The sequence below is a fragment of the Sorex fumeus genome, unplaced genomic scaffold, assembly GCF_029834395.1.
Source record: "Sorex fumeus unplaced genomic scaffold, SorFum_2.1 ptg000008l, whole genome shotgun sequence".
In the NCBI taxonomy this organism is placed as follows: domain Eukaryota; kingdom Metazoa; phylum Chordata; class Mammalia; order Eulipotyphla; family Soricidae; genus Sorex; species Sorex fumeus.
Window position 1 is genome coordinate 46463024 of NW_026606065.1, and position 144179 is coordinate 46607202.

Sequence of the window (144179 nt, forward strand, 5' to 3'; positions counted from 1 at the left end):
ATCGATAAACAACGTGAGGACAGTGACACTGACTGGGCTCGCTTAAGCAAATGGATGAACAACAGGAGGAGAGCACTACAGTGTTATTTAAAAAAAAAACTAAAAATTTTACTATGGTTAAAGGAGAAAAAAAGGAACATTTTCAAGAAAATAAAATGAATGCTTAGTTTTGTACAAATATATTTTAACAAAATACTTCTAGTACAATCCCATTTAAATTTGAATTTAATTAAATGTGATCCTATTATATGAAAAAATACAATTTACTCAAATTACATATGTCACTTATTCATCAGTTTGATCATTTCATTTTGTTTTAGCTTGGATTTATTTTTTACTCTAATATTAATGTGTTTACTTTGAAAAAGGCATAAGTACATCAGAGTCTTGTTGTGATGACGATTGAAAGTTACCATCAGGCCAAAGCTATAATACAGGGGACAGGGTCCTTGCCTTGCACGTGGCCAACCCAAGTTCAATCCCCGGCACCATATATGTTTCGCTGAACCTGTGAGGAGTGATCACGCATGATAAAGTGAAATGTGGCCCAAAAAGACAAAAAATAAAAATAGATTATCTTAAGGTTGGGCCAGATTTATAGTATGGCAAGTCAGGTGCTTGCTCTAGAAGCAACCAACTCAGGTTCAAACTTTGGCTTTCCATATGGTCCCCGTAGCCCTACCTGGAGTAAGCCCTGAGCACTGCTCGTGGTGGCTGTAAAACCTGCCCCCAACCCCAACCCACTTCCCCTCAAATTTTTTTTCTCTAAGGCCAAGTTGAACACCACTTGCATTTTAGAATTCTAGAGGACTATTTATAATGATTCTTCAATAGAGGCATACACAGTAGCTATGGGAATGACTGAAGATAAGGAAACACCTAAGACTGTTTTCAGTAATATTCCTGGCATGCAGAAAAAATCTTGCAGTGTGAGGAACCAGTTAATGAAGAGTTACAAAACACTTTTTCCTAGATCATTCTATTTACTACTTTAGCATTAAAACTACTTTATGTATCTTTATTTTATCTAAGTCCATATTCTTTTTCAGAAACAAGCTTCCTGTAATAACTTTTTTGTCAAAAGTTCAATGTCTAGATTTGGAAAGAATTAGGGCTGCAGCCAACTTACCTTGATATGAAGTGTTTGTGTTCTCTCTATTGAACTACACATACACACAATAGAAGACTCATGGCATAATAGCTTTATATCAAAAATTTCTTAGAAATCATTGCATTAAAAATGTTTTAGCAAGTCCCCGTATGCAATAGATACTGTCCAATATCTCAAGGTTAGTGAGAGCAGCATCGCTTCCAAAATGCATGTAGATTATTATTTTAAACGCTTAAAAATGTATTCAAATATTCATCTCTATTTTGTATAAAACGTTAACTATAGAATTCATGTCTATAATTGTTGAGTGGACTTATAAAGATTAAATATTTATAACTGTATATATTTATGTTATACCTTGTTTAAAATACCTTTTGTATGTCGAAGTATATTGACAGAAAAAGTGAAAATGAGGCTAAATTAAACGTTTTTCTGTGTGGTTGGAGTGATAGCACTGAAGATAGGGTGTTTGCCCTGCACGCAGTCAACCTAGGTTCAATTCCCAGCATCCCACATGGTCTCCTTAGCACTGCCAGGAATAATTTCTGAGCGCAGAGCTAGGAGTAACCCCTGTTAATCACCAGGTGTGATGAAAATATAAATAAATACATAAATAAATAACGTTTTTCTGCATCTTTTTAAATCTATATTATCTCCATTTTTGTTTTATTTGACTAAGATGTTGCAAGAGTGCCCAATTTAAATGGATTTATGTTGAGAATAATGTCACTGTCACTGTCACTATCCTCCCATTGTTCATTGATTTGCTTGAGCAGGCCCAGTAATATCCCCATTGTGACCATTGTTATTGTGTTTGACATATTGAATATGTCTCTGGCAGCTTGCCAGGCTTTGCCGTGCAGGCAAGATACTCTCGGTAGGTTGCCGGGCTCTCCGAGAGGGATGAAGGAATCGAACTCGGGTTGGCCACTCACAGGGCAAAAGCCCTACCCGCTGTGCTATCACTCCAGCCCATTGAGAATAATGACACAAATTAATTCTTTTCTTGATAAATTCACATATAATACTTTTCAGTTCTTTAGCAAAGAAATGAAGTAAGGTAAATTAATAAACTAGCTTACGTGCCCATCACCTTTTTATTTTAAAAAAGTAGTAACTTTAGGTGTTAGAGATACCGTATAGATACCATGGCACTTTGTTACATGAAACTCACCCTTCTTTAATTCCAGGTGCCACATATGATCCATTGAGTACAGTCAGTAGTCATTCCTGAGCATACAGCTAGGAGTAAGCCCTTTGTACTGCCAATGTGGCACAATCACCCCTAAAAGAATTGAGTGGTAAAATATCCCCAAACTTTCAAACAAAAATTTGAATTAAGGTAGGTTCTACAATGAACCAATGCCTTATATTAATCAAACTGAAGATAGAAATATTATAAAACAATAAGACTGAGTTACCTCTTAGCTCCATTTTAATCCATTAAAAACTTTATTATTAGCAGTTATAGAAGAAAATAGTTGTCTCTACTGAGCATATATAGTAACAGTAAGCATATAGGAATAATAGAAATCTCTTCTGTTCACTCAAAATTTAACAAAGACAAATGAGCACAGAATTTTAAGGTTATTAATAACTGATATTCAAATATATTTATTCATATTAAAATGAATTGAAATTATTTTGTGCTCATGAAATCTAAGAAAATGAAGGAAATTTATATTAAGAATTTTTTTCATTTCCACGGAAGAAATGTTAAATGCTTGTATGATGGGTAAATTAAATATCCAAGGGATAATGAGGTAAAGGGAAAAATTATTTATTATAAATATGTGGATGCATCTGATGCCAGCATACGTGCATTGAGAGCACAGACAATCATTTTAGTCTTTGTTTTGGCAGCCTAGTTCGGCCCTGAGATTTTATCAACCTCTCCTCCCTTATCCTTTTCAATGCTGCCATACTGTGACACCTTCAGGATCAGGGGGATGAGACCCATTGTAATTAATGGTTTTGGCATATTGAATAAACTACAGATAGCTTGCCAGGCTCTGCCTTTTGGGCGGAATACTCTCGGTAGCTTGCCAGGCTCTTCAAGAGGGATAGAGGCTTTTGGGGCGGCCTCTAATCGCCCTTGTAGGTGTTCCCATGGTTCAACTCATATTTGAACCCTATCAAATATGGTGCAGCAATTCTGGAAGATGGGTATTAAGTGTCTTATAATGTGTCGGTCCAGAAAGCGTCTTGGAGCGTGGCAGTGGCTGGGTAGTGGAGGTAGTAGACATTGATCATCAATGTCAAGAGAGGAGTTCGGCAGGGTGATACCATTTCATCGAAACTCTTCAGTGCCACCCTCGAGAACGTCATGTGATGACTGGAATTGGAAGGAATTTGCTGACGACATTGTTCTAATTAAACCAAACATTAGCCAAGCAGCACAAATGCTGGCCGACTTCGACTGTGTGTGTGGAAAAGTCGGACTACAGCTGAATCTCATGAAGACAATATTTATGAGAAACAGCGCCATTCCTGATGCTCCATTCGCTCTCAATGGAATGACCATCTCAAAATGCAACAGTTATGTATACCTAGGTTGAGAAGTCAACATGACAAATGAGTTGGCACCTGAGTTGTTGCGCAGGAGGAAGAGAGCAGCTTGGAACGCCTTCAATAGCGTCGAAGAAATAGGTAAGAGGATGAAGAATCTCCAGCTCCAGGCACATCTCTTTGATTCCACTTTTCTTCCTACATTAACATACGCCTCAGAGACCTTGCCCCTATGAAAACAGGATGAGAACACTGTTCGGGTCTCCCAAAGAGGAATCAAAAGAGCTATGCTTGGAGTATCGCATTTCATTCAAATGAGAGAAAGAATCCAGAGTTCTGACCTTGTCGACGATCAAGAATCAGGACGCTGTTTCATTTGCCAAGGCATCAAAAATCAAATGGGCTTGACACGTAATGAGATTTGGAGATGACCACTGAACTAGAGCCATTACTGACTGGATTCCACGGGATGTCAAAAGACCGCATGGCCGCCCACCTACCAGATGGTCAGACTTCTTCATCAAGACCCTGAATGATTGGTTTGAGGCTCTTCGTGTTCCTAGAACGAACAGATGCCATTGGGCTACACTAGCACACGAAAGGGTCAAATGGAGACGTTGTTGCGCCTGCTCGAGCAGATCAATGATTAACAGAAAGTCAAGTGATCAAGTGATCAAGTGTCTTTAGAAAGTCTATATTCAGGAATTAAAGCTTTAAAAAAGTGTTTTTTGACTAGTTCCTTCCAAGCTTTTCTATATTCCTACTTTATGCATTATACTGAAACTGATATCATGTTATATTTGGGGGAAAAAACCTTTTTATCATCTAGGAATAGCAATGTTTTTAAGTACTCTGTAATTCTGTTTATCATTTAGAGTCATTTTAAAGGCATGTAATTTTCATTAGTAACAACAACAGTACATTTTACTGCTTTGGTATTCTAGTGCTTTAAAACAAAAAATAATAATTCCCTTCATAGATAAAAAGATTTTTGTATGTATATTTTACTGAAAATAGCTATAAATGTAGAGATAATAAAGTATTATGCATATCTTAAGGATAAATGCTTTAAAGCACCAGAAAGGCAATTTTAGCCAATAAACACAAGTTATTTTCTACAACATAGAAAACAAACATAAAGCGTGAAAATATTTCAATATAATATAGTGAGATAAAATGTTACACCTATCAATTAACTCTGTGGCTGATAGAAATCAAAATTTTACTTTTTAATGTTTAACCAAGTTATTTATGCTTTACTCCTAGCATTTTTGAACCTATGTAAGCTCACTGCAACAAAAATATAACACATTCATGCATCTTTTCATTAATTGACATTTGAACCAGTAGAATATAGCCAATATTATGAATGACATTCAGAAATAGTTATTTAGAAAGATTTATTTTCTACATAATGATTTAAGATGAAATTCATTGCAAGAAAACCAAAAAGTAGATTATTGACACAATCAGGCATAAAAGAAGGAAATAAATGAAGGTTATAGGAATAGTAAAATAGAATAACGACATGATTTGGGTGATAAAATTTAATATGGAGGTCATAGGAAAATCAGTAGAACATTTTGTTAATTTTCAATATATACATATATAAAAGTCAAACGATTGTTTATCAAAATCATCCTCTCTCTACTCTATACTTGTTTCATTTGGGGACTTTTACCCTGCTTTTCATCTCATTTTTCACCAATGTATAATGAGATAAGTTCTTTAAGAAATAAAAATCTCTAAGTGCTGGAGTGATTATATAGCAGGTAGGACATTTTATTGCATGTGACCAACACAGTTTGTTCCCCAGCACCCCACACCCCAAACCTACCAGGAGTGACTCCTGAGAACAGAGCCAGAAGTAAGCTCTGAGAACTGTCAGTTGCGGCCCATAAGAAAAGAAAAGAAAAGAAAAGAAAAGGAAAGAAAAGAAAAAGAAAGAAAAAGAAAATCTACTAAAAATTAAGGAAGAAACAGAATTATTAAAAAGAAAGTCAGATAGACAGTACAGTAAAAAGTCATGAAAAAATCTGAATGTACAATTAAAAAGTAATGCTGAATATGGTCCTGAAAGTCCCTGTAAGTGACCAATAACCTCAAGAACTGGACAAAGATTCTATATTGAGATTACCAAACTGCCTCCTCTAACACTCATCAAAACAAAATACTCTGATACAAGAAAGTTTCCATGCCCTCCTGTTTGATGACTCAAGCTGGTAATGGACATCATTATCTGGAACAATGAGTTCCTGATTTCTATTCTGAGAGTCTCCACTGGTCCATGGCAATTATCTCTCTTTAAAATAGGTATTTGCTCAAATTCTAAAAACAAACAGAATATATGTAAATAACTTACTTCAAAACAACTATGTTCACCCTTAATAAATTTTTGATTTAAAAAAAGTAAAGGTAAAGGCCCTCCCATTGATCATCGATTTGCTCGAGCGGGCCCAGTAACATCTCCATTGGAGACTTTGTTGTTACTGTGTTTGGCATATCGAGTACTCTCGGTAGCTTGCTGGGCTCTCCGAGAGGGGCGGAGGAATCGAACTCGGGTCGGCCATGTTGGCCGCTTGTAAGGCAAACGCCCTACCGCTGTGCTATCGCTCCAGCCCGGCATATAAATATTTACTTTAAATCTTGAAACACTGATATTGATAGTCTATTTAAAAACATTCACCTGAAATTATAATATATTGAAGCATAGGTATTTAATCTAACTTATGCCATATTTCCATGTTACATGCTAAGTTGAACATGTATGAAAAAAGGTAATTTTTAAAAAATTAGTCTGTACATAGTAAATGTGAATAATATGCATTAAATTCCAACTTTTGAGATGTGTGTGAGTCTCTTTGCTATGTGTGTTTGTCCTTGAGTTTGGGAAGAAGAGACTACCTTCTTCTGTTAAGTAAATAAAAACAGATACTGAGGCATGGAATTTCATTCCTAGTTGTTTTACAACTTCTATACTATGCATATGACAATGCTAGAGTTTCCATAATACATGAACACAAACTGAACCTAAAAATCATCAAAATTTCACTCAACCAGAGATTCAGAAGCCAAAATTGTAATAGTGAAGCATTCTCTTTGGAGACTTCTATGTACAAGCTTTTAATCTTCCAGATTCAGATGGATATGAACATTCCTTCCTTTCCTTGGCTCACCACTATTATTATAATTTTCTGCTTCCTCTTTAGAACACTTTTTTTCCCTACTTTCTGTTATTTATTAGGAAATCCATTATTGAATTTAAGCCTACTGGTTGTCCAGTACAATCACATCTAAAGATTATTTGCTTTTTGTTTTGTGTCTCTTTTTTGTATTTTTTTAGCTATATCCAGTATTGCTCAGGGCTTATTGATGATTCTATACTCAGGAATCACTTCTCCTGGTGCTTTGGGGACCATTCTAGTGACGGGGATTAAAACAGGGCCATGCACATGCAATACAAGTACATTAACTCCTGTATTATCTCCTTGCTTCCCATCTTAACATTTTTAATTAAGTTTACAAACGCCTCTTTCCAAATAACCTTTTCAGGTTTATATATACAGCGATTAGGACACAGATATGCCCCATTGAAAGCTTTTTATAAACCACTAGATTATTACTGGAACAATTTTAAATATAACTCATGATAAAATTTATCTTTATTCATCTATTATTGACCCATCTACTTTTGAACACAACTCTCTCTATTATGTATTTTCTAAGTATCAAACATAAGTACAGTGAAACATAAAAGCAAGTGAAATTTCAAAGAACTTATTTTCTGATTATCTAAAATATGTTAACTAAATCAAAGTATTTACCTAGTATAATGAAAATGCATCAATACATACAATAAATAAAGTCAATTATTCTTCATAAAAATTGATTGAATGTTTTAGGAAAGGAAGTGTATTTTAAGTGTTACCAGAAAACCAAAATAAGTATAACTAAAGTTCATACTAAATGTTTATAAATATTTCATCACATTTAAATAATGTAAATCTTAGTAGATAGCAAGATTATGTTAAATGCAATAAATGACATGAAAACTATTGTTGGCTATAAATAAATATATACATACTTTATTTTCATCAATTAAAAGATAACATATTAGTGATTACAAAAAGGCTCCAAACCATTTATATTGTGAAAGCTGACATAATTTAGTAGCTTTATTGCAATACATTATATTATAATCAAGATATTAATCACAGTAGTGGTAATTAAAAAGAGATAGACAAACTTTTCAGTCAATAGTTTGTACAGTATCAATTATATATAGCTTTATTTTTCTTCAAAGCATTTGTAGATTTTAAAAATATTAATGCAGTCAATTAGCATATTATTAATATAGTAACTTTGGTTTAATTTATACTAGAGTCTCCCAAAGATTCACAGTAAAAATGCAAGTGAAGAAATGACTCTATGCAATAGCGTTGTGGAAAGTCATTCTTTATACTAATGTGTACATATAGTCCAAAATATATCAGAGTAATGTAATTACTAGAAGAGACTAGAAACCAAGACACCCTTTGAACTTTAAACTCTAGGGAAAACAGGAAGTGGATACTCCTCTACAACTGAAAGAGCATATTAGGAGTTCATCTCTGCATGAAATTGGGTACTAACTTTGTAAAAGCAAATCAAAATAAATAGCAACTGCTGGAAAAGAGGTGGAGAAAAAGAAACCTCCATTCACCATTAGTGGGAAGTAAGTTAATTCAACCTTATTGGAGAGCAGTATGAAGATGCCTCAAATAGTGAAAAGTAGAAGTAACAGCAATCTCCCATATTTTGTTCTATTATATCTATTTTAAGAACACAAAAACACTAGGACTAACTAAAGGACTGTGTTGAACATTATTGACATTTTGGGTTGAGCATGATGTGAGAATATTGTATACTCACAAAATAAGCATTTTCACTGTGTAAAGTTAGTTTACCTCAATGAGTTAACAATTTAAGAGAAGAAACTCTTCTTCAGACTTCTGACTTCCAAAACTATGTAATAATAATTTTCTTGGTTTTAAATAAGTAAATCTGTGGTATTAGCACAGCAGTAGGGCGTTTGCCTTGTACGCAGCCAACATGGCCGACCCGAGTTCGATTCCTCCGCCCCTCTCGGAGAGCCCGGCAAGCTACCGAGAGTATCTCACCCGCACGGCAGAGCCTGGCAAGCTCCCCGTGGCGTATTCGATATGCCAGACACAGTAACAACAAAGTCTCCAATGGAGACGTTACTGGGCCCGCTTGAGCAACAATAACAAACTAGTATAAAGCTTGAGGGGCCAGAAAGATAGTACAATGGATCTTAAATGTGGCTCACTGGGCTTCAACACCAGTTAAGGTCCTCAAAGCCCCACCAGAGATAATCACTAAGTGCAAAGCCAGAAATAAGTCCTTAACACCACTTCATGTGTCTCCAAAATTAAAAAAGAAACAAAAAAAAAACACTTTTGATAACTATTTAATACATACTATTGACACAGATTCCAAACCCCCCTCCTTTTTTCCATTATTTTTTTTTCACTTTGGGGCCACACTTGTTTTCTGAGGAATTACTCCTAGCTCTGTGCTAAGGAATCTCCTGGTGGTGCTCAGGGGTCCTATGTAATGCTGAGTGTTGAAGCAGGGTTCAATTTTGAAGTAAAAGATAAGTGATAACACAAATATTCATAATAGAATACTACCAATCTATGAGAAAAGCTTAAACTTATTGTTTGCTACATTATAAATTGAAGTACAGAGTGTCATTACAAACTATCCCTGTATTTTCTCTTTTTCCTATAGAAGTATATCAGACTGGAAATAGACATCAATGGTAGAATGCATGCCTTGCATGTGATTGCATAGGTTTAATTCATGTACAATTCACACAAAAAATAGACTATCTACTTAGTTATTAGCATCTAATTGTTACCTGTTACTTAATATATATCCATTGTTAAGGTCACTGCAGACACCTCCTACATTATAAACTTAAAAATACTGGGGAAGTCACCATCCATAGTTTAGTGATTATCTATGTAAATATTCGTGGTCAGATGTTTCTGTTTATAGCTCTTTTTCATATAAACAAATGCACATTTGAGCAGAACCCAGCTCTGTATTGTTTTTTCTTATTCTAGTTCCCAACATAAATTTAAAACTTTTCATGTTTTATTATTTTGCATATTATTATGTCATGATAATATGAGAAAAATCAGATAAGATATTTTCAAAATAAGAATGATGAAAACTGAAGATTATATTACACTGTTGAGAGTAATATTCCTATTTGTGAATTGCAGTTCTTCCTCTTGTCAGAGAAAGCATCACAATATCTATTTCGAGAAAATGGCCTGTTTGATTTGCACATTATGGATTTTCTCACAGCATTTAGTTGCCTGTACTAAGTGGTCACGATGTCATAATAATTAAAAGTTAATTTAATAGCAGCATTTTGAATTAGAATAAATAGAATATGGAAAGCCATGAAAAGCACTTGGACTATAGCATCAGTGATGTTTTAAAATGTTCTTTCTTAGCCCCATTGAAGTAATAATTTAGTTTTACACTCTGGTGGTTTGGGGCTTGATGCTACAAGAGCTCTGCCTAATATAAATTGCATAAATCACACAAAATGTCCCACAACATCATGCTCTGTCGCTGATGAGAACCATATTGTTCTGCATTTTTCAAAAAGAAATTGAGCCCTCTCTGTTTAATCAAAGAACATAGCCAACAGTCCCTTATTATTAAATCTTAACAATGTGTTATAGCCAATGCTGTCATTGGTAAATTATCACTGGTTATAATATATTTTAACATTTATTTAATGTGACCTTGAGAAGACAGATATGCTTTTTTTTATTCTGATTAAGATTAACATGCTGCTCACAGCCACACGTTTTATCTTGCTCTAAAGCATACTTGGCAATCCAGGATTGTGCTTTAAACAAACCTCTGTTTTTAAATAGCCTGTGTCTTATATGTTGATCGTAGGCAATGATAAAGTGGAGACTGAATGCCCATTTGTTAAGACAATTTTCTATTCAAGAGTTTCTTGTAAAAAATAATTTGTTCTTTATGTGTTCTCTCCTTCTCTCTCTAAATTTTTAATACCAGGGTTCCATTTTTCACCCTAATCTACTCAATTCTCCCTCCTCTTTAGAAGGAAGTGGGCCGGCTGCTATTGCCACATAAATTTCCTTTGCTGGCCGAGCATCTAATTAATTCCAGAAAGAACCCTCTTTCCATTAAGTAATGGCCTAGATGTGGCGGGCATAATTCTAGGCCTCTCAGCAGGGAAAAGGGAAAGGTAAGAACACACTCCAAAGAATGACACTGTCGGTGCTGGTTTACTGGGAAGAGGCTGGGAGGGAAAGTTGTGTCCTGCTGTATTGTCCGTGAGATAGTCGATGTTTGTTCTGTGGCTCTGCTTCAGTAAATATTCAGAGCACAGCCTCCACCACCAGAGCAATAATAAATTTCCCTGTAATTTATTAAAATATAAAATCAAGGTATTATTACACTAGTTGCACAATACTTTTTTCCTAACATTAATGCCATGAAGTCCCTGAAGACCCAGATTATTCTTGTGTTTAACAGGCCTTCTTAGAGTGAGAAAAAATAAATAAATGAAATGAGAAAAGAAGAACCCATTAAAAAAAAAAAAAGAAGAACCCTTACAAATAGGCACTAAGTATACAATTGGTGCGCAATTCTCTGCTATGCTATCTTCGACTCTAATCATGAACAACTTTGGTACATGTAACTTGAGATTATTTTCCACATACTGGTGCAGGCTCAAGAAAAATCAATGAACAATGGGAGGACAGTGCTACAGTGCTACCCAATTTCAACCACGGCCATGCTCAGGGGTTCCTCCTAGCTCTAAAGTCAGGGTTCTCTCCTGGTGGGCTTGGAGATCATATGGGATGCCAGTGATCAAACCACAGTTGATTGTATATAAGGCAAGTGCCGATCTGCTGTTATCTCTTCTTGAGAAGTGAGAAGGGAGCCAGAGTGTACAGCAGTAATAGTGCTTACTTTCGACATGGCATAACTGAGTTCAATTCTTAGAACCCCACATTGACTCCCCAGTCTGCCAAAAGTCACCTATGAGTACAGACCCAGGAGTTAGCCCTGTCAACCCCTGGGTAGCACTCTAACCCTGTTCTCCCATTGTTCATCAATTTGTGCAAGTGGGCACCAGTAAGTCTCCATTGTGAGACTTGTTGTTACTGTTTTTGGCATATCAAATATGGTATGGGAGCTTGCGAGGCTCTGCTGTGTGGGCAGGATACTCTCAGTAGCTTGCTGGGCTCTCTGAGAGAAACAAGAAATAGAGCCCTGGTTGGTCGTAGTGCTAACGCCCTATCCGCTGTGCTATCGCTCCAGCCTGCACCCCTGGGTATGACTCCAAAACCAAATAATACTAACAAAAAAGGTATGGAATACTGTAGGACTGAAGTCCAATCATGGACAACAGTTTTTCAATAAAAAAAAATAATGTGTTCACCAAGATTTTATATTTAGTTATAAGTACAGTGATATTTAAAGGTCACTGAAAAATCAAGAAGAAAAATAAAGATGTCTATGGTCTCTCCTGACCTTATGATCTATAGCCTCTCCACTGTCATTGTCCCTTTACCACAGTGGGACATGTGCTAAGTCTTAGTTAATTACTGTCACCTTAAAATAAAAAATGTTAGAATCTACTCTTTTTTTTTTTCAATTAGAGAACAGTGATTAACAGAATTGTTGATACTTGAGTTTTAGGCATATAGTGTTATAGCACCAATCTCACCACCAGTGATAACTTCCTTCCACCACAGCTCCCAAATTCCGTCGCCCAGCCTATTGGATAACATTGGTTTGTCCTTGCTCTTCCCTCAGGGAGCTTCAGTTTGTTGAGTTACTCCCACAACAGTGCCCATTAGGCACACCCAAAATTCCATCAGGCACTGATAATCCTCTATTGCTTTTCTCTTTCCTTTGTCACTTATATGCTGTAAGGGGAAAGAGGGACTAGAAAGACAAGGACTAGTAGAGGACTTTGAGGTCTACAAGACTAGTATGATAGAACTATGATCACTGGGACTATGACCAAAACTACAACTATGACTATGCTGTAAGGAGGAGATAGGACAATGCTGGGCAGGAGAGAGAAATAAACTGACTACTAACAACCTGGGTCCCTGTTTCTCTCATTTGACCAGTTCTTCATCTGTCCGTTGCTGTGGGTTGGCCAGGGGAATGGTTCTCGCCACCAAACACTCTGGTCCCCAGAGTGCACATTGCTTCCTTTGAAACTCACACAAGATAAAGGACCAAACATGATAACCTCTCAGGGTCTGTATTGAAAACCATAATGCCCAAAAGTAGAGAGAGATTATGAAGAATCATGTTGCCATGGAGGCAGAGGGAGGGGGAAAAGAAGGGGCACACTGGGGATATTGGTGGTGGTGAATATGCACTGGTGGATGGATGGGTGTTTGATCATTGTGTGATTGTAGCCCAAACATGAAAGCTTATAACTATCTCACGGTGATTCAATAAAATTTAAAAAAAGATACCCACGCAAGCCCGTCACATTGACAGGTGTATTGTAAAGTTTAATTGTTGTAGGATCTCATGTTTACAGTTTTGTTGAATCTGTGGTTTGTATATACTACTCCCCAAATTATTGATGCACCTAGGCCCAACAGATAAAGAACAAAAACACGGCCATTTAGAATCTACTCTTGGTGGCATACATCTCTGATCTAGGCCTATGCATATTGATTCCATTTATTCGCAGTTTCACTGCCCTAAACATCAACTGCGTTCCACCTATTTATCTCCCATCCCCCTCACCCCCACCACATTCCCGCCCTTAAAACTTATAGGGAACGCAGATAGCATACAGTGAATACTGATACACACTGTCCAGAGTTTTGCTTTTTCAAAATATCATTTGATGCATATAGACACAGCATTTCACTTCTTTCAATGTAATATGCATTTACTGATTTTTCACGTCTTTTCATATCTTAAAAGTATTATTCTGCTGAGTTATTATTATTTGAAGGAACCCAGAGTTTATGGCAGTTTAGGTGATTCCAAGTTTTGGTAATTTCAAATAAAACTGATAAACAAACTCACATGTTTTTGTGTGGACAAATGTTTTCAATGCCTTTGTATGAATACCTAGTATTGCAATTGAGGGATATTATGATAAGACCATTTAGACTTGCAAGAAAATGGCAAACTTAATTTCAAAGAAGTTGACCATTTTGCTTTCTACCCAGCTCTAAGAATGCATTCTTGTTACTCTAAATATTTGCCAGTATTTGCTGTTGTCAGTATTTTAAAGTTTGACCATTCTAAGAGGTGGGTAACGGTATCTTAGGTTTTAATTTCTATTTTCCTAATGACATGTATTAAACTTTTTACTGTTGTGATTTTATTTTTTCTATTGCATTATTAATTGAAAAATTATGAGGGAATGGTCAGAGGATAGTAAAGCCAACTAGGTACTTACCTTGAACATGGTTGAACTCGACTTGGTCCCTGGTATCCTTTGTAGTCTCCTTTCAATTGTACAATCTCTTTTATATTCTTCCCACTAATCAACTTTACTTTTTTAAGGTAATAATGACATCTTTAATTTGTTTTCTTTAAAAGAAGAAAAAATAGTTAAAGTTAATTAAATAATTTAATAATCTTAGAGACCAAATTAAAGCTAAGATATTCTTTAAAAACTACTTAGCAGAAAACCTTGGAATATATTCGATATCCAATGAACCACAACACCTTAAGACTCACCTATTCAGCCACATCAATATTTTAATCAATTGTAAAATAAAATGGGCATCACATTTTTTTCTTTCATGATACTTCTAAAACCTTAAAAATGCATAGAAGTCTCAAAGACTAAAGACTGCTATGAAAATTATTGGTATGAAAACAATCTATAATATAGTATCTGCACAGGCCATGAAATAGCTTCAAACTTCAAATTTCTTGAGAATTTTGAGCAAGCTATTTAATACATTAGGCTTCAATGAAACCTTAATAGAGAATTAATGGTGATTTTGATTTTGAAATTTATAAGACTATTTAGGAAGTTAGATGACCAAAATATATTTTCATATACATGTACTCTTCATCCACTCTTCTCTGGGGTCCCCAAGAGAGTGCTGGGATCAAACTCCATCTCAGGGTATAGATTCTGTAGGGCAAGTAATTTTGACTGGATACCATCACATCAGTAAACCCATCTACTTTTTTCCTTCGACTCACAACTTTTCAAAGCCTTTCATTTCAATAAGTGAGAAAGTGACTAATAAATCTCTTGCTATGTTAATGAAGAAAAGCTTTGACAAACGCTTGAGGATCACATTTTGTTTCTAAGGGAAATGATAGGAAGAGAATGTAGGATGCTTAGTATCTTGATTTCCTGGGAACAGTGAAGGGTAGAGGTTGAGATTAGTGGTTAATAACCAATGAATCAATTATTCATATTCATGCAATAAAACGTACACAAAAGAAGTGGCTGTATAGGGCCTCCATGTTGGTGGTAGACATTTGGAGCTTTCAGAGCATGATGTGTCTGGAATAAAATGAAAGTCTCCTGCCTTATCTTTACTTCTCTTCCACCTTGATGTTCATTAATGATACGCTTTGTAATAAATAAGGGATCTAGGAAGTACAGGTGTTTTCTGAATTCTGTGATGTCACTGTCACTGTCCTCCCATTGTTAATCGATTTGCTCGAGTGGGCCCAGTAACATCACCATTGTGAGACTTATTGTTACTGTGTTTTTGTCATATTGAATGCATCACGGGTAGCTTCTAGGCTTTGCCGTGCTGTGATGCATTCCAGAAAATTAATCCAACCTGAAAACAGTATTTTAGGAACCTCTGAGATTTAGCCAGTTAGTCAGAAGAACAAGTAACAATCTAGATTTGCAGTAGACAACTGGAATTTAGGGAGAGTATCATGGAAAGCTTCAAATTCATAAACAGTTGGTCAGACATTTGCATAATAGTCTAGACTTGTGACTGGTTTCTGAACAAGAAGGTGGTCTTCTTAGACTGAGCCCTTAAACTATAAAGCTAATGCTATCTTAGAATCAGGATTCAGCTAAAATTTCTCAGAACCCTGTCAGTGATCATACTTGGAAGTCTCCATATACACATCCACATTGCAACTGAGTTTTAGGCTACCAATATCATTATTTAAAATAACTGTTTCAGTATATACTTATATACTCTAGAAGCTGTGAAAGGATTCTTGTAGTTTAAAATTAGCAACATTATATGAACCCCATAGCTCTGCAGATTTTATGATAAAGTGTAAGTAAATTCCATGTGTACTGTCTGGAAATAAGAAACTATACAAAAATATTTCCAAATATATTATGGACATGTGTGTTTAGATGGAAATTATTCATCAAATTATGGGCAAAATAAGTTACAATATCTGTAAATTAATCAAGACCTGGTGTCTTGGAGGCATACACTAGGCATTCTCTTTAACCTGTTGATTTAATAAAAAGTGGTATTTACACTTACATTTTCATTTCAAAGTTTCAGCCAAAGGTAAATTTCATTCTAAAACGAACAACCATTTTAGTTTGTGTAAATATCAACTCACCTCAGATTTTTATTTTTTAACGACAGAGGAACAGTGGAAACGTTCTAAAATTTGCTAAAAAAATCATCAGTGGCACACACCACACAGTTCTTTACTGATCATTTCACAGGCAGTTCAGGGAAGTTGAATATGAGAAAATAATTCACATAAGTGAACATGTGTTTCAAAGCAAGGCCCCTAAAGATAGCTCTCCTGGCTTGAAGTCCCAGTTCCATCATATCTCAGTTCATTAACTCTGTCAGCTCAAGAAAATCAGTTATCCTTTCTTGACCCTCATTGCCAAAGCACCTTTTTTCTTTTTTAAGACATAAACTCAAATTATCAATGATACTCTTTTTTTTTCGTATTCTCTCCTGACTAATAATTTCCTCCTTGAAATGTAGGAAATCCACAGACACATGGTCTTAGGTCTTTGTCATTTTGAAACAAATTTCTCTTTTTGAAATCATGTTCATCGACATATATTCTGATATCATACACAGGTTCAGAAGTTTCTGATGTATATTTTCTGGCAGACCTTACTTTTGAAGTTCACAGAATACTTTAAGGGTCTCCAAAAAATATACACTTGTTGAACAGTAAATTAAATCAGCATTTTCAAAACTTTCTAATATATATTATCAAATAGAGAATTTTTTCTAACTGTATAATCATTTTATACATTTTAATAATGATTTTTCTTAAATTAAATTACACTTTATAATCATGTAAAATGTAATCAATATCTTCCATCATTTATCCACTTCACCACATATAACTGAAATGTAATCTAGTATGATATACAAGAGAAAAGAAGGCGAATACATAATTAGAGTCAGCTACATAACTAATAGCATATATAAGTAGACATTGGCATAGCTCTTTCCGAATGACTGCAAAATACTAAACTTTCTGCTATGGCCTATGCATATTCAGCAATATTACACCTCTATTTTTATAGGTGAGTCATCAAATAGACACATTGGTGGTTTCAGATAGTCCAGTATCCTCAGATGCCTGAGAATAGTGTTGTTGAACATTATGCAAACAGTAATCTTATTTATCCAGTTATGTGAAAATAATTTGTGCTGTAATGATTTAAAAGATAGTTTTTAACATTTTAGATTTAAAGGTCCTGGGAAACAAGTGAGCCTGAGTACATGAAGAAAAAAAGAGTTATTAACTCATTAATTAACAGTTATTAGACAAATTACACTAGTTGAGTTCATAGGTCACTAAAATTTCCATAAGTATGAGGAAATTTTATATTAGAAGAAACCACCATTTTTTAATATTAATTCTTACTTTGTAGTTTTTTCACAGGGAAATGAGTGTAACAAAATGTTATAAATCTGTGATAAGGCCAGGGAATTATCACTATTTTTGGTAATTACCTGGCATGCTCCCTGTGGCATATTATTTATGCCAAAAACAGTAACAACAAATCTCACAATGAAGATGATACTGGTGCCCACTCGAGCAAATCAATGAACAGTGGGAGGACAGTGCTATAGTGCCTCTAAATCTAGGTAATTATTATATTGTTGAAGATGATAATGATGATGATGTAACCAATAACATATTTTTTGAAATAATTCACTTTTTTATTCTCCTTTAAACTTTAACACAGTTATGAAGATATTGCTCAGTGGTCTAAGAACACACAATGCATGAAGGAGGCCCATGTCCAATCCCTGGCACCACATGATCCCCAGAACACCACCAGGATTGAACCCTGACCAAGGAACCAGCAAGAGGCCTCAGGCTTGACAAGGTATGACTCAAAGAAAAAAAAATAAAATTTAGCCCAGGAATCACTTACTCATTTTTTCTCAAGGTTCTTCTTGTTATTTGTCTTTTTATTTTGTTTGAAGGACTGAAGATTAAACTCAGGGGCTCATTCATGCAAGATCAATGCTCTGTCACTGCACTACATCTCAAGCATCACTCATTTCTTCACAACCTATTGCAATCAGACTTTCATCTACCATTATTACCTTCAGATCAGCAAAACAGATGTCCTGAAGAGAGGCAGAATTCCTCACCTCTGTCCCTCCTCTATCTTGAGGAAGCTCTTTTCTACTATCCTGTACCTTGTTTATTTTGCTATTGTGAGTATGTGTGTGTGTGTCTATGTGTGTGTGTGTTGTCCTTTTCAGATTCCTCTTCAGAATTTTGTACTCATGTCTTTAGCGTTAATATATTAAAATATATTTTAATATATTGAAAATATATTAGGGGCTGGAGCAATAGCACAGTGGGTAGGGTGTTTGTTTTGAGCCGGCCGACCTGGGATCGATTTCCAGCATCCCGTTTGATCCCCTGAGCACCCCCAGGGGTAATTCATTGAGTGCATGAGCCAGGAGTAAACCCGGGGCAACACTGGGTGTGACATGAAAAGCAAGATATATATATATATATATATATATATATATATATGTCTATATATACACATATATATACACATATATATATACATATATATTATAAATATATGTATTAAAGAGGAAGTGGCTCTTCCTCTTTGGTCTTCTCCCACTTAATTGTGAAATTTGTTGTTCTCATCGTAACTTGTCTTGCTCATCTAAAAGGTGGAAAAGAGCATATTGGAACCGTGTAGAATTGTTACAAAATGAATCAGTTAATGCTGCTAAAGTATTTAAGGGTTTCTGGACAAGAGTAAACAATCACAAAATGTTTGCTTCCTCTTTCCTTTCTTCCTTTTAATCTTTTTCTCTCTCTCTCTTTGTCTCTGTCTCTCTTTCTCTCTCTCTGCCTGTGTCTCTGTCTCTCTCTTTTCTTTCTTTTCTTTTTTTCTTTTTTTTTTTAGGTTTTGGCTTTGGAGACCATACTTGGCAATACTCTGGACTTCTCTGCCAGGGATCATCACTATTGTCAAAGGTTCAGGGGACACTTTTTGTTCGCGGGTATCAAGCCCAGATTGGGCACGTACAAGGCAAAAGTTTTACCAACTGCTACTATCTATCCCACCCCTGCCTCTTCTTTTAAGAAGCCAACATACTCTCCAGGATCACTGGATGAGCTCCAACTGCCCACTGTTACATCAGCCACAACAACATAACAAGAACAATAACAAGAAATCAATAGTATTTTCTGTTTTTCTATTAACGTACAAGAAATTGTAACTGGCTATTCAAAATACAGTTGAAGCAAATTATTTTGTAACTGCTTAGGTGAAAATATTAACATACTTATACAAGGGCTTAAATCATGTGTTAGCATTCACAATAATTTTACATTTTGTAAAATTTGTAAAATAATTCACAAAACTTTACATTTTGACATCAGGGAAAATTGAATTATATCAATTCCTGAATCTGTTTCTACATTGTAGGAACTGTTTTCTACCAGAGAGGATATAGGATTTGTCTGAATTTATTAGGCTTTGTAACTCTTAAAGTTAGCTGAGCAACAAAATATTCTGGATTCATTATATTCTGTTTAGGATTATTTATAAACTTGTTTAGAGCTTTGAACATTCATTTTATAAGTTATTTGATATATTTCCCTGTTAACATATATTTATGATTAGCACTTTTAAAATATTTTAAATTTTCTATCATTTCATTCTACATAAATTGTGATTCTTTAATAACACTATAGCTAACATTTAAATAACCTCTTTCAATCACTCTGATTCTTTGTGTCATCCAAAGGGGTGAGTATCATAATTCATTGAAAATCAGATTCACTTCTTTCAGTAACTTTGAAATATGGGCTTTTTGAATTTATATGTGTGTTAGATTATTATCTGTCCACTGAATATTTTCTCAATGAGATAAGTGGATTTAATAAATATGAAATACTTCACCAACATATTTGGTGTTAAAATTAGAATTACTATAGTTAATAGGACAATAACTACACATAGAGATGATAAAACTATTTTAAAAGACATAAATATTGACTCTAGCAGCATTTCTTTCCTAGGGGATAATGAATTAGGTTGTAAAGAACTGACAGGTTGAACACCTAGCATGGGTTTATATACAAAAGTGAGACAAAAATTAAACAAAAGTACTGATCTTAAATATTTATCATTAGCTTTGATGGCAAAATGATATTATCCATGACATGTACACATATGCATATCACACATATACTTAGCTTATAAGCAGCTGACTATGACTCAGTTCAAATAGCCAAACATGAAGGACGTACCCTGGGGTACTTAGTGGTTGCCTGCTGTGCTTAATTGTGCATAAGATTAAGTGCAGTTCTTTCATGACCATCAGTTTCCTTCCTAAAGCAGTTCTCCTGCAGTGTTCATTATGCTTTCTAATCTGGTTCAGTGACCAGTCATTCCATGCCTCAGACTAGGAAATAAGTAGCAATGGAAAAAAGAACTGGGCAGGGTAATCTTACTATGTCAATGAGTCAGTCAAATAATTCTTAGCATGATTCAGCTCATTTCCATCATATTTCACCCTTTAAAAACTAAGGAAATTATATTGCTAAAATCACAGAATCCATAAACTGGTACGAAATGCCCAAATAAACTATTCTTTCTTACACACCACTATTTCCCCCCTAACAGTCAATATTTTATGAGTATTAGAGCAACATATGATTATTAAGAATTTACTAAGTACAACTGAGTAAACACTAAGTACAGCCAGGTGTGGCACACAAATGAATAGAAAATTCATGAATGCATGTATTATGTGTACAAAAAGTTTTGTTGGAAGTATATAAATATTTAACTATTAGGTACTGAAATCCCATGCAATTTATGCAGAGTATCATTTCCAAATTGGAAAATAAAAGCTTGTAAAAAATATTAATTGAATTCCCATTTAAGACAATATTTTTTAATGTAAAAATAAACCAAAAACTATATGGTGCATATTTTTATGATTAACAATCATATATATTCTCAGGAAGAAGAGGAAATATTACAGTCTCTGTGAATTCTTTTCAGGTTGATTGAAAAATAAAATTATTAGTAAAAGAAAAGAAATTATATACGTAGGAGGATCTTCATAAAATTGAGGATTCTAAGGTCAGTGAAGAGAAATAAGAGAAATTAAAGTGTATTCCCTGAAGCAAAACATTTTATTAGGGGTAGAGACCTCAAGAAAGTAGAGAGGGAATGACATCAATGTGGAGGAGGATTATATGATGAAGATTAGATCTCTGTATTAAGATGTTTGCCTTGTCATATTTGGAGTTTTATCCAATAATAAAACAAGAAAAAAAATCTAATTCTATGGGTCAGAGAGAAAGTGTCATGGGTAGAGCATATGTCTTGCTTGCAACCAAACCAAGTTTAACTCTTCAGCCCACTTTGTGGTCCCCTGAGCCCAACGAGGAGTGATCTCTGGCTGCAGAGTCAGAGGTAAGCCCTGAGTACCACTTGGTATGATACAAAAAGTATAATTCTGGGTAATAGGATCAATTTTCATTTTTCTGGATAATAATGACCATCTTAAAGTTAATTCAAAATCTGTAGCCTCAGTGTATCTCAGGTAGATATAATCCAATGCTTCAGTGGTATATTTTTAAGAGTCTATTCTGAACATCTTGACAAGGCCTACTCTCCAATACACAATAGGTATAAACGATACAGTCATTTTGAGTCTTATAATAATTAAATAGCCCAATTTTCTATATCATTTGAAGTGAAGTGAGAGTATTACCTGAAATTATGAGCCCATTTCAAAGTAATCTAAGTCCAAAAGCAGAAAATGCCATTACATAAATGTCGTAGGTATCATTTTCTCCTAAGTAATGACTAAATTTCAAATTATTGTAATACAGTGAGGTAGATTTTTATATATTAGATCAGTTATTCTGAGACTCTATGAAAAAGAAAAAATACAACTTTGCTAGTAAATTCCCTCAGACTTATACACTCCCATTTTTCTTTTTCCTATGAAATCATTTAAGCATTGATTTGTTTACTATCTTGTCCTTAATTACACAACATATATGCATTTAATAATTGTATTTGTTTGTTTGGGCCCCACATTAAGTTATGCTCAAGGATTATCCCCTTGCTCTGCGTTCACGGATAGCTCCTAATGGTTTTTTGGATATGTAGGACTGGGATCAAACTGGGGTCTGGTGCATGCAAGGTAATTGCTTTACCTACTATACTATCACTCCAGCATTATATAATAATTTTCACGTGTAAAATTAAATCTCCTTTTATTAGTTGCAATTTGAATTTAAATTTCAGTTTATTTTTAATAGATTTTAATATCAGAAGTTCTTTCTACTCTTTTTTTTTTTTTTTTTTTTTTTTTTTTTTTTATTTATTTATTGAATCACTGTGGGAAAGGTTACAAAGCTTTCAGGTTTATGTCTCAGTCATGCAAATATCAAACACATTTCCCTTTACCAATACTTATTTTTTCCCATGAAGAACCCCAATAAAACCCCACCCCCCACCCCTCCCCGTCCCTGTGAGGCAGATGAATTCTAGTTAACACTCTATCCGCTTTGATTAGATTGTTTCAATAAAAGATTCACCACTATTATTTAGAGTTTACCCCCCCCCCCCCCAAATCAGACATGCTGAAAAAGCATTGTGAAGTGATTTGCTTTCTCCAGCTGGGTTCAAGAATTAAATGTTGGCTTTGGATTTCTGCTATTTTACTTATTGACCCTGGAAGTATTTCTACTGAAAGTCAGATAGTTAAGAAATTGGTTTCTGTGTTCTGGAGTCGTGGCCGTGCTGGAGAGCCGCTCGTGGGGGGCAACTGGTGGCCTCGGTAGGGCGTGAAGGGCGGAGCGAAACGCCCCCCTTCCCATGAGGTTTTAGTCGCCCCCACACTCCCGGCTCATACCTGCTGTCCACAAGGCTCCCATGTGGCCGCCATCTTTCTTTCCAGAGAGGAGAGGGCGAATGGGGCAACACCCTTTCCCCTCCGGCAGACTTGATGGGCTGGGTCAATGCATAGTCCGTTCACTTTTCTGCTCCAAGCTGCTGGGTTCTGCATTAAGTCCTTGTGCTTCTGGGGCCATGGCCGTGCTGGAGAGCCGCTCGTGGGGGGCAACTGGTGACCTCGGTAGGGCGTGAAGGACGGACCGGAACGCCCCCCTTCCCATGAGGTTTTAGTCGCCCCCACTCCCCCGGCTCATACCTGCTGTCCACAAGGCTCCCATGTGGCCGCCATCTTTCTTTCCAGAGAGGAGAGGGCGAATGGGGCAACACCCTTTCCCCTCCGGCAGACTTGATGGCCTGGATCAATGCATAGTCCGTTCACTTTTCTGCTCCAAGCTGCTGGGTTCTGCATTAAGTCCTTGTGCTTCTGGGGCCGTGGCTGTGCTGGAGAGCCGCTCGTGGGGGGTGACTGGTGACCTCGGTAGGGCGTGAAGGACGGACCGGAACGCCCCCCTTCCCATGAGGTTTTTGTCGCCCCCACACCCCCGGCTCATACCTGCTGTCCACAAGGCTCCCATGTGGCCGCCATCTTTCTTTCCAGAGGGAGGAGGGCGGAAGGGAGCAACACCCTTTCCCCTCTGGGCAGAAATGATTGCCTGGATTAACGCATAGTCCTTTCACTTTTCTGCTCCAAGCTGCTGGGTTCTGCATTAAGCCCTTGTGCTTCTGGGGCTGTGGCCGTGCTGGAGAGCCGCTCGTGGGGGGCAACTGGTGACCTCGGTAGGGCGTGAAGGACGGACCGGAACGCCCCCCTTCCCATGAGGTTTTAGTCGCCCCCACACCCCCGGCTCATACCTGCTGTCCACAAGGCTCCCATGTGGCCGCCATCTTTCTTTCCAGAGAGGAGAGGGCGAATGGGGCAACACCCTTTCCCCTCCGGCAGACTTGATGGCCTGGGTCAATGCATAGTCCGTTCACTTTTCTGCTCCAAGCTGCTGGGTTCTGCATTAAGTCCTTGTGCTTCTGGGGCCGTGGCTGTGCTGGAGAGCCGCTCGTGGGGGGTGACTGGTGACCTCGGTAGGGCGTGAAGGACGGACCGGATCGCCCCCCTTCCCATGAGGTTTTTGTCGCCCCCACACCCCCGGCTCATACCTGCTGTCCACAAGGCTCCCATGTGGCCGCCATCTTTCTTTCCAGAGGGAGGAGGGCGGAAGGGAGCAACACCCTTTCCCCTCTGGGCAGAAATGATTGCCTGGATTAACGCATAGTCCTTTCACTTTTCTGCTCCAAGCTGCTGGGTTCTGCATTAAGCCCTTGTGCTTCTGGGGCTGTGGCCGTGCTGGAGAGCCGCTCGTGGGGGGCAACTGGTGACCTCGGTAGGGCGTGAAGGACGGACCGGAACGCCCCCCTTCCCATGAGGTTTTAGTCGCCCCCACACCCCCGGCTCATACCTGCTGTCCACACGGCTCCCATGCGGCCGCCATCCTTCTTTCCAGAGAAGAGAGGGCGAATGGGGCAACACCCTTTCCCCTCCGGCAGACTTGATGGCCTGGATTAACGCATAGTCCTTTCACTTTTCTGCTCTAAGCTGCTGGGTTCTGCATTAAGTCCTTGTGTTTCTGGGCTGTGGCCGTGCTCCAAACTTAACTCTGACTTTCAGGGAGAAAGATTGGGTGGTTTACTTCTCATTGATCACTTTGTATATAGAGAGATGTCGCGCGGCCGCGTAAGCGGCCACGCGGTTTTGAGAAAAAGTCCTCGTTCCCGCATACTCGAGCTGTGTTTGTAGAGGCTTCTGGTCACCGGGGTTCCATCTGGGGAAGGCGAGATGCGGCGCCTACTCCATCTGGAACTTGCGGGTGAACTTGGCTCTTTTTGGAACCTGTTTTTTCTTTTTTTTTTTTCCTCCGGGATCCCGCACGCTCCATGTGTTCTTTCTCTTATGCTTACGGCTTCCAGTTCTTTCTACTCTTAATCAGCATCTTAAATCATATACATATATCTTAAACTATAAAACACATTAATTTGCTATGGTTAATAGAATTTCTTGACTCAACATATTATTTTTATTAACGATTAAGTTTAAATTATAATTATTTTAGCTTAAAATTTGTTTTAGTCAATTTTTATGATGAATACTGAATTAAGTGTGTTTGTTGAAGTTCTTTTATACCAAGCTGTCACCATTTCACCTTGAAATTCATTAAGAGTAGTCAGCTGCCACCAAAGCCTCATATTGGTACTAAATAAAAATTTGCCTAAAATTTAGTTAGATTTTCGGTGATCTATCATGAATGTAGGAACACTTTGGCAACATAGAATTTTTTACGAGAGAGAGAGAGAGAAAACCAACAAAAATATTATTAGAACAAACCTTTTTCAATTATCAAGTCTACTTTAAAGCCCTTAGTATTAAAAAGATTCTTTTTCATAACTTGTGTTTGTAGTGGGCTTAATGTATGAGCCAGAATCTATCTCCAGGAATCCTGAATTGTAGGCAGATCTAAAGCAAAATAAATCCTTGTTTTTCAAAAATATTTTTCTTTTAAAACCTGATAATCAAAAAAGTAAAAGGAGGCTTTTATGAAATATTGTTTAAACCTTTCAATGTCCTTGTGTCACATAAAACTTTGGTAGAAATTTCCATTACAAACAGTTTTTGAAGACTTTGGATCTTTCTAGCTGGAACTTAAAACAGAGTTCTTCAATCAAAAACAATTGTCATTTTTACACAGCAAGAATGAAGAAAACCGGCTAGAGGGCCCCACAGCTCCCAGAGAATGCTCCAGGTCCCAAACAGAGCCGATATCACTGGGAGGTCCCAGATGGGGTAGGTGCTGCATTCTTCCTTCTCCAGATGGAACCCCGGTGACCATGAGCCTAAAAGCGGATATCAGGACATTTTTTCCAAACTGCAATGGGGCCTCCCTGGCTCTCATGCAACCTCTGATTCCGGAAGTCACACCCACAACCCACCCCCAGCGACATCTTACAGCACACAGCAACAAAGAAGAAAACCGGCTAGAGGGCCTCACAGCTCCCTGAGAATGCTCCAGGTCCCAAACAGAGCCGATACCACCGGGAGGTCCCAGATGGGGTAGGTGCTGCATCCCGCCTTCTCCAGATGGAACCCCAGTGACCATGAGCCTGCAAGCGGGTACCAGGACATTTTTTCCAAACCGTGTGGCCACTTACGTGGCCGTGCGACATCTCCCTATATACAAAGTGATCAATGGAAAGTAAATCATCCAACGTTTCTCCCTGAAAATTAGACTTAACTCTTTTGCAAACCACAATGCCCAAAAGAAGAGAGAGAACAGAGGGGAATGCCCTGCCACAGAGGCAGGGTAGGATGGGGGGTATGGGGGGAGGGAGGGATACTGGGATCTGTGATGGTGGGAAATGGGCACTGGTGGAGGGATGGGAATAAGAAAGAAAGAAGAAAGAAAGAAAGAAAGAAAGAAAGAAAGAAAGAAAGAAAGAAAGATTGTCATTTTTTAGACAAGATATTAAGAATCTTCCTGTATAATTTTTTCCAATAGTAACAACAGGAAATATAAAACTGTAAAGAAATTAGATTTTAAATAGAGAATCAGGAAGTCTAAAAAGATTATTTAGTATGAGTTATGAAGAATTCAAAATGACAAGAAATACACAGACTTATGAAATTGAAATATAATACAGAAATTTAACTATCATTCATCTTCTCATTTGTGTTAATGTAGTACTTAATCTTTAGATATTTTCCTATTTATTAAAATCCTAAAAAGCTCAAAAATATCCTAAAAACTCAGCTGTGACCAAATATAACAGATTTCTTTGTAATAATAATTTAACTTAAATTAAAATCAGAGAATATTTTCTGAGACTTGTAGTTTTATTGGGCCTAACTACTATACACACACACACACACACACACACACACACACACACACACACACACACACGTGGGACTGGAGTGATAGCACAGCAGTAGGGCATTTGCCTTGCACACGGCCAGCCCATCCGAGCAGGGTTCGATTCCTCCACCACTCTCGGAGAGCCCAGCAAGCTACCGAGAGTATCTCAATCACATGGCAAAGCCTGGCAAGCTACAAGTAACATATTCAATATGCCAAACACAGTAACAACAAGTCTCATGATGGAGATGTTACTGGACCCGCTCAGGAAAATCGATGAATAACAGGAGGACCGTGCCCGTGACCGTGATATATACACATATGCATATATGTATATATATGTATATGCATATATACATATATATAGGCAGTTTTATGATCTGATGAAAAGTATTGTCTGAGTAGTATTTAATCAAAATCAGATGATCTATAGAATTTTGGAATACAAACAAGTAGAGAAGCAATGTGTTCCTTAGGACCCTATCTACTCTTTGTACACTTGAGAACTTCCAACCTTTCCCAGGAACATCAAATATTGAGAAATCACAGCTTTGATTATGACATTCGGTATTCCAACAGGATTATTCTTTTGCTAATAAAAGATTATTTCTTTTTAAATGATAGACAAAATAAAACCATATTTATGAAAGCTTTATTCAAAAATGGTTAGAGTGCCTCTCATTAGGTAAGTTGTTAAGATCTTTTCACATCAGGATGGTAATTTTTAAGACTATTTCTTTTATTGAATATTATTATTGTATTCTTTCTCAGTAAGTCCTTTGGGCAAAATTGGACTAAGAGGAATCTCCATTATATAGCCATTACCTTTAAATTGTTATTTTACACTATTTTTTAAATAAGTTTATTAACAGAGTTTTATTATTTGTTCAATAGTTTTATTTATTAATTTAAAAATATTTTGACTATCTAATCAATTGTTTAAGATGTTGAACGAAAAAGAAAAGTAAGGCATAATGCTTGTCTTTAAATAACTTATAAAGAAGGAAGCAGATACCAAAGATTGTTTAAATGCTAAATTAATTTAATGATTACTTCATTAATGCAGTTAGCACCTGTGGAACGCTTTATAAGTCAGCTAAACAGGCTTTCTCTCAGATGAACACAAAAATAAAAATCTTGTGTGACTTACATTTTAATAACTGACAATAATATAGCACAAAGTGTTAATGTATGGAGTTCTGTTCAAAGTTGTAGACTCAAGAATTTAAGAAATGTCTCAGATTCTTTGCCTGGCATTTTCAGAAACAATAGACCATTGACAACCATATGATGAGAGAAAAGACATAAATATAGGTGAGAGTTACATTTGAATTATATAACTATTATGACAATTTTAACTAATTGTGTTTTATAGGTCAAACTGATATGAGGTGGGAGATGAAGTTGTGGTTTGTGAATAGATAGATGATAGATAGATAGATAGATAGATAGATAGATAGATAATTAGTACTGGGTTCAAAACCTAGGGCATCATTCATGTAAAGAGTGCTCCACTGCTCATATTCCCTACCCTTCATGGAAAATTATTTTAGCAAGGTCACAATGGGTTTCATGAACACATTTTTGCAGTGAAATTTCTAATGTAATTATAAAATTATCAAGGGCAGAAAAAAAGGAAATAACATCTCATCTCAATATTATTTATGTTACCATACAGAATCCCTATGATTCTCCCTTTTAGTTCATGGTTTGATTTTATTTCTTGTTACTTAGAGATTAATTTTCTTTTCAAATAACCTGCCAATTAGCTGTTAATGAAGGCAATGTGACAACAGCGCTACTACTCTTTCAAGCGTAACACATCTCTTCTTCCCTCTCTCCTGGACTCAGAGTAGGATGGAAAATAGTTACATAGCAGTCTGCACAGATACTGATATATACCACACACAATAAATCCACCTCTGTTGTTTAAAGCCACTATCACACCTATAAGCCAAACTCTGCCATCACCAGATAATCTCCTCATTAGCTGCCCTCCAGAACTCAGGATGCTCCTCCCAGACAGGAGAATAAAATGAAGCTCCTAGAACCATGTCACCAGACTCCATGCCAGGCTATGGGGTGGGTGAGAGCCCTTCCCACCCCAAGGGACCCAGACCCAGCAGCCGACCTCTACTACCCTGTAGGATAACACTCTTTTGTCCTTCCTCAGGTAGCTTAGGTTTGTCAGATCACACCCATCTAAGAACACTGAACTTGTATTGTAAGCAATGTCCTTTCTGTGTGGACACAGGAAGACAGTTAATATTATGCTTTGTAACTTGGGAGTTGATTGACTCCAAATAATATTTACTCCTGGGCATCTGATTTCTTGACTCAGTTGCCCTTAGTTCCTAGCACCCCAAAAGCAGTGTCCCGACGAGGGACTGCATGGACCCAGGGCAAGCAGTGAGCTACCCTGGCATCGAAATGGGCCAGACCAAAGAGCCACGATACTCAACTATAAGTTGAGGGCATGATCATGGACAAATGCTGTCATGATCCAAAAGTAAGTAACAGCGAGACTAGGACCCTGCTGGAGCTGGGAAGATTAACCTGGCCTGAGGACTGCGAAATGTATAGTGAGATGTTCTCAGGAAGAACCAAACTAAATTTATATCTCTTACTGTGCTCATACAGAATGACATTGCTAGAAATATTAGAAGTAGATTTATTACAACTATTTAAGTAGATTACTAACTGAAGGAAGAACACACCCTTGTTGGGATCCCACCCTTGGGTGGATCTCCTAGTAATCTGAAGTAATCTCTGTAGATGAGATTTTATCCTTGAGTTAATCTCCTGAAGGAGTGGTCTTACCTCTCTTTGTTGATTCGTCAGTATTCAACCCACCTTTATGTCACCGCCTTCTGTGACTGCTATATAAATTAAGACGTAAGCTCGGAAAAGGGGTGAGAAGTGAGAGAGCTCGGGCTCCAGAGATCCAGAGTCAGAGCCAGAAGGAGAGAGCTTCCAAGACTGGGTCCCAGGAGAGAAGGAGGCAGAGAAAGACAGGAGTGAAGAGGATTGGAATAAACTACTATTGATATAGACCGGCCTGGCCCCCGTTTTTTCTTCTGTCTGCCCTTGGCCAACAGCCGTTCTGATCCAGACCACACAAAGTGGCTCAAGAGCACTGAACGCAGGCGGTGAAACAGTGCCGTCCAGTGAGCCCGTGAACATACAACCTTCGGCGTGATAAGATTTTACAGCTGGCGTCCCTGGGTGGGCTCCAGGTGCTTTCCGGATTATGCAGCCTCTTTGCCAACATGCGACACATTATAAGAGACTTCCTACCCATTTTCCACAATTACTACACTGTATCTGATGGGGTTCAGACAGTAGGCAACAAATCATAGAGAAAAATATATAATATGTGCTTCTCGGAAATCCCAGCAAGCTGAGAGTATCACACACACAGGCAGAGTCTGGCAAGCTCCCAGTAGCATATTTGATATGCCAAATACAGTAACGACAACAGGTGTTATTCCCTTGACCCTGAAAGAGCATCCAATCATTGGGAAAAGACGAGTAAGAAGAGGCTGCTAAAATCTTAGGGCTGGGGGGAATAGAGATGTTACTGGTGCCCACTTGAGTAATTTGAGGATCAACAGGATGACAGTGATACAGTGATTATTTTTCCTTTGTATTTGTGGTAATTAATATTACTGCTCATTCCTAACATTTGATTGATCCGTAAAAGTACCAACATGAAATCAACCAATGGAAATAAACATGTAGCAGAGCTAAGGTAAAGTGACAACTTGGTATCAATATATTTTTAGGTGGAGGCAGCCCTGGGGAAGCGGGAGTGTCCGCTGTGGACTCGGGACTCCCCTTCCGTTTCTCTCCTAGTCTCCAGGCACCCACGTCAGGCCTCGACCATCACCAATTTTGTTGTTATTTCTTTAAAATCTGTTATTAGGAATTACCATCAGTTTTTTATGAGATGTCACTGCCAACTTGGTATATCTCTTGACAGCACAAGAGTATTTTAGAAGATTAACGTCAAAATGTATTGATGGGTCATTTAGTGAGAATTGAGGTCCATTTTTTCCCTATCTCAACAGGTTTGTTAAAAGAAACTTCGAGAGTTTCCAACTTACCTATTTCAATAGGATGATACATGGACATGAATGGAGGGTCTCAGTCACTCTGGTAGTGGTGATGTGAGGAAACTGTGCACATGAAGACAGAAATGTCAATACTATTGAAATATATTGACAATATTTTTTAAAACATAACTTGTTTACCTCAACCTTGAGACTTCATTACCGCCAATACGAGGTCATGTAACATAAACAGATATTCTAGGATTCCCCTGTCCTCACTTCTAAAAATTAAAATAAAATGGTCAACTATACCTCATGGTGTTTCACTAATTAAAATTTAAAAAATTAAAATAAATTAAAATAAAATGTTCAACACACTCAGTTATTCTCATGGTGAAAACAGATGCAAAAATTTTTAGACCTACCAATCTGTTGTCCTCCAGAACCAGCCACCACCATGCTGAGAACTGGCACCTTGTAATCCCATCAACGGCCAAGACCCAGAGACTATAAAACCCAGCTCCTGGAAGAGAACATCGCAGAGTCTCCTGCTCCCGCGCCTGACTGTCCTCGCTGGGGCCCCTTGGAGGGGAGTGGGTTGAGTTTCCCTCCCCGCCCCGACCAGAGCTCCGGAAGCCGAAGACCTCCAGAACCAGCCACCACCATGCTGAGACCACTCTCCACACGCATAAAGGTACCGGCAGAGGAACACAGGCATGCGGGTCCCGGGGATGAGATCTCTAAGCCTGCTTGAATCAGGGCTGAGCATCTTCCACCCTAATTCTCCATATTCCATTAGGCAGGGGTCACACCCACCAACTGGCCCCCTGGCACCGTGTAATGCCATCAACAGCCAAGACCCAGAGACTATAAAACCCAGCTCCCAGATAATAATAAATGACATTTATTATTTCATTCCTACTTTGGACAAACTGGCAGGCTACCGAATGTGACCTGCCCACACAGCAGAGTCTGGCAAACTCCCCGTGGCGTACCCAATATGCCAAATACCAGTAACAACGATGGGTCTCATTCTCCTAACCCTGAAAGAGCCTTGAATATGGCACTTTTTAAAAAAAATCTCAGGGCTAGGAGGAAGGAGACCCTACTGGGGCCTGCTCAAGGCAATCGATGAATAACAGGATGGTCGTGATCGTGATCGTGATCGTGACCAGTCTGTTGTCACCAAAGTATCACTAAATATAGCATAGTCTAGTTCATAACACACTATTATCCATTTTTGAAATGTGTGTGACATTTTTTAACATCAACATCTAATAACCCCATTCTACATATGCCCATGGAGTTTTCAACAATCAAATTAAATTCTTATACTACCTACCTGGAATTCGCCCACAAGGGCTCAATTCCACAATTCCTCCTGGAAGAGTGGTTTTACCTCTCTTTGTTAATTTATTAATGATCAACCCACCTTTGTGTCACCACCCTATGTCATTGCTATATAAACTAAGACTGTAAACTTGGAAAGAGGAGAGAGTCAGAAGTGAGAGAGCTTGGGCTTCAGAGATCCAGAGCTAGAGCTAGAACCAGGAAAGAGGAGTTCCAGATTGGGGACCTGCAGAGAAAAAGAGAGAGAGAGAGAGAGAGAGAGAGAAAGAGAGAGAGAGTGAGAGAGAGAGAGAGAGAGAGAGGAGTGAACTGGGATGAGAATGGAATAAACAGCATCTGATCAATCAACTGGCTTGGCCCTTGCTTCCTCCACTGTCTGTCCCAGGGTCCGTGCCGCCCTGGCTGGGGGAGCGGCCCGGGCCCACGCCGAATGCGGGCAGCTAGTGGGAGAGTCGTTGGGGACCCTCTAGCTGCCCTTAAAGGTTTTTTAAACTTATTATGGTGTAAAATGATCCAATATTATAAATCTTCTGGTAATGTCTTACAATTATGCTTATGAATTATTTTATATGAAAAACACTCAGCTTTTATTTCATTTTCTCTTCTAATGTTAAGTGTTACAACAGTAGCTTTCTTAATACTGGAGACACTGCAAGTGTCTTCATGATCTTTTCTATGTTACCTCATGCCTGAAGAAAGGTTGAATGTGTACTTAAGGCTTATTTCTGCACTGCTGACATTTCCCAAGTTCAGTAGCAAACATACTCGTTTCACAAATCTAAGAAGCAAACCCAAAATTGAGCATCTGAAATAAACTTCTTATATTTTGCCTAAAACAGGATATATATCTCTTTCCTCAAAGAATTGAAAAAATGTTTCTGTTGGGGTTGGAGCAATAGTAGAGAAGGGGACAGGTAATCCCAGCACCTGGCATCCAAAAACCTCCAGAACCAGATTGCCACCATGCTCATGGGCGATCTCCACAGGCTCCGGACAAGCCCTTCATGAGAATGAATGTGCTGAAAAACTCAGGTATCTGACTTTTCTGACAGAAATCTCCAGGTTCTCGTGGAATTGGGAATGTGTGACTTTCCCCCATTTCCCTGTCTTTCCCAGAGGCTGGAAGCCATGCCCACAAACTATCAATGGCACCATATAAACTCATTAATGGTCATGATCCAGACACTCACAAATAAATCTCATAAGAGAACAACAAGCTGCAGAGATGCTTACAGATCCCAAAGTCATCTCCAGTTGTATCACCCTATTTAAAATTTTAGAATCCCTGGAGCACAACTCATGAATGCACAAGATTTCATACTCTACTCCACTGATGGACCGGAAGTAGCACATTACATTTGATGGGGTTAAGTTAGAAGGCAATCAATCTTGATCCAAGCACAAATAAATAAATTTTAGCACACTAGACTTAACATGTAGCAACATGTTAATTATCTCTTATACAAGGGCTTAATGGCTCTACGGTGAGATACAATAATCTTCACACATTTTCCTCTAAGGAAATTTTTTGAATCATTTTTAAAGCATTATTCATAACATTTTTTTCATCATTTCATTTCATCATCCTGTCATTCGTCGATTGCCTCGAGCAGGCCCCAGTAACGTCTCTTTCATCCTAGCCCTGAGATTATATTCAAGGCTCTTTAGGAGAATGAGACCCAATTCATAACAAACTATATAAATAAATTATTGAGGTCCTTCTTTTGGGGTAGGCATGGGTGGTGGTGGGAAAATTCAAAATTATGGTTGTGGGAGGTTGATAAAGTGGTGGGATTGGTTGGAATATTGAATATAATAAATTACTGTGAACAACTTTGTAAAAAAAACTGTGTCTTCAATGTAGGTAATATAAGTTATATATGACTAATTCATCAAAATATTACGATATGATCATAAAGGTTTCTTTATGATTACTATATGACTTTGACTTTGGGACATATCTACATCTTACTGCTCCAACCATTTTAAGCCTGAGGAAGGATGATTTCTCACAGAAGAACTAAGGGTACTCTGAAACCACCACCTTCACAGTTTCTGTACATAGAACTGTAATGAAGAGGAAGCACAAAGTAATAAAGAGAAAGACAAAGCATTTTACTGCATTACCTACAGATGAGAATATATTCCAGGGGTCTGGAGCAATAGTACAGTGGGTAGGGCATTTGCCTTGCATGCTACCAACCCGTGTTTGATTTCCAGCATTTCATATGGTCCCCCTAGCACCATCAGGAGTGATTCCTGAGTGCAAAGCCAGGAATAACCCCTGAGCATTGCCAGGTGGGACGCCCCCAAAAAAGATATATATATATATATATATGGATCCCTTTAACCAATAAAACAATTTTTCTATACTATTCTTGCTAGAAAGAAAAAGTCAATTCCTTATCTTCTGTTAACCTTTAATATGTTATCACAAAAATGGACATGCAATTATAAATTTAAGATATTATTTTAACGTCCGTTAGAATATGAATGACTGGAGAGTTTTCTCTGCAGTCACCTTTAGCTTCAACACTTGAGTTTATAAAAAGTTAATATTATTTGCTGAAAGAGTTCTCCTTTCCCCTTGACAAAGTATAAAAGAACAGTTTGTGTCTGTAGAGAATAGGACCCTATGGGAAATAAAGAGCTCATTGAACTGCTTCACATAACAGTAATCTGAAGAGAAACACAAGTCAGTATATTTCAAAGCATGATATATGGCCTTGGAATAGCTATTGCTTTTCAGATAAAATAATTTACTGCTACGAAAATTTCTAGAATCAATTTAAACTCAATATTAACAACCAAAACTTTCCTTAAAAAGTATCCTGAGGGATTTATTTTTGAAAACAAGATGGACAGTAGCTTTATGTTTCACTTTTATTGGAGAGAAATTCAGAGATATAGTGTATGGAATTAAGAAATTTGATACTAGTCTTAGAAATATTTTAAGATATCCCCTTTGGCATTTCACTGAAAACTTTATTTTTAGAGAGAAAATAATAAAAACAATTTTTGGCTCCTGTCATTAATGTTGAATAACTTATAAATGGCAAACATTAGGGAGCATTTACTAAACATATTTAGACTTACTGAACATGAGTGTGAGTGAGATAAATAATAAAAAAGGTATATTCAATAATATTTATCTGATAAATGCTTTCATATTGGTGTTATGCCCTAGATATTGATAGATATGCAATATGCATAAAATTAAATGAAAAATCTAAACCTGTAGAGAAAAAATATTTTCTACAAATAACATGTTTACGTGCCATCTCCTTCAAATACTATCATTTTTGTGCAGTGATATTTTTCTAAGCTATTTTAAAATTACACAATCTCTGTTTCCACTGCTTTTCATATTTTTGTTTCAGTGTACATTTTTAATTGACAAAATATCTGATGATTCTGTAAAAATTCGATATTGCTTTAATGCTGAATTTTCTTTTGACATACTTGACATTCATATGGGATAAAGAATTTCAATGTTTTCATTTTTTGTGAAATAATCAAGATCAAAGTTCATCATTCATATTTTTCTTCCTCTTGATTATAATCTTCCTAATAGAAATTAGTTATTATTTAAAATGAAGTTGTTAGTGATAATTTGAATCCAGAATTTTATTATAGATAAATGACAAAATTTAGATTATATTCCACTCCTTTTGGAAAAGCAATCAGTTTTCACTCTTGGCAGTGAAATGTTTAATATTTGTAAGAGTTTGTTTACAGAATCATTTATTTTAAAACCATTTTTGTGCAATATAAATAGGGATTTTGGTTGACGTTTTCTGGATTGGTAACTTTGTATGTTTTATTTTCCACTTGTTCTTTTCAGGCTAATTTACGTCATGATTCTCACCATTCATAATGGAGTTTGACATCCCTAGAGTAGTTTTGTAAACAGAAAGTTAATTTGGAGACAGTTTTACATTTAGAGAACACTTTCTAATTTGCTGAATATAAAATGGAAGCCAACCTTAATACCTTTTTGTTTACAAATTCTTAACAGGGATAGTAATTATCATCATGGACAGTCTGAATAGGTATAAATCTAAGTCCTATTAAGAATTTCTCGGACAAAAAATAACCTGAAGTATAGCTTAATTATTTTGCTGCCTTTATTCGAAATTCCATCTCATGAGTATTTTAATGAGAGAGGCAGCTGTACAAAAATTTATAGATAGAAGCCTTTGTAAAGATACTTTAAAATTAAACGTGATTATAAGGAAGCTTTTTTATTTAGATTAAAATTTCCATTAGTGAATTAAGTATGAGATCGGAGGTAATAGTTAGGCTTTGCTATTTACATTTTGTATATAAGGTCGCTCAATAAAGTAGCCTGAAGTTGCTCAGTTAAAACATTATATGACTCAAGAAAACTTAGACAGCAATTAGAAAATAAATGAAAAAATTTACTAGGATATCTTTAAATAAGATTAAGTAATATACAGCTGAAAAAAATCATAAGATATATACAGAACAAAGTTTTTTGCAGTAACATTTACCAAGAACAGTGCAGTGCTGATTTCCTAGAAAGATGTTGATGATAAACTTATTTTCCTGTTGTTATTTGTATTTAATTATAGACATGAAATAATACTGCATTTTTAATAAGCACAAGTTATGAGGAAGAAAGTGAGATAGGTTTTTTTTTAAATTTTTATTAGTGAAACACCATGAGATACAGTTGTAGACTTACAAACTTTTATGTTTGGGTTTCAATTATACAATGATCGAGCACCCATCATTCCACCAGCGCCCACCCTCCACCACCACTGATCCCAGTAAACCCACACCCCCATCCCCTGAGATAGCTCTTGAATTCACAATATTCAGCTAAGATGGCAGACTAAAAAATGAATATAGCATTCTCATTTTGGAAAATATTCAGAATTACATGATAGTATACGATAAAATTAAAATGTCCTTCAAAAATATGCATATAATTTCAACCATGTTGCAAGCATTGAAAGGAGTGTCTGAGCAAGAAAATTCTTTCCTAGATCAAAGATTTGTTTTGTAGTTTCATTGAAGAATATTGTTCTGGTATTTACATCAAAGACCATAACATTAAACAAAGTATACATTTGCTAATTTTTAAGCATTGGGAAAATTGATGAGATTTGTTAAATATCACTTGCCATTACATTATTTTTAGAGTCTTTTAAAAAATTTTCCTTGAAATAAGCCTTGAAAATTCTACTTTTAAAGTAAATCAATAATGAATAATGGACCATTACACTCCCATAAACTTTCTAATTATAAAAAGAACAGAAAAACATATGTACTGCAAAAATGTTTGCTGTAAATTCTAAGGTTATAGCAAAGTCAACTATCACTTGATCACTTGACATTACTCATCAATTTGCTCGAGCGGGTGCCAGTAATGCCACCATTCCTCCCTGTCGTGTGTTAGTGTAGCCCCATGGTGTCTGTTTGCTCCAGGAAAATGAAGAGGCTCAAAACGTTTATTCAGGGTCTTGATGAAGAACTTAGATCATCTCGTAGGTGGACGGCCACACAATCTTTTGAGGTCCCCTGGAATCCAGTCAGTAATGGCTTTAGATGAGCTGTCACCTCCAAATCGCATTACGTGTCCAGCCCATCTGATTTTCGAAGACTGGCAAATGAGACAGCGTCCCTGATTCTCAATGGTTCACAGAGATAGGAACTCCGGATTCTTTCACTCACTTGAGTAAAGCATGATGCTCCAAGCATTGCTCTTTTTGATTCCTCTTTGGGAGACGTGAATAGCATGCTTATCCTGTTTCCATAGGGCCCAGGTCTCTGAGGACTATGTTAATATAGGAAGAATGGTGTATTTGAAGATATGTGCCCAGAGCCTGAGGTTCTTTGTCCTCTTACCAACTTCTTCTACTCTCTTGAAGGCATTCCATACTCTCTTCCTCCTGCACAGCTGAGGTGCCAGATTGATCGTGATGTAGAGTTCTCCACCTAGATACACATAACTGCCACATTTGGAGATGTTTGTTCCATCGAGAGTGAATGGAACGTCAGGAATAAGTCCACTTCTCATGAACATTGTCTTTGTAAGATTCAGCTGCAGTGTGACCTTTCCAGATTCATGGTCGAAGTCGGCCAGCATTTGTGCTGCTTGGCTGATGTTTAGTGTATTGGAAGCATGTCATCAGCAAAGCAGAGGTGGTATAGTTGCCAACCAACTATCTTTACTCTCATCCCTTCCATTTCAGTAATCGCATGACATTCTCGAGAGTGGCACTGAAGAGTTTTGGTGAAATAATACCACCCTGCCGAACTCCTCTCTTGATGTCGATGATCACGTCCTTGTAGAATGGCGAGATCTTGGTAGTGAATCCATAATACAGCTCACGGAGGATCCTGATGGATTGAATTTGAACGCCCTGTTTGGCTAGGGCTTTGATGACTGCTTCAATCTCAACAGAATTAAAGGCCTCAAATACCTAATCAGATGACCTCCTCTACCTCCTCTACCCAGTTGCTGCCACACTTCAGGCTGCTTTTTGGACACATTATTAGACATTTAACAACAATATTACAAGATTACCACACCATATTTTATGGGGTTGAAATATGTTGTGAGCCATGGGAACACCTATAAGGGCAATTAAAGGTCACCTTAAAAGTTGACAACTCTCTCAGAGACCCTGGCAAGATACCAAGAATATCCTGCCCACAAGGCAGAGCCTGGCAAGCTATCCGTGGTGTATAGATTTGCAAAAAATGTAAAAACAATGGGCTTCATTCCCCTGTCCCTGAATGAACTCCCAGTAAGGCAGCGTTAAGAAGGATGAGCAAGGAGAGTCTGATAAAATCTCAGGGTCAAACTAGGCTGCCAAAACAAAGAAGGACTAAAATGACTGTTTGTACTTTCAACACATATACACTGGCATTGGAAGCATCATCGAGGACCTGATGGTGCAAGCATGAAAGATCAATTATGACATCATTGGTCTGACCAAGACGAGAAGGCGTCAATCACATCATGCCACTTTTGACACGGGAGAAGAACTGTTCCTCAGAACATAAGACAAAAGAGGCATTGGTGGTGTCGGTGTCCCTGTCAACACAAACTTGGCCAAGAGCATTGATTCATTCAAATACCTAACATCCTGAATTGGACACTTAAGCTGGAATAGATGTGGCTCATTGCTGGCAGTTTCTACCTTTGTTGTCTAAGCACCAACATCCAACTACAATGAAGAAGTAATTGAGAAATTCTACATGGAGCTGGAGAAGTTCTATAAAGAAGTCCACACCTTCTACAAAATCAGTGTTGGTGTTTTTAATGCCAAGATAGGACTGAGAAGATTAGCTGAAAAACTCTACATTGAGACCCATGTCTTAGAATGGAACAAATAGGGTGAGAGACTATCTGAGTCCATCATGTCAACCAAGACCATCCATGGTAACTCACAGTTCCAGAAAGCTGAATCTAAACAATGGACATGGGAGTCTCCCGGTGGACAGTTCCACAACAAAATTGACCACATCATATTCAATCGACAGTTTCGCCTGACTGATGTCACTGTTGTCCCAAAATTCCAAATGGGTTCGGACCACCGTCTCTTTCATGAAAAATTCTACCTCACGTAGCAGGGAGAAAGGGCTGCAAAGGTTAGGAAGAGAACTCCTAGAACGACCACCAACTGGGAGCTCTTTGGCACTATTGTGCCAACATGAGAAGATGCCATCGTTGACAACATTGATAAAGAATACGACCGACTGGTTAAGCACCTCCATGATTGTGCAAGGGACGCGCGAGAGAGAAAGCCACAAAAAGACATCTGTCTTCAGAAACTCTTAAGCTCATTCTCCAACGTTGCTGGGTCCAAGCCTCAGGCAACTAAAAGCTAACGTTGAGCTCGCAAAGCAGTGCAGAGAAGCGATAAAGGAAGACCTCAAAGAGAGAAGAGCAGCAGTGCTGACAGATGCAGCAGAAACCAGGAAAAGCATTCACAACCCCCGTCATCCTTCGCCAACTACAAGACCAAAAGGAAGACCTCAAAGAGAGAAGAGCAGCAGTGCTGACAGATGCAGCAAAAACCAGGAAAAGCATTAACAACACCCGCCATCCTTCACCAACTACAAGACCCCAAAATGACTGCCCTTTGACATCCTGATGGATCTATCACATCTTCCAGAGGGGCAACAGAGATGTCAACTATATCATCCAAAAACATAGTTATGATTATTTAACCAATATTAATGTTATGTAAGAAATATATTTAAAATCTATATAAAATATCCTAAATATAATTTAGTACTACTTTAAAAAATATTTACCATAGCCTTATAGAGTCAGAATCTTTAGGAGAATTTTAGCTAAACTGCTCATGTGTGGCAGGTATAATTACATAAAAAGTATAATGGAGCATTATTATATGTTGCAGAAATGTGTGTTATATGACAATCACTGTCACAGTCACTGTCCTCCCATTGTTCATCGATTTGCTCGAGCGGGCCCAATAACATCTCCATCGTGAGACTTGTTGTTACTGTGTTTGGCACATTGAATACGTCACGGGTAGCTTGCCAGGCTTTGCCATGCGGGCAAGATACTCTCAGTAGCTTGCTGGGCTCTCTGAGAGAGGTGGAGGAATTGAACCTGGCTTGGCCGGGCCGACTGCATGCAAGGCATGCCCTGCAGGTGTGCTATTGCTCCAGCCCAATATTAGATAAAAAAAATTCATAACTTTAGAAAACTATGACTGATACTGAAATTTTCTGCATTATTTATATAGATATATTCATAATGAAGACATCATGAGGGATCAGGGAAAGTGCTCTATTTGTTTATTTCAAACAGTCTGTTGTTAACCTATTTAGTGTAAGATAATTTGCTCAGTTGAAAATGAGGTAAACATTAACATTGGTATTATCACCATTATCATCAATAACTTCATTATCATTGTTTTATCATCAATAATTTCACTATAATCACTCTTGTCATTTATCATTATTGTTTGCACCACTATCACCATCATAAATAGAATTTTTACTGTGTTTAATGCACTGTAGCACTGTAGCACTGTCCTCCCATTGTTCATCATTTTGCTCGAGTGAGCACCTGTAACGTCTCCATTGTGAAACTTGTTGTGACAGTTTTTGGCATATCGAATACACCATGGGGGTTTTAATGCTTTATACTAAATTTATGGAGTGCACTTTTTCTCTTAATCTTTATGATAAGGGCTGTAGAAATTCTGCAGTTGGTGAGGTGTTTGTCTTGCAGCGAACCCTCATTTAATCTCTAAAACTAATAAGAAGGATCCTAGAGAACAAAGTCAAGAAACAGCACTGGGCACAGTCTAAAATCCAAAAATAGGGGACTGGTGGTGAGAGAAATGGAAATAAGTGACACCTCTTGAATTGAGGGCTTTAATAGATGAAGTTTATATGGAGTGGAAGATTTGGTAAAGGACGAGGGAAATTGGAGCTTGGGGTAACTTTGAGTGTTAGTTTCTTGATTTATGTTTACTGTATACGTTCATGTGGTACACAAGTAGAGCAGGATAGCATGGACAAAGTCCTCAAAGAGAAGTTCCTGGTAATTTTAAATCTCCTAATAGCACTGTGGTGTTAGCTATGAAATATAGATGTAGAGAATCTATAGTCTTCTAAGAACAAGGGATTTGCAAAATTATCTTGCAAGATTAGAAGAAAAGAGTAGCCATCAGGCAAAAGAAAACATTTCAATTATTAGCAATGCAAAATTTGTAGCTTGTTTAATTTTATTCCCAGTGAATTAAAACATAAATTTTATTTAAAAATAATTACTGGGGCAGGAGGGATAGTACAGCAGATAGGGCATTTGCCTTGCATGTGGCCAATCCAGGTCCAATTCCTTGCAGTCCATATTCCCTCCACCCCCCATCCCAGGCTGCTAGGAGTGATTCCTGAAGTTAGAACCAGGAGTAAGTCCTAAACACCTCTGGGTGTGGTTCCAAAATAACAACAACAACAACAACAACAACAAAGTGAACAAATAAACAAAAAATAATAAAGCTTTTGGAAATATAAAGGGAATATGAAGATTTATATCTATGTATGTATATATAGATATATATCCTCTCTATTACATAAATAGAACATAAATGGAATGGAAAAAAAGAGAGCTAGCAGATAAATACATCCTTTTTTTTCTTGCACCTTAAATTATTCCACTCTGTTCTTTAGAGTCCCAATGTTTAATTTGATTTTCCCTCTTTTACTAACGTAAATAAAAATACTTATATTTTCTTATTTTTTTATGCTGGCAATATAGCATTTCCATTGTTTTTGGTTTTGCCTTGCATGTGGCCAATGGTCATCCATGATTCAGGAAAAAGAAATACATAACCAGAATTTTATTCATTTATTTAACCAAGATTAAGAAATGATCTCAAGGTGAAGTCCTTTTCAATATTAGTTTTTTTTTAATGTGGTCACAAAAAGAAACACAAACCTATTGGACACACTTAAGTCTTTGAGATCTTTGATTATAATATAATGCTGAACAGACATTTCTTCTACAAACAGTATTCTCTTCTCTTGCGGATCTCTGTAAATAAGAACAAATTGCTCAGAGTATGGTGTATCCCCATTTATTTTTTAAATGTATGCATATCAAAAGACTGCAAAGCTTTTAGTTCTAGAATATTTCTTAGAACAGTGTTTGTTAGAGCATTGTCTACAAGATAGATATGGTTGAATATTCTAAAATTTGCATATAAATCCCTATAAGGAAGGCAAGATTAATTTGAGATCCTGTTTTGATGCAGAAAAATAATCTTTGAGATTATTTTTACTATTTTTAGCATGTTATACTATAAACTTATTAATATTTTTAGTACTGTTAGTATTGAGAAAATTCTGAGGATTTGTAACATAGCACAGCGGTAGGGCGTTTGCCTTACAAGCGTCCAACATGGCTGACCCGAGTTCGATTTCTCCGCCTCTCTCGGAGAGCCCGGCAAGCTATCGAGAGTATCTCGCCCAGCCTGGCAAGCTACACGTGACGTATTCGATATGCCAAACACAGTAACAAGTCTCATGATGGACATGTTACTGGGCCCACTGTAGCAAATCAATGAACAACGGGAGGACCGTGTCCATGACCGTGAAATTCATAGTCTAGATTATTTATTTGTGGGACACTAATCATCTGATCAATAGCACTTTCAGAGAGCCAGTGCTCTGTGAGCCTCAGAAAAAAGTAGAAAACTATCAGTGCACTGACAAAGAAATATATTTAGACTTTAGTAGCACTGTACCACTGTCCTCCCATTGTTCATCGATTTGCTCGAGTGGGTACCAGTAACATGTCCATTGTGAGACTTGTTACTGTTTTTTTGGCATATCCAATATGTCACAAGGAGCTTGCCAGGCTCTGCTATGCTGGGCTCTCCGGGAGGGATGGAGGAATTGAACCCGGGTCAACTTCATGCAAGGCAAACGTCCTACTTGCTATGCTATTACTCCGCCTTTGACTTTAGTAGCTCTGTAGTACTGTCCTCCCGTTTTTCATCGATTTGCTTTAGTGGGTACCAGTAATGTCTCCATTGTGAAACTTGTTGTTACTGTGTTTGGCACATAGAATTTGTCACTGGGAGCTTTCCAGGCTTTGCTGTGTGGGAGAGATAATATCGGTAGCTTGCTGGGCTCTCTGAGAGGGGCAGAGGAATCGAACTTGGGTTGGCAATGTGGGCCAAATACAAGGCAAATGCCCTACCCGCTGTGCTTACAAAATTTAATGTATTCCTAACTTGGAACACTGGTTCTTTAGATTCCAGCAATTCATTAAAAATACTACTTAGATGCCCAAATAAGTATTCATAACTGAATAATCTAAGAAAGCTTCCAATAAATCAGAAGATTGCTGATAGATTTGTCTACCTTAAGGGTATATCTTTTATCCAGTCATACACAATCTACTCATCCTATCAAACTCTTGTTTCAGAGTAAATCATGTGTTTTATTCTGCAAGTTTGTGTTGGAAGATATACTGCTTTGTTTCAGATTTCATCTTCAAAATGTAACCTTATACATTTTCCCATTCATTTCCCAAAAAGACATTTTGGTTACCTCCTGGCATTAGCAAATAGCATGGACATATTATACGATAAGCATCCATGAGCAAATTTTCTACACAAATTATGATATGTATATAAATGTCAATTGCTGGCTCTTATTGAAAGAGTGTATTTAACATATTCAGAGATGTCCAAAAAGTTACAAAATGAGTATTCTACATTGCTTTCTCAGAAAGGAAATGTATTACTCTGCATCTTCCCAACATTAGATATTGTCAGGGTTTAAGATTTTAGACATTTAGGAGAATGTTTATGTCTCATTATTTTAATTTGCATTTCTCAATGGCATATGATATTTAACATACCTCTATAAATTTATTTGTAATTTCTTTTCATCTTTCCTTGGGAAGTATTTGTTAATGACTTCTTCCTAGATTTTTGATCAGGCTAGTAATTGTCTTAGTGTTAAAATTTTAGAAGTTCTTTGTTCATTAGATAAGTTCTTTACCATATAATATATAATTTACAAATACATTCTTCATGTGAATAGCTCTTTCTATTCTCTTGATAATGTCTTATGGAATGCAAGTTTCTCATTTTAATGAAATGTGAAATCAATTAACTTATGTATCAGACCCTTCATATTGGAACTAACAAAACTATCACCTTAACAATTTCATACAAATATTATGTTATATTCTAAGAATTTTACACCACGGCAATTCTCATTTATATCTATGGTTTGTTTAGAGTAAATTTTTGTGTAGGTTATGAGATGAAAGTTTTGTATCCTTAATGTAAATCATTATATCAAATCATTATTGATGAGTTGTCTGTATTTTCCTTCTTTCACAAAGCTTTATTTTGTTAAAATTCACACCTACTGTTATGTTTAGCTAGTGTTTGATTATTTGTACTGCTATGCAGTATTTCATTCATAAATCAAACCCAATGTATTTATAGTACTGGATGTTACTTTATTATACAAGCTGTAATTTTTGTTTTGAGACCGCTTTGATGCTGATTTTCTCTTTCTTATCTACATTGTGGAAACATAAACTCATTTCTCTTTGGCAGCACCACTCCCCCTAGACAGAATCATTGCTCCCATCTTTGCCAGTTCAATCAGAGATGTGAAGAGTCTAAATTGACTGTGAATCTCATAGGTTAAACTAATGTACAAGCATTGCTTCTGGCATACTTGTCTGCAATGTATCGATGCTTAAAATATAAGCTTTTATTGACAACATTTTTTGCTTGAATTTGCTGAAGTTTATGAGATTTAGCAGTAAAATTTGTTATAAATGTATGATTTTAGGGATTCACAGTTCAAAATAAAACACCATATATACAAATTTTAAAATGTACCGCTATAAATGATAGCATCATTTTGATAAAATAATAATAAAATTTGTTTTGTCATATTCAGTCCTTAGGATTTGAATTCCCCCAGGAAACTTGACCAAGCATGACTCGTCAGGGTAATATTATAAATGAAGTTCATGCAATTGAGCCTCCATTCTATTTGTTATGTGATCTTTAAAAAGTAATGTGGTAATAATGCTCATTTCAGTGGACATGATGAGCAAACTGAAAATACTAACCTCTGGACCTTTTACTCTCTCCAATCATGCAGAGAGTTTGCAGTTTAACTAAAGAAATCAGCAGTGGAAATAGCACATTTGCACTGTTATATCTTTTCTGGCTTCCACAATCAAATAAGAAGACCTTTTGAAGATGAAAAGAACCCTTTGACTTCTCTAGGATACAAAGTTGCTGACTGCTAACAAATGTTAGGTATATCAAAGTCATAATATGTTCTGGATCATTACCATTATCATAAGATAGAGGTTTCGTAATCACCACATTGAAAGAACAGTACACTTGCTCTGATACATATCCGTATTTGACTGACAAGAAAATCAAATACAGTGCATGCACAACATTTACTACACCTATCAAAGCTAACAATATTTGTAACAAGCAGCTATAGTTTTCATGTACACACAGATACACACTCACACATGCATACAGAAGAGCATACACAGCTCATTAACTAGCTATAAATACTCCACAGAAGTTCTCATTTTATTCATATCAGAAGACATTTTCTAAAATTGTAGCTTCAAATATTTAGGGATTTTTTTCTATATAAGCAAAACATGTTGAAATGGTACCTGTAGTTTTACATTTTTATACTTTTCCACAAATTTTTATAAACAAAATGTGTAAAAGTGGGGCCGTGTGCTGATATAATAGGCAGGAAGCTTGCCTTGCACAAGGCTGACCCAGAAGTCAAAAGTATAGCAAAACACTTGAACCCATTATTTTTTCTACATAGATGCTGGAAAAGCAGGTGTCCAGTGACAAAATGGCAGTCATCTTCCCTCTCAATGCTCAGATCAAAATCTTTATCAACTCAATCTCTTGCTTATAAACATACAATTTCTAACAGACATGATAAAGCTGCAGCGTTAGTGACCTATAGCTGCCTGAGTAGTTTATAAACCACTCTTTAGTAAGAAGCGTGAATATATGGCTATATATTTTCTCAATTTTTAAAAGGATGGAAAGTAGGCAAAAATATAAGCAGATTGTTCTGAAAATCATGTAGAATAGTGCATGCTGTTTTCAACATCAACTTGGATTATATTAAACAACTACAAATGATTTTAACAGTGAAACTTGCTTTTGCAATGTGAGCTTCATCTCTGTGTTCTGAGCACGGAGATATCATTCTCCTGACAGAGGATGGACATACTGTGTCAGCTTTAGACGTTTATGTGAGGGTGCATCTGCTTTAACGAGAAGCCAGAGATCACATCACACATTGAAAATCTTCTTCCAGATAACCACAGTGCTTTCTAGCTTCTCACCAATCAGCAGGAAGGAAAGAAATTTGGAGTCTCCTAGGAGTAAGGATTTCCTATAATGTAATTTAAAAGTTTGTGTTTAGGCCAAAACTAATACATTAGAAATAGTTTCATATACTGACAGTGCCAATTACCACACTTCTTCAAGTGGATTTCTTTAATTTTGGGTTGGAGAGTTCATTACCACCAAGATTCTTAACAATGTGAGGGACATCCTTCGAAATTTCCCTCTTTCACACTCACATACCTCATTTTCTGTTACATAATAAGATGGAAACTATAAAAATGATACTGAATAGGATTAGGTGAAAAACTTATTAAATGCTTATTACTGATGAGACTTGAAAGGAGTTTCCTAATAAAATTAGAAATAAAATGTTCTAAGAGTTGGACATCCTCAATATTTTCTCAGTCTCCATTCTCCCTTCTCACCTTATTTTCTTACCTTCCCTTTTCATTGTCTTCCTAATCTCCCCCCTTGATTTAATTTATTTTTTTCTCCATTAGTTTATATGCATTTACCACATTTCCATTAACAAAGTCATATACAATGCAACCTTCTGCTCTATCACTCTATGAATAATTATGCATCTCTATTACCAAATATGATCTGGTGACCATTTGTATCTTATTTGCTTTATCCCATATTTAGTCAAATTTAGAATTCAGCATTTTCACCTATCACAGAAAAAAAAAACACATCACACCACATACAAGGAATTATTTATGGACAAATGAATTTGACAGAAAAATTCAGTCATATCTTTGGTTTTATACCCAACACTATCTAACAAATTAATGCTAGTGTTGCTCCAACTTCCTATGACATTAGCATTGATGTATCTGTTATTTCCCTTATAAATTATATGCTTTTGGAATATGGCATTACTTAATACATCAGGCTGAAGCAATAGCACAGCGGGTAGACGTTTGCCTTGCATGCAGCTGACACTGCCGACCCGAGTTAGATTCCTCTGCCTCTCTTGGAGAGCCTGGCAAGCTACCAAGAGTATCTTGCACACATGACAAAGCTTGGAAAGCTACCAGTGATGTAATCGATATGCCAAACACAGTAACACGTCTCACCATGTTACTGGGCCCACTCAAGCAAATCGATGAACAATGAGAAGAAAGTGACAGTAAGTGATTAATACATCATTAGAAATCCTCCCCCCTAAAAACTCATCTCCTTGAGAATGTTTATCATATGAATAGAGAATAAAATTTCATGTCATTATAATAATTATATGTATAAAAACATCAGAACTTAAATTTTTCTGTGTATATGCATGTTTTGTTTGTATATATGTAAGTCTGCATAGGTATGGAAGAAAGAGAGGAAAAAGAGAGAGAGCAGTTGGATAAAAACTCGCAGACAGGAATTTAGCTTAAATAAACAGATGATCATTGTCACTGTCACTGTCCTTCTGTTGTTCATCAATTTCCTCGAGCGGGCACCATAACATCTCCATTGTGAGACTTGTTGTCACTGTTTTTGGCATATCAAATACATCACAGGTAGCTTGCCAGGCTTGCTGTGTGGGCAGAATATTCTCAGTAGCTTGCCAGGGTCTCCGAAAGGGGCAGAGGAATAAAACCCAGGTCGGCCGCTTGCAAGGCAAACGCCCTACCCGCTGTACTATAGCTTCAGCCCAAAGAGATGATGGTGACCAGTAATTTTAATCAACATTTCTTAGAAAATATACCTAAGGTGACCATTAAAAGCGCCAATAATTTGTAAGAAAATGAAAAAAAAAGAGGGAAACAAAAAAATAAGGAAGAGTAGCTATTTCATGTAATGAAATAACTGGTAATACACAACTGTTCCGGATACCACATGCAAGTTACAAAAAAGACATCCAGGAAACTTTTCAGCACTAGTTGACACAGAAAATATATCTGGTGAAAAACCTATGGAAAAAGCTACCCCACACACATACACCACCACCACCACAACCACCAACATCACCACCACCACACAAAGAGAAAGAGAGGAGGAGGATAGAGAGAGACAGAATTGCCTTCCAATTAGAATAGCTTCAGATAGTAATCTTTTTAAACATAGAAATGGAATTAAAATTCTGAAGAGTAAATTGCTCGTTGTATGGGACTAACCCCTGCCCCTTATTCTTGGCATCCCTGGGCCTTGCTCATTTATATAAGTTGCACCATATTTTATTTTGACTGCTGAGAATGTCCCCACACATTTCAGAGACTTGGATAAATGTCACTCTTGTTCATAATTCATTGCTAATAATTCAAGCCATACTATGTTTTAATATGTGAAGACTCTGAAGAATTCTAACCTTATAATTTCATTCCTGTTTTTCCTGGATATGTAATTACAAATTTATCATATCAGGTTAATTTAGGAACCAAATGTTCTTTTTCATCCTCTGTCTAGTCTCTAAAATGTTAATTCATTTCAGGATTCTATTTTCAGCATTGATATTATTTTCTCCACAATATTAAGATGATATAATCTGCTCTTCTAGTTTCAGCTTCCATCCATATACTGAAGACACCTAAAAATAAATTTCCTGCTGAGAACTGAGCTTAAAAAATGAATGACTAATGTGCTCTACACACCTGTACTTGGATGTATCAAAGGCACCTGAAACTCATTATCTCTCAAGGTGAATTTATATTCCTTGCTCCCAAACTGACTTATTTCTGTCTTATTTTGTGGAAAATGCATTTACTCTCTTACCCATATTAGCATCTAGAAATTATCTTTGACATTTCTTTCTTCTTTATTTTACCTCCCATAACTAATCCTTCATCAGATATTCTGAGAGTCATGTATGTGTACTTGACATGAACAAAAAAGATAATTTATACCTGTCATTATAGACTATGCGAAAGTGTAAGTTTTGTAAAATTAACAACTTAATTTATAGCTGAATATTCTTTGCATAAGCAGTTTTCTGTTGCTATTATCTGATTTAACTATATATCTCTAGAACCTGTTAGTCAGGTTTGCTTTACTAGATACCAGAAGCATTTTGATAATTGTGTTACAGGTTACATTTATACTTAGCGTAAAAAAAACACACAACATTTCTATGAAAAGCTATGTTATTTCCTTAGTAATTCCAGCTTTTGTATATAGATTTATAAGCAGAGTCTGCAATAATTCAATCTAACATTATGGTTTAGTCTAAAAATTGCTTATTCTGGTTTTAATTATACTTTTTCTAATAAAGATATACTTCAATTTACTAAAATCTTTAAAATTTATTTTTGCAATACTTAAGCCAGGTTTTCAGATTTTACCTCAAAAGCTCTCTTGAAGTTCACAATTAGAAAAACTTCACTGTGAAATAGAGAAGCTGATAGCTGCATATTTCCTTCAGCTTTCTATGTTTTAAATGAGGGATTATTTGTATCTCTGTATACAAGAAACAATGCTATCAGGGGAATGCAAGGGGGATTTTTGGTTTGTTTATTTTTTGTTAATACCATTATCCATTATTATAAGTAAATTAATAGTCATTGAATTATGAAGTATTAAACCAGTCAGCACTTTGGGTATTATCTTCCATAGTAACACTGCCTTTGAAATCTGGAAACAGACATTCCGATCACTTCTAATTCAGTCAACATACTTACAAAGTAAAAATAGGTGAGAGCTTGATAATTTCAAGAATTAAATAGAAGTTTAGATGGAGATTGATGTTTGAGTGCCATTTTGCAGACACTCATTAAGATTAGAGGAACTCGAAAGTAATTAAATTAATAACAGATAAATATAAAGAAATAATAATGCCCAAAAGCCATATGTAAAAAAATCTCTACATTACAAATCCAGCAAAGATATGCAAATCAAAACAATGAGATATCATCTCTCACCAGAGACTGGCACAGATCAAAAAGAATAAGAACAACCAGTGTTGGGTTGAATGTGGGGAGAAAAGGACTCTCATTCATTGTTGGTGGGAATGCGAACTGGTATAGCCTTTTTGGTGAAGAATATGGACATTCCTCTAAAAACTAGACATTGAGCTTCCATATGACGTAGGAATATGGAACTACATTCTGGGACTACATTCAGGGACGGGAAACACATAACAGAAATGTCATCTTCACTTTTATGTTCATTGCAGCACTATTTACAGTAGACAACATCTGGAAACAACTGAAGTGCCAGAGAACAGACAACTGGATAAAGAAAATATGGTACATCTATACAATGGAATACTATGCAGCTTTTAGGAAAAAATGAAATCATAAAATTCACATATAAATAAACAAACATAGAGAGTATCATTCTGAGCAAAATGAGTCAGAAGGAGAAAGACAGACATAAATTATTGCACTCATTTGTGGGACATAAACAAAGCACAATATGAGATGAATACCCAAGGACAGTAGTAACATGGGACTGGAGGATTGGTGCACAGTTGGAAATCTGCCTCAGGTGCTTGGGGAGAAGGCAGTTAGGATAGAGGAGGAACCAACATGGAAATGATAGTAGATAATGATCACTATGGATAAGAACTGTAAGAATTGCATGCTGGAATAAGGTAAAGGAACAAACATGACAACCTCACAGATTCTGTCTTGCCCAGATACGTTACAGAATGTCTCAAAGGAGACAAGGACACAGAGAGAGACAGACAGACAGACAGACAGACAGACAGACAGACAGAGACAAATAGAGACAGAAAGAGGAAGAACAAATATGTCTGCCATAGAGGCATGATTGGGGAGAGGGAACGGGCTGGAGGAAAACTGGGACATAGGTGATAGGAATGTGCACTGATAAAGGAATAGGTGTTGGAATATTGTATGACTGAAAATCAATCATGAACAACTTTATAAATGTATATCTCACAAAGATTCGATAATAAAATTTTAAAAAATTTAAAGTAACTCTACCTGAAGGAGGGGGGTGAAAGGCAGATTAACAGGACCAGAGAGATAGTAGAGAGACTATGGCCTTTGCTTTACACATCAATGACCAAACTTGATCCCTAGAAACCACTACATATTGTTCTTCAGAGCACTGTAGGAAGTAATCCCTGAGCAGAAAGCCAGGAGTAGGACCTGAATATGTCAGGTGTGGCTCCAAAGCAACAACAACGAGTCAGATTAATATTAAAAATTAAGCCAGAAATTCACTAAAATGCCTATATTCGGTTATATATAGCAAAAACAGGAGAAACAGAAATGCCTTAACCATCTTAAACATCAACTTCAGATAAAAATCAAAGCAAAATTCTGGTGTATTTGCTACTGCCTACGTCACAAATTGTTTTCTACTCAGAAGAACTTATAAAAACTTATCTGGAATTAAACTTACATAGGTGATATACCACTAAATATGTATGAATATATAAATAATTTTATTCATAATAAATGTCTTACACTAATATCAATAAATTCCTGTCCACCGACTATCTATAAATTATCTGCTTATCAGTGTATGTAAAAATATTTAGTTTCATTTTAGGAATGACATCAGGCCTCCTGATGTGTAAAAACAGCAATCTATTTTTCAAAGATTTCAGAATAAAAATTTCAGGGAGCCTGAATCACTATTGGCTTGCTCCCATAACATCTTCTGAAAAAAGAAATATTCTCACTACAATCTTCTCTGATCATTTATTCTAAATCCTAACTCTCATTAGTATTCCTTATCCTTACCTTCTTGCTTTACCTTTTCCCTAAACACTCATCACTCCTTTCAAGGCTATATTTTATTTCTGTGTAATATATAATGTCTGTCTAGTCTCCTTATCAGTAGAATGCAAACTTTATTAGGGCCATGATTCTGTCCATTCCATTTACAGCTGAGTCCCCTGATATAAATCAGTTATTTAAAGGAAGGTTATAGAATTGATGAACAAGAGAAAAATAATACAGTACTCAGGGAGAAGCCGTATTGCATTGCTGTCTTAATCCACAGGGTCTTTCCTTGATTTTTTTTGCAAAATTTTTATGAATTTTTGTACATGAGAAGGTTAATGCTCTTTTGGGGAGAAAGGGAGGTTAATTATAATTGAGCTAATTCTAGTTATATAGAATTAGCTATATTTTAGTTATAGTTATTAGCTATATTAGTTATATTTTATCTTAATAATGTAAGTAATTTTACCAGGATTTTTCTGAATAACTAACAAGCACAAGTTATGCGGCATATATATATGTACATACACACATATATATATGCACATACATATATGACATCAAAGAGAGGGCAAATACTCTATTATAGCAGTATATTTTTAAATTCAATATTTCAAACACTTGCGCTGATCTAAAAATTTTTATTTCAACTTTTCAAAATGTCATTGTAAAGGTGACTACTTACTATTGCAAAATTCAGTTTAGCAGCTGATGACTCTCAGACTAATTGAGTCTCAAAGGAACCATGAGCTAGATTGTCCATGGTATGAAAATGAATTTAGGGGGCTGCAATGGTAATACAGCGGATAGGGCATTTGCCTTGCACGTGGCTGACCCGGGTTCAATTCCCAGCATCTCATCACTGTCACTGTCACTGTCCTCCCATTGTTCTTCGATTTTCTCAAGCGATCCCAGTACCATCTTCATTGTGAGACTTTATTGTTACTGTGTTTGGCATGTCGAATATGTCACGGGGAGTTTTCCTGGCTTTGCCATGTGGGCAAGATACTCTCAGTAGCTTGCCGGGCTCTCTGAGAGGGGCGGAGGAATTGAAATCGGGTCTGTCATGTTGGCTGCATGCAAGGCAAACACCCTACCTGCTGTGCTATCGCTCCAGCCCTATATGGTTCCCAAAACACAGCCAGGAGTAATTCCTGAGTGCAGAGCCAGGAGGAACCCCTGTGCATCACCGGGTGTGACCCATAGAAGAAAAAAAAAAGAAAATGAATTTATTTTACAATTTTAGTATTTCTAAAGAGATATTTTTTCTTAATGAATTTACCTAAATGTTGGGATATTTTAAAGTTAAATGTTTCCTTTTTATATTATACATTAATTTTAAATGTCTTTATTCTAATCACATTAACTTAGAAAATTATTTTCTATAAACCTAGGCATTTTCATTTCTAAGTTTTATGAAAATTATTGAATGACCCCAAATTAACTGACAGGATTTTTACCAGAATTTAACCAATATTACTTCCTACATGATGGCACTCTGACCCAGAGAGTCTATCTTATATCTTTCTTGACAACTTTGGCTCATTCTGTGTCACTCCTGGGAGGCCAAATTTTTAGATTGGTGACAGTCTTCCCATGAGTTAATTATTTGACAACTTTCTGATTGATGCATTTGATGTCAGTCCTCAATTCCATCCTGGCTTCTGGTTGGTCGTTATTTTGTACCAATTCCCAGGAGTTTATTGCTTATCACTCAGAATCGACTACTGAAGCCCAAGTCACTGATGATCTTGATGGCCAATTCTAAAGGGAAAAAAAATACAGAACAGCGAATGTGGAAAGCCAGAACTGAAAGTCACTCGATGGTTGACCGCCCAACCAGAGTGTCTATCAAGTGACACTCTGGGAAAAAGCCAGTGATGTATGAATTCCCAAGTGAGGACAATGTGAACTGACCATCCTGTTCATCGCAAAGTGCACAGTTGGATGATTAGAAACCATGTATTCGCCTTATTGCTTTTTGGACATTTTTTCAAGCTTCTTTTATATGAAGTTGACAGTATATTAGTAATGTGATTCTTAAATTTCTATTTAAATTCTTTTGACTTAAAGCTTTAAAGAATGAAGTCTATTCTTTGATCATTATCTGGTGTTCTAGACTCCTGATGAATATTTGCCATCTTAGTCATCTTTGTGATTTATTAACTTGACAAAGACATTTTCACATTACCTGAGATTAGCGCCTTTTGCATATCATATCTGCATAAGTTCACAAATGAATCATCTCCATAAAAATTATAATTTTGTTCAAACAAAGAGGCAAATTTTAAAATTTTGTTTAATACAAATATTATTAACCAAATAACCTATCAATTATTTGATTTAGCCTCCTCACTGGTTAAAAGCATTTATCAGAATTGATTATAAGTATTTCAAGAAAATATAAATCTATCTTTAAAGATTTGCTACTTCTGAGTATTATGTTAGCTGATCTTTTATATGAATATTTGAATATAATTGCAGGAAAATCCATATAAGTACATAAATGAAATTGGATAAATGACTAAGTGAGGTTCATAAGAGAAGAAAAATGTCCCAAACTGAAATATAACATTTATATAGTTGCTTTTCAAGTGTAGTATATGACTCAATTACTTTATTGTATGCTTTATTGTATTACTTTATTTTAAAGAAAATTCTATGGGGGTCTAAATTCTCATGATTAACGAGATTAGGTCAGATCTTAATAGTCTTTTCACATAAAATGCCAAAGTGTGAATTAATGGGTTCAGAAAAATTATCTGAAATATATTTCATTACTTTAAAAATTGCCATAAATTCAGAAAAGATGAGTACATATATTATTTAATTTTATTCAATAATATAGCATACTTTAAACAATAAAGAAAATGATTGACTAAATTTCAGAAATCTGAAGAATTAATTTTATTGTATAGCAATTAAGAAATTATTTGTTATTAGATTTCATGTGTTCATACTAAAGTAATTGAAAGCTTTGTTGAGTGAGTAGCATAGAAAGAACAATACAAGAGAAATTTATATCTAAATAATTATGTTACTTAACTCTATAAGAGCATTAATAGCTTATTGGCAATGGTACAATTATCTATGGGGAAAAAATTATGGTATTCTTAGTAACATCTTGAAAGAATTTGTTGTGAGAAATCATCTCACTCTGGACTGGTCACTTTCTCAAACCCATTATTTTTCACATAGGAAAAATATCCTGGCCCCCAAATCTAGCAGGTACCTAGAAAACTGTATAGAGAGTAAGTTTTGGCCTGTTACTGCACAAAATCAGGTGCACTAAGTATAATAAAAGAATTCCTGGCAAACATATTAATGATAAAAGTACCCAATTTTGTAATTGGATAATTTAGAAAGAACTCAAATTCTTTAAGAAATCTCTTTTAAAAAAACCTCTTTAATTATAAAATTTTATTATAATTAAATATCTACAAGTTCCAACTGCTTTCAAAAAAGACGAGTTTTTTTTAAATGAGTCATAAAGAATTGGGAAATGGGTTGGGTTATGCTCATCTGTATTCAGGGCTTACTAGTAGCTCTGTGCTTCGGAATTGCACCTGACAGTGGTTAAGGGAACTTAAGAAATGCCAGAGATCAAGTCCGGTTCATTTGCTGCCAAGGCTGGTGACTTCAACCTCAGCACTATCTTTCTGACCCATTTATAACGAATTGAGTTGTATTATTTTATTTCTATAAAATAACACACAGAAAAAGAGAACAGTTAATCAGATCACAAAATGATCTGTGCTGCAAAATAGGTAAATTAATCAGGAAACAGTATAGCTTAGATCTACTACAAATTAGGATTCTCATGAAAAGAACTGACAATCTATAATTGCATCTTAGACTTAAAGTTATTAACCTCACTAACCTTGATTGTTCTATGAATATATTATTCTTATAATATCAAAACAGTCCTTTGAAAATATGAAAGGCCTTTTTTATTTTATAGAATTGCTTAAAAATAATTTAATTGTGCACAAAGTAAAGGATTATTAGAAATTTTCTTCAATTTTTATTTAAACAAGAACAATACATGAGAGTGGCTGGTGCTTTATCAAGAAGAGTAGAAAACCTGTAGTTTAAATTAAAAAAATTAGAACATAAAATATTTACCGAACACACTTTCTTTGATCTTCTACCACATAAAAGAAATGTGAGAATTAAGAGGGCAAGATTAAAAGTTTAACTGTGAATTTAGTGACCCCCCAGAGCACAATCAAAGACATACTGGGAATGCATTAGACCATATTTGCTTATTGAGAAAAATAGTGAAATTTTATACTAAACACTAGACTACTAAACTATAATTAACTTAAAAAGAGATAAAGAAACATTGATTAAATTCTTATTACAGTTATAAAGAATAGGGATTTGCTTTTAGAAATATGCATTCTAACATATTTGTTTTTTTAATTTTTAAATTTTTGGTCCATAACCTGCTGTGTTTAGGGCTCACACCTGACCCTGCTATCAGAAATCACTTCTGAAGGGGTTTACAGGACCGTATGGGATGTCAGGGATTCAATCTGTGCTGGTCCAGTGAAATATAAGCATCCCACCCTCTGGACTATCTCTCTGGTCCAATATTTGTATTTGAATAAAATTCCCTTTTAACTTAGATTGAATTTGCCATACTAACCATTTCCCTACTTCTGAACAGAAAAGTTAGTGATGACAAGGAAGAGATAACAATTTCTTCCAGATAGTCACTACCTCAGACTGTTCAGAATTCTCACTTATTACCTGTAAGTTGTTCTAAATAGTAGCTACCCTCCAAGTGATATTTGAAAAATAAAATTTCTAATGAAATAGTTTAAAATCACAGGTGAAAACTTGAAGTGCGTTCTCATTTATTTAAAACTAAGTATTAGTAAATAAAATTTGGCAAAAGCAGGGGACATAAAAGATAGTGCACAAGGACAATGCCAGGTTCTCTCTCAGGACTTCATCTGGTCCCCCAATCCCATATTTTCATATTTTCAAATTTCCAACAACATAAATTAATTTCATCACATTTTGTGCTATACAATATTTTAGAAACTAAATGAGAACACTGAAAAACTTCCTTTTCAATGTATAGGAAGAATTGGGTTTTAAAAGTTATAGCCTGTCTGTCCTCCCGTTGTTCATCGATTTGCTCGAGCGGGCCCAGTAACGTCTCCATTGTGAGACTTCTTGTTACTGTGTTTGGCATATTGAATCCTCTCAGTAGCTTGCCAGGAACTCCGAGAGAGGCAGAGGAATTGAACCCGGCTCGGCCAGGCTGTCTGTGCGCAAGGCAAATGCCCTACTGCTGTGCTATCACTCCAGCCCTTAAAAAGTTATTTTAATATTTTATTTCCATGAAAATACATTCCCATATCAAAATAAAAGGCGGAGGGAAGAAAGCAAGAAAATACTAATGGACCAAAACTTTTATTTTAAGATAAAACTATTTTTATTTAAATGATTAACAGTCCTATGTGTTCCCTAAAAAGCTTATTGTATCAAAAAAGGTGCAAAATAAGAACAGAATAATCACTAGAGAATGAATCACTAGAGACTGTAGTACAGTCTACAGAGAAATATGAGAGTTAAACATTGATGAAAGTGCTATAAAACCAATGCACACAAATGGCATCCAAGCTCAAAACTCAGGAGCAATAACAGAAAATCACTTAAGAAACAAATGATTTTAGTGAAACTTTTATTTTTTACGTAGGAGTACTGCTATTTATTCAGCCACTGATTTTAGCTGATTGAATTAGGCATGAACTTCACCTTACTTTTTTTCATTTTATATAATGTTATTTATTGAATCACCATGAGAGCAGTTTTCGGGTCTAAGTCTCAGTCACACAATGAAACACCTGTATTTTCACCAGTGCCCATTCTCCACCCCCAACAACCCCAGTATACCCCCATCCCACATCCTCCCCCTACCTGTGGGGCAGATGATTTCCACATTACTCTCTACTTTGATCACATTCGATATCTTGACACCAAACCCACCATCATTATTTAGAATTTTACCCCAATACTCAGATCTGCTGAAAAGGCAATGGTATACAATTTGTTTTCTATTGCTGGTTATGAATAACATATGATGTCGTGTGGCTGCAGTCGTGGCCGTGCGATTTTGAAATTCCAAAATGTTAACACTTAAATTTCTGCCAAAACTTGCTGAGTTCAGAGATTTGCTCTTGAGTCTCTGGGATCATGGCTATTAAACAGATTGATCAGGAGCCAGAAAGGCCGTTCATGAGCGGTGACTCGGGGTCTTGTTGGAACGTGGAGGAAGAAGCTGGCTCCACCCCCATCCCATGAGACCCCGCGTGGGACCTGACTGTCTAGGTGGCTCAGTGGCCACCTAGAGGGAGCAGCCAGAGGGACAACACCTTTTCCCCCCTGGGGTGGCCCGGCGACAGTAACTTACTGTGGGATCCAGACGCATTTCTGCCAAAAGCCAATGTGTTTCCAGATTTTTTTTTCTGAATTTCTTGGATCATGGCCATTAAGCAGCTTGATCAGGAGCCAGAGAGGCAGTTTGTAGGCGATGACTTGGAGTCTCTTTGGGGTGGAGAGGAAAGGACTGGCTCCACCCCCATCACTGAGGCCCTGCATTTCTCATCATTGTGGGTCCAAACCTGACTGTCCAGTGGCCTCTGGAGGATGGCTGCCACCGGGCCACCAGGAGGAACAGGCCAAGGCACAACACCTATTCCCACCTGGGTTGGCCCTGCACCGGTAACCTACTGCAGGGACCAGACGCATTTCTGCCAAAAGCCTCTGTGTTTTGAGATTTGTTTCTGAGTCTCTGGCATCATGGCCATTTAGCAGTTCAATCAGGAACCAGAGTGGCCATGCCTCCAAATATATAGCTGAGCTGGAGAAGGTTTGTAGGTGTATTTCCCACATAACTAACTTTTGGCCGTTTACTTTCTTGGTAAACTTTGCCCCAAGTTTTTGGGGTTTGGCCAAAGGCACAGCAGCAATTTTGGGGTATCTGGAAGTCTGAAGGTGCCATAAGGCTACTGATGCACTCACCTCACAGGTACAGATTGACCTGCTGGCGGCACCATACCCCCAGATTTTAGTAAAACTTTTAACAAGTTAGGAGATAACACTATTAACACAAAATACTCACACATACACACAATGAGTTAATACTAACAAAAATACTTTTCAAGGATTCAGATGTGTCATTTCAGGGTGTGATTTTATGACACTATATTTTGTACTATATAGTACTTTCAGATAGGGACAGATTTCTGTATGTCAAAAAAAGTGCTTATTTTGTGCAACATTTGACCAGGCATATATTTTTCATAACCTAAATGTAGCAACTAGCATATTCACAGTGCTAAAGATCATAAAATGCTGTTCAGTTTTATATATGTTATTGCTCTTATTGCTATATCTGACTCAAACACAATGGATGTTTCTCATGAAATTTAATAAAGATATATTCCTTTAGAAACATTTTCCCCCATCTGGTTCATTTCTTAAATTATTGTACACAATATCATCAGAGAACATTTAAATGCATTCCCTCACAGTGACATATTGCATGGTTGTTTTGAATCATGTTATTTCTAATTATTTTTAAATTAGAAATTGGAATTAACACTAATTAGATGCCGTCCTCAGTCTTCCTCCCTCTCCCTGTTGTTCCCCTTCTATTGACCATGGTTATATGTTCTCTGTATTATTTTTGCACAACATCACCTCTTTTTGTTATTGTTGTTTTCTGGGTGGAGACACTCCAATAATTCAAGGATTAATCTTGTCTCTATTCTCAAGGATCACTTCTGCAATGTTAGGAAACCATATTGATTGCCAGGTATTAAATCCAGGTCAGCCACATAGAAGGCAAATACCTTACCCACTGTACTAACTTCCCCTCAGATCCCTATATGTCAATTATTTGCTTTACTTCTTTTCAATATAAAGTAGGTGATATCATCTAACATATGCCTTTCTATATCTGATTTAGTTTTTCATAATGTACTAGAGCTCCTTTTATTTTTTGATAAATGGCCAAATTTAATCTTTTTATAGATAAATAGTATTTCTTTCAATATACACTGAATAAATTTGATCTAATCATCTTTTTCCAGTCATCTATAAATTGGTTCTTCCATTGCTTTTATATGTTAGTTATTATAAATAATAAAGAAATTCATTGGAGTGAATGTAACTTTTCAAAATAATAATTTTATTCTTGAATAGATAAGTAGAATTAAGATACTTGACTCACATGATAGTTTTAGTTTCTTTAGACACTTCTATATACTTGTATGTTTCTTGCCTATTTATAAACTCTTACTATAGTTTCATATCATTATATATACACACAAACAAACACTGTCCTCCCTTGTTCATCAATTTGCTCGAGCGGACCCAGTAACATCTCCATTTTGTATATAATTTTATATAAATTATAATATTTTAAATGTTAAATTTGCTGTAAAAATTATCATAGACACTTGAAAAATTTTGTGCACTAAATTATTATTTTTTTCTTCTTTTTTGTTTATTATTCTTTATTATTGTTGGGGAGATGTTTGGGTCACCCCTAGCAATGCTCAGAGGTCACTCTTGTCTCTGTGCTCAGGGAATATATACAGTGTTAGAAATAGAACCAGAGGCAGCCAGTGTAAGGCAAGAACCTTGAAGTATAACATCTCCAGCCTCTACATTTTTCAAAAGCACCTTTAAAAAATATTTTAATGAATCACCATAAGATACCATTACAGATTTACAAACTTTCATGTTGCATTTCAATTATACAATGTTCAAGTACCCATCCCTCCACCGGTGTCCATTCTTCACCACCAATATTCCCAGTATATCTCCCGCCACCCCCACCCCTTCCCACTTCCTATCTCTATACCAGGCATGTTTCCTCTTACTCTCGCTCTTCTTTTGAGTGTTATAGTTTGCAATACAGTTACTAAGTGGCCATCATGTTTGTTCCATAGTCTACTTTCAGCATGCTTCTACCATCCCAAGTTATCTTTCCAAGCATCATTCACTTAGTGATCTCTTCTCTATTCCAGCTGCCTTTTCCCCAAAAACGTTAGATCAGCTTCCAAGCCATCAAGCGATCCTCTAGACACTTATCTCCATTGTCCTTAGGTGTTAGTCTCTTATTATATTACTCCAAAATTATCTTCTATTCTATATCCTAAACTATATATTTTGCTTTAAATTCCTTGTTCACTTAGCTTTTAATTTGATCACTTTTATATAATTATGCAATAATTTGTTTTAAAAATGAAGACATGTTAGTTCTGGAATTATTATATTGGTCCCGGAGCGATAGCACAATGGTAGGGCGTTTGCCTTGCATGCGGCCAACCGGGTCTCGATTCCTCCACCCCTCTCAGAGAGCCTGGCAAACTACTGAGCCTGTCAAGCTACCTAGAGTATCTAGCCTGCACTGCAAAGCCTGCCAAGGTACCTGTGACATATTCAATATGCCAAACATAGTAACAACAATTCTCACAATGGAGACTTTACTGGACCCGTTAGAGAAAATCAATGAACAACAGGAAAACAGTTCTATAGTGCTACAGTGCAGGTAATTAATCTTTGATCCTCCATTCCCAGAGTGAAATGTTTGATTATTGAAATCCTTACTTGGACATTTTTAAAGGGAGATAATTTAAAAAATGCATCATCACAGAGATTTAATATTTAACTGATAATTATAATGTCTAAGATTTAGGAAATTCCAACAGATAACCACATTCAGCTATTAGTTTATTGTACTTAGCAATTCCTTAGATTATCATTTTTTCTGTTTTGGGCTTTCAGCTTCTTTTGTTATAAAGACATTTATAAGATGTGAGCTTATATTCTTCCAGAATCATCCTATGAACTTAGTGAAATATGTTTATTAAATTTAAAATCAATGCATGTAGTGTCAAAAATGTGCTTGATCTGTTATTTCTGAATCCAGACAAAACAGACTTTTATCAGATAATGTGTCTATTAAATATTAAAGTTATAAAAAACATTTATAACACAGCAAGTTAGTCAACAATTTTGAGTCTAGTGAATACTTGTTTTTCTTGTAATATGTATTCTGCCTTAGAGTTTTTTTAGCAAAACAATAGGCAGTTTTTATAATTTATCTTCTGTTTTACTTTTATCTACTTCCTAAATTTGTTTACTCACAATTGAAAGTCTGTATTCACTTATAACATTCTCACTAGCAATCGGAAAAATCTCATTGTATCATTATTATAAATTATATGCAAATAACATATAATCTGGCATTTATCAAGATAGATGATATTGGGACTGGAGAGATAGCACAGCAGATAGGGCATTTGCCTTGCACGCGACCAACCCAGGTTCGATTCCCAGAATCCCATATGGTCTCCTGAGCACCGCCAGGGGTAATTCCTGAGTGGAGAGCCAGGAGTAACCCCTGTACATCGCCGGGTGTGACCCAAAAAACAAAAAAAATAGATGACATTAATGCTTTAATTTCAAGAGAGAATGAGCAACGTTAAGATATAAGTTTTTACGCAAACAACATATAGTACATTGTGCACATATTTCTGTAGATTGATACATATACTTAAACATTGTATAGACCATGTCATTCCCATACTGTTCAAGAGTACTAGAAGTTTTCAATATTGAGAGTCTCTCTCATGTCATCTCTGTTCATCCCTATCATATTGCATGATTTTTAATTTTTAATTGTTATAATAGGGACCATACTGCACCTTAATCCTGGTAGTCTATGAGACTACAAGACTCACCCTACTAGTGCTTAGCAGGGAATAGGACTATATCCAAAGATGTACTGGTGGTGATGTGCCACCAGGATTGAATGCAGGAATTCACAAATGCTACGCATGTGATCCACTTGAGTTATCTGTCTAGTGTTGCATGAAGATTCTTTCGGTCAGAGGCACGGAGAAAAAACATGCGAGACGAATATAAAGAGAACAGAGGGCCAAAGCCCATTATGCCTTGAAGTGAAGACCAACTTCTAGAGGCCTCATTTTATTGTATTTTTATCAGTTATATCCTAAAGACTTCATGAGCTAATTCGCCAGCGTGGTTTGGCGCATGCCTCAGGCAACCGCAAGCTAACGTCCGAGCTCGCAAAGCAGTGCAGAGATGCGATCAAGGAAGACCTCAAAGAGAGAAGAGCAGAAGTACTGGTAGATGCGACAGAAGCCGGGAAAAGTATTCGTAACGCCCGCCTGTCCTTCGCCAACTATAAGACCAAGATGACTGCCCTCCGACATCCTGATGGATCCATCATATCCTCCAGAATGGCAATGGAGAAGATTATCTATGACTTCTACTCAAATCTCTTCGATAGCCATGTCCACTTGCCGACATACCAAATTCCACAGGATGGATATGTTGTTCCCAACGTTCTCCCTTCCGAAATCCGACACGCCATTTCGTCGGTAAAGAAACAAACAGCACCCGGCCCAGACAAGGTCAGACCTGAACACCTGAAGAACCTGCCGTCAGTACTCATCAATACACTGGCTCGGCTCTTCACTCGCTACCTGTCTGAATGCAAGGTTCCGTCCCAATGGAAAACCAGCAGGACCGTACTACTGTTCAAAAAGGGAGACATCCATGACATTGGCAACTATCGCCCGATCTGCCTATTGTCGGTCATCTACAAGTTGTTCACTCGAGTCATCCTAAATAGGATTGGCAGAACACTAGATGAAGGACAACCATGCGAGCAAGCAGGGTTCCGCAAAGGATTCAGCACCATCGACCATATCCACATGATAACCAAGCTCATTGAGGTTTCTCGGGAGTTCAAGATGCCGCTCTGTTTAACGTTCATTGATTTAAAGAAGGCCTTTGATTCTGTTGAGACGGAAGCGGTCATTGAAGCCCTAGCCAATCAGGGCATTCAAGCCCAATACATCAGGATCCTCCGTGAGCTCTATTGTGGATTGACTACCAGGATCTCACCATTCTACAAAGAAGTGATCGTTGATGTCAAGAGAGGGGTGCGGCAGGGTGATACCATTTCACCGAAACTCTTCAGTGCCACCCTCAAGAACATCATGCGACGACTGGAATGGGAAGGAATGGGAGTGAAGATAGATGGTCGGCAACTACACCACCTCCGCTTGGCTGATGACATTGTTTTAATAACACCAAACATCAGCCAAGCGGCACAAATGCTGGCTGACTTTGACCGTGAGTGTGGAAAGGTAGGACTACAGCTGAATCTCACGAAGACAATGTTTATGAGAAACAGCCTTGTTCCTGACGCCCCATTCGCTCTCAATGGAACGACCATCTCCGAATGCAACAGCTATGTGTACCTAGGTTGAGAGGTCAACATGACAAATGATCTGGCACCCGAGCTGCGCAGGAGGAAGAGAGCGGCTTCGAACGCCTTCAAGAACGTCGAAGAAATAGCTAAGAGGATGAAGAACCTCCGGCTCCGGGCACATCTCTTTGATTCCACTGTTCTTCCTGCATTAACATATGCCTCAGAGACCTGGGCCCTACGCAAACAGGATGAGAATGCTATTCAGGTCTCCCAAAGAAGAATAGAAAGAGCTATGCTTGGAATATCACGTTTCACTCAAATGAGAGAAAGAATCCGGAGTTCTGACATCCGTCGACGATCAAGGATCAGGGACGCTGTCTCATTTGTCAAGGTGTCGAAAATCAGATGGGCTGGTCACGTAATGAGATTTAAAGACGACCGTTGGACTAGAGCTGTTACTGATTGGATTCCACGGGATGTCAAAAGACCACGTGGCCGCCCACCTACCAGATGGTCAGACTTCTTCGTCAAGATCATGAACGATCGGTTTGAGGCCCTTCATGTTCCTGGAGCGAACAGATGCCGTTGGGCTACACTAGCACGCGACAGGGACAAATGGAGACGTTACTGGCGCCCGCTCGAGCAAATCGACGACTAACGGGAAGTTAAGTGATAAGTGATTAAGTGACTTCATTACAAAGAAAGGCTCAGTAGCCAGAGTACAGGATGAGCATTCGTCAAAAGAACATCAGTGTATACATTGTCTCATCAAAACTATGCTGTCAAAGCTATGTTGTCATGATTAAAACATCAGAGGAAGATGTGGAGCTGGGCACGTAGGCTCTGCAGATTCTATCCCCCACATTCTTGTGTTTGGTTACACATAGCACAAAGAGAAGGCTCATACTGATACTTGAAGGTCAATCCAGACTAAGGATGTATAAGAGAGGGAGAAACTGCTGCCTTGTACTACCAAGATAGTATGTGACTAGGCGGATTATGAGAACATGCTGTACTCTTTCAGGTCATCGGACTCACAAATCTTTAGCTTGCCCACTTAGTGAGAAGTGGGGCCTTGGTTCTGCTTCCTGCTTGCAGAGCCACGTCCAGAGGCTCGTCCTAAAGTCCTACTTTTGCACCAACAGTCTAGTTTTTTAATTTTACATAAAGGAGAGCAAATAAGTTATCTTTTCTTTGTTTGTTTTTGCTAATTCTAAATGTTTTTATTGTCAATGTTTTGTGCAATAAACAATAGCTTATTCATTAATTCCAATGCAATTATTTTTAATGTACTGTGCATTGTACTATAATTTAAGCTGTGATAAACACTCTAAATGTGTGTATATATTATACATAATACCAATATAGATATGAACATTCTTGGTTAAAATATGACTGGGCTATGGGTAGTGTATATTTTCTGACTACTCTATAATTTTCATTTATTTATTTATTTGTTTCTGGGTCACATCCAATAGTAAGGTAAAGGTAAAGGCCCTCCCGTTGATCATCGATTTGCTCGAGCGGGCCCAGTAACGTCTCCATTGGAGACTTTGTTGTTACTGTGTCTGGCATATCGAATACTCTCGGTAGCTTGCCGGGCTCTCCGAGAGGGGCGGAGGAATCGATCTCGGGTCGGCCATGTTGGCTGCTTGTAAGGCGAACGCCCTACCCGCTGTGCTATCGCTCCAGCCAGACACATCCAATAGTGCTCAGGTGTTATTCCTGGTTCTGTACTCCAGATAGTATTTAAGCAATTATATGCAGTGCTGGGATCAAACAGAATCATTCTCCTACAATGGAAACATCCTGTACTCTTAACAGCTCCCAAAAAGTTAATTTTAAATTCTTAAAAATTATGAATTTTTTGTAAATATGGAAACATTACATTTTTCCATTTCAATATTTATATTATTTATCACAGAATTATATTTTGTGAGTTTTTTTTTTTTGCTCTTTTGGTCACACCCAGTGATGCACACGGATTACTCCTGGCTCTGCACTCAGGAGTAACTCTGGCGGTGCTCAGGGGACCATATGGGATGCTGGGAATCGAACCCAGGTCGGCTGTGTGTAAGGCAAACGCCCTACCTGCTGTGCTATCTCTCCAGCCCAAAATTTGTGATTTTTAAAGATTACTAATAGTCTTGGTAAATTACATTTATTAGACTTTTAAAAGATCCTCTTTGTTCTTAGTATTTTGGGATATTTGATCAGAAATAAAAGAAGTGTTTTTTGCTTTCGTTTCTTTTACTTATATTAATAATATTTTAGAACCAGAGAGAAGGTACTATGAGTATGGATCTTATTTAGCATGCGATTGGGTCAGGTTTGATCCCTAGCACCCTATATGGTCCACTGAGTCCATCATGAGTGATGCCTGAAAGCAGAGTCAGAAGCAAGTCATGAACACCATCAGGTGTGGCTCCCCCAAAAAAACAAAGAAAATTTATAAATGCATTTTTTATTTCATTTATTAATAATCTCTTTAATCATGTCAGTAGCTATATTTAAATAGTATTTAAACAAAAGTCATATTTTTGTTGCATATGCTTTATCATATCCAAGGTTGAAGGGATAGCACAGTGGGTAGGGCATTTTCTTAGCATATGACTAACCCAAGTTTGATTCTTCTGTCCCTCTGGGAGAGCCTGGCCAACTTCCCAGAGTATCTCGCCTGCACAGCAGAGCCTGGAAAGTTGCCCATGGCACATTCAATATGTGCAGTAACAACAAGTCTCACAATGGAGATGTTACTGGTGCCGGCTTGAGCAAGTTGTTGAACAACAGTAGGATAGTGCAACAGTGCTACATGCTTTATCAAATGCTTATTATTATGTTTTTCTTATAAAGTAATTGGGAAGATTCTCTTTTTATTTATTCTTTAAGAGTTTGGGGGGCTGAAGTGATAGCACAACTGGTAGGGCAAGTGGTTGACACATGTTCGATTCCCAGCAGCCCATATGGTTCCCTAGGCACTTCCAGGAGTAACTCCTGAGTGCAGAACCAGGAGTAACCCCATGCATCACCGGGTGTGACCCAAAAAAGAAAAAAAAATAAGAGTTTTATGTAAGATTTGTTTTTTTTCATTCCCTAACATTTGAAAACGGAGATGGCTAAATGAACTATGTGTGTAATTTTCATTATAAATGTATGTGATTCAATGTCTGAAATAAGTATAGGACTTTTCATATTTCTCATATTTTTTCTTTACTATCATTTGTGTAATGCCCTCAGTCTTCAAATCAAAAAAAAATGAACACTTTCTTTTGGCCTTTGAGTTGCAGATACAAATTTCAGGCTCTTAATCCCAAAGAAAAGTTTCATATGTCCCAGACTATGATTTTGCATTTTGAGTGGCATTAAAATATAATTTCATTGTTCAATTTATGTTTTAAAAAGCAAAGAAATAAATATCAAAAATAAAATTAGTGAGACCAGTAGAGAAAACTGCCTATGAATTAAACTTTTCTTGGGCCTTTGGCCAATAAAGTTAGCTCTCTTTATATTGCAGAATTCTTTTCCATTATTTTTTGTATTTTGTATCTAGCTTTATATTTCTTTCAAGGTAGCAAGGTAAAAGTTTCTCAAACATGGTGGGAATTTAAAGGCACAAAATTGGTTTTAATGTATTGTTATTCTGATGAAGTCCTCTATTCTCATTATCTAATTTTTTATTCTTATAACTCATTAATATTTATGGCTATCAACATGAAAGATTTTCTTTACAAAAGCAATTAAATGCATTGCTTATTTTTAAAGCCCTTATCCAAAATCTCCTTTTTCACAGCCCAAGGAAGTAGAAACAATAAATTAAACACTTTTAGTCTGCTTTTACTTTAGCATCTTGGCAACACCAACAAATGGTTTTAAAACTAGCTCTATCAATATATACACACCCCATTAAAATTCTCTCTTTCTCAACTATATTTTTCAACATGTCTGAGAACTCTATGTACTATGAATTTTTATGAACAAGGAAAAGTGTACCATTTATTTAGTTTAGAATGTAAAAGAAAGTGAGAGAAGTCTTAGCAAGAATCAACATCTCCCTGGCGATATAAAACTACTAAAAAAATTGTACTCTCATTTAAAAATATATATTCTCCACAAATTACATATCTAGTGATATCTGGGAACATAATACACCTTTGAATCATGATTATTTATTGATGTACTCACATTATATATTTTTAATTTTTAACAAAAGATAACTGTAGGCTAAATTTGAACCAAAAGCATCTTTGGAATATGCAACATGCAAACTATATACTCTTCCCTCTCTGCCTAGTAGTCAGATCCTTATGTAAAGTAACATTGTTTCCCTAAATCCTAGTTGTTTGAATGTAATATGCATGTGATTAGGCAAGAGTTTCCTTATCTCTATAAGGAAGGCATCATCTTTCTTTAAATACATTGAAAGTTAGTTATAGGCAGAACATTTTTTTGGACAGAATTTTATGATCAGTTACTAAGTTATATTTGATTTTTTGATATTTGAAAACAGATGGTAAATGTGCTTATCCTTGCAACCTAATCTTCAAAAGCCATCATACCAACTTTCTAATGAATATTCTCATTCTGTCCCTAACAGAGTTAACGTTTAATCAATTTTCAACGTACTATGGTAAAATATATTTCATTTTAGATACTTGTTAATCTATTACTGCCTCCATTATGTATTTATCTACTTGGAAAAGTGGCCAGTTTTTACTCATCTTGATATCCAAAAACTCTGGGCAAGACTCAAAATCAAAATAATGGGAATTATAAAATTCAAGTTATAGTCATGAATTCATGATATGTTATTTCTAAATCTTAACATGCCTGAAGACCTCCAGGCCCCAACCAAGGCCTTACTGGGGCCACTCTCCACACACGTGGATAAGCCTCAGACATAACAGAACTGGCAGAGGAACCCAGGTGTGTGGGACCCGGGGCTGAGATCTCCAAGCCTGCACGGTTTGGGACTGGACCTGTCAGTAGCTAGACAGTTACACCCTCCAACTGCCGTGTAACCCCAACAACGGCCAGGATCCAGAGATTATCACAACAAGCTCCCGGGAGAACACAAGGCAGAGTCTCCTACCATGTGTCTGACTATCCTCGCCAGGGCCCAACAGCTGAAGACCTCCAGGCCCCAACCAAGGCCTTACTGGGGCCACTCTCCACACACTTGAATAAGCCTCAGACATAACAAAACTGGCAGAGAAACCCAGGTGTGTGGAACCCGGGGCTGAGATCTCCAAGCCTGCACGGTTTGGGACTGGACCTGTCAGTAGCTAGACAGTTACACCCTCCAACTGCCGTGTAACCCCAACAACTGCCAGGATCCAGAGATTATCACAACAAGCTCCCGGGAGCGCGCGGTTGCATTCGCGGCCGCGCGACTATTTATTTATTTTTCTCTAAGTTTTCAGGGTACCTTAAATATCCAACCCGCACGGCAGAGCCAGGCAAGCTATCCATGGTCTATGCCAAATAGACCAAATTGATATGCCAAATCCAGTAATAAATGGATCTCATTTCCCTAGCCCTGAATATGCAGAGTTGAGAAGGATATGGAAGGAGAGGCTGATAAAATACTAAGGCAGACATAGGCTGCCAAAACGCAGAAAAACAAAAATGATTGTCTGTACTTTTAATTCTCGTACGCTGGCATCTGCTGCATCCATTGAAGACCTTATGGTACAAGCACGAAAGATCAAGTACAACATCATTGGTCTGACCGAAATGAGAAGACATCAATCCCATCATGCTGTTTTCGACACTGGAGAAGAACTGTTCCATGAAACATGTGATAAAAGAGGCGTCGGTGGTGTTGGTATCCTTGTCAACACAAACTTAGTCACGAGCATTGATTCATTCGAATGCCTAACAACCCGAATCGGACGATTACACTTGAATAAATGTGGCTCACTACCGGCAGTTTCTATCTTTGTTGTCTATGCACCATCATCCAGTTATGGTGAAAGAGAAACTGAGAAATTCTACATGGAGCTGTAGAAGTTCTATAAAGAAGATCACACCTTCTACAAGATCATTGTCGGTGATTTTAATGCCAAGATAAGACCAAGAAGATCCGTCGATGAACTCCACATTGGAACCCATGGCCTAGAATGGAATGAATAAGGTGACAGACTGTCTGAGTTCATCATGTCAACCAAAACCTTCCATGGTAACTCACAGTCCCAAAAGGCTGAATCTAAACGTTGGACATGGGAGTCTCCCAATGGACGGTTCCACAAAGAAATAGACCACATCATATTCAATCGGCAATTTTGCCTAACCAATGTTGCTGTTGTCCCAAAATTCCAAACGGGATCAGACCACCGTCTTCTTCGTGCAAAATTCTACCTCACAGAACGAGGAGAAAAGAATGCAAGGTTTAAGAAGAGGACTCCCAGAACAACCACCAACTGGGAGCTCTTTGGCTCTATTGCTGCAACATGGGAAGATGCCGTCATTGACAACATTGATGAGGAATACGATCGAATGATTCAGCACCTCCATGATTGTACAAGGAATGCCAAGAGAGAGATAACCACAAAAAACCGTCTTTCTTCGAACACTCTTGAACTTATTCGCCAACGTGGCTTGGCACATGCCTCAGGCAACCACAAGCGAACATCCGAACTGGCAAAACAGTGCAGAGAAGCCATCAAGGATGACCTCAAAAACAGGAGAGCAGCAGTACTGGTAGATGCAGCAGAAGCTGGGAAAAACATTCGTAATGCCCGCCTGTCCTTCACCAACTACAAAACCAAGATGACTGCCCTCCGACATCATGATGGATCTATCACATCTTCCAGAAGAGCAATGGAGAAGATTATTCATGACTTCTACTCAGATCTCTTTAATAGCCACATCCACTTGCCCACATACCACATACCACATGATGGATATGTCGTTCCCAATGTTCTCCCTTCCGAAATCCAACATGCCATCTCGTCGGTAAAGAAACAAAGACCATCTGGCCCAGACAAAATCAGACCTGAACACCTGAAGAACTTACCATCAGTACTCATCAATACATTGGCTCGACTCTTCACACGCTACCTGTCTGAATGCAAGGTTCCATCCCAATGGAAAACCAGCAGAACTATACTACTATACAAGAAAGGAGACATCCACGACATTGGCAACTATCGCCCTATCTGCCTATTGTCTGTCATCTACAAACTATTCACTCGAGTCATCCTGAATAGGATTAGCAGAACACTAGATGAAGGACAACCATGTGAACAAGCTGGATTCCGAAAAGGATTCAGTACCATCGACCATATCCACACAATAACCAAGCTCATTGAGGTATCTAGGGAGTTCAAGATGCTGCTCTGTTTAACGTTCATTGATTTAAAGAAGGCCTTTGATTCTGTTGAGATGGAAGCGGTCATGGAAGCCCTAGCCAATCAGGGCGTACAAACTCAATACATCAGGATCCTTCGTGAGCTCTATTGCGGATTCACTACCAAGATCTCACCATTCTACAAAGAAATAATCATCCATATCAAGAGAGGGGTTCGGCAGGGTGATACCATTTCACCCAAACTCTTCAGTGCCACCCTCGAGAACATCATGCGACGACTGGAATGGGAAAACATGGGAGTGAAGATAGATGGTCGGCAACTACACCACCTCCGCTTTGCTGATGACATCGTTCTAATAACACCAAACATCAGCCAAGCGGCACAAATGCTGAACGACTTTGACCGTGAATGTGGAAAGGTCGGACTACAGCTGAATCTTACGAAGACAATGTTTATGAGAAACAGCCGTGTTCCTGACGCTCCATTCGCTCTCAACAGAACCACCATCTCCGAATGCAACAGTTATATATACCTAGGTCGAGAAATCAACATGATGAATGACCTGGCACCTGAGTTGCGCAGGAGGAAGAAAGCAGCTTGGAATGCCTTCAAGAACGTTGAAGAAATAACTAAAAGGACAAAGAACCTCCAGCTACGAACACATCTCTTTGATTCCACTGTTCTTCCTGCATTAACATATGCCTCAGAGACCTGGACCCTACGAAAACAGGATGAGAACGCTATTCGGGTCTCTCAAAGAGGAATCGAAAGAGCTATGCTTGGAATATCATGATTCACTCAAATGAGAGATAGAATCCGGAGTTCTGATCTTCGTCAATGCTCAAGAATCAGGGACGCTGTTTCATTTGCCAAGACATCAAAAATCAGATGGGCTGGACATGTAATGAGGTTTACAGACAACCGCTGGACTAGAGCCATTACTGATTGGATTCCACGGGACATCAAAAGATCACGTGGACGCCCACCTATAAGATGGTCAGACTTCTTCGTCAAGACCCTAAATGATCGGTTTGAGGCTCTGCATGTTCCTAGAATGAACAGATACCATTGGGCTACACTAGCACGCAACCAGGATGAATGGAGACATTATTGGCACCCGCTCGAATAAATCGATGAATAACGGGGATTAAGTGATTAAGTGATTAAGTGATAACATCGCCAGATGTGACCCAAAAGGAAAAAAAAAAGCATAATCATTGTCTTATTAAAAATAATCCAGAGAAAAGCATTTCAAAAACAGACATGTTTGTATTACAGCACCCAAAATAAAAATAATTTTGGCTGGGGCTGGAGAGATAGCACAGGCTGTAGTGTATTTGCCTTGCACACGGCCAACCCGAGTTGGATTCCCAGCATCGCATTTGGTCCCCTGAACACCGCCAGGAGTAACTCCTGAGTGCAGAGTCAGGAGTAACCCCTGTGCATTTGCCGAGTGTGACCCAAAAAAGCAATATATATATATATATATATATAGATAGATAGATAGATAGATAGACAGATAGATGCAAGTAGACTTATTTACTGAATGAAAAATTTTATGGCAATAAAAGCATTATTTTTTTAGACTTTAAGTTTTAAGTACAGACAATAATGTTCTAAGTAAATGTGCCCTGTTTGGGGGACTGTAGAAGAAAGAACATATTCATTATAAATGCATCTGAAAATAAAATCGATAAATTTTTTTAGAATTAATTATAAATATCTATAAAGTTGATATATCTGGGGTATTTAATGATACACATATTACACATATTTAGGATTTATATAAGTGTCATGATTTATATCATAAAAAAACCTACTATATCTCCTTATATAGGCTTCTTTATTTTCTCAGGGCAATAAAATAATTTGGAGTTCATAAATCTTTAATATGGCATTCAAATTAATATATTTATCCATTGCAATCATGTATATACTTCTGGTTTTCTTTTTGAAAATTAAATTATAAAAATATAGAAATTTGGTTAGTTTAAAAAATATTACCTAATGACCAGTTAGCACCAGGCATTGTTCTTAGACCGGGAAATACCAAGTGAAATAATAAAGCACCAAAGCCAAAAATAATTTACATTTGTCTTAAAAGGATATGGATATTTTAAATAAAACTACTCACTTATTTTTCTCTATATGTCTAGAATATTGAGAACAGTTAAAATTTTCAAATGAAGAGAATTATCAGTTGAAATAATAAAATGCGTATCACCACATTATTTTGTGTCTTCTTTTATTTTAAATTAAGACAACTATATTAAGACAGTTACACCCACCAACTGCCGTGTAACTCCAACAACGGCCAGGATCCAGAGATTATCACACTCAGCTCCTGGGAGAGAACAAGGCAGAGTCTCCTACCCTGTGCCTGACTGTCTCCACCAGGGCCCAACAGCTGAAGACCACCAGGGCCCAGCCAAGGCCATGCTGGGACCACTCTTCACACACTTGGATGAGCCTCACGCATAAAAGAACTGGCAGAGGAACCCAGGTGTGTGGGACCCGGGGCTGAGATCTCCAAGCCTGCACAGTTTGGGACTGGACCTGCCAGTAACTAGACAGTTACACCCACCAACTACCGTGTAACTCCAACAATGGCCAGGATCCAGAGATTATCACACTCAGCTCCCGGAAGCGCGTGGCCACATTCGCGGCCGCGCGACATCTTATCATCTCATTCCTACTTTGGACAAACTGGCAGGCTACCAAATGTAATCTGCCCACATGGCAGAGTCTGGCAAACTCCCCGTCGTATACCCAATATGCCAAATACCAGTAACAATGATGGGTCTCATTCTCCTAACCCTGAAAAAGCCTTGAATATGGCACTTTTAAAAAAAAATCTCAGGGCTAGGACGAAGAAGACATTACTGGCACCTGCTCGAGGCAATCGACGAACAACAGGGTGGTCGTGATCATGATATTAAGACCATGCAATTATAAATATTTAGTTAAAATTTTATCCTCATGAAGATGAAATTTTTTATTTGGGTGGATATATTTATACACAAGTTTTAATTTTATAATAAGCTTCCATTTTATAATTTTTAAAGCATCTTTTCTTGAAGCTAAGACAGAAAATGTATATGTGAGTAGGAAGGTCTTTATAATACTAAGAAGTTATTCATATTTCTCATCAGAGGATTATGAACTTGACAAAGCAATTTATAATTATAGTTTTAAACTAATACCTAAATCATATTCCAGATGAAAGATACCCCTTGGCAAATATTGTGCAATAATAGATATGTTATGATGATTTTTTAAAAAGCTGTATTAATATTGACTGAACTAAGGTAAGGTAAAGGTAAAGGCCCTCCCATTGATCGTCGATTTGCTCGAGCGGGCCCAGTAACGTCTCCATTGGAGACTTTGTTGTTACTGTGTCTGGCATATCGAATACTCTCGGTAGCTTGCCGGGCTCTCCGAGAGGGGCGGAGGAATCGAACTCGGGTCGGCCATGTTGGCCGCTTGTAAGGCGACCGCCCTACCCGCTGTGCTATCGCTCCAGCCCTAAACTAAAGATTAATTGACTGAACTAAAGATTAATTTTAGCAAATTTGTTTCGTCCTGTTATTTATATTTATAAAATTATTTTTAGTGCACATTTTGTTATTTTTAGTGCACATTTTGTTATTATTCATGTGATCACTTGATCACTTGATATCCTGTTACTCATCAATTTGCTCGAGCGAGTGTCAGTAACGTATCGGTTGGTCCCTGTCGTGTGCTAGTGTAGCCCAATGGCATCTGCTCATTCTAGGAACACAAAGAGCCTCAAGCCAATCATTCAGGGTCTTGACGAAAAAGTCTGACCATCTCATAGGTGGGCGGCCACGTGATCTTTTGACATTCAGTGGAATCTAGTCAGTAATGGCTTTAGTACAGTGATCTTCTCCAAATGACATTACCTGTCTAGCCCATCTGATCATCGACACCTTGGCAAAAGAGACAGCATCCCTGATTCTCAACTGTCGACGGAGGTCAGAACTCCAGATTCTTTCTCTCATTTGAATGAAGCATGACACTGTAAGCATAGCTATTTCGATTCCTCTTTGGGAGACCTGAATAGCTGTTTCATCCTGTTTTCATAGGGTCCAGGTCTCTGAGGAGTATGTTAATGCAGAAAGAACAGTGGAATCGAAGAGATGTTCCCAGAGTCAGAGGTTCTTCATCCTCTTAGCTATTTCTTCGATGCTCTTGAAGGCGTTTCAAGCCTCTCTCTTCCTCCTGTGCAATTCAGGTGCCAGATCATTCGTCAAAGGCTTTATGTGTAAAGTAACCTAAGTATTTCATCAGTAGCAGGGTCAAATATTTTCTAAAATTAACTTTAGCACTCTAGCACTGTCCTCCCATTGTTCATTGATTTGCTCGAGCAGGCACCAGTAAAGTCTCCATTGTGAGATTTGTTATTGTGTTTTTCATATAAAATACATCATGGGTAGCTTTCCAGGCTTTGCCATGTTGGGGGGATACTCTCAGTAGTCTGCTGGACTCTCTGAGAGGAATGGAGGAATCTAACCCTGGTCGACCACATGCAAGGCAAACACCCTACCAGCTATGCTATCACTTCAGAATTTAGAATTGTTAATTCTAAAATTAACAATAAATCCTATTAAAGGGATAAATATATCCACATACCCTTTGTGTCCCTTTCCATATCTAATTACTTAATTAAATCTATTCTTTTATCTATTATAATATCTTATTTGCCTTTTAAAAGAAAATTAATCTTCCAGTATTTTACCACTTGAAGTTACAATGTTCACTTATATGTGAGGAGGAATAAAGACACAAAGTTAGAAACTTTCAAATACCAGAAATTTGAATATAACAGAAATGAGCTTTGAACAATTGCAAGTATTTCTAGCAACCATGAAGACCTAATGAGAGAAATATTTCCATTCAGATTATGTTCATGTCATTGATGCTTATGGGACACTCATGAATCCAATCAATGAATGAAATTTACATAAATTATCAGCTTTTCTAGATAATAGCCAAAATCAGCAACAATTTAAGTGGCAACACCAACATTTACATAAGGAATTGTTAAACCAAAGGATTCACCAATAAGTTGCTTTGGTTCTTTCTGTTTGAATAATAAGTCTAATTTTTTCTAAAAAATTCCATCCTCAGATAGTACTGAAAATCACCAAAAGTTAATAAGGTTTGCTTTATTCATTACCTTGTTGATTTATTTGAAAATCTCTAAGGTGAGAAGTGATATTTTTGTGTGTGTATAATATAGCTACTTCTATGAGTTGTGCAGTTTCTCTATGAGCCTCTGGTTCTTTTTCTGCATTATAAGACCCAGGTGATCCCCTTGTTGGTCTACTGCTTGCTAGAGAAATCCACTGTACTATCTAGTCTTTAAGCAATATAAGTCACCCAAATGTTCTTTGCTTTATCAAGTTCTTTAGACTATTGTTATTCCTTTCAATTTCCATGTGAATTATAAAACCAGCTTATTAGTTTCCACTTTAAAAAAGAAAGCAGATCTGCTAAGACTGGATAGAGGGAAGATTGCTCAGTGGCTTAAAGCACATTTTTACCAAGCCTGTGACTGGCAGTGACACCTTGGTCCTGCCAGCTCGTGCACTGTGCAGTGATTATCATGACAGCTCCACTGCCTGGGATCCCAGAACTGGGTCTGCAGAAATGTCTACCATGCATTATTCACATTGCTCAAGACTTACGAGCAAACAAAAAGGCCACCAGTAACAGGTGATTGAAGAGATGTGGCATATATCTCTTTACCAACAGATAGATGGCACATGGTAGAGAGATAAATATTACTGATCATTAAAAAAATAAGAGAATCCACTCTTTTGATGCCATGGATAGGCCTTGGAGACATTATGCTAAGTATGTCATAGATTATTTATTTTCTTGCAATCAGAGAAATATTACAGATGATATTGCCTATGTCCTTGCATGTGGACATCAAACCCTAGTTTGATTCCCCAGCACCATATATGCTCTCTAAGCAACAACTTGCTCCTGAGTATTTACAGATATGACCTGCATTGCCCCACCCTCCACCTCAAAAAAAAAGAGTACTTCTCATATACAACTCATTTTTTGTTATATGGAGGTTTTTTGTTTTGTTTTGTTTTGTTTTGTGAGGAGAAGGGTGGAGGGACACATCCTGAGGTTTTAATCTCACTTTAAACATTCATAGAAGGAATAGGCTACTTGCAAGAAAAATACTTTAATCCCTAGATGATCTCCCCTGCTTCCTCCCTCACAACTACTAAAATCTGAATTCATAAATGTAGAGATCAGAATGGTACTTGTTGAAGACTGTGAGGAAGGATAAATTAGGGTGACGAGATTTTTATTAAATTCCCAAGTAAGATGAATGATATAACGTGGAGGCTATATCAAACAATGACTAAAAGATTTTATGGTAAATCTTTTATTGTTTTGTTTTGGAGCCACATTTGGAGGTATTCAGGTGTTGCTCCTGACTTGGTGCTCAGAGGATATAAGATGCTGGGGATCAAACCTGGGCTTCCATCATGTGAAGAATCTACTCAACTTGATAGTAAATCTTAAATCACAATTACATATTATACCAATGCATGCATGAAAAGGGATGGGAAACTAACATTGTGTGTGTGTGTGTGTGTGTGTGCATGTGTGTATGTGTCTGCATTATCTACCAGTGTTACTTCAAACAGGTTGTGAGGTTTATGCAAAGAAATGACTCTGGTAAAATTTAGTGCATTTATCAATTCATTACGTTGTACACCTTACAACTATATAGTTTTAGACATTCCATATTTAAAGCATAACATAAATAGAGTCAATATGTCACAATAATGCTGAAAATAATTATAAATGCTGGCTGAGATTTTTATTAGAGTTGTACTGAATATGTAGATTTATTTTGGACGGTAGCACTGTAGCACTGTCCTCCCGTTGGCCATCGATTTACTTGAGCAGACCCAGTAATGTCTCCATTGTGAGACGTTGTTACAGAGTTTGGCATATCAGATACGTCATGGGTAGCTTGCCAGACTTTGCTGTATGGGCGAGATACTCTCGGTATCTTGCCAGGCTCCCTGAGCGGGGCAGAGGAATCAAACCTGGGTCTACCAGGTCAGCTGCGAGCAAGGCAAACATCCTACAAACTGTGCTATACAATTATACATTTTTGTGTTGCTCATTAACAAACTATGTTTCCACTTATATAGCTGTTTATTTCTTTTAGATTGTATTTTATAGTTATTTCACAAACTTTGCCACATTTCTTCTGAAATATTATTTTTTATAATTTTCATACTATTTTCCAATTGTATATTACTAGTACATTTGGGTATTAATATTTTGTCCTATATTCTTGCTAAAGTCTATTATCTGGCGTTTGGACTTTTTCATTAGCTTCCTTATATATGCCATTGAATTTTATACTTAGATAATCATTATATTGTCCACAAATAAAAAAATATATTGCTTTTATCTCTAAGAATATGGTTTGTATCCTATTTATATCTCCCATATCGCAAATTATTCTTTGCACATATAGGAAAATTATAGTAACTGTTTTAGTGTGTTTATCTCCTACTGCTAATATTCATGTCAGCCCTGAGTCCGTTTATATCTAGTGATTGATTTTTCTCTCTCTTATGGATGGTATATCCTTGGTTCTTTACATGCCTGAGAATTTTTTAAAGGATGTTTCATATTATAAATTTTCTCTTTTGTACCCTAAGTCTATTTGTATTCCTACAAATATTATACAGATCTATTCTCAGGTGATGTCATGTCATCTGAAACAATTTAAATTACCCGGAGTAAAATTACATTTGAGTGGAGATATGTTACTAAGAAAGTAATTACTGTCTCTTGACTAAAGATTTTTCATAATGAGATTGGCTACTAAAAATAGGTTCTGCTCTTGATCCTCAGTGAACATCAGGGCCTGTAACTTTTCATCTTTCTAAGAAGTTATCTGGTTTCAATTGTTTCTTTTTATGTATCACACTATTCACCTAAATTACTAATTCACCTAAATAATCACTATTCACCTAAATAATTAATAGGAATGCCATTGGAGTTTTAAAAATTTTGCTCTGTGTTGTTGTTTTCAAAACGATGTTCTGTGTGATTTAACTACTTTAAACTCTCATAATTCTAAGCAATGATCAGCTTTTGTCAATGATCAGCCAAGAAATACAAACCCTCTCAAGGCTGTTAGCTTCAGAATCTCCTGTATCACCTTTGCCCCATCTTAACACAGATTCATGATCAGTCTGCCAATGTTTAAATTTTTTTTCTTATTCTGTTCCACTTTCATTTAACATAAGAATTAGGTAGGAAATCCATTTCCTTTGATCAAACTAGAAATATATTAACTAGCTGTTTTAAAATCTCATGCCTTATAATTAATAATTATATTTATAGTATTTCAATTTCCAATTGATAATAAAATGTTTCTGCTTATTGTACTTTTTACCATAATCATAGGGAATTAATGAAAACATTAATTTCCAATTTAGAATGCATGTTTTCTCATTTAAAAGTAAAAGAACTATGTATATAGTTTAATGAGCATGACTATATGGTCATTCTCTAACTTTTGCAACTTGGAACATATTCTGACACAGATGGACATTTTTATGTTGAAAATGGTCTCAAATACTCCGGGGGGTGGTGAGGGAACAGAAGTGTTTTCGAAAAAAAAAAGAGTTAAATTTATCTATTTCAAAGTGTAACAATGTATCTAGCCAAAGTAGATAGAGTATTAACTAGAACTAATCTGCTTCACAGGAATTGGGAGGGGTGGGAGGTCGGGATCTATTGGGGTTCGCGGTTAAAAATAAGTATTGGTAAAGGGAAATGTGTTTGATATTTACATGACTGAGACCTAAACCCGAAAGCTCTGTAACTTTTCCCACAGTGATTCAATAAAGAAATAAATTATAAAAAAAAAAACCAAAGTGTAGTCCCGTGTAATCCCATTAACGTCCAAGACTCAGAGACTATAAAACCCAGCTCCCGGAGGAGAACAGCGCAGAGTCTCCTGCCCCCACGCCTGGCTGTCCTCGCTGGGGCCCTTGGAGAGGAGCGGGTTGAGTTTCCGGCAGCCAAAGACCTCCAGAACCAGCCACCACCATGCTGAGACCACTCTCCGCACACATGAAGGTACTGGCAGAGGAACAAAGGCATGCGGGTCTCCCGGGACTGAGATCTCCAAGCCTACTGGGATTGGGGCTAAGCATCCTCAACCCAGATCCTCCAAATTCTAGTAGGCGGGGGTCACACCCACCAACTGGCCCCCTGGCCGTGTAATCCCATCAACGGCCAAGACTCAGAGACTATAAAACCCAGCTCCCAGAAGCGCGCGGCCGCATTTGTGGCCGTGCGACATCTTATTATCTCATTCCTACTTTGGACAAACTGGGAGGCTACCGAATGTAACCTGCCCACATGGCAGAGTCTGGCAAACTCCCCATGGTGTACCCAATATGCCAAATACCAGTAACAATGATGGGTCTCATTCTCCTAACTCTGAAAGAGCCTTGAATATGGTACTTTTTAAAAAATCTCAGGGCTAGGATGAACGAGACGTTACTGGGGCCTGCTAGAGGCAATCGACGAATAACAGGATGGTCATGATCTTGATGGTGAAAGTGTAGTCTAATGGTGCCAAATGTGGTCTAATAAAATGGAATTGTAACTTACACAAACAGAAGGTTAATTTACTTTCTATCATCAAGCAATGGTTTCTAGAAATGGAAAACAATATTCTGGAACCAGAAAGGTACTAGAGCCAGAATTTTTGCATGCCACTGACCTGGGATCCAGTACCTGGCACTACACATTATCCGTTAAGCACTGCCAGAAGTCATCTCTGAGTGCAGAACCAGGAGTAAGGCCCGGACACTACAGGATAGGGCCCCAAAAAAGTAAACAAAACAGAAAAGTTTAACAATTCCCACTGAAAAATCTCTTAATACTTTTATCTTAATACTTTTAATAGTGTCCAGTAACTAGAGATTTTATTATATTTTATATATATATATATATATAATCAGTTGTGGATCTTTGTGGTTTTTCAAAAAGATGCCTTTCTGATAGAAGTCACATAGCTTTTCTGTGATTCCCAGGAATACTCAAAGCAATGATTTTCCTGGCTTTGTGGGAATGAAGATTTGGTACCTCTAGAGTGATCTTGGATTCAGGGAGCAATGCAGTGTTGGATATCTAACTCAGATCCTAAAACATGCTAAGCAAATGCTTTTTCATTATTTGATCTTTTTCTGCCAGCATCACCCCCACTGATGTTGGTAGGCCCCATGGGTTGACTCATGTAAATTGGGGAGGAGAAACGAGGTCACTTTCTCCCAACCCAACTCTGCCTCCTGGGACCCAGGATTACTGGATTCTTGTCTCACCTCCCAGAAAGGAATTTTGAGAGTAGACGAGCAGTGGCATTATACAGTTTTTACTTGGACATTTTGAAAGAAAGGAGAGAAAGGGGGAAAGAGCCCATACACAAATCCCAGCATTAGACATAAAAGCATGAAAGTACACATTTCAAGAGGGGAAATGCGGGTGACACATGTGCTCAGGCCAACATATATGCTCGGCCACGTGGGTGCAATCAACACATGGGTGCAGGTGCACATATGCGCCCTTCCTTTGAAAAAAGTTGGCCTTTTTAGGGTTTTGCCAACCTGTGTTTATGTCAGGCAGGCTTCTACCTAGTCCATTGCTAAGGAAGTTACCAAGGGGTTGCAAGTGGTGATGGTCTTTGAAATTCCTTTCCTGTCCTCTTGTTTCTGCACGAGCTTTTCTGGGTCTGTTGCTATAGATGGGTGAGGGTCTTATAAGGCCTTAGTTCTTGTTTATCCTGTTTTTTGCAAGGTCAGCTTTTGCCATTGCCTTGGGAGGAGGTCTTCCCTGTCTGTCTGACTGCTTACATCACCACCACTTGCATTTTCATTTCTATCAAGACATTCAAAGAAGAAAACCAGTCTACACTATCAAAAGTGAGGAGAGCAGGAGGACTGGGGAGATGTAGTGACGGGAACAGGCCAAAAGCTGACCTCCGAGTGAGTCCTAGATATAAGCTTCATTATTAGTGTTTTTACATTGATATGTTACATTAGTGTTAATTAATTTTGGCTGGAGAGGACCCACATAGTTTTGCTCAGGACTTACTCCTGGCTGTGTGGTCCGGGATCGCTCCATATGAAGGACCAAGATTGAAGACATATTGGCAGAGGGCAAGGCCAGTGACTTAGTCCCTGAACTTTCTCTCTAACCTGATACAGATGCTAATTTATGGAACCCACTTACAATTTGCACAACTTCGCTAAGCTAATGTAATTGCACTATAGCACTGTTTTCCCATTGTTTGATGATTTGCTCGAGCGGGTACCAGTAATGTCTCCATTGTGAGACTTGTTGTTACTGTGTTTGGCATATCGAATACTCCACGGGGAACTTGCCAAACTCTGCTGTGCAGGTGGAATACTCTCGGTAGCTTGCCGGGCTCTCTGAGAGGGATGGGGGAATCAAATCTGGGTCAGACGGGTGCAGGCAAACACCCTACCAGCTGTGCTATTGCTCCAGCCCATGTAATAGATCGTCGATTTGCACGAGCGGGCCCAGTAACGTCTCCATTGGAGACTTTGTTGTTACAGTGTCTGGCATATCGAATACTCTCGGTAGCTTGCACAATGGCCGACCCGAGTTCTATGTAATAGATATGTTAATTTATTTATTACCTCAATAAAACCATGTTGTGTCCAAATATGTGTTGTGCTTAGGATAATCCATTGGTATATAATAAATATAAATATATACTTATAGTATGCATAAAGTTTAATAAAACTTTAAAGAAAGTTTGACTATTTCCATTTTTTTCATTTGACTGGCAGATGTCTTTAAATTAAGCATTTTAAAATATAAATAGAGATCTTTACAACATACAGCCCAAGAGAAGGACCACATGGAGGGCAGGAACCACAGATCCCGGAGAAAAAAAAGAAACAGGTTCCAAAAAGAGCCGAGATCACCGGGAAGTCCCAGATGGGGTAGGTACCGCATCCCGCCTCCCCCAGATGGAACCCTGGTGACCAGAAGCCTCTACAAGCACAGCTCGAGTATGCAGGAACTAGGACTTTTTCTCAAAACTGCGCGGCTGCGTAGACCTCTCTCTATATACAAAGTGATCAATGGGAAGTAAACCACCTAAACTTTATCCCTGAAAATCAGAGTTAAGTTTGGAGCACGGCCACAGCCCCAGAAGCACAAGGACTTAATGCAGAACCTAGCAGCTTGGAGCAGAAAAGTGAATGGATTATGCATTAATCCAGGCCATCATGTCTGCCCAGAGGGGAAAGGGTGTTGTCCCATTCTCCCTCTCTTCTCTGGAAAGAAGGATGGCGGCCGCATGGGAGCCTTGTGGACAGCAGGTATGAGCTGGGGGTGTGGGGGCGACTAAAACCTCATGGGTCGGGGGGCGTTCCAGTCTGTCCTTCACGCCTTACCGAGGCCACTAGTTGCCCCCCACGAGTGGCTCTCCAGCACGACCACAGCCCCAGAAGCACAAGGACTTAATGCAGAACCCAGCAGCTTGGAGCAGAAAAGTGAAAGGACTATGCGTTAATCCAGGCCATCATGTCTGTCCGGAGGGGAAAGGGTGTTGTTCCCTTCCGCCCTCCTCCCTTTGGAAAGAAAGATGGCGGCCACATGGGAGCCTTGTGGACAGCAGGTATGAGCCGAGGGTGTGGGGGCGACTAAAACCTCATGGGAAGGGGGGCATTTAGGTCCGCCCTTCACGCCCTACCGAGGCCACCAGTTGCACCCAACGAGCGGCTCTCCAGCACGACCACGTCTCCAGAGCACAGAAACCAATTTCTTAACTATCTGACTTTCAGTAGAAATACTTCCATGGTCAATAGGTAAAATAGCAGAAATCCAAAACCAACATTTAATTCTTGAACCCAGCTGTAGAAAGCAAATCACTTCACAATGCTTTTTCAGCATGTCTGATTTGGGGGGGGGGGTAAACTCTAAATAATAGTGGTAAATCTTTTATTGAAACAGTGAATCTAATCAAAGCAGATAGAGTGTTAACTAGAATTCATCTGCCTCACAAGGACTGGGAGGGGTAGGGGGTGGGGTTTTATTGGGGTTCTTCATGGTAAAAAATAAGTATTGGTAAAGGGAAATGTGTTTGATATTTGCATGACTGAGACCTAAACCTGAAAGCTTTGTAACCTTTCCCACAGTGATTCAATAAATAAATTAAAAAAATAAAAAAATAAAATATAAATAGATTTTAACGTAGGCTCATACTCATGAAAACATTAAAAAGTGACTTTTCAACTTCTGTAACTATAAAAAGGAGAGAGACAGAACCATTTTTGGCTTTCCTTTATAAACAATCTTTATGATTTATAGTGATTTGCAAATCTAATTTTTGTATTAGAGACTTAACTTCTATACATATGAATTTAGCATTTTTATGATTTGTTATTAATATATTTATATTTACTATTCAAAACGTTTATTTTATTATAGGTTTTAATTATTTTTATTTGTGAGTTTTGTGGTCAAAGATGGCATTAGGAAATATTAATCTACTAATATTGATGATGCTGAAATAGACACTAAGCTGGGATCCTCTCAAAGAATTTCAGAAAACTTAAAATCAAGCGTTGATCTGAGAAAGGAGTCATTCTACTCGTGCTAGGGCTAGACTGAAGACTTAAACTGATATAGCCCAGATTTAACTCACCAAATTATGACTGACTCTTCCAAAACCTAAGGCTTGACCTCTCAGAAGAAAATACAGAGAAATAAAATGTCTGTAAATGCTGTTAATGAGGAAGAAGAGCAGAGTTCGAAGTCCTGGACAGTGTAAACTCTTATCTGCACAAAGCCTTAGGCTAAGCCACATTTTAATAGCTGTAGAATAAGCTTCCCCTGGAATAGATTTGAAACTCTTTCTTGGGATCTCCCCCCTCACTCAATCTGGTATGCACCCCAACTTGGGGTTTGTAGTTGCTGAGTTACTAGATTTTATTTTAGGCCCCTTGGTTCACAGTGCTGGTAGTGGTAGTCTTGCATAAATCCTATCCCCCCACTCCCCAACACACACACACACAAACACACACACACACACACACACACACACACACACACACACACACAACACACCTCTTAGTAAGCTTTCTACTCAAGACCCTTTCTCAGTTTGGGGCTTTTGTTATTCCCCTAGTTGGTTCCTCCTTATTCTGCATAAAAGAGATCAGACAGACTCTTTCTCTCTACTTCCTGATAATTTCACTCAGCAGGATGTTCTCCACATCCATCCACACAGCAGCAAATAGCATGATTTCATCTTTTCTTATTCTAAGTAGTTAACATTGTGTAGATAGTATAGATAAAAGTGGTTTCCTCCTCCAGTCTTTTGTTTCTGGTTGTTTTCAGATTTTGGCTATTGTGAATAGTGGTAGTGAGTCTAGAAGTGCAAATGTCTTTTCTGTATAGAGTTCCCCTTTTCTTTAAAGTGCTATACCATTTGGGGATAATTACTCATTTAGGGCATCACTTAATTTTTCTTTTGGCCTTTCTTCTCTTTTTCTCTCTTTCTTTCTTCCTCTGGACAATCCCACAGTCCCACAATCTCTCTCAATAAAACTATTCACTTCACTGTCTTTTCAAGAAATTCTTTCTGTGTGCAAAATATATCCATTTTCAACGTTGTAATCATAGGTAGATAATCAGACTTTTAAATTGGCAGGTAGATTAGGGAAGGACCCACTACCACCAAAGCACTGAAATTTCTGGGAAGTAGGAAAGCTAGGACCAGTCCTAAGTCTGACCCACCTTATGGATATAGAAAGCAAGACCTGATAAGACCTTCTGTAGCAGTGGGCCCTGAGGACACTGGACCTCTCCCTATAGAAAGAGCCTGAAGGAAACTACTGGAGAACCCTCAATCCATTTTCATCTGATTAACCCTCAACTAGCCAGACCAGAGTAGGCTGGACTCACCTTCATAGAGAAAATCTAGCAGGAACAAAGGTCAAGAAAAGGAATTTTCAAAGAGGATCATCAACCACTCCCAACGCTACCCCATTAAGCAACAACTCTAGCAAATGACTCAAAGTCTCACATGGACAAACCCTATAAAAGCAGCCTTGAGCAAAGAAAGGCCACGCATGCTGGCCAAGCACATGTGGTGCCAGGGCAAAAGGTGGCCCACATCCCCCCTCTTGAGATGTGCATTTTTATGCTTTTTTATGCAATGCTGGGGTTTGGGTAGGGGATCTCTCCACCTTTGGAGAAACCTGCTTTCTCTCTTGAGTATGTTAGTCTCTTTCTCTTTTTTCCTCTCTCTTCCCCTTCCTAAAACCCTCCAAATATAATCTGTTTTACTTCACTATTCACCGACTCCTAAAATTCATTTCTGTGAGGCAAGACAAGAACCCGGTAACACTGAGTAAGGCCTAGGAGAGACTTTCCTTTTCTGCAAAGAGCAATTCCTCACTCCAGTCTGAGTCCACGACTCCCTGAGAAATCAGGTGGTAGGGATCAACCCCATGCGAAGAAGAATAAGCGGACATCAGATGTGGTTTGATGGACACCTCGTGGGCCTGGCGGGGCTCGGATACCTCTGATTGGAGGCTCATCACAGACTTTTATCAATTCTAGTCTCCCCAGACATCCTTGGGAGAAAGTGATCATCTCTCTCCTCTGCCTGACGGAAGTCACCTATGGGGGCCACACATTTCACTGGTTTTCCTTTTCCTTCCAAGAACTTCCACCAAGCCTAAGACTCAGATCTCTCTGAAAGTTCAAGTTACAGGGACCAGTTCTTACATGTTCAGAGCACCTGGGATTGAGTTGAAGACCCTCAGTTGTCTTTGTGTGCTGGTAGTACTAGAGTTCTTGCAGATAATGATAAAATGAGCAGCAAGAGAGAGAGCCTAATTGAAAGTGTTCTCATCTCTCCACTCGACCCACCTTGAAAGAAGCCTATTTCTCCCTTGCACTCTGTTTCTTCTCTATTTCAGCAGATCTAAGTCTGTGTTTAAGTCATCCCTAGCAATTCCTGGACTCTCTCTGAGATGGGGTAGTTTATACTTTCCCAAGACTTTACATTTGGTTGCAGTTCTTGGACTCACAGGAGACCTGGAGAGATGTCAACTCCCAGGCTGCCAGTGGTGGATAAGCTGAAAGGCCCTAAATAAAGACAGAATCACTAAGTCAATCATGGTTGGAGGGATAGTTCAAGATGGAAGATGTGTGCTGAAAGTAGATAAAGGAACACACGTGAAAGCCTCTTAGTATCTGTATTGCAAATCATAATACCCAAGAGTAGAGAGAGAGAATGGGAGAAATTGCCTGCCATAGAGTCAGGGAGGTGAGGTGGGATGGGGAAGAATACTGGGGAAATTGGTGGTGGAAAATGTGCACTGATGGAAGGATTGGTGCTAGATCATTGTATGACTGAAACTCAAACATGAAAGCTTTGTAGCTATGATGTAGGCAGGTAGACGGGGGGTGGGGGGGGGGCCCTCCCGAGGCAACGACAAAAGCCAGCCCTGCAGAAAATAGCAAAACAGGAACTAAGACTTGATAAGACCCTCACCTGGCTCCAGCAACAGACCCAAAGAAGCTCCTCTAGGAACAAAAGGCCAGGAAAGGAATTTCAAAGAAGACCATCACCACTCCCATCCTCCCTGGTAACCTCCTTAGCAATGGGACATTTAACTGGGAAGAAGGCCCACGTGGGGGCAGGTATAAAGGCCACCTTGAACAAACGAAGTGCGCGCATTTGCTGCCCGAGCCCATGTGCTGCTTGCGCCCATGTGGCCGAGCACATGTGGTTCCCCAGCACATGTGTCACCCGCATCTCCCCTCTTGAGATGTGTACTTTCATGCTTTTGTGTCTAACTTTACTCTCTCACTCTCTCTCCCTCCCTCCATACCTAAAAATCCTCCAAATAAAATCTATTTACTTCACTGCTTGTCTACTCCTGAAATTCCTTTCTGCGAGTCGAGACAAGAACCCAGCAACCCTGGGTCCCCAGTGGCAGAGGCGGGTGGGGAGAAAGTGACTGTCTTTCTCCTCCCCGCTTCACATAAGTCACCCGTGGGGCCCACCGACATCAGCTATATCTCATGGTGATTCAATAAAATAAAATTAAATTAAAAAAAGAAAAAGAAAGAAAGGCCCTAAGTGAATAAACAGGTCCCAACGTCCTAAATTGGAGTTAGTGTTGTATTGGCATCACAAAAGCCTGCAGTAGTCAGAAACTTCTATAAGACAAAGAGAATTACCATTTTTTTTAACCATTTTGTCAGGTGATAAGACACAAAGACTCAGTTTTCCCATAAAAGTCCTACAAAAGGAGAGTTATTTAGTCCTTTCCTCAGTTCCTCCCGTGCTGGAAGTTTCTTTCTCTTCTATTTATTTTGTGATAAACTTACTCTTTATTTTCCTTCTCTGAAGAACACAGACACCAAGCTGTCATATCAGCCTCAACCTCAGCCCCCAAGTGCAATACCTGACCTGGGTCAGGACTGCCATGACTACTCAAGTAGGCTCCAAGCATCTTTATGGCAAGAACAATCACGTCCCTCGAGCCCCTACATTCAGTTGTGAAGCTGAGCCTAAAGCCACGTGTTCTGCAAGGCTGTATTGCCTCCTCAGCCATTTGAGTTGCCACCCCTCATTCATCCCTGTGTGGGGATGATTGAATGATGTCAGGGAGGCTTGGGGCAGGGAGAGGGAGAGGTTTGGACTTTCACTGGAGTAAAAAAAATTGCACTTTTCAGCAAAGAAAAGTCAGTGTAACCTAAGCACAGGCATTCCAAATCCTAAGATTTCTTTGTATAAAATAATTTCAGGAAGAGGAAAAATAGTAAAACCAATTAATTTTTACTGAAAGAAATTTAGAATGATGTGAAGAGAAAGAGAGGACATCCATATTCAGTGAGAATAGAGCTTTCACCAGTGTCCAAGGCAGAGAATATATTTTTTGAAGAAGGTTATATATATATATATATATATATATATATATATATATATAGGCTGGAGCAATAGCATAGTGGGTAGGGTGTTTGCCTTGCACGCAGCTAACACAGTTGACACAGGTTTGATACCTCTGTCCCTCTCGGAAGCTACTGAGAGTATCTCGCCTGGACGGCAAAGCCTGGCAAGCTACTCGTGACGTTTTTGATATGCCAAAAACAGTAACAAGTATTGCAATGGAGACATTACTGGTCCTGCTTGAGCAAATCGGTAAGCAATGGGAGAACAGTGATATATAACTAACTAACTTTATTATATATATATATTATATAACATATATAACATATATTATATAATAATATCATATATAAAATATATAATATATCCCAAATTCTCCTGCCTGAAGTTCTCTGCATACATGAAAATTAATTTGGGTATTACTGCTGGGAAAATATCTTAGCATCTAGCTGATTCTTCCATATTTTGATTATGGCCTTTGGATTCTCCACGGGGTTCTTTGTATTGAGGGCATCCAAACTTCTCTGTGTGCTGCTTAAGTTTCTGCATCTAGAGAATGGCTCATTTCTCCTTTGACAAAAAATTCAGTATTTTCATCTCAAACTGATGTGGTTCAGCCTTTAGTCTACTTTAGGACTGAGTGAATTCTTTCTGGTTTTATCATACTTGAAAAATTAACATTCTCCTCTCCTTTCCCCACTCACGCCCTGCCCCTCACGGCACCCCCATGCTTATTCTGACCCATCTTCAACTGCAAAACGAATATCTTAGATTTGCAGAAGAAACTGTCATCTTGTGTCACATCATTAAATGCACACTTACAATTGTGAAAATCTCATTCCGCTACTGCTCAGGGACCTATGAGTTGGGAGATACTGGAACTGGTCAAGAAAGAGCTTTCATGGAACTAAGGCATTAGGTTAGAAGGTGGTGGGCTTCTATCCACAGAATAGCTTGCAATTTGAAGAAAAGTCAAAAGAAAAGGACAGTGAGGAAAGGATTGGGTGCAGACCATAAATTCTCCTAATTGCACTGGTCCCTTGAAGTTCACTCCATCTTACCTGCAAACCCAAACATAACAGAGGTTTATCTTTTGAGAAAGATCAAATGAGATCTATTGTCTTTATTGTTGGAAGGGTTAATTAAGATAAAACTGTCTTTATCTATAGGCTTAGGGACAAAAACTCTCCTGGTCTTATATTGATCTTTGTCCTGGTTTCACACTGAGTCACTGAAAAAGGGCAGCTAGAGTTAGATTTCTGACAGAAGTTAAATAAGATGAAGTTTCCATCGTTTATCTAGGGAACTTCCTGCTCTTTCTTGACCAGGATTCAGATAAAGTGAAAGAGAAGATCTGACCTACCAATTTCTCAGAGAGCTAAGTCTGACTGCTCACTCTTTCAAGAAACACTTCAGTATATTAGAGATATACGGATGAGCATATAACATATAACCATCCTTGATGTTTCTTACTTATATTCCTAGTTTGAAAGAAAAAGAGGCATTATTTTAAAATTTACATTCAACATTACTTTTTTTTTCTTTTTGGGTCACACCCAGTGATAAACAAGGGCTACTCCTGGCTTTGCATTCAGAAATTACCCCTGTGGTGTTCAGAAAATGGTAATTGAACCCGGGTCGGCTGCGTGCAAAGCAAATGCCTTACCCATTGTGCTGTCGCTCCAATCACAACATAACATTTTTAGCACAGCATCTTTAGCTCTTCATATTAACACAAAAACTCCATGGAAAGTATTTGATGGTAGTATAGTGCTATTCTCTGAAATAAATGGTGAGATCCAGAGAAAGGTAATACAGAAGTAAAGTGCTTGTCTTGCACACAGCCAACAACGATTTGATTCCATTCATAAGGTCCTCGGAGCACTACCAGGAGTGAATCTGGAGCACAGAGCCAAAAGTGATCTCTGAGCACTGCTGGGTGTGACCCCTCAAAGAATCTAAATGAAACAATTTAATAAATGACATCTCTTAAGGATAATAAAATAAGGCAGAATTATAATGCTTTCAGAACCCATAAATAAATGGCTATTAGGTTTTATTTTTAAATAAACAAGAATTGGATTACCAAATTTCTTTGTTTTCAAATATGTAGCTGATTAGCAATGAATGCCATCTTCTGAATATTGATCAACTTTTTAGTGTACTGATAATCACCTTTATATTCTGCATGTTTTGTTTTGACAAGGTTGGTTTCACATTGTGGGTTTGAAAAATGTTCTTTACTTAAATGTAGAATACACAACAATTTGAAAAAGTCATTCTCTCAAACTTACAAGGAGATATATTTTAATGCATCCTAGTGCCAGGTATCTATTATACAATAAACAATCTTCAGATATTGTATTTATGCATACATATATCCACCGACTTATATCTTGCTTCTTTCTTATTTTAGCTATCCTTATCTCACTTAAAAATCTTATAATAAACAGTATAATTTGTATACAATTCCTTCTCCTCAATCACTCCCATTATTATTATCTTATTTCTAGTTCTTAACAGTTGTTTTTGTTCTATTTCTTTTTACATATTTATAAAGAAAAATAATTTTTTCTAACTAATTTTCCTAAAAATTATTTAATAAATCATTATTTATTGTAGGAAATGTTTTATGTTTCCACACTGACATTTATTTCTCTATAATTTGACTCTTTTATTAACCCTTCCATTCATTTGCATAGTTGTGCTTCAAAACATCTGCTTTGGTCTTTAGGATTTATCATTTTTGTAGAGAAAAAAATGAGTAGGATAGGTCTAGATCTGGCCCAGAAATTCAAATTTGGCAAAGTAAATCTTGGGGAAGATTCATTTTAATTCCATATGCCCTCATAAATAAAAGATCACAAAACAGAAAAATATGCTCAACAATATTTCAGCCTTTTGCCTTCTTTTTATGTTGTGCAGAGAAGCAAAATATGTCACTTGAAAATATGTGTTTAGTAAAATTCTCATGGCATAATTGAGGTTGTCTTTGAAAATTACATCTACACATACAAGAAGAGCTCACACACTCTCTCAAAGGCCTCTCCCTTTCTGAACCAAAAAAGACCAAATTCCTTTATCTCTTTTCAGTGGAAAAGTAGATATTAATTATGCAATACCTTCCCTGTGGTCCTTTCCTGCTTGCCATCCTCTAATACTTCACAACATTCTCCCCTTTATCTCAATCTATTTAAATATGGGCTCTATAACATATGGCTGAGTTTTTCAGCTTTTATAATTCCTTCTCTTATATACAGAAAATATACATATTATCATTATATTTATTTGTATGATTTTTCTAATCCTTCTGTCTGATACTTACTTGATTTTTGTCAAGCCTCTATTTAGACAGACACATGATAAGTTTCTTCATTTCCCAGTGGTTGTTTGTTCTCCAAATTGAGTTTATACCCATTATGCTAAAACATTATTCTACAAATAGTCATTATTTTAAGTATAGCAATAATATGATGTGTTGCTAAAAATAAATAGGAAGGGAGAGATGATGCTATCAATGATGCATATGTTATAGTTTTCTCAAAGGAATTAAGACTGAGCAGAGGTCTGGAGATGAAATGACTGAATTTAGTAGAAACATTTGTTGATTAAAAGAAGGAATGGATAGGGAAGCTGGGGGATGAGTATTCATAATTAAGAAGACTGGGAAATGTGGACAGAGTTTTTCATCATCTCTTTCTTTGGGTGGTGGATGAATACTCAGCAGTAGTCTTAAGACAGGCAAGATATGAAGAAAAAGGTACTGGGAAAAAGTAAGATGTTTTTAAAAGGTTATTTTTTTATATATTCTGGGTGTATAAACTGGGCCCATTCTTTATGGATTTTATTCTTGGGCCATTCTTTCTAGCCTCAGCCTGTCTAATATTTATTTTATACTTTAAACTTTATGTTGTAGCAAATAAAATTTTGGGTTCGTATGAATCAATGTAAGAATATTAAACACCAGATTTCTTTAATGCTAAGTTTCATTTTTCACAGCTCGTATAGGTACATCTCTGTGAACTATCTCTGATAGAGTTTACATTTTTTCTTTTGGCTTTTTGTTTTTGGGGCCACAACCAACAAATTTCAGGGCTTCCTTCTGTCTCTGTGCTCAGGGATCATTTTAGCTTTGTCCAGAGGACCTTATAAGGTACTGGCAATAGAACCTGTACATATAAGACAAGTACTCTGCCCACTATATTATTGTTCTAGCCTTAACTCTAATAGATTCTTCAAGAGCAACATTAAGGTATACCAACAATGGGAACCTTTGCATCTGAAAAGGTCCAACTCTCAATATTTTGATCTGAGGTATAGGTTACAAGTCCCTGCCCCTTGCAATGTGATAGGTCATACCTTAGTAAATGAGAGTTTGTAATACAGACCAATCAGGCTGCTTGTGTTCTATGCAAATAAGTGTTTATAATATGACCAATCAGCTATGTAAATAATAGAATAATTAGAGATCTTGTTAATCTGCCTCCTCCCTCCTCATTTCTTCCTATAGCAATTAGAAACCAAGATATCAAAAAGAATAGACAAAGGAGAATAATATAGATGTCTCTATAAAATTGAACATGCTGGAGGTAAATCTAGAAATAGTCACAAGAGAGGAAACTCCTTTTTTTTTGAAAAAAAAAAGGCCAGCATATACAAATTTCAGAATATGGGACTGGAGCAATAGCATAACAGGTAGGGTGTTTGTCTTGCATGAGGCCGACCAGGCAAACTACTCAGAGTATCCCCTCACATAGCAGATCATGGCAAGGTACCGTGGTGTATTTGATATGCCAAAACCGGTAACAAGTCTCACAATGGAGACGTCACTGGTGCTCGCTTGGGCAAATCGATGAACTATGGGAGGACAGTGTTACAGAGCTAATTTGATTACAGAATTTGCCTTTATTAAGAATGATCTATCTGTCACAACACTATCTACATGGAAGTTTGCTTGGGAGTTTGGGACAAAACAGATTATGAGACCATTCTGTGCAACCTTCCTTCTCCAAGCATCACAATTTCATTTCATTTTCATTTCATCATCCTGTTAATCGTCGATTGCCTCGAGCAGGCCCCAGTAACGTCTCTTTCATCCTATCCCTGAGATTATATTCACGGCTCTTTAGGAGAATGAGACCCATCATTGTTACTGGTATTTGGCATATTTGGTACGCCACGGGGAGTTTGCCAGACTCTGCCCTGTGGGCAGGCTACATTCGATAGCCTGCAAGTTTGTCCGAAGTAGGAATGAGATAATAAGATAAGCATCACAATACCTCTGGAAATAAAGGTTTTATTTCATCCATAAAGTTATTTTATTTAAAAATCCTGGCATAGTTTCAGACTGATTACTAAATGCTTTCCAATAGAAGCCTGGACTCCTATTGAAGTTGTCAAGAAACTGCTTTCAGAGGCGTCTTAAACTTTTATTGTGTCTAGGAAATGTACCGATATAACTAGGAAAGAAAATCAGAATTGGAGTATATAAAGAAAAAGAAAGAAGAGTGGGTACTGAGAAAACATTAAAGCAAAAGTGCCAAAAGTAAAATTTAAAAGTTGGTTCTTGGGTAAATAGACAAGAAGAACATATAGCAGATGGCACACAAAAAAAAAACAGTAACTTTTAATTTTCTTTCTTCTTCTATCATTATCCAAACTGTCAACTAGTATGAGGAAACCCAAACAAGATATATGAGTAATAAGAAGGCAACATTCAAAAAGGGAGAAGAAAAATGTGAGCAATGCCTATAATCTACTTGAAAATGTTTGAATATCTGGCCCCAGTGGTTTCAAGTGAAGAATGCATACAATTACTTAAATCAATATCAAATTCTCAATGATCATGTATTATGAATCAAAGAAGTAAAAAGGACAATATTAAGTCTGGAATTTCCACATAAGAGTTTTATGAAAGCTGAGATAAGAATCATATCTATTTCATAATTTTACATTTAACACTGTTTATAATACATTTGTAAACGGATATAATACATTTCTAAATATGTATTCTAGTTTTGGCTCTAATTCAAAAAATGGAGATTGAAAAAGAAAAAAACACATGGATGTGACCCTACAATCACAATAGATTTGCAGTGAGTTTGTGAGACTTAGGGAATACGTGAAAAAAACATTTTATTTTTATGTAGAGATAAGTACAGAGTGTTGCTCAGATGAACAAATAATCCTTTTTTTCTCTATAGGAGACATACAAAAAGACTTACACAAGAAATATATTCATGGTGAACAACCCGATATCTGAAGGCAGAGGGAATATGACTCACTAGACTATGAATGTCTGCTACTCATTTAATGAATAGGATTATAATTGGAATAAACACTGTATCAGACAAATAAATTTTAAAAATGAAAAATTGTTAGAGGGGCGAGGTTTATAAGTCAATTTGGACGAGTTTCTAATTTCTGCAGCAGTTTGGTGATCTTTGTTTAGGTTTTGAATTTAGTGTCAGAAGGGTACCCTGACACTGCTCAAGGAACACTCATGAATTAATATTGAATACAGACCATAGCACTGCTTGGAAGATTGTAGGGGTCCAGGCATATCACTAAAGTCTTATGCATGCAAATTCTGCCCTCAGCTTATTGAGCTGTCTCTCTGGTTCAATATTTTATTTTCCTCCTCAAACACAGAAAATTTCTATTTTAAAAATAGTGAATTTACTAATTTATTTTGGTTTTGGAATCACACCCAATGGTGCTCATAGCTTTCTCCTGGCTCTGGACTCAGGAGCCACTCCTGGTGGACACATTGAGTGCTGGGGATTTAATTCAGGTTGACAACATGCAAGGTATACACCTTATCTACTGTGTCATCTCTCTTACTCCAGACATAAAATAGTTTTAAAATAGTTTTAAAGAGGTTGAGGCATGTTGAATAGAGGGATAAAGTAACAAACTATATATTTACATATATATTTATTATATTATATATTTTTAATTCTATCAATTCCTATGTATTTTTTCAAGGTATTCAGAACCACAGTGGCACTCTGAAGACCTAAGAGGTAAAGACCTAAGAGGTACCTAAGAAGACCTGAGAGGTAAAACACTTACCTTGCATGTGATTACTCCTGCCACAATTCTGATTTGGATCCTTGGCACCATATTTGGGCTTCTGAGTACTGTCAGGACTTGTTCTAAAGCACAGAGGAGAAAATATTCCTGAACACCACCAAGTATGACCTCCAACACAATAAATAAATAAAAAATTAACAAAGAGATCCCCATGCCATCCAAAATGGCTCTCAGAACCAAATGGTTGGCCTTTGACCTGGCATAGGGGCATACCCCAAAGATATAAGAATATAGACTCATAGGAACTATACCCGGAAGCTCCCTCTATGGGTAGGTAAGTGAGGGTGGCAGCCTTGGAGGATGTTAAAGACAAGTCCCGGGACTCTAAACCAACTGAGACCCCTCAGTGAAATAACTAAGAGACTAGAATCACAGAATTTTCACTGTATGTGATCATACATACAGTGGGACCACAATGAGGAGTTTTATTTATGTAATAATAGATCAACACATTTTTTGGAAGCAGCTAAAGAATAAGATGATGGAAGTTAACTTTGGTAGTAAAAGTGTATTAGTGTGAAGGCTAACACTGCAAACCCTCCTTGGTTCACTGGAACAAGGAACTAGGCAAGGCAGCTAGGATGACAGGCCCAAAAGGACCTGGCAGTGCTCATTAGTGGCTCAAGAGAGGTGGAGGCAATATCCCATACTGGACCTGGGTCAACTAGGAATTCTGGTTCCCCTTAAAAGTGCTATTCTGTGACACAACAAAGAGAGGGTGTCCTACCCTGCTGCCCTTCAATGGGATATCCATTCTCATTAAAAATTCTTGCATTGTCAGCACTGTTGTCTTCTCAGATAAATTGTTTATTGAGTGTGCAGACAAGAATTCACCTTTAGAATGCGCCTGCCACAGAGGCGGTGGAGAGGTGTGGATGGGGGGTGGTGGGAGGGATACTGGGAACACTGGTGGTAGAGAATGGGCACTGGTGGAGGGACAGATCATTGTATGACTGAAATGTAAATAAAAAATATTTGTCTGAAGTGCTAATGTTATTGAAACACTGTAAAATTTACTCGTTTGTGATTACACTGTGGTATTCCCCCATGCAATAATGAAACTGTAACTCACCCGTCACACCATCCCAGAAAAAAAAAAAAAAAGACTTCACCTTTAGGTCTCAGGGAGGGCCCCACAAGCTTTAGTGGGAAGACGCTCTCCACTAGTGGGAGCCAAAGGGAAAACAGAGGAAAAATGATCAGAAGCAGTTTAGGTAACATTGGCCTATAGCCACAGTTGAATCATTCTGTGCACAGTTGAATCATCTTGCAAAGAGAATTATCCTGTGAAGAGAAGGTGCAGTGCAAGGTTATGACTTTGGTCAGTATATTTAGTCAAACATAAATGGGAATTTGAATAGTTAAATTAAATTCTCTAATCTAATAGTAAGACTTAATAGTAAGACAATAGTAGAAAATGAACAGAGGCAGACAGGCAGGGAAAAAAAATCTAGAATGTCTGCTGTTGTTTTTGAATTACTTTAAATGAGCAAATGAAACTCAGAATGAGAAAATTTACATAATTCAAACCAAATTTAATAATCAGAAAAATCAGAATGTGGATTTTATTCTAATTTTGGGTTGAGAAGAATTCTTCCTCTACTACATGAAAAAAAAGTAAAACTATCAAACCTTCAGGAAAAAATTCAAAGCATTGACCAAATGTTTTAAATGTTTGGAATGTTAACTTATTTGCCTGATTTTATATTAATTTTTATAATAAAGTTGAAATTTTGCAAAGTTACAATTACTTCTGCATCAACTTTTGACTAAACTAGTAATCTATTCTGACCATTTTTTAAAATAAAATTTTATTGTGGTGTGTCTGTTTCTATTTTATTTATTATCTATGACTTTGCTAGAAATTTACTGATTTTTTAGTAAATTTTTATCTTCAAGAGAAATAGAGTGCAAGCTTGCAAAATCAAAACTATCTTGTAAATAATTAAGGAAAACCATTTGCTATACTTTAATTTTAAATCTTTACTATGTGAGTTGACAGTATATACTTAATATGACCTGTTTAAAAATATATTGAAATGCAATCACACGTCATCTGTTGTGTACTAAGAGAGCATAACATAAGGGTGATAAAATTCAATGGATAATGTGATTTATTTAAATGGGAATATAAACTCAAAAACTGGGTCTCTAAGTGGCTCCTAAATTATGTTGCAGATCATCTGTTTCTTGGCTATTTCCCCATGTGTTGTAGGTAATGTAGTGAATTGGGGAACAAGAAAAGTAACCTTGATTATTTCCACTTTTTCCTAGACCAAACCTCAGTTACACAAGGAATTTCTTGGGCTGGGTTAGGACTGATATGATAATTGCTAATGGACCACAAGTCCCATAATTTGTGCCTGGAGTGCACTCAATCCACGTGGCAGGGGAGCTGGTTAACAATACTTGGATTCTCAGGTAACAGTACTCAGGTTGGAGCAAAGAGTTGCTCTTCTAAAGGAAAGGAGAGTCAGCCCTGATTCTTGATGAGGTTTACTAAGATCATTGCCTTCTTCACAGAAAGCTATTTCAGATGGAAGAAAATAGTGAACTAAACTAATTTCATTTAGAGAATTTTAAGGAGAATCAGAGGGAGAGGGAGGGAGGGGGGTAAAAGTGCACATTGTAGACTGTGATGAAAACAGCAGAAAAATTCTTCCACTTGCTTTATTAAATGTGGTTTCATACTACGCTTTTCCCGGATAGCCCCACCTGGGACTTTGATATTAGCGCGTGACTAGATGGAACGGGCTGAACTCTTGATGGTCTTTTGTTCTTGGAGTTGCTCATAAGAGGGAAGGGATCAATCCTTCTGTGGTTGGTGTCTCAGTTTCTGCATCTGGTTGATGCCTTCATGCCTTCAGGCTTCTTCCAACTTTTACAAATGGCATGTTGGCATTATTTTCTCCTAAATATCCCATTGGCAGAAGTCCCTACCTATCAGCCTGAAACATGTCTGTCTGTCCCTTTCTCTCCTTCCTTCCCACTGCATATGGCTATTCAAATTGTTCTTAAATCATCTTTCAAAAGTCCTTGCCTTCGCTGTTTGAGAATTCTTACAGAAATAATTGTATCAACCCACTGTCCACCCAGATCACGTTGAAGCCTCAAATCCTAATGTTTCAGTATTTGTAGAGAGAATCTTTGAGAAGATATAACATAAATAGCAAAGAAAAGGCAAAGTTTCTAATCTAAAAGTAGCAGTGTCCTAAGAAGAGGAAAAGCAACCATAGAACTTTTTTTCAACACTTAACATGTTAGAAATGTCAGGTTAAGTGGTGTTTGGTGGCACATGTAGTATTGGGGAGCAAACTTGGAGCTCTTGCACACAAGTTGTGTACTCTGATACTTTAAGCTATCTCCCTAGCCAAGGCTCCATTTTCAAATAATGCCAAAATCATTTCCATTGACAAATCATGCCAAAATTGAGCTAAGCGTTTCGATTCCAACTATAGGTAAACATGCAGAATTTTATAAATCAATAGGCTGAGCCAGAGAGATAACGAAGTGCTAGAGCACAAGCTTTGCATGTGAGAGGTCCAGATTTTGTTCTTGGCATTGCATGGTCCCACGGCACCAAGCAGGGAGTCTCTCCTAAGCACAATAGAGTATGATCCAAAACAACAATAATAAAATAAAAAATCAGTAGCCCAATTACTGCTGGTGTAAGCCAGTAAGAAATAAAGGCATCCTGACTTTTTGGTTGGCAGTCTTTGAAATATCCTGTGGTTACATTTTTGGCTTTCTAAGTATTCAAAGTTTTTTTAAAAAATATATATTTTTATTATTATATCTTAAACTTATAACAGGGACAGAAGCCTTTATTATGATTTTATGCAAATTTACCTGTATCAAAGGGGTCTAATGTCATTTACAATTTAATATTGAAATATAGTTTTGATAAAATATTTTGAGATCCTTAGAGAAATAGAGAAATTAAGTGTAAAATGGGAATACAGTGATTTTATAAGGCTGTTCTACAATGATATACTTTTTACTCCTACTATTTCCAGATAAATAAATTATATCATGATAAGATAGTAATAGATCTCATGCCAGTTTTCTACTTTTCTAAATATCTATGGCAGACAAGTCTATATATTATGGAAATGAATAAGAAAATATTTAATTGCTGAAGCTTCAGTTCATCATTAACTTAAGGACATATTTTTAAAGAAGCATTTAAAATACAGTTAAAATATCTACCAGAGAATTCTGAATTATGATCTACACATATGGATCAAGAATACTACATTTACTGTGATTTATTTGTTCCATCCTTCTTTCAACAAACATTTCTAAATATCAACTTCACTCCAAATATAATGTATATTTCTAAGATAAAAAGATGAATAACTAATAATTTTCTACTAAATTCTGTTAAAAGTGTTTTTGTATAAAAATTCTAAAACATAAGTAGGTCATAGTTCTAGTATTATAATTAATCTTTACATTTTAAGAATGGTGATACGTGGCAAAGTTTTAAAGAAGAGATATTTGTGATGTAAGTACAATGAGAATTTTCAGAATGAATAACTTGTCATATTTCTGACTGCTAAAAATTAGACAACATCTGAATGAATGCAAAATTTCTGTAATGAAACCAAAGAGAATCATGGGATCAATTGAAAAGAAATTAGGACACATGAATGTATCATAAACATGATAATGAAATGTCTTTGAAATGTCTTAAATAAGTAGCCTCCTGCTTTATAGCAAATAGAGCAAAATTATATACGTTGATTGTTTTTCTGAACTGAATAATTTAGTAAAAATTTTAAAAGAAAATTTTACATTAATTTTATGGGCCAATGAGGCCAGAGCAATAGTACAATAGGTACGGCATTTGCCTTGCATGCAGCTGACTCTGGTTCAATCCACAGCATCCCATATGGTCCCCCGTGCAACACCAGGAGTAATTCCTCAACACAGAGACAGGAGTAACCCCTGAGCTTTTCTGGGTGTGACCCAAAAAGAAAAACAGGTTAAAATATAAAAAGGTAAAAGGTAAAGGTAAAGGCCCTCCCGTTGATCGTCAATTTGCTCGAGCGGGCCCAGTAACGTCTCCATTGGAGACTTTGTTGTTACTGTGTTTGGCATACAGAATACTCTTGGTAGCTTGCCGGGCTCTCCGAGAGGGGCGGAGGAATCGAACTCGGGTCGGCCATGTTGGCCGCTTGTAAGGCGAACGCCCTACCAGCTGTGCTATCGCTCCAGCCCTTAAAAATATAAAAAAGTTAAAAATAAATAAAATAAGTTAAAAAAGAAATAAAAGTTAAAAATAAATAAAAATTAAAAATCAATAAATAAATATGGAGGATGGGGGGATTAAAATAGTGCAAACACACTTAAACAAGGCAGAATCAGTTAGATATGAAAGGTCAAAAGAAAAACTTACAAGCAAACTAGTACTGTAGCACTTAATAGCACTGTCCTCCCATTGTTCATTGATTTGCTAGAGTAGACACCAGTAACATCTCCATTGTGAGACTTGTTACTGTTTTTGGCATATCAAATATGCTATGGGGAGCTTGCCAGGCTCTGCCATGCGGGCGAGAAAATCTCAGTAGCTTGCTGGGCTCTCCGAGAGGGATGGAGAAATTGAACAGGGGTCAGCCATGTGCAGGGCAAATACCCTACCTGCAATGCTATCGCTCCAGCCCAAATACTGTAATGACTCATAAGCACACTAATATTGCTAAATAACGTTGTTGTGGACTTATCAATATCAAAGAGTTCAGAAGTCAGGTAGGAGATCCTTAGCCAACTGAGCCAGTAGTTCACTGTTTTTTTTTTTTAGATTTTTATCAGTGAAACACCATGGAGGTACAGCTGTAGATTAACAAATTTTTGTGCTTGGGTTTCAGTTATACAATGGTTGAATACCCATCCCTCCACCAGTGCCCATTCTCCACCACCACTGATCCAGTATCCCTCCCACCCCCCTGTCCCCTCCCCATCCCACCCTGCTTCTGTGGCAGGGCATTCCCCTTTATTCTATCTCTCCTTTTGGGTGCTGTGGTTTGCAAAAGAGGCATTGAGTGGCAATCATGTTTGGTCTCAGCATGCATCTCCCATCCTGGGAGGATCCTCCCAACACCCTTTATTTGGTCCTCCCTTCTCTATGTGAGCTGCCTTTTCCCCTAGCATGTGCAGCTGGCCTCCAAGGAATGGAGTAAATCTCATGGTACTTATCTCTGCAATTCTTGGGTGTTAGTCTCCTAATTTGTTACTTTATGTTCCCCAGATGAAACATCCAACCCCATCAAAAAAAAGTAATTCAATGTTTTAAGTCCCAAGGGTATAATGCTACTTGGGTCTTGCACTTCTAGAAATGACAAGAGCCACACCCATAAATACTTAGGATCTCCAGTGCTACCATTGTGCTATCGCTCCAGCCGATAGCACAGAGGTAGGGCGTTTGCCTTACAAGCGGTCAACATGGCCGACCCGAGTTCGATTCCTCCGCCCCTCTCGGAGAGCCCGGCAAGCTACCCAGAGTATCTCGCCCGCACGGCAGAGCCTGGCAAGCTACCCGTGACATATTCGATATGCCAGACACAGTAACAACAAGTCTCATGATGGAGATGTTACTGAGCCTGCTCGAGCAAATCGATGAACAATGGGAGGACTGTGACCGTGACTGCTCTAGTGCTACACCTAGTGATTTTGGAGAGTCTATGTGCTCTGTGACTATACAAAGCTAAAATCTGGCTTCTATTCCCTACCCTGCACTATCTCCCCAACCTCATAAGTAAATTTTAAGAATTTTAGTATTTGTAAATACATTGGTTTATTTTATTTAAACTTCAGTGAACGTTTTCTGTTAAAAGTGAATTCATAAATACTTATTAAATGTTTATTCTGGGTTAAATTAACATAACTGCTTATGTAAAACAATGCCTGCTACATTATTTTTTATTAATATAAAAAGAACAAAATTTTCATATTCAAAGTCCTCTGTTTTGCTACTTAAAGGTGAGCTGTTTTCAGGATTTGTTAATAGAGTTTTGCCCAGTCAGGAGGCCCAGCCCGGGGGCAGAGGGGAGCGAGTGGGCATCCCTGGAGGCAGAGAAGGAGCCCCAGATGGAACAGGAGAAGGCAGGCGGCAGAGGCCCTTATGAGGGCCGGCCCAGTCGCAGAGAGAGGTCATGGTTGGAGACAGTGGGACTCGCGCCTGCACCCCAGGCAGGCTGGATAAGCTCGCCTGGAGCCATGGTCCTCAGGGGACAATCGGTTCCTTCTTTCAACTCGATGATAATAATGATAATAATAATAATAATAATAATAATAATAATGTTAAAGAGTTTGATTTTATGTATTTTATTGATTGAGGGCTAGAGCAATAGCATAGCAGTAGGGCATTTGCCTTGTGCGTTGCCGGCCTGGCTGAAGCTAAGCTGGGTTCTATTCCTCCGCCCCTCTCGGAGAGCCAGGTCAGCTACCGAGAGTATCTTGCTCCTACAGCCAAGCCTGGCAAGCTACCCGTGATGGATTCAATATGCCAAACACAGTAACAATAAGTCTCACGATGGTGATGTTACTAGGCCTGCTTGAGCAAAATCAATGAACAGCTGGAGGACAGTGACAGTGACGATAGAGTTAAGTCCTTTTAGAAGAATAAATTATAATCTCAAGTTGGACTGTATTTGTTTTAAATTTTTGTTTTATGGATGATAGCCAGTGGTGTTCAGGTCATATTCTTGGCTCTATGCTCAAGAATAATTCCTGGTGGTGCTTTAGGGACCATATCGGGTGCTGGCAATTGAAATCAGGTTGGCCTAAAGCCCTATCAACTAGCCCCTCAAACCAGACTCTAAATAACCACTTACATTTATGTTGACTGTTCAAGTACAATAACAACCAATCAGGTACCGTTTCATCTGATGAATTAATAAAGATAATCAATTTAACTGCACAAGAAAACAAAACGTATTCCATGGAGATTTTATTTACTAAACTTTTTGTCATAAACTTTTGGGGGATCTGTTTTCCCAATTTGTAAGTAAAGTTTATAGATCATGTCCAACATTCTGTTTATAAGTTCTTGTTCACTCAAAATTCTAAACCATAGAATGTTTCTTTCTGTGAAATGAGTCCTTGAACTTAGATGCTCATCACAACAAAAAGGGGAAAAAAGAATAATAAAAACATAAACATATATACAATGTATATACACATGGTATGTATTGCTTCAGAGCATTGTAGGGTATAGCCCTAGAGGCCTGTGAGCACTGTTGGTGAGGTTCTGGTGGCCTCTGTGTACCAATGTAGTAGTTAGTTATCTCCCAGGACACTTATGCCCTGGGCAGTGAAGCAACCTGAGGTCCTCACATTATGACTAATACAAGTAGCTAGGGGTATTGTATCTAAAATAATCACAGGCAGTAAAATAAAAATAATTCACTGGGACTACATTAAATATTTAAGTTTCCTACTTTACAACAAAGGAAATCCTCAAAGTTAAAAGGCAAGGTAGGGGATAGGAGAAAACATCTGCAAATCAATTCCCTGGTTAAAGGATTAATAATGAAAGTTGATAAAGAACTAATATTTCTCGATCATACACAAAAACACACACTCATACACAAATAACATGATTAAAGAAAGGTAAGGAACAGGAAAAAATATTTTTTCAGAGAAATGTAGCTATGGTCAACAGACATATGAGGTGTTCAACATAAATGATTCAAGGGAAATGCAACAGGGAACTTCAATATTGGCTTGTAACTTATTTCAGTAAGTTAATATAGAAAGATGAAGGATAATGAGTGCTGGAGCAAGAGCTGCAGAAAGAGAGATCTGACACAGTTTCGAGGGGGTATGTATATTGGTGAGACCAAATGACCAATTTAAATGCGAAACAGTATGAAAGTTAAAATTAGAACTACTGTGTGATCAAATATTTCCACTTCTGATGATATATCAAAAGGAAATAAAATCAGTTATTTCCAAGTATTCAGCTATTTACATTGTAGCAATGAAATAGGATATTAACAAAGATATAAAAATAACTTCCATATTTGTTGACGGACTGGAGCGATAGCACAGCAGTAGGGTTTTTGCCTTACAAGCAGCCAACATGGCTGACCCGAGTTCGATTCCTTCACCCCTCTTGGAGAGCCCAGCAAGCTACCAAGATTATCTCGCCCGCATGGCAGAGCCTGGCAAGCTACCCATGATGTATTCGATATGCCAAACACAGTAACAACAAAGTCTCCAATGGAGACTTTACTGGGCCCGCTCAAGCAAATCGATGAACAACAGGAGGACTGTGACAGTGATATTTGTTGAGAAATACGTGAATAAAATTATATTCAATTTTACATTATATAAAATATATGTATAATATATATATCACGATCACGATCATCCTGTTGTTCATCGATTGCCTCAAGTAGGCCCCAGTAACGTCTCCTTCGTCCTAGCCCTGAGATTTTAAAAAGTTCCATATTCAAAGCTCTTTCAGGGTTAGGAGAATGAGACCCATTGTTGTTACTGGTATTTGGCATATTGGGTACGCCACGAGGAGTTTGCCAGACTCTGCCGTGTGGGCAGGTAACATTCAGTAACCTGCCAGGTTGTCCAAAGTAAGAATGAGATAATAAGATGTCACATGGCCGCAAACGCCACCGCGCGCTTCCAGGAGGTGGGTTTTATAGTCTCTGGGACAAGTTCTATACCTTAAACCTTTCCCTCCTCTGTATCTCAATAAAGCTTGGAAAGAAAATAAGTGCATAGAAATATTAGAAGAGTGACCAGACAGCATGTGTCATGTAACCTTAATTAGCTTAAAAAAAAGTAAAGTCAGTATTACTTATTGACCTTACAAACTGTGAAATCTTATAAAAACCAAAAAATTGAAATATAAATTATTCTACAATATTTGTGTTAATATGAATAAATACTAACTGTGCTAGATTTAGCAATTATTGCTTGTGAATCATGAGAACACATTCAGGGCCCATGAGGTGGATTCTTGATAATGTATGCCTAGCATGTGTGAGATCCTGGCACTAGAAATGTAAATTAACATATATGCAAAATACATATGTGCTGCAAATATAATATATATATAAAATAAATGTTCAACATATTTGCAAGAGGGACACTGCAATTACTGATTCCTCTTTCAAATTTAAAGCACTTTGGAGCCTTGCTAAGGTTATTAAAGACTTGACATCTTTAAAGACTTCTGTTTCTGTGACATTCTTTGCCCTTATTAAAAGTCTATAAAGCTACTGATGGTACTGATTAAAGATTCAGAGGCACCCTCTTTTCAAGTAAACTAATTATGATAGAATATCTAACATAGGGTACCAGGGGCACTCTAATTCCTGGTGCAGAAGCTCCTGAGTGAAATTCAACAAGCAATGACTATGACTCATAATTTTCTTTTAATATAGTTGGTATCATAAAAGTAGGCTAAGATAAATAAAATGAAGCATCTTCAAAACCTGACTTCTCAGAAAAGTTTATAGTCCCTAGGTATCGTCCTATGCTCAGTTCTAAATGGCACCTAAACAACGTTACAAATAACACCTGAGGATTTTCTAGGCCTTTAGGAACTCTGGATTTGATGGGAAGATTTAGTTTTCAAGTCAGTTTATAATTATTTTGTGTATTCATATGTGGGTGGAGAAAGTTTTGGGTCACAAACATCAGTCCAGGTGCTTGGGAGACCAGAGAAAGTGCCACAATCTAGTAAAATTCTGGCATGTGAAAAGCAAGTCCCTTAACCCCTGTACCTTATCCTAGGACAGGCTTCCAAAAGCAGGGTTTCTGAGACTATAGCCAAAACTGTTATTATACGATTTATTTTAGATGTTAGAATTCATGTGATTTTTCCCAAAGAATAGTTATATTCATTACTATTATCTTTTAACAGAACATCCTAATTATCTTAAACTGTTTCCTTTAGAAAATGGGTTGCTTCAAAGGAAAGATCTTTTTGCATTTGTGTTTTTTAAATTCTGAAAATACAGGGAAACAATCATTTATTACATTACAAATTCATATCAAATTCAATTTCTGACTTTTATTCACTAGTTCTAATTGTATAATCATAAACAGGGACATGTACATCTTTAATTCATAAAACCTCAAATATTTGAAAACACCTGCAAGGTACACTTAAACTTTTTCATCTTAGTTTACATCACAAAATTCTGAGGTTTCATGCAATCATCTACATTTCGCACCTGTGTGCAAAACTACTCAGGAAACTGAAAGAGAAATCCACAAAAGTATGTGATTTCTAATTTATTGCAAGTGATTATATTTTCAATTTATCTAAGCTTTATGTGGTTTATGCTGTCTCTGAAATGTTACCTGGTTTAGAATATAAATAATATGACCAGGATTTTTTTTCTCCATCTCATGTGTTCAGAATAAGAGTAAAATACTGTTTCAAAGTGAAAGGGAGGGTTAAAGCAAGGTATAAAAATATAACCTGCAAGTGATTAGACCTGCTTTAATCCCCAGTACCATATATGGTTCCTGGAACTCCACAGGGAATCCTGAACTCTAGAGCCAGAAGTAAGCTGAGCGAGGGCTGCCAAACGAAACAAAGTAAAAAGTAAATACATATCACAAAGTTGTGAATTATTTAAAAAATCACTTCAGTTTATCTAACTACTTTTTAAATTTTAATTAAATTATTCATTGAGTCACAGTGAGATACGCTATTACAAAGCTGCTTATGATTGGGTTTCAGGCATACAGTGTTTCAACATCCATCCCTTCACCAGTGAACATTTTCCACCATCAATGTCCCCAATTTTCCTCTTGCCACTATTTCCCTGCTCCCAGACTGCGTCTGTGGCAGGCTCTTTCTCTCATTCTGTCTCTGTAAAAGTATAAAAAGTAAAACCAGTTATTTCTGTAGAAAGAGAGAAAAGAAGGGAGCAGATGAGAAATAAAGGTAATTAGGTGACATCTTAAAATGGCATTTTAATAATTTGGCATTTGAAAGTTTTCCCTATCTGTCATTACTTATTTTCACAGATTATTTGAACTCCAATGGTCCAAATTTTTCAATACTTTAAGTGAATGTGCTGAGGAGTATATATGCATTATATGACGTGGAGTCCCTTAAATAATTTTAAGGCAATTATGTACATAAGATTATTTATGTTCAGAAGGAAGATATCAATTGTAACCTTCTCAAAGTGATACAGATGAAAAGCTCAAAACAGAACACAGAACTTAAGTCGACTTGCAATCATCTGAGTTAACGTGTGGACAACTCAAATCAATATTGAGGCCTCATCAACTTGACAGAATAGCTTTAAAGGTGACTTGTAAAGTGAATTGTCGAAATTTCTTCAATTGTAGTGATAAATGATGAATGTTCGTAATAGATATCTAAGGAGAGCACCTTCCGTACTCTATTCAGTATAAAATTTGATTTTTTTTCCTTCATGCTTTAAGCTAATGAGGTTTTAAATACACTTTTTACTTCCTCTAATATGAGCATTCAGGGCACATTTTACCACAGTGGAGGGATATTTGACAATTCCCCAGTCACTTACCTTTAAAGGTTACCAAGCAGTTGCAATATAAACTGAAAATTTTAAAGGTTCCACAATTCCTATTATTTTTCTTATCAAAAGAATCATTTATTTAGAGAAATGAAAGCATATAACTGGTTATTTCATACTGTGTTAGTGCTTTTGGTATTTCAAAACATTTTTTTTGAACAGATGGGATATTTTGCTTAGGGAAAACTTGCATTTGCTAGCTTTTTTTAAAACATATTTTCAAGATTGTCAAAACATTACAAAATCATTAGGAGTCTCCCATGTTAGATTCTTGTCAGACATTTCATTATAAACTTACATTAGGATTCCAGCTATTTTAAATCACTAACAAACTCAGCCAAGCACAATCTGTTGGTGAAGTTGAAATTTGTTTGGGGAATGTTGTAAATGAATTGCTATAGTTGTAGCTCAAAAGTGTCAAAATGAGTTTGCTGATAGAGCTCTGTGAAACTCCACTGGGACCATAAATCAAAGAGAGCAACTAATTCTCTAAGATTCAGTGATATATTGGGAATATTGTAGTTGGTAGTCAATGCTTTATTATCATAAAGCAGTTCAACAAAGCAAAATAAGAAGTTTAGTATAACCAAATTTGTTATCTGATCTTCCAGTGCATTTTAATTAAAAATTATTCGTAGGTTTATCATTAAAAGAAAAATGTATACATATTATCTTAATTCTAATAAAAGGCAATATTTTCTTTACTTTTTTGTCAGTAAATTGAGCCAAAGGAATGCAAATATGTGCAATAAAATTAAAACTAATGCAATAGTTCATTTGCCAGTTAAGTTTTTATTATAAAACTATTTAAAACCACGGTATTTTAGTAAATCTACAATAATGTTTTATTCTTGTTATAAACATGTTTTTATTACTTAAGTAACTACTGTTTAGAACCAGTCTTAAGACACTTTACAGTCAAAAGAGATAGCTTTGTGTTGTAAACTTTTGTGGTAAATTATTAAAACTCATCCCCTACTAAATAAAACATGACACATGATGTCAGAATTCAATAGCTGAGAGGAACAACTTTCTCTTCCAAAGAGTCACATAGACAATGTTTTGATAGCTGGAAATATTTTGAACAAATAATGAAAGTACTATAATAGTGGTATTTTTCAGAGAAACTTGTTTTCTTTCATAAAAAAATAAAAATGCTTAAGTATTAGTTTCCTCCGAGAGAGCCTGGCAAGCTACCCTGATGTATTCAATATGCCCCAAACAGTAACAGTAATGTATCTCTTTCCCCTTACCCTGAAAGAGCCCCCAATACTCCATTGGGCTATGCTAGCATGCAACAGGGACAAATGGAGACGTTACTGGCACCTGCTGGAGCAAATCGATGAACAACAGGACAACAAGTGATACAAGTAATACAAGTGATAAATATAAGTTCATAGATTTAGGTTATGTGGACTTCCTTTTCTCCTAAATTAGCTTTTTTTTTTCAAATTGTCTTCATTTATCCTAGCTCAAGGTTAGATTGTAGAATTAATAACACCCTCACATATGCTCAGCATTCTGTAATTCTGGTAGTTCTCTAAACACTCTTCAGAGTAACAAATCTGAAGTGAAAAAAGAACTAAAACAATTTTTTTAATGAAAAACAAGTATTAAGCATCAAGAAAATTCCTAGGACAAGAGTTAATTTAATATACTTTCAAAATTTTGTATAAGAACACAAAATATATACACTTCAAGAATTACTTTTAATAAAATATGATTGTTTTGTAAGATACATGAGATATGTCCTGTAGGTATGGAATTTGAAGTTTAGATCACTCATTCTTCTTCACGGTGTGTCGTTAATGAAAGTATTTTTTAAAGCAGAGTTTTATTGTAAGTGGAGTAAAACTTGTGAAAATCCATATGAAATCTGTGGAGATTCATGACGCAAAGATCAGATTGAAGTACATGCCAAGTAATGTTCATTCTATCAGTCCATGTGGCTCAATTTTCAGACTTGATTATGTGCTGCTTTTTAGGCAAGTGTTATTGATGCTCTTCGTGGCTATCCCAGTGGAGCTGAGTGTGGTATGTGGCACTAGGAGTAAAACTCGTCCTGTGCAAGTAAGGCTACACTACAAGCCTATTTCTTTAACCCAATGGAGAATTTTTAGATTGGAAATTTAGTATTATTTATTTCTACTTCTACAGTAGTATGAAGTTTCTTGAAAGAAGCACAACGAGGAAAATACAAATGCCAGTAATAGATGAACTATTAAAAGTGGTTGGTTGTTTCAGAGAAGTGATACATTAAACAATATGATTATTCTGTCAACTCTTCATTTAACTTTGCAAGTCTAATAACATATATATGCAATTTTTTGCCTGTCAGAATGAATGTGTTTTAGATCTTCCAAACCTTTCAACCTGTATATTATTAAAAAATACTCATTCAACTTAAGAAATAGAAATCTTTAGTGTTTCCTTCTAAATCATAATTTAAGGAGGCTACTAATCATATTATTAGTTACTGACAATGACTGATTTCACATTATTAATCATTTTGTAGGAAAAAATGGTGAGTGTAAAACAACCCTTCTTCAACTGAAAGGGTTTAACTCTCCTAAATACCAGTTCAGTGAATCCGAGGCACACCAAATGAATTGTATTTAAAGTCTAGGCAATTCTAATATATGTCTCTGAAAAGTTTAATAAAGATAGAAAAATAATTGCATTTCCTTGTAAATGCTTTAATAAATATCAGAGTATAATTGTGCTTTAAAAATTATACAATAAATATTTGTTTAGTAAAAGTATTATGTTATACCTTGCACAAAAAGATAGAGGATATTTAGCTCTTTATAGCAGTATTCAACACAAGAAATATTTACTCTGAAAATGACTGAGAATGATAACTAAGGTAATTTTTTTAAAATTTTCTAGTAATTTTTTTCAAATTGATAAGGCAAAGTTAAAAACTCAGAATGTTTAGTTAACTATAGTCAATATTTAAATTTTTGTAATAAAAAATAGAGAAGGAATTTTTTCTAATAAATCAGTTTAAAGGCTGGAGAGCTAGTATAGGGTTAAGCATTTGCTTTACATGCAGTCCATCCTGGTTTGATTCCCAACACCACTTATGAATAGTTCCTGACCACTGTCAGGAGTAATTCCTGAGCACAGTGCCAGGTTTATTTTATTTTTATTTTATTTTATTTACTTTGCTTTTTGAGTCACACCCAGCGATGCACAGGGGTTACTCCTGGCTCTGCACTCAGGAATTAGCCCTTGCATTGCTCAGGGGACCACATGGAATGCTGGAAATTGGACCCTGGTCGGCCACATGCAAGGCAAATGCCCCACCCACTATGCTATTGCTCCAGCTCCATGCACAGTGCCAGGTGTAAGCCCTGAAAACCACCAGCTGTGGCTGAAGTTCTCATCATTACCTTCCTGAAAATAAATTTAAAAGCTTCTTACTACTTAATTATATCACAGAAAAACTTTTTGATGGTATCCTTTGATGTTTGATTAAAGGATAAATAAATATAGCTGGTTGAATGGAAGTGATGACACACTATATAAAAAATAGTATCTAAAATGTGTTTTGACACCTCATTTTTGTAATAATAATGTGTCCTCCCAATTTTTACTTAACATTATAATTCAGATTTATACTGATATTCTCCCATCTGCTGCTTGTAAAGGACAAAGTCATCTATCATTAATTTCGAGTTCTGAGTATTATTTAATTAGTTTTCCAATTAATACCAAGCAGGAAAAAAAAAGTTGCTGGCATTCTCTTATTAGAATGGCAAACCCAATTATGTATCCACATGCATTCTTAATTAGCTTTCTTTCTTAAGACTAGAAATTGTAGGAATAGAAATGTGATTTAATTCAAAGTAAATCAAGATATACCCAAAAGAAATTCAATCTTAAGTTTTTAAATAATTTATTATTTAAATTTTTGTTTATACTTATGAATATATATGTATTTTAGATGAAGAAATTAAGGGAATGTGTGAATCTTTTATTTGTCAATTTAGGGGGCACAGGAAACAATACAAGGGTTAAGGTGTGTATCTTGCCTGCAACTTTCCCCGTTTGGATTCCCAGCAACTCATAGTTTCTCCAGCATCTGAAAATGACGCCATGAAGGTCCTGGACATTTCCAGCTGTGGATCTCAAGCCCTCTGAGTGTGGTGACCTGGGTATCCCAGCATCCCATGATTTGAGCATCTCTACAGACTTGGGTTCTCACATTTTACCAGCTTCCCATTGTCCAAGAAGTGCCTGGATTATCACATGGATTCCTAAACTCTATTTAGGAGACCCCTACTCTCATACACACAAAAATTAACAGTTTTGGAGTGAAAGAGATACTTCAACAGGCTGAGGACAAGTTTTGCGGAGTTCTGGTACCATACAGATCTCCACTGTCCCATGGTCTCCCTAGCTCTAATGGGAGTGATTTCTGAGCACAGAGTTGAGGAACCATAGGACACTACCAGATGTGTCCCCAAATCAAAAAAATAAAAAATAAATAACTTAAAATACTCTATTTTTAATTTAATCTATCCACATACCCTTCTTAAAATATAACTGGATTTTATTTACAAGTTACTTTTAAAGTGATGGATATTAATATAAAATTTCAATTTTCTTGTGGGTATTTTTAAAATTAGAATAATAGTTGTAGCATGTTTCAATGCAGCTTTTGTCAACTGAGATTAGTTTCGTATTGAATCACCATTTTTTCTTTATCTCCAGGAATGTTATGCATGTGCTTACATGTCTAAGAAATATATATCAGAAATCTTCATGTTACTATGAGAACTTTCTTCCCATTTCTGACTCTGCTGTTGATGAATTTAGATAGAGATGCTACAGAAATGCTCTTTGTTTCCACAGATCTTTTTGATGTTCATGGTGAAAATAGAATTGATGCCAGAGGTGCTAAGCTTTTGAAGTTTTCAAGTCTGCTATTTCAGGTATTGTGATGACTTCACATGACTAGGAAAAAAATCTGGAGCTATCATTTTTCATCTCCTGTTTGTTATATATCATCCTCTTAGAATTCAGGATTTCCCAACTGCATTCTAAGATTATTCCTTAGAAAAATATGCTCATTAGCTTTACAGTTGGTCTCAACCTATTGCCCAGCTGATAGAATAGGTGCAATTAGTTTCTAGGACTCTTTTATAAAATCTGTTTTTTTTTTCATTACTTTTGGCAGCACACAAAATCATTGCTCTGACCCCTCATCTATCAATCACATACGAATTGTTAAACTCAACTGACCCTAACAACACAGTCATATTAAATAAACAGCAAGTTGAAAAATAAAAAAGTTGAGTTGTCTTTTGATACATTTTTAAAAAAGTCCAGGTGTTACCTCTGAATTCAATTTTAACACAAAGAGCCTGTATTTAAGTCCTATCTCGTCACTCTTATATGTGCTTAAATAGCACAAAAACTGTTCGTATCTTGGGTCACCCAACTCTATTGACTAGAAGAACATTGGAAAAATAAACAAATGATATTTCATAAAACTAAGACACCTTTACATTTGGAAGAAATAAAACAAGGTATATACAATATCCCCCAGTACAAATCCTTACACTTTAATGATAGAACTAATGTTATCAAGGAGAGTATGGAGTGGAAGCAAAAGGTTTTGTAGACTGTGGAAGTGGACTATTGGAACTTCAGTGGTGAACACACTGTACCCCAAAATACATTAACATACTCTTGTAAAAGTAAAAGCTTAGTAAATTGAATTTAATGACTTGTTGGACTCATCATCAGAGTCTTGAAATTCTCTTGGCTATCACTTCTCCACCATTACGAGATAAATGTGAATATAGAGAATCATATCAGAAATGCATTCACCTAGAAATGAAAAAGCTGAAACCATAAATTGCTATCAAACACAAATAGTAACTTCAGTGACAGCTGGGGTTTGAATATGAATTGACACGAATGACCAATATTCAGAGGTAAAGGTAGTTTTTCGGCATTCATAAATTTGTGGGGTTTTCTTCCATTCTTCCAATAACTCACTAGTTTAAAATAATGAATGGACCAAAATTAAACAAATAAAATAAAATAAAAAATAAATAAATTTTAAAGTAAAATAAAAAATAAGTAAATAAAGCAAAACAACTTCACCATTTGTACTTCAAGCACGACAGTGGGAAAGTAATCATTCTAAATATATAAAATGTACTGGGAAAATGATACAAAACAATTGGCCTACTCTACAGGGGAAGAACAAGAGTTTATCACAACTGGAGGTAGTCCAATTTTCCAGTTATGAATATGGGGGTTTATTTTGAGGGTCACTTAGAAAAAACCTGATGGTGCTCGGGTCGTGTTCCTGGCTCTGGGTTCATGGAGCATGCGCAAGGCTGGGGATCAGAGAGGGAGTTGTCCACGTGCAAGGCAAGTGCTTTAACCCCTACACTATCTCGTGAGTCCCATATTTGAGAGTTCTGGCACTACTAAACAATATGAATAAGTGAGGAAATATAGGAAGCAAGGAAAACTAAAAGTGAAGCTACAAACAACCTGTACAACATTGGGATTTAATAAAATACCAGTTTCCTAGCCCTCACCTACAATTTACCACTGCACAGTACGGCTCCAGTTTAATAAGAACAAGTCAGAGCTGAAAAAGCTACATGACCTGTTTGTATTTATGGAGAAGTTTTTAGGAAAAGGCGAAGACAATGGCGGGTGGGGTGGGGCAAAGGGGATGTAAAGTTTCTGACGCCTCTTGCTAAAGCAAATGCAGCATATAGTTCAACATCTTGTCAGATTAATATAAAATCTCATGCTGAATTTATTTACTCTGGTTGCTAGTTAGTCATCCATTATATCTGTTTTTCAATCAAAATTATGTTAAAAGGAAAGAAAAATATCACAGTTTGAGGATGTGAAACAAGTGTCAAACAGATAGTGATATAACACAAATTTGAAATCATTAAGCAAGGAAATAAAATCACTATGATTTACTACGCAGTGGTAAACAAAAAAGAACTCAGCAAGCAGCTCCAGTAAGTACTGTAAGCAGAGATGGGAAATGCAAGATTTAATTGAAAGTTCAGAAACACTGAAAACCGACACCTTCCAAAAATCAATTACAGATACCACAATTCCAAGATTGAAGAACACCAAGCAAGATAAGTTATTATCATTGTCACATTATATCAATATTAGGCAAGGGAATGATCTAACTCAACTTGGATTAATTGTTTGAAAGATTGGAATTCCTTGATAGTAGTCTTCAAAATTCTGTAATCTGTGTTCTCTATAACAGTCATCAGGGGGCGCCTTTTATTTTTTAATTATCATTAGAAGAGAATAGGTGTTGGTGTTTGTTCCTAGTCACTTCTGAGGAGAAATTGGTGGGTGGGTATTATTTAGTGTTAAAATGAGTCAGGCTACTTACATCTTACTGGAAGTTTCATGGTGGTTTAAAGAATAGACAATTTTTTTTACTCAAAATAGATCCAGCATTCACTCTCCAGACTTCTTTTTATCATTCAGATATTTCATTTTATTGATATGTTTCCTGATAACTAATTAATGTCTGTGAACCTGGGTCCCCCATTCTACTTTCATTGCTAGGGGTGAAGGTAAGACAAGGTTTAGTTTATTTTTTGTGTTTCTACACTGAAATAGAGTATGTAATACATAAGGATTATCATTATGGCTAACTTGACCATCTTCATGCTGTTGGATAAAATTCAGGCTTTTGTTCTTCATTAAGGTTTTTGTTTTGCTTGTTTTATTACTTGCAACCATTTCAATTTGTAATTTACTGGTTTTTCTAGCATCCAGGTTTGAATGTTTCAGACCTCTGTGAGACCCATAGAATCTAACTCTTCATTATTGGGATCCAAAATCTAGAGTCTCCTTTACTTAATGAATTCTTAACTCACATATACAATGCCCCCTAAAAAGTAAATTATTCCTATACTTTGTCTTCTCTTGTAAAACTATGGTTAATCAGAATGGAAGACTTACACCCAAGAATAGTAGAGATGAGTGTCAGGAGGATTCCTCCATGACTTGGAATCCTCACATGCTGGGGGAAAAAGGCAGCTCAGATGGAGAAGGGACCATCAAGTAAAGGATGCTTGGAGGGCCTGCTCAGGATGGGAGATGCATGCTGAAAGTAGACTATAGTAGATTGAATGATGGCCATTAAATACCCCTAGTGCAAACCACAACACACAAAAGGAGAGAGAGAGAGAGCAAAAGGGAATGCCCTGGCACAGAGACAGGGTGAGGTGGGGGGAATGAGATGGGGTGGTGGGAGTCATTCTGGGATCATTAGTGCTTAATAATAGGAACTAGTGGAATTCAACCATTGCATGACTGAAACATAAGCATGAAAGTTGGTAACTGTACCTCATGGTGATTCATTAAAAAATAACAATAAATTAAAATAAACTATGGTTAATCACTTAAGTAAATGGGGCAATTTTTGTTTCCTCTTCTGTGGCTGTTCCGCTTCAAACTGCATCTTGAAACTTTATCATTAACAGTATTATAAATCATGGTGTCTAAAATGTTTTTAATAAAACTTTAAAATATTAGAAGCAAAGTTTAGTTAGTAAAGGAAACTATGTTCATAAATCATAGAACCTAATTCTGTTTGCACTTATTTCATTTACATAAATGTGATGAGTTATACTTGATTTTATTTCCTCTTTCACAAAAGTAAACTGTATTTTCATTGTCTAAGCATACACTTATGTTGATTGTATTTAATATTCTTCACAAAAACTTTTCTTTGCTATCCTAACATCTATTCTACATCCATAAAGTTTGACTTACTCATGTTAGGTACTTATTTTGGTTATCCTTTGTATTTCATTGATTTTATTTATTTAGTCCTGCATCAAGGCAGAAAATTAAGAATAAAAAATATTACAGTAAGTTTTATTTCTTTTAAGTTTGACTAAAAGTATTGAATTGCTGTGAGATACAGTTACAAAGCTTTCATGATTGAGTTTTAATCATACCATGATTGAACACCCATCTCTCCACCAGTGCACATTTTTTCTCCACCAATGTCTCCAGATTCCTCCTGCCCTCCTCATCCCATCCTATCCCCTGGCCCTGTGGCAGGAAATTCCCCTCTTTTCTTATAGCTCAGTATGTTCTATCGAGTATCTGCATACTCCATGCACATCTATACACATTTTCTTAATCCAATCATCTCATCTGCTGAACTGAGCTTACCATGATGATAACATCACTTAAAAAATGATGGAGGAAAGTGAAAACTATAGTGGATGGTGTGGTGCTGGAATATTATATGCATAAACCTGTGTCATCAACTACAAAGTAAATAGTAGTGCTCAAATAAATGTTTTCATTACAGATATACATGAAACTTGTATGATGCAAAATGCAATTATTATTAGAAATTATGTCTAAAATTATGTCTAAAATATACAAATTATGTCTAAAATATACAAATTATGTCTAAAATATACAAAAAAGTAACTCTAAAAGATTTTTAAATAGTTTTGGCAAACCCGATTTATCAAAAAGATGTGAAGCAAGAAGTCTCTGCTACTAACTAGCTGCAGGAATGTCCATCACTAATCTATCAGAACTTCTGTTCCTATACCCATGACTCTAGGTATAGCACTATAGCACTGTCCTCCCGCTGTTCATTGATTTGCTTGAGTGGACACCAGTAACGTCTCCATTGTGAGACTTGTTGTTAGTATTTTTAGCATATTGAATATGCCATGAGGAGCTTGCCAGGCTCTGCCGTGCAGGCAAGATACTCTCAGTAGCTTGCTGGGCTCTCCCAGATGGACGGAGTAATCAAACCCAGGTCAGCCACATGAAAGGCCAACACCCTACCTGCTGTGCTATCACTTCAGCCTATTCTGACCATAAGGGATTGTTATTAGGAGATCAAGTTATCCGGTATGAATTTTTCTGTGTTTTCAAATGTTTGATGAGAACATGAAATGCTTCCCTCTCCAATGTGTATTTTCATATGCCTTATAAGGCCTGAGAGGTGATTCAAGGCCTTCCCACATTCCTTACATATATATGGTTTCTCTCCAGTGTGAATTCTCCTACGTAGAGAAAGTTTTGAGAATTTAGGAAAGGCCTTCCCACACTCCTGAAATATATATGGTTCCTCTCTAGGTATAATGTCTTTAAAAAAAACAAGTATTAGCCATATAACAAATAAAGTATTATCCTTATATATAATCATATGTTATAGTTTTCACAGGAAAAAGAAGTGTGATGTAATAGCGAACTTTATTACCCAGCAAGATCCCGACACCGTGCAACATTAGGCATTCAAGTACAGAAGCCAACATGAATGAGATATTATGAATTCCAGTCCACACTCAAACGCATCACACTCAAGACTCTGTATTAGGTTCTGTCTGAACAATGGTCTCTGTTCCACAAAGATGAAGTCGGACTGCTTGGCAACAATGATTCCTTATAGAGGGGCATTGATGGATATATAAAAGTGTAACGTTTTAAGCTTTTTTCATTGTTTGACTGTTTAATTCTAAAAACTGTTCTCTATGCTTCCAACAGAGTTGACAACAGTTGAAATTCCAATTTTTATAAAGGTATATTGTTAAATCACAAATCCTCTTAGTTTTCTGTCTTTTCCTAATCTCAATTTCTCTCCTTTATACTAGAATTTTGGGGATCATATTTTATAGTTGCGACCACCCATATTGAAATATTTTGTTTAACAGAAATTTTGAGGAACTCAAAATAAACCCATTGTTAGAGTCAATGAGCAGACAGACTTATAAGATTTTTCCATCACAAATAAAATTTGACAAACTAGCATATGCTGTTGATTATTTTACAGTAATCATAGAAAGCAGACATTTCCATATACTTATTATAAAATGTCTTCCAAACCCTTAGATGTGTAAACTCAATAAAGACAGCAGCAGCAACGGTCTATCTGTTTGTCCCGCTGCCCGTGTTTGGTATTCTCATGCCGGTTTCCCCACTTCTGGGAGTTTGATGGCAATGGGCAGGCAGAAGAAGGAAACAAGAGTCAGGCTGGTTGGTCTTAGTTTCAGTATATTCCATTTCCATCGCCATTCTCCTCTGATTCTCCTGCTGCTTCTTCCTCCCCCAAGCTACTTCATTCTCCTTCTCAATCCCCCTTCATCCTCCTTCTGACTCTGGAATCTGGATACTGATTCCAATCCCCTTTCTCCTCTTGCTCTGGAGTCTAGATTTTGATCCCCCAGCCCACTCTTACAATACAGTTAAATCCCAAAGCATGAGGGGTTGGGGTAATAATTACACATAGGTGTGGTCACAATCAATAGGGATTGAATTTTTTCCCTCGGGGAAAGCCGCTTCTAGGACAAATACTCTCTAAGCAGGATGACCCATCCTAGAGTGGAATCCCATGGGTGTGTTTCTTCTCTCCTTGTCCAACAAACATATAAGCATTCATAATATAAATAATTTTGTATGGATACAGTAAGAAATACCTTAAACTTATAGAATTGCTCTCCTAGGGCCATCTTGATCTCAGACTACAGTGCTCAGGCCGGATAAAGGTAAAGGTAAAGGCCCTCCCGTTGTTCGTCGATTTGCTGGAGCAGGCCCAGTAACGTCTCCATTGGAGACTTTGTTGTTACTGTGTCTGGCATATGGAATACGTCACGGGGAGCTTGCCAGGCTCTGCCGTGCGGGCGAGATACTCTCGGTAGCTTGCTGGGCTCTCCGAGAGGGGCGGAGGAATCGAACTCAAGTCGGCCATGTTGGCTGCATGCAAGGCAAATGCCCTACCGCTGTGCTATCGCTCAGGCCAGATAGTCTTTCCTATTCCTAGCAGGGTCCTAGTCTCATCGTTACCTTTGGATCATGAAAGTATTTGCCTATGATCAAGCTCTTAACTTATAGTTAAGAATTGTAGCACTTTGACCTGGCCCATTTTGATGTCAGGGTAGCTCACCGCTTGCCCTGGATCCATTCAGTCCCTCGTCGGGACCCTGCTTTTGGGGTGTTAGGAACTAAGGGCAACTGAGGCTTAAGTCAAGAAAGCAGATGCCCGGGAGTGAATAATATTCAAAGCCACTTAAATCCTAAGTTGCAAAGCATAATGTTAACTGTCTTCCTGTATCTATACGAAAAGGACATTGCTTTAAAGTAAACTATTCAAAAGACATAAGGAAAGGAGAAAGACAATATTAACTTAGAATATAATTTCAGTGCACTAGAAGGATTAGACCTTACAAATTAACAGATTCTGATTAGGGTAAAAATCTGATTAACTGTTTGGGGGAAGAGAGCATAGAGAAGTGGTTACAGATAAACAAAGGAATGGGAGTGACTCGGGAGCACTGTGATAGGTGTAACCTGATAAACCAAAGTTCCTTTTGGAGAAAGGGAGAAAGGACAAAGCAATGTCATCCTACACTTAGGATTTAAAAAATTTGAACACTTATTAATTTTTCACTAGAAGCTAGTAAATTACTACTTAATCCTTCTATATGTTAATTCATTGACGTTGTGATCCATTCATCAGATGACCATCCATCCATTCATGCTTCCAGTATTGCTAAATTGAGCCACTTATGTCATCTAGTACATGCATTTTCTTAATAATCTACAGAGGCCAGTTACTACTACAGAACTAGAAATTTGCTGACAAAGAAGCTGTGTGTGCTGGAGTTATTTCAGACACAAATGAATGTGTGTGTTTTACTTTTAAAATGAATTTGCTTAATTAATGCACATATAGGTATCAGCATTCTCTACTAGGATATGTCTCTCTTTAAAGTTATCATGTACTATAAAAAAGCATTTAGAAAAATTGATTGGGCTGGAGCAATAGCACAACGGTAGGGCATTTGCCTTGCACGCAGCCAACATGGCCGACCCGAGTTCGATTCCTCCGCCCCTCTCAGAGAGCCCGGCAAGCAGCCGAGAGTATTTTGCCCCCAGAGCAGAGCCTGGCAAGCTACCCCGTGATGTATTTGATATGCCAAACACAGTAACAACAAAGTCTCCAATGGAGACGTTACTGGACCCGCTCGAGCAAATCAATGAACAACGGGAGGACAGTGACAGTGACAGTGACAGATTTCCAAACAGTGAGTCCTAATATTGTGGCACATAAAATATTTTATAGATCCAAAGACTTACTCATCTGATCATTAGTTTGGTGGATCTCCCAGTGTTTAGGACATTGAGGCCAACTTGAGGCAATATAGCACCAGATTGCACAGAACTGACATCTCAGTTCTTAAGTACAACAGTGTGATCCTGCTTGGGACCAGTAGTGTTGAGGGAGCTACTGATGGTACAGGACCAGTAATCAAGCCTGGAATATCATGAAATCAAGTCATGTGCTCCAGCCCTGTGATCTGTCTTATTGGCCCGCATCTGATCATTTAAAGAAGGGCAGAAAGAACTATAAAAAGACAACCATTACCACGTGATTACCTGAGTTTTTTCCCAATTGACATGAAGGAGTAGCATAGTATTGCCTTTGTTTAGTGTCTTCTTGAAGCAACACTTTGTGAATCATATTTGTACACTAGATTCAGTGAAAAAAGTAGTTTCTATGATGATATATAAATCTTACTCATTTAACATAACAGTTATGATATACACAAACTCCATTGCTAACAAATGGGCAGCAAGTAGGTTGAACATAACCTCTAATAAAAATCATAAGTACTGTTACTACTAAAATGAAATACATTAACTATATTTCAAATCCCTGTATGCTGTCATTTAAGTTATTTTACTGCATAGAAGACAGTACATTTAAAATGTTTTCTAGTTGGATTTAAGAGACAGGCAGCATTAAACAGACTACATGCTTAGAAAGTACTGAAATACTATTTAATAGTATTCAATACTATTAAATACTGTGAATAGTATCAAAATATTTATGATACTATTAACAGCACCTTCCAAATATATACCCAGGTTTCTCATATATATTTGACTTGCAGATCAGGATGACTAATTAGTGACATGTTCTTAAAACGTTATATGCATAGGTGAGTCATTAAGATGAATAATAATTATTTTTATTTCTTAAATTATTGAGAAAATATGCCCAGGACAAGTATAGAAAAGGAATCAGAGCTAAATCACGCTTCTGTTAAACCTTGTAGTTTGATTTGTTTGTGTTTTGGTTTTAATAAAAGAATATTAATCCAAATTCTCAAAGGGGTTAAACACAAATAATCTTGAGTATTTTAATTACAAGAAATATGTTTCTAAAATAAAATTCTATGTTTCTTAGATTAAGGAATTATCAGTGTCACCTACTCAAGAATAGATTTATAGCACCAAAGGGAAATACTTTTCATTTTGAAAAGAGCACTTTCTTGTTTTATTTTATTTTTTATTTGTTCTGGGACTGAGTAGATTAGTTCTCTGGAATCATTCCTGGCTCTCTACTCAAGGGTCTTCCTGGAAGTTCTTGGAACCATGTAGAGTGCCAGGGATAGTTCTGGAGTGGGCTATATGAAGAGGAAGAGTCTTAACTGCTATACTGTCACTCAGGTCGAAAGCTTTTAGAGTGTTAGTAACTAATTTGTGATTTTCTAGTTTAGATTTATATCTGTGATATTTTTCTAATGTGTGTGAAATTTAAAATAATCAGTAATGTTCATGTCCCAGAAAATGACACGCCTTGTAAAATGTAGTATATATCTTACAGAAGTTTATGTACAAAGCCAACAGTAACAACAAAAAGAAACGCAGGGATTTGGAGAAACATACAGGAACAGATGTGCAGAGATTTTCCATGGCCTGTCTGGAAATGCTGCTTTCTTCCTCAGAGAGGAAAAGATCAAATAAGAGCGGGGGAGGGAGGTGGAGGAGAATAAAGGAAGCATCTGTTCCTTACACGTCAATGGACGTGGACTTGTTTCAGAATGTGTGGCAGGAATAGGAAGAATGACAGGTAATGGTTTTGACTTCCCAGATGTCAGTGTTTGATGCGAGGTAGAATACGAAGCTATTTCTTAAGACATAAAAGGAGAAACTAAAAGTGAAAACAATTTTCATAGTTTTCTTCTTGATCCAGGGTGAGGGAGAGCAATCTTGCCTAAGAAAATAAACACTGAAGCATAAAATAACTGGCTAGTCGCAGCATCCTTCCGGAATATGTCTACTCTTGATTCAAACAGTGCAGCGTATCTAGTGTCAACCAGGCTAACCAGCCAAATTGTCATGACAATATTATAGAGACTAGGAAAGGAAAAATGAATAAAAATATTAGCCCACCTGCTTAATGATTTTTGTCCTGTGCTAGTCTTTTGATTTGGGACACTCTTGGTTGTCTTCAGGCCTTAATCCTGGTTTAAAGATCACCCTTGGTGGGAATCAAGGGGACAAATGTGGTGCCAGTCATAGGTAGACCCCTGATGGGGCATGTAAAAGGCAAATGCTTTACCCATTAAAATATAGCTCCCAAAACACCCTATTTTTCTTTCTTTCTCTCTGTTTTTCTCTCTTTCTCCCTTCCTTCCTTCCTTCCTTCCTTCCTTCCTTCCTTCCTTCCTTCTTTCCTTCATTCTTTTCTTTCTTTTCTTTCTTCTTCCTTCCTTTCAGTCTTTCTTCCTTTCTCCCTTTCTTTCTTCCTTTTTTTTCTTCCTTTCTCTAATTTAGTGTAGCAGATTTTTAAGAGAAGGAATTATCCCTGGCTAACAGGTGAGGAAAGTAAAGCTCAGATATCATAAACAACTGTCCAGTGTGATGAGTTTTATTTCAACAAGTTTTAACTCCTAAATATTTCCCTCTATACAACTCTGTCCTCTTTCTCTCATTGATACAGAAAATAAGTTAGTTTCCATTTTTATTTCTAAGTTATGGAAAATAAAAACACATGAATATTTAAAATTTTACCACAAAAGAAAAATATGTGCCTATTAATTATGAAAACACTTTCCAGTTTAGTAAAATACCAGATGCTATGGGGCAGTATATGGATTGTCTCTCTTAAATATTGATAGTTGGGAGCTGAAGAGATAGTACAGTGGGCAGAGCATTTGCCTTGCACATAGCAGCCAGAATTCAATTCATTCACCATCTATTGTCCCCCAATTCCCTCAGGAGTGATCTCTGAGAATAGAAAGAGGGGTAAGTTCTGAGCACAGACAGTGTGACATAAAAAAAACAACAAAAATATCACTGTATCATTGTCCTCCCATTGTTCATCGATTTACTCTACGGGGCCCAGTAATGTCTCCTTTGTGAAACTTGTTGTAACTTTGTTTAGCATATCGAATATGTCACAGGTAGCTTGCCAAGCTTTGCCGTATGGTCAAGATACTCTTGGTAGCTTGCCGGGCTCTCTGAGAGGGGCAGAGGAATCGAACTCGGGTGGGCCAGGTCGGCCACGTACAAGGCAAACACCCTACCTGCTGTGCTATCACTCCAGCCCAAAAATAATTAAAAATAAATAAAATAATAATAAATGGTGAACAATTCATACATCAGATGCCTTACAAAGCACGTGATCATATAATTCGAAGAAAAAGATAGTAGGTTAAGACTCACAGGCCAGTGACCAGTTTTATCAGATGACTATCAAGTCAGCTGTCCTAGAATACTAGGAGGGCTGTGAAATTCTTTGAGTCAGAAGGGCAGGAAGGAACCACCAGGGTAAGTGTCTGTGGTCTCTGCTCTCTAACGACATTGTGGAGAGAAAGCTACATGACCTTCACCAGCTGGAGCATGCAGCACACTCCTTCCCTGCCGAGCTCTCTCAGGAGGAATCTTGCAGAAGGGCTGTTAGACAAGTGGATCTCAAAGGAATGTCATTCAGAAGTGTAATCAAGGAGCAGACTTGCACTCTTGGGAAACATAATAGACAGGGTCTCCTTGAGGATGTTTTTGTTTCCCTTGGGGAAAAGAGAACTGGATTCCAGTTGGCAGCAACAGAAGCAGAGACAGCCTTTCCAAGCTTTGAGAAAATAGCAAGTCCCAGGGTGAGAGATGAAACTAGACACCAGGTTCTAAGTTACGGATGAAACTGCACTATAATGCAAGCATCAAGCTATGATATATAAGGGTTAGACTGCTTTTCAGAGATCCTTCAAAAGTTACCTAAATGCTCTTTTCATGCAATCGAATTTGTTTTTCACTGTGTGTATAAAAAGAAATAAGAAATATGGAGATCATATTTGCAATGTAGATTGAGTGGCACTTTTCCTAAAACTGCCAATACCCTCCCATTGTTCATCGATTTTCTTGAGTGGGCCCAGTAATGTCTCCATTGTGAGACTTTGTTGTTACTGTGTTTGGCATATCGAATATGTCACGGGTATCTTGCCAGGCTTTGCCGTGCGGGCGAGATACTCTCAGTAGCTTGCTGGGCTCTCCGAGAGGGGTGGAGGAATCAAACTCGGGTTGGCCATGTTGGCTGCATGCAAGGCAAACACACTACCCGCTGTGCTATTGTTCCAGCCCCTCCTAAAACATGTATCATAATTTTGAAAGCCACCTATTCTAGCAGGAGAATATTTTTTGAGTGTGAAGATTTTTCAGAATGTCATTACTCTGTGTGTGTGTGTGTGTGTGTGTGTGTGTGCGTGTGTGTGTGATGAGTTACACAGTTACACTTACTCCTGCATCTCTGCACAAAGATCACTTTAGGCAGTGCTAAGAGGACCATATGTGATGCCAGGGACCAAACCCTATTTGATGTCACACAAAGCAAGCTCCTTATCAACTATACTATCTCCCCCGCCCAAATCACTTTGTTTTAATGGAAGTATTCTAGTTAGGCAACTCGTATTAACATGTAAACAATGAGATTTATTTTTTATTCCAACAGGAAAATAAAGGATATTTCTTATAATTAGTTCAATATATAAAGCAGGAAAATACACAAATGTTTTGTTTCTTATAAAGAAAAGAGGCAATATGAGTTCATCCGAAGATAAACTCAAGATAAAGAATAGTTTTCAAACAAGCATAAAATACTTCAATGTCTCAAAGGGGTACGTACAGTATTTTGAGCTGTGTTTATCCAACAACGTTAATTTTAAATCTGTCCTGAACAACTTGTGGTTGTTAAAGTTAGAATATGATGTGATGTTCAAAACAGTGAATGAAGCTTGCACAAAAGTCTAGGTTATTGTCTCCAAGTTTGAAATGTCTTAAGAGAATCACTAACAGAAATTTGTAAAAGAATTGATTTTACTAATCTGGTGATTTAAAACTTTAAAAATTAAGGCCTACATTTCTTATCTCTTCTTTCTTAAAACTTACTGACTTCAGTGAAATATGAGCCAATATCATTATAAAACTTGTATAAAATCTTGAGGCATAAATGCTCATAAAGTTCAACAAGGGGAAAATAAATGGATAACAATGAATTTGAGGTACAAATAAACTATGTTTGTTCAATAACTTTGTTTTCCTAAGAACAGAATGTAAGATTCTCTTAAAAATCTCTCCCCATCCGGGATGGAGCAATAGCACAGTGGTTAGGATGCTTGCCTTGTATGTGGCCAACCTGGGTTTGATTCCCAGCATTCCATATGGTCCCCTGAGCATCGCCAGGGGTAATTTCTGAGTGCAGAGCCAGGAATAACCCCTGTGCATCACCAGGTGTGACCCAAAAAGTAAAAAAAAAAATCTATCCCCATAAACTAAATAGTGTTATAACAAAAATGAGTTCCCTCATTAGGCAATATGGACATTTCTAAAACTTATTTTTTTTCAATTAACATAATATAGTTAATTAGTATATATTAAAATATCATTACATGCTTTGAAAATTTATGTGTTAGTACTAAGTAAATGCTTATTTTTTTAACTACAAAAACCTCATAAAATATATCATGATAATGTAATGTACACGGAAGGTAGTGATGATTATAGTTAATAGTACTTCATTATAAAACTCAAAGTCAGAAGTGAATATATTTAAAAGTTCTTATTATAAGAAACAATTGCAATCATGACTACTTATGAATGTTGACTAAAATTTACTTGATCACTTCACTTGATCACTTGACTTCCCATTAATCATTGGTTTGCTCGAGTGGGCGCCAGTAATGTCTCCATTTGTCCCTGTCGCATGCTTGTGTAGCCCAATGGCGTCTGTTCCTTCTAGGAACATGAAAAGCCTCAAAACGATCATTCAGGGTCTTGAAAAAGAAGTCTCACCATCTGGTAGGTAGGCGGCCACACAGTCTTTTGACGTCCCGTGGAATCCAGTTGATAATGGCTCTAGTCCAGCGATCGTCTCCAAATCTCATTACATGTCTAGCCCTTCTGATTTTCTACACCTTGGCAAACAAGACAGCGTCCCTGATTCTTGACCATCAACAGAGGTTGGAACTCTGGATTAATTCTCTCATTTGAGCGAAACGTAATACTCCAAACATAGCTCTTTCAATTCCTCTTTGAGATACCTGAATAGCATTTTCATCCTGTTTTCGTTGGGCCCAGGTCTCTGAGGCGTATGTTAATGCAGGAACAACAGTGGAATTGAAAAGTTGTGCCAGGAGCCGGAGATTCTTCATCCTCTTAGCTATTTCTCTGACGTTCTTGAAGGCGTTCCAAGCTGTTCTCTTCCTACTGCGCAACTCAGATGTCAGGTCATACGTCATGTTGACTTCCCGACCTAGGTACACATAACTGTTGCATTCAGAGATGTTCGCCCCTTTGAGAGTAAATGGAACGTCAGGAATGAGACTGTTTCTCATAAACATTGTCTTCGTGAGATTCTGCGGTAGTCCGACCTTTCCACACTCATGGTCAAAGTTGGCCAGCATTTGTGACGCTTGGCTAATGTCTGGTGTTATTAGAATGATGTCATCAGCAAAGCAGAGGTGGTGTAGTTGCCAACCATCTATCTTTACTCCCATTCCTTCCCAATTAAAATTATGGTGGAATTACAGTGGAAATTATTTTATGATGCAAATATTGAATCAATATGTAATTCAATTGAAAATAAGTCAATTTTATCTCACTTATAAGTGCATTCTTTGTGACAGATATATTATAATCATATATACAAAAAATAAGTTGGATAAGTTGGTCAATATTTATTAAATTTCTGTCCCTCTAACATGGATAAATAAATGTAATAATATATATTTGTTCCTCCCAGTGATGATTCACAAGCGTGATTTAAGACATTGTTCATGTCTTTGTGAAGGCAGATAAATAAAAAGTTGTCAAGGCCTTAAAACTACATAATTTTATACATGGCTCATTTGCACTGAAAATTACAGAATTCGATGATCCTGGGAATAGAGCAAGTGCCCATTACTGTTTTCAGGAACTAAGTCCTTCAGTTTAGAGATATTTGCACCTATTCATCAGTGTGTGAATTTTCAATATTATGAGTATAATAAAAATTTAAATATACATTTGTTGGAATCTACATGTATAAACATTTAAAGTAAGTAAAGGCCCTCCTGTTGTTCATCGATTTGCTCGAGCAGGCCCAGTAACGTCTCCATTGGAGATTTTGTTGTTACTGTGTTTGGCATATCGAATACATCACGGGTAGCTTGCCAGGCTTTGCCGTGTGGGTGAGATACTCTCGGAAGCTTGCTGGGCTCTCCGAGAGGGGCGGAGGAATCGAACTCAAGTCGGCCATGTTGGCTGCGTGCAAGGCAAACGCCCTATCGCTGTGCTATCGCTCTAGCCACAGCGGTAGGGCATTTGCCTTGCGTGCAGCCAGCCTGGCCGAGCCAGGTTCAATTCCTCCACCCCTCTCAGACAGCCTGGCAAGCTACCGAGAGTATTCAATATGCCAAACACAGTAACAAGAAGTCTCATAATGGAGACGTTACTTGGCCTGCTCGAGCAAATCAATTTCTATAAACATTAAATAACAAGAATATGTATAGTCATTAAAATATAATGTATATGTATATACCTAGTTAAATTTGCATTCAAAATATTATTCAGAACCAAACCCAGTCCCAAATTTGCCAAAGAATAAGAGCAAAATCTCTATAAAAACCTCAATCTTAACACCAAAAATATGGCTTATAATAATTGATTTCATGTGAAGAGTTATATTGAGATAAGTGAAAGTATTGAAAAACCTTGTAATTAAGTCTTTTGAGCATCCATTCAATATTGCACTTAACAAAATTTGTCAAGACCACTTAAGTAAAGCATGATTTGTTAAAATAAAAATCATTTCCAAAATGTTTTATATTCTCAAGTGAATCCTGATTTCAATCATTATTTTGAAAGGATATTTTGATAGTGAGAAGATGACAAATATTTTGCTCTGAGGTCTGTTTAGCAAAATATAAGAAATTTTATGTGAATATGACATTATTCAGAAGTATTGTACATATGAATATGACAGTAGGGGGTATTTATTATCTCTAAATTAAAATGTAAGATTAACATATACCTTTGATTTATATTTCACATTCTACACATTTTATTTAATGAATATTCTAATTTTGTAAGGCTTAGTGTTTGTGTGCTATCACAATACACTGCCATCTGGGGCTGGAGTGATAGCTCAGTGGGTAGGGTGTTTGCCTTGCACATGACAGACCCGATTAGATTCCCACCATCCCATCTGGTCCCCAGAGCACCACTGGGAGTAATTCCTGAGTGCGTGAGCCAGGAGTAACCCTGTACATTGGCGGGTGTGAGATCCCCCCCCAAGAAAAATACTCCACCATCTCTAACTTCTTCCTAAATGTCAGCAATTTGTTGTCAATTGATTTTTTTCTCTTTGGATATTAAACAATAGCTATCAAAGATATTTATGCACATTAAATACTTCATTTAAAAATTTTCTCATTATTTCAAGTTTGTTTCTGGACAACATTCAGTTGGGTTAGAGCTTACTCCTGGTTCTGAACTCAGAGGACCATTTGGGATCTCTGGGAATGAAAGGCACAAGCCAGGCAAGCACCTTACCCACTGTACTATTTCTCTGGGCCAACACCTATACTACTTTAGAGTTAGATTATTATTTGTGCATTTTGAATTGTGCACAAAAGCACTTCCAGAAGAATTCTAACAAGCATGAAGTAAACACCTGCAAGATGATCTGTGACACCTCCTTCATTCCCTCTCCAGTTTTTAAATATTCGTTTTTTTTCTTCCCCCTTAAATTATGAACTATGTTTATAAACTTGTTACTGTAATATGAGATAAATTTAAGACTTCTCTAAGGGAAACCGGCTGCTTTAGAGTCATATCAAGGTGGCAAGAACAGTAGGAGATATCCAGGCAATAGCGAGTAAATTCACCAGAACTCATTTAACAAGCGATAAATAGCTAGACAACAAAGAAATGAGTGCTGAAATTATATAATCTTCTATTCTATATAAATAGTAATATGTTCATATAGCCTATATGTTAGTTCTTGCACAATGCTACATTTCATTTTCCTAATGATGATTTTTATAAAACTCTACAGTGCCTAACACTTGATTTTATGTAGCCTGAGTTCTCTGAAAGAAAAAAATGTTTACATGATGGTCTAATAGATTGAGATTAAGCAAATCTTTAATAAAACTATAAAACCATCATTTGTAACTATAGTAACAATCAAAACAGCCCAGAATTTGAAGTTCCTGAATGTTGGCATTTAAGTTTATATATAAACTCTATGAACATAACATTATATTAATTTCAAAAATTTTCTCCAAAAAAGGGCACTTTCCTTTTTTTTGCCAATTTCAAAATTTGAATATTATATACTTTTGGTATAGGTCCCAGAGATAATTATATGTTCTTTCTTTTAAAAATCTGCCTGATTTCAAACAATTCATTAAAATAAGAAACAGAGACAGCCGAATAGAAGGGCGACATGGAGGGCGGGATCCACAGCTCCTGGAGAAAACAAAAAAAACAGGTTCCAAAAAGAGTCGAGATCATCGGGAAGTCCCAGATGGGGTAGATACCGCATCCCGCCTACCCCAGATGGAACCCCGGTGACCAGAAACCTCTCCAAGCACAGCTCGAGTATGCGGGAACTAGGACTTTTCCTCAAAAATGCCGGGACTACAGCTCCCAGGTAACCTCTGATTCTGGAAGTCACGCCCACAGTCCGCCCCCCCCCCCCCCCAGCGCCATCTTTACAGCATGCAGCTGAAGAGAAGGGACACATGGAGAGCGGGATCCACAGCTCCCAGAGGAAAAAAAAAAAACAGGTTCCAAAAAGAGCCGAGATCATCAGGAAGTCCCAGATGGGGTAGGTACCACATCCCGCCTCCCCCAGATGGATCCCCGGTGACCAGAAGCCTCTATAAGCACAGCTCGAGTATGCGGGAACTAGGACTAAAATGCCGGGACTACAGCTCCCAGGTAACCTCTGATTCCGGAAGTCACTCCCACAGCCCGGCCCCCAGCGCCATCTTTACAGCATACAGCCGAAGAGAAGGGCCACATGGAGAGGGGGATCCACAGCTCCCGGAAAAAAAAAAAACAGGTTCCAAAAAGAGCCGAGATCATCGGGAAGTCCCAGATGGGGTAGGTACCGCATCCCGCCTCCCCCAGATGGAACCCCGGTGACCAGAAGCCTCTACAAGTACAGCTCGAGTATGCGGGAACTAGGACTTTTCCTCAGAACCACACGGCCACATAAGGGGCCGCACGACATCTCTCTATATACAAAGTTATCAATGGGAAGTAAACCACCCAACGTTTCTCCCTGAAAATCAGAGTTAAGTTTGGAGCACGGCCACAGCCCCAGAAACACAAGGACTTAATGCAGAACCCGGCAGCTTGGAGCAGAAAAGTGAAAGGACTATGCGTTAATCCAGGCCATCATGTCTGTCCGGAGGGGAAAGGGTGTTGCCCCATTCGCCCTCTCCTCTCTGGAGGGAAAGATGGCAGCCGCATGGGAGCCTTGTGGACAGCAGGTATGAGCCGGGGGTGTGGGGGCGACTAAAACCTCATGGGAAGGGGGGCGTTTCGGTCCGCCCTTCACGCCCTACCGAGGTCACCAGTTGCCCCCCACGAGCGGCTCTCCGGCACGGCCACGACTCCAGAGCACAGAAACCAATTTCTTAACTATCTGACTTTCAGTAGAAATACTTCCAGGGTCAATAAGTAAAATAGCAGAAATCCAAAATCAACATTTAATTCTTGAACCCAGCTGTAGAAAGCAAATCACTTCACAATGCTTTTTCAACATGTCTGATTTGGGGGGGGGGGGTTAAACTCTAAATAATAGTGGTGAATCTTTTATTGAAACAATGAATCTAATCAAAGCAAAAAAAATAAGAAACAGAAACTAAAAATAGCATGATGCTTTATTTTGAAAGAAATCTTGTAAATATTAGTAGATAGAAAGCATTGTCTGTGTCCACATTAACCATATGGCTTCCAGATGCTATGAAAAGTTCTATTCTTGTACTGAAAATAAGAGACCTGTAGAACTAAATGACTAATAAAGAGAAGTAATAAATAGGAAACAAAAATCAGACATGAATGCTTTTGGCTAATTGTAAGGTACCAGTCACAGGAAATGTGGACGAAAGAAATGGTTTCACTAACTAAGCTTAGATTTATAGTTATAGCAAAATGGATTTACATTATCTGGATAGATACAAAGATAAAAGAAAATAAAAAGGCAAAGTTACCTTTCAAGGTAACTTGCATTTTAAGGAAAGGTATATGTTTCTTAAAGGAGCAAGACCACAAAGATTTCACATTACTCAGAGCCTTACAGCAAGTAACTAAGTTGAAGTTCCTAAAAAGAATAGCCCGTTAGAGAAGATAAAGAGAGACCATTTACTTATTTTAATAGCTGAAATGTATGACCAATTAATTTCATTACTAGTCTTAAATCTTATTGGCATGAACATTAGCCACCACTAAGAGAAAAACAGACATCAAATTCAAATTTTTTATTAAACACAACAAACTTCACATTGAACTATAATCATGCAAACTTGCAGCAATGCTCAGTGTTGCTGTTGCCTGGGGCAGAGGCAATAATTCAGAAGTGATTGCTTCAATGAGAGATTAAGTACAACAATTGGCTGTGTTTATTTTCTCTGAAGTTCAAAGTCTTTCTACCTGGTGGATCATGCTCACCACTGACTTGCTACTACTGATACTATACTATTTAGGATGTGAATACAAAGTAGTGTAACAAACTGTGAAAATTACAGAACTACCCGATCCCAGTAATCTTTCAATAAACAAGAAGTAAACTTAAAAATATATACCATGTTTCCTGCTACTCTAGATATGGGTTGTATTTTGTTTCTGTTAGTGTCTGTTGTTTGTTTGGCGATCACAACTGGCAGTACTCAGAGATCCCTCTTGACTTTGTACTCAGGGATCACTCCTAGTGGGCACAGGGGAATATAGGGAATGACAGGGTTTGAACCTGGATCAGCTTGATCAACACTAAGGCAAGAGTTTTTTGCGCTACGCTAGCTCTCCTGAACCTGGATCAGCTGCCCAAGGCAAGTGAGGTTCCTGCTATTCTAGCTCTCCAGGACTTTTAAAAGTATTATTTTTAAAAAAATACCATCCTCTCTGTTGACAAATACCACCCACTATGAGAATTAGAAGACAAAATTGGAAAGAAGTTTCTACATAAGCTTTAAAACTTAACTCCTTTCATTCTCTCTGAGAAAGAAACTTTAAGAAATCTAATCCTTGCATAGAAATGTAGCAGAAAGGGGGAGATAACACATATAGAAAAATACACATCAGTTAGAATCAAATAAAAACATGTTCTCCATTTTCTGGAGTGTCAAATGCCAATCAGATTGGCACCCTCAACCCTCATGCAGCAAGGTTTATTTGCAGAGAGTGAGAGGAGAAAAATGAACATACACAGATTGTCCAAGCTTTAGGATCACCTGGGAAGCCATTGGTGGTCTTAGGGGCAGCCATTTATTTAATACCATATTGCTCCCCTACCTGGATGACTGTGTTTAATTTAACAGACACATTAACATTCTATAGGTACATGTAGATCAGAGGCTGGAGTATCTCGAATCAGCAGTCATCCTTAAAGTATAAAGTCCTGATAATTTTCTGTTCTATTTTTGCCCATGTTGTCCTCTCCATTAAAAAAGGCCATAAATAGTATGAGTCTATGCTTTCCTGGAGAACCTTTGCAGTTAGCATATATCTGACATCTATTTATTACTGAGATTGAAAGCCAAGGTTTGACCCAGTGAATTATGTAGGTTTCAGGCATCTCCTAATTCAACTATTTGTTCCCATTCTTATTCCATAATGTTATTCAGAATCAATACTACTTTGTAGTGCGACTCTTTTCCACACAAATATTCTAATTCACAGGAATGAGATGTCAAAAGCATTGATAATTGCAGAGTACATTTTTAATGAAATGCTTCTTGTATCCCTTTATAGTGTGACTCCCAATTCTAAACTCAAGAATCAAAAATTGCTAGAAATACAGGACGAAAGCAGGGGAATAAAACTCCACCCTATCCAAAAGTTCACCAGCAGTGAATGAAGAAAAGTTGTTCCTTTATTTCTAGATTTCAATACTCTAATTTTTTTTTGGTAGATGAAGCATTTTACCATTGGAAAAAGATAAATATATATACAAATATATGATTATATATATGAATATGTATGAATTTAACTGTTAACATTAGAGAGAAAAGTTTTACTGTTTCTTTACCAAAAAATTCACATCAAAATAAAATAAAATAAAATATACAAATTAGTAAACTTGTCAACTTAACAAACTAATATTTGAAAGTGAGAGGGCCAATGCTCTATTATAAGTATTAAGCATATCATTAGAAAGGCAATTAAGCAAACGTAAGAAAAATAGTTTCTCAGAAGAAATGTCTGGGGAATGTTGAGACAATCTAAAGATCTGAACTTTTGTTTAATTTTTTTTGCTTTTGTTTTGACTAACATGATTTATATAACACTGTTTCTCATTAAGAAACAAAGTGTTCCCGAAATTCTAACATAGAGAAATCATTATGATTAAATGGCTATCTTTGAAATGTTATAAATTGAGAGTAGTACATAAAAGAAAGACATTTTTCAACATAATATATGTGATTGAGAAGTGATGATTTGGCAACAAATGAGAATGAAAGAGTGGCTATGTGATAATATATGAACTCAAACAGGAAAGAAATGGTTGCAGTTTCTTTGGTCAGGAATATAGAGGGAAACTATAAATAATGTCAAAATGTGCCACTTATTTTCAGACTGGAAGAAATAGGTTGTGCTTTCTCAATATATTAAAAAAAACATGAAATAAATTAATGACTATCAAAATGTATCATTAATCTCACTATGAATTCATTGTAAACTTACAAATTCAACATATGAGGAATGGATTTCTTCCATGGTAATGACAGACATTCAGCACTTTATAAGATCTTCATTTTAATGAGGGAGAAGACATGTAAACATTTTTTAAGGCTTAGAATTAGAGTATCATTAAAAGTTTTATATGCAAAAGGCTGAGCAAATTCGGTCATGTAATGTGCTCACACACACACGTAAGAACAAAATGTTAAAGCAGACCTCAAATCACTAACTTTTTAAAATATATATTTTCTTACATAGTTCTTAAGGAAACTTTCAGTAAAGGAGGTATTGATACAAGTTTCTTTGAGAATATTAAGATTATCATATAGAATCATATATTTCAAGAGACGAAAGACATTTTCACAATAAACTCCAGGTAGCATAAATTTTATACTTAGTCTGTACCTTTTTTGAACTAACTTAACCTTTAAGTTTTTTTCCAAAAAAGATAAAGAGCACTCGTGTAAATATTAAAGTTTATTTTTAATAATTATATCACAAATATTATTAATTTGCAAACTTGAGATTATCAATATTTTAATTGCTTATTTTAAAATTATTTCTTAAAAATGACATTTGTTGGGGCCTGAGCAGTAGTACAGTGGATAGGGTATTTGCCTTGCACTCAACCGGTTCTTTAAATCTCTAGCATCCCATATAATTCCCAAAACACTTCCAGGAGTAATTCCTGAGTGTATAGCCAGAAATAATCCTTGAGCATTGTCGGATGCTCAAAAAAAAATAATAAAAAACAGTAACATTTATTTACTTAACAGCTTTTAGTATTATTTGCTATTAGTTTTCTTATAATCATAAAAATTATGATGTGGTCAGTATAATAATGTAAATCTCACTAGTCTGAAAGAACCTCATCTTCTTGGATCACCAATGTGATTTAATAATTGAACGCTTTCCTTGATGTTTGATGCTGTGTATTTGATCCCTAGCACTCCATTTCTCCAAACCAAACAAACAGAAGTACTGGATACTCTTATAATTGTTTAAAAAATTATTTTGAACATATTGCCTTAAAAACAATATGCAATGAGAAATAAAAATCTGTGACAACATATGTATTTCCAAACAAAAGTCAGTGCTTTGCTAGAATTTCAAAAAAAATAAAATTTATTTTAAAGAAATAGAATATATATTTTATTTTATGTATGTATAAAAATGGATATGTCTGCTAATAATATACAGTTGTATAAACATGTTTATATAAATGATAATTTTGTCACATACTTTTATAATTAAAAATAACATGCTCCCATAATTTGAATATGACTATACAATCCAGATATTTTCAAAATAGAGATAATTTTCTGTCCTTGACTCTTTAAGTTATATATTTTCTAGTGAATATCTTTGCAGACATACTTTTGTGCATAAGTGTTTAATTGTTGCCAGTATATTTATTTTAATTATTTAATATTTAATTTAAGTATTGCCAAGAGAAAAATCTATAGATAAAATAATATACATGTCCTATAATTATGTTTTCCTCTGCTGATAACAAAGCTTGAAATAGTACATTTTAAAGACAGTTTACTGATTTCATATGAGAAGGGAATTCCAAAACTTAATGAATGTCACTTTCCAATATAGACCCTTAATAGTTCTTTTAATTCCTAGTTACTATTGGTAGAATATACTTTTCAGTGATTCCTATTTGATCAGACTACAAGAAACATTATTTTAGGAGAGTTAAATGATTTAAGAGAGGAGTGGTCATCTGGTAGATTTCATTTCTCTCAATTGTTCTACATATGCTAACGAGGTTCTACTATAGAGTGATTTGGCAGAGAAGGAGATTTGCGTCGCTAATCAATGACTTTAAATTATTTAAAAAGAAGATTATGGTGAAGAGAGCTGACCTAACCAGAAAGATTTAAATCTAAAAATGACCTTCCCCTGAAATATTCCATTATACATTAGATATGCAATTGTCTTCTCTTGCTAACTCTTCCTAAGGTAACAAAAATCATCCAGAACATGTTAAATCATCCTGCCAGTCTGTGAATTTTTTTCTTGGATGCTTGGTCCTCAAGATTTGGGGATGTATTTAGCAATCTCTACGATTATTGTGGACTGGAGCGATAGCATAGCGGGTAGGGCGTCTGCCTTGCATGCGGCCAAACTGGGTTCAGTTCCTCCGCTCCTCTCAGAGAGCCTGGCAAGCTACTGAGAGTATTCCGCCTGCAGGGTAAAGCCTGGCAAGCTACCCATGATATATTCGATATGCCAAAAACAGTAACAACAATTCCCACATTGGAGATGTTACTAGTGCCTGTTCGAGGAAATCAATGAACAACCTGAGGACAGTGCTACAGTGCTATGATTATTGCATATGGCAATTTCCTTGAATATTTGCAAATGCATATGCACATATATGCACCTATGTACAACTGAAAAATGATCCAATTGTTTTCAAACAGAACCTTGTCTAAGTTATTAGATATGGTCATTATTAAGACAAGAGGATACATATAATTTAGTAAGAGAGAAAGATATAGAAAAAGAGAATGAGTGATTTGTGCCATACTTAAAAATACTGTTCAAATCTTGATTTAACCTAACAAGAACACACTTTCATTTAGTCATTTTGTGAATTTAAAAATGCTTAGTCAATTCAAAAATTTTTATTTATTTATGTTTTAATTAAATACACAGTTACAAGGTTGTTCATAATTGAGTTTCAGCCATCCCTTCACCAGAGTACATTTCTCACCATCAATGTCCCCAATTTCCCTCCTGTCCCCCACCTCTACTGCCCTCCTACCTCTGTAGAAGGTACTTTTTTCTTTATCTCTCTATGTCTCTGTCTTTCTCTCTGTTTCTCTGTCTCTGTCTCTATCTCTTTTTATTTATTTCTGGTTTGCAATACAGATAACAAAAGATTAGTGTATATCCCTTTACCTACTTTCATCACTCAGTTCTTGTTCAGAATGATCATTTCCAACTATTGTTATACTGGTCTCCTATCTATCCTAACTGCCCCTTCACCCCCAATACATTTGTGGCAAACTTCCAACCATTGACCAATCCTCCTGGCCCCTGATATCCTTGGCCTTGGATACTATTTTCCTTTAACATCCATCCCACAAATTATTGCAGTCATTCTATATCTTTACCTCTCTTTCTGACTCATTTCATTCAGCCTAAAACTCTCCAGGTCCATCCAGTTATAAAGCATAGACAATTTGAAAAAAGGGAAAGTATTCTGTATTTTTCAAATAGCTAGTGAAGATGTTTTCTATAGCACATAGAGTGGAAATTATTTTAAAACATAAATATTTAAAAATTTGGTGTTCAGTGTAAATTATATTAATTTTGGATGTGGGGCTCCCAAGGCTTCTCAAGAGTTCTAGAAGCTCCACCTGTGATGCTGGGCCAATTGACCTAGCAGTTCAATGCAAAAGTCTGAGGATGTAGGGCTACTTGAGACTTGCAGTGCCAGGGATTGCCCCAAGGACCCCTGTTGTGTTAGGGCTTTCCAGTGCCAAACCTAGTGATTCTTGGGGCATCTAGGGGTGCACACTGTGACATTCTGAAATCCATGAGGTGCCAATAATTGAAACAGGGTGACTACGTGCACCTCAACCTGTGTCTTATTTTTAAAGCACCTAGTATAAATTTCAAAGAGAAAATGTCTCTAATTTATTTTAACTGACAAATATACACACAATAATTTTAGAAAATTTATTGTGAATAGTAATATAATGAAATCTTTCAAAGGCAAGGTATATGCATGACACACAGAATTTATTTTAACTGGAGAATTTGGAAATCGAGAAGAGTGCAGATGTTAAGAGTTGCATGCATGCAACTGACCCTGGTTTGATTCCCAGCACTGTATGGCCCCCAGAGCAACACACAATATCTCCTGAGAACATAGCCAGGAATAAACGAGCCAGGTATAGTCCTCTATTTTTAGTGGACAATTCTGAAAGAATGGGAAAGTACTCAGTGTCTGAATTCTCTGACTTCAAAATACATGGCTGGGGCTGGAGCAATAGCACAGCGGGTAGGGTTTTTTTCTTAGATTTTGGTTCAATTCCCAGTATCCCATATGGTTTTCTGAGCACCTCCAGTAGTAATTCCTGAGTGCAAAGCCAGGAGTAACCCCTTTGCACCACCGGGTGTGACCCATAAAGCAAAAAATATATATATACATAGCTGTGGGTTGGATTCCTGGTGCAGCCGCATGCACCAAGTCCAATCCTACCTATTCTGTGCTCTGTGATTCCTGGTGCCACAGCAGAGTCACATGAATAGAAGCACTATAACCAAAAGGGGCAAATCCCAGTGAACTATGCCCAAGAGTATGATCTCCTGGCGAGCACAAGTGAGTGTCTTAACTAAAATGTGCAATCCCCAGTGCACACTATGTCCTAGTGTGTGAGCACCATCATCACAACCAAGCACACGTGTGAGCCCTGCTCAATGCAACAATAACATAATAGAGAGAAGGGAAAGGAAAAGAGAGATTGTATACTGAACAAGCACACAGAAAAAGATGGGAATGCTTCAAAGCTTGCTTGTATAGAAAGAATTAATCCATAATCCAACTGCTTATCATTTGCATCTAAAAAATAATAACCTATATCAGAGATTATATATAATTTGTATTCCACAAGATGCTTTCAATTACTCTGAAGTAAGTCCTATTTTAAATCACAAATTTTCAGTTGAAGTTCTCCATAATAAATTGTTCTAGGAATATATATGCACAGATGAAAATCTACCTAATGTTTAGTGCAGAGAGGAAGAAAGCTGAGAAAATACAACCTTTTTAGTTGTTTCTTTAAAGGTATAATTTATTTAGGGAAGTAAAACTCATTAAATTTTTATGTACAGGACTTAGAATGAGATTTTATAAAAAGTCAACTGAACTGAGGATAAATAATGAAGCAGCACCAGTAAAGATAAAGATGAGTTCATTTTTATTTTTTATGATGTAATTATGTATGGATTAGTACTATGGAGTAATACAATACACTGGCTTTTAAATATCTATATTTTTCAATGAATTAACAAAATCCAAATTATAGCTATGATTTGCTATGCATGAATTGATAAATTTATTTACCTTCTACTTCCTCATGCCCTAATCATAAAAAATAAATAGTAACAGAAGAATTACTATCAAATTAATGTCAGAGCTATGTTCAGTGCTAAATTCCAGTATTAATGAGCCAAATGTTCAATATATGCTATCTTAATAATTTTAATATCCACTTTGTTTTCCTATCCTGCTTTCTTAGTTCTTTTATATTTTCACTTTAGTTTCTTGCCATTTATAATCAGGATGAATGACTTAATGTGTATGTCAAGTACTTTCAAACAAAAGTGTATTGTCTCAGAGTGTATAACATATTCCAAAATAAAGCACTTTACAGTGAAACCTAGGGCTATTTTGTAATGAGATAGAGACAAGCAAATCTTGTGCAAAATCTGGGAAGAGAAGCTAGAGGCATCTGAGCAGACAATCAGTCAACTAATTTCAGAAGATCATAGCAGCAAAGATCAGAGATGTGGCAAGAGAGAAATTGCAAAGTTAATTCCCAAATCTACTTGGCTTCAGTTATCTTCTGGCAGAAATCCCAAGGCCATTATTGTTATTACTTCTTTGTTAATTTCTCCAGTGCTTTTTTTCTCCTGCCTTATATTATAGTCCCAAACATCCACTCAGTGAATTCTAAGGGGTCACCTTACCAGAAATTTGAAGGACAAAGGAACACAAATGTTTCTACTGGTTTTATTTAAGAAACTGATCTCAAAATGACTCACACATGTCACTGCCACTCTATTTTTGTTGTTTTTCTAGTTTGTATACTCCATAAAATTCTGTTTTTGAAACTATGTTATACTTCACTCTGATAAGCTCACACACTTCTTTCTCCACTCATGTATGATGAGAACATTGCAGAATTCACTATGAAAATGGAAGGCCACATACGAGAAATTTCCTGCTTTGGTAATACTGAACAGCAAAACCCATTGTATATTTTTCTCCAACTTTCCATTATATTGCAAAAAATACCAAAATCCAAATGTTTATGTTCTTGGTCTTCAAATCTTAGTGATCCCCAGATTATGCAAATAAGATTCTGTTTAAAAGCATCTCTACAAATATTTGTCAGCTTTATCACTAAGGAGTCAACATATCTCTAAGTAACACCTTTTGCCATTTCAAGATGGCATGTACATAGACACTTCTATATTCTTACACCTACATGGACAAACACATACATACACATATTCACATAACAAATGCAACTATTCACTTACATACATGCTTATAACTTGTATATTCACTTGTATACATGCTTATAACATAACATGTGTATATATAATTAAACTCTGTTGCCGGAGTTGTGATGCTCCAAAATTAATCACGGTCACGGTCACGGTCCTCCCGTTGTTCATTGATTTGCTCGAGCGGGCCCAGTAATGTCTCCATCATGAGACTTGTTACTGTGTTTGGCATATTGAATACGTCACAGGGAGCTTGCCAGGCTCTGCTGTGCGGGCGAGATGCTCTCGGTAGCTTGCCGGGCTCTCCGAGAGGGGCGGAGGAATCGAACTCGGGTTGGCCATGCTGGCTGCGTGCAAGGCAAATGCCCTACCGCTGTGCTATCGCTCCAAAATTAATAGTAGAAGTCAATTACCATTGCCTAAGAATGCGACTGTATTTAAAGGTAAAATGTTTAAAGGATAGATAATGTAAAATGAGGTCCTGTATTTGCCAGTATAATATGACTCTGCAGAAGTACTATATTTT